General features: G+C 28.1%; 2 protein-coding genes across 3 annotated transcripts; one reads left to right on the top strand and one right to left on the bottom strand.

The window, feature by feature from the left end:
- Positions 1–59900: 59900 nt before the first annotated feature.
- On the bottom strand, positions 59901–116964 carry LOC129963593 (tetratricopeptide repeat protein 17-like). Of its 2 annotated transcripts, none has more exons than XM_056078064.1 (10): positions 116676–116964; positions 114728–114990; positions 113637–113751; positions 111101–111217; positions 109127–109236; positions 108895–109042; positions 107234–107373; positions 98885–99051; positions 69565–69794; positions 59901–60090 (listed from the first exon to the last, which is right to left on the bottom strand). In XM_056078064.1, the coding sequence occupies exons 1-9, from the start codon at positions 116781–116783 to the stop codon at positions 69568–69570; spliced, it is 1395 nt and encodes a 464-aa protein (XP_055934039.1). In that variant the 5' UTR covers positions 116784–116964; the 3' UTR covers positions 59901–60090; positions 69565–69567. The 2 variants fall into 2 exon arrangements, with proteins under 2 accessions (XP_055934039.1, XP_055934047.1); XM_056078072.1 differs by having other exon boundaries at positions 69565–69764; positions 116676–116963.
- A 416-nt stretch (positions 116965–117380) lies between these two features.
- On the top strand, positions 117381–119856 carry LOC129969044 (soma ferritin-like). Its single transcript, XM_056083452.1, has 4 exons — positions 117381–117616; positions 118500–118646; positions 118867–118992; positions 119542–119856. Exons 1-4 carry the CDS (start codon positions 117512–117514, stop codon positions 119686–119688), a joined length of 525 nt encoding a protein of 174 aa, XP_055939427.1. The 5' UTR covers positions 117381–117511; the 3' UTR covers positions 119689–119856.
- The last annotated feature ends 24323 nt before the right edge of the window (positions 119857–144179 follow it).

Below are 144179 nucleotides of genomic sequence, written 5' to 3'. Positions count from 1 at the left end.
ATCATGATATTTCCCAGATTAATTTTATCAATCAATTTATCAACGATTGTATTTTTCTGTCCCTAAAGTATTGAAATTATTGTTTATCTCACATTCGAATAATTAAGATTTTAGTTGTTATATTGTACTGCTTATTTTAAAAATTTAATTATTGCATTTATTTACATTATAATGAATATAAAATGAATAATTAGAAAGTGATTATATATATTATTTATTTATTAAAGTATATTTTTGAGATCAATTTTCAACCTTTACTAATAATGAAATTAGAACATAATAGAATTATTTCTGAAATGGAGAAATGATTGAGAAATCTTTACTGGAAATGTTTGATACAATTCAGATTTCTGTTTGAAGCAAAATGATAAGAAATCCGAAATAAACTGTAAGAATAATTTACTATTTTCCACGAGTAAATGATTTCTGAATGCTTTTAATATATTTTTAGAAATTTTATTTTTGCTGTAACAGAGCGCAATTTTAAACATTAAACAGCAGGACTATCATTAAGCTTCTGAAAGAGAACGAACTCTGTACCTGCAAACGACATTCTTTATTCTCTCGAAATTAATGAATCTTTTGCAAAGACTTCATTCTATTGTTATTTATTTTTAGTTAATCTCTTTCCCCTCCCTAATTCCGTAGTTAAATACAGCTTCGAAAAGGAAGAAAGGCATTAACCCAGTGACCCAACAATCGCAAACGATTCAGAACCTACTTCTTTTCGACCGGTGGCAACATTAGAAAAGGGCACAACCATCATTAAGTGACGTTCGACGACGGAACTATAGCAGCCTCAAATGACTTCCTGACGATCGTTCAATATATATCGATTTCTAAATTTCAATACTCTTCTTGGCTTTTAAATGAACTTAGAGACCTTTCAGCAGATGACCGTAAAATTTTTCTACATATCAATGGCATTATTATCGCGGAAAATGGAATATAGTCTCTAATATCAATTATAAATTAGATGCGTGTTGCGAACAAAATTAAAAGTATTTTTTGATAAATCTAGTTCTAAATTCCATCGTTTTTTTATAGATTTTTTTTTTTTTTTTACTTTATCATTTGCGCTGCATACATATAATGCAGCTGACACTGATATTTCTTTAAAAAGTTTCATCACTAGTATTTTATTCTATATTTGGCAACATTTTTAAAAAATATAAGATATTGGCTTGAAATGACACTACTTGTTAACCTTCATGGCACCACCACTCGATGCTATGAAAACCTTCTAATATTGGATGCTTGACTATTTGTAGCTTCATATAGCGGAGCTTCGACCTATGAATCCCCAAAATCCAAAAGCGAACATTCACTTTAGAAGATGTTCCAAGAGGTTGTCTTTTATACCTGAGTCAAAGGAAAGCTCGAACAAGCAAGTCGTCTATTTATGTGGTCGAACGCCACCACAGCGGGGATTATTTTGCCGCTATTGATCAGGTAAGTAATCATTTTGTAAAACTTTTTTTTTAATTAACAAACTCGAATAATACTACGATATCAACAACTGCTATTTTTCTGGAACAACTGATCCATTCATACCGTCAAATGATGGATCAAGTTGAATTGAATCAAACATTCACAACATCGCGCAGCTGCCCCGCAGCAGCTACATCATTTAACTCGAATGTTTGGAGTCAAGGTCCTTTGGTAGCTTTGTGAGCTACCGGGTTATATGTTATATTTAGTTGATCAATGTTCATTATATATAGGAGTACACAGGGCATAGGTTATGTGTTTATTCCAATCCATGATCATTTTGGAACTTTGGACGAGAAACCTCACACAACAGCAGTGAACTCCAAAATGTAAAAAGAAAATGCATCAAGTTAATAGCGGAATTAACAAAAACTGAGTACCTTTTAGCAATAAATAAGAAATAGCCTTTCCAGTTAAGGCGCTTGTAAAGCTAATTCAGACTTGCCGACAGACACTGAACGTTAGTCCTAGTAATTTTTTTGAAAGGATTAATTGAACATAATCGTATTAGACAAAATTTTCATTTCGTGTCTGAAGTAAATACTAGTGTTTGAGCCTAAGCTAGATTCGATATATCACATTTTTGTAATTATGTCATTCTATCTTTTATAATCTTCTGACTTAGAATATAATGACAGAAAGAGGATATGAAAAATAATGCTGGAACTTTTTACGACATTCCTGAGCCAATATTTGCAGATATTGGACAAAAACAAATTTTTGTCCAAGTTTTTTTACTGAAAACAAGTACTATACTTACAAAGTTACTCAGCCTTCTTTGCTTTGATGAAAATTATACAAGAAAGGATAGTATTTACAATATTTTTAGTGTAAGCTTAGAGACTGAAGATAAGTCAAACCAATTTTAATTATTTCATTCTCTTGCACTTTATTAACCTGTTCAGTGAAAATATAAATTTAAGACGAGAATGAAATTGTTTTTGACTCTTATAGTTCCGATATTAACTGACTATGTATTTCATCTCTGTTTTATAAACCACACTGCACCTTTTATTCTATCTGCAATGCTTGTTTTTATTTAATGTTATACTGTTATTAATAATGCTTTTAACAAGTATTATTTAACTGAATTAATTATTTTTAGATGCAGCATTGATCATTATAAAAACATGTACTGTTTTCTTAATATTCTTATGTGGGATTGCATCTGAAAATCAGGGGGATATTCATCCATTTTATATAACAGCAATCCTTCAAACAATATTTCAGTAATAAATTGTTAGCATAAGATTTTGTAATTGGTTTTTCGCTTATATCTTGTATTGCTGGAGTTGTAAAATTTTTGCAATTGTGTGTTTCTTATTACAACATAATATTTCAATAATCTAATTTTTAATCAATCATTAGAATTCATTTTGTTAGTCACAAATTTATTTCTGTTATCTACTTGTCCAAACTAAAGCAATACATTTAGAAAAGGAAAGCTATAGTTTCTCTTTTTCCACGTTACTATACGTAAAAGAGAAGATTTTGGAATCTAATTTTTTTTAATGATTTTAGAACTATGATATATTTTATTTGAAATTACATAAAATAAAGCTCTGTTTATGGTTACAGACAGTAAACAAGGAAAAATCGCAAAATATTTAGATTTTAACTATTTTCTTAAAATGACGCTTTCTTCACAACTTTTCTGGTGACAGTGGATTTTTCAGCTGATATTCAGTACTAAAACAGCTTCGAATATTTTAAGGAAAGAAACTAATTTTTGAAATAATTATCATCAATGTGCGAAATTTAAATAATTTTATAGGTGATTTTCGATAAAGTTGTGAAATATACAAAGTATTGTACCAGTCAAGAAATTTGAACACAAGATTTTATACTCTGGATGTTTCTGACCTCAAGATTCCGAAAAACATATTTTAGGAATGATGTCTGTTTGTCTGGGGACAAGATGACTCAAAACCAGTTTGAGCGAGACAAATAAAATTCGGATGTGGTCTTTACATCATTTTTGTAGATTTTTTTATACTATTCCGTTAGCCGGACGCAAGCAAAAAATGCGCCAAATGATGTAGAATTTCGCCAAATTTCTTACACCAAATTCGCGTTTGGTTCGCAATTGGCGACATTTGTGTCCGGCTAATGGAAAAGTATCATTTTTTTTAATCGAATTTCTCTTCACATAAAGTTTTTCATTTTGTCCGAACCCATTTTGAACGCGATAAAATAAAACGATAAATAGAATTTTCTTATCAAAGTCTGGGCAAATTCTATTCACATGAAGTCTGTCATTTTGACTGAACACATTTTAAACACGATAAAATATAAGGGTCTTGTTGCATAAAATTTGGAACATGGACTTAGCATCAAAAATGTAATCCTGTGTCAAAGTTTGAGCCCTTTTCCACTAAGATTTGACCATTTTTCAATTTGTACTTTCGAATGTATTCTACAGGGGTAATTTAAAATTCGTAGCTATTTAAAGAAACGCAACTGGTTATATGATTTTGGTAATGTCAATAAAAGTTTTGCAACAAAGTTGGTTCGGTCGATAAAAAGGTGACAAGAAAACAAATTCGATTTTTCCTTCCGATTTTTCTACAAAGTAGAAAACTCATGTGTGGGACTCTAAAAAAAAAGACTTACGAATCATGTTATCACGGAGGGGTGGGAGGGAGTCCCCTTAATATCTGCAATAATTAAACGGGATAATTGGAAGAGGATAAGATCTCGATTAAAGAATGTATAAGAAAGTTTCGGAATGACATCAAATTGCTTCCGCTGGATTATATTTTATTTTTCAATGTTTAAAGTACACAATTCAAAAGTTTCATAAAACAACATTGCCTCTGGTTTGCAAATAATAGCATGATATAAATGGAATAAAATGTATCGAATAAAATTCCACAGGAAAGGAAAATTCCTGATTTTTGAGAAATATTCTGTATTATTATCATAATTGTGAAAATTATACTAATAAAAAATTGTTAAATTTGTTTATTTCCATTATTTATTATATTTTAAATCAAAAAGAAAAATAAATTTTGAGAAATATGTTGCATCTTCAAATTGCATCGACCTTCTGCAGAATATCTTTATTGCGGGCAAAACTTTTATAATATTTATTTAAAGCTAGAAACTACTTGTTGATTTCTGCATTTTTATAATTTATGCTTTTTTGGGGGGGAGGGGCTTTATCACTGTTGTTGAAATGTTATTCCTCCGAACGATATGCTCGTGGCATTTCATAGAAGACAACGAATTTAAAATGCTACGTTATACGCAAAGAAACAATATTCTAGTCTATATTTCTCACTTGAGATCTTAAAATATATTAAATATTCAAATTTTGTTATAAGTTATGGAACATTTTAGCGAATGCATACAATTCGCAAAGTTCAAACAAAGATTACCGTTGCTAAGCAACAAAATTTGATTTATTGAATTACCTTTTACCTTTGCCTTTTAATCGTTCATTTCGAAAAATATATTATTATAAAAGAATTATAATGAAATGTGAAAATAGATTCTAATTATTAGCATAGACTTCAGCACCATTTTTTTTTCTTTGAAATGCTATGTTTATAACCAGGGCATACAACTGAATTCACAAAAAGCAAACGATTACGATTGTTTGGATTTTAATCGCAGTTTGAAGAAATATATTTTTGTAGAAATAAAATAGTTTAATTAAAGAGTGGGAATATTCTATTCTTTTTAACTTCTATCGTGAGCTAACTATAACCGTAACCGTTTGAATAGGATTATCAGTTCACTGTAAAGGTTTGTGAAATGCGAGGCTACATTGTTAAAACATTTTGCTCACTTTAATATCGTGTTCAATAAAATTAACTTTCTAAGAATAAAGAAGATATAATTGAAATTAAAAGTAGCATGTATTATTTAAACAAATCTCAATACTGTTGTATATTAAATATTGTTATATTTAAAATATTAAATATTGTAATGTTATAGATCTGCAATTTTATATTAAATAGGAAAAATTAAGCCAAATTTAATTAAAAATATGTGATTACCTTTTAATAAGTAGACACATGATTTAGTTATAATTCAAGGAGCTAGTAATTTTACTTCATATATGACACAATATTTTACTATGGAGCACGGAGTATTTCAATGCGTCACATAAAGTAGTGTTCTTTTCCATATCCCAAAACTACCACTTTCCAACGATTCTACCTCGATAAGGGGTGAGACATGAAAGGAAAAGTGCATTTCCGGAATTCTTCAGCATCCTTTGACCTTAATTAAATTACTTTTAATGTCAGATATTTTTATTGTTCAATTTTTTTTCCACGTGTATGAAATAATCATGTCGTTTCTAATAATACTATATTAAATCAGAAGTGCGAATATTATTACAATTATTGCTTATATGATCAGTTCAAGGGGCGAAAATGCTTGCTTTCAGTATTGGCACATATATATATGTATTCAATAACAAATAAAATAAAGATTTGAACATAAAAAATTATTTTGTAAAAAAGTGAATTACCAAATTTGAAGAGCAAAAATCTTAGTAGTTAGAAAATGTTTTTCTTCATTTTGTTTTGTTTTTTAATGTTTCCATAATATGGTACATATTTTATTTAGTTTCAATGTAAACTAAAAAATAAAATATTAAATTTGTGCTTCTTCCGTTCAACTATTTAGGTCCAAAATTTGAAACAAATCTGCAATTCGAAAAAATAGAAACTTTTTTTCACCAAATTTCCATTTCTTTGTTATAGTTCATTTATTTATTGATAAATAAAATACACAAATTCGACATGTCAGCCAATTTCTACTACAATATAAAAATCTCCCATTTCATTATTTTCACATATTTATTAACATTTTATTTATATATTCTTAAAAACAGATAAGTTTTTTGGGGTTTATAACTCCTGCTCTCCCAGGACTACACATTTTCGCTTCAATGAAGATAAATAACAGCTCTTAAAAGCAAACGATTTTTTTACAAATTAACAAATAACCTAAATGCAAACATCATCGATCACTTCAAAAAACACAAAACTTTCCATCTGCAATAAAGAAACAGTAGAATGCAATTTTGGGGATGAGACGATTAATGCATCGGTAGTTCAACATAAAACACATGGGAATCAATGAAAAAATACTAATTACTCTAAGAACTACATTAGAAAAAAGAAGAAAAAATGAGAAAAAACACTCATTTTTTTTTTCAATGTATTGGTAATTATTTCGTAAATAGGATAAAGTATTTCTCATTGCTCCAGAGATATTGCATAATTTAGACACTGTTTTTCATAATTCTATTCTTTCATAATCCATTGAAAAGTGATACTTATTTCCAAAATTGTTTGTTAACAAATGAGCAGTAAGTTTTATTAAATTAGTATTGATTATGATTATGTTTCTGAATTCTTATTTATCTGTATTTTTATATTTATTATTACATCAATATATACATTTATTCTGGGCAAATATATATGTTATGATAACTCTTAATTTAATTTAAATGCTAATAAATTTCCTGATTTTTATCTTGATTTAAAGCATAATAACATCATTCTAAAGTGTTCTCTTATTTACTGATCCAATTCCCACTTTCTTATTTAATTCATTACACACGCGCTCTAGAACATGTAGCGAATTGTGATGCGCGAGGATAAAACCTGGGACCTTATGGTTCGCAGCCCAGTAACATGACCACGATACAAAAGCAACTGTTCGGGTAGCGTAGCTGTTAACTGGCTTATAAGCTTTCACGACAGACTCTTCCTCCAGTGAGTCGGAGGCAAGACAAACGATATGGCTGTTCAGTGCTGATGTATTTAGCTGTTGATTCTAATGCGCCTGTACCCATTTCAGTAGCGCCAAACGTTATGGCGAGCGTGTGTGGGTGAGTGGTTGCTGATGCTGTTGCTGCGTCAAGTGAATCTGACGACTTTGGTTTGCTGTAGGTAGATGGCAACACAACAGCTGTACGAAGGTTGAAGGTTCATCGTCCGATGTCACCAATGTGGAAGAATTGTGATGCGTTGGGATAGAACCTGGGACCTTGTGGTTCGCAGCAGCTCAGTAACATGACCACGATACAAAAACAAATGCTCGGGTAGTGTAGCTGTTAACTGGCTTATAAGCTTTCACCACAAACACTGATGACTTCGGCATTTTCTCTCGCTTCTAGTGAATTGATAACAATCCCGAATGGTTTTAACGTTCTTTTAAAGATACCTAAGATTCCCTTTCCTAAATTTGCACACGTGTCAAAGAAATCCCTATCAAAATCTCTTAGTAAAATCCCTGAAGGTTTTTGCTCTTGTGCGGCGATGTGAACTGGCTCATCTTTTATTATCGTTTGTTTCTCACACAGATTATGCCTCCCGGAATGAAATAAATCGAATTTAAAATTCCAAAAGTTCAATCTTTTCGGCCATGCAAATACTTATTTATATATTAGCCTAATTTTTGAAGCAAAATTCAGTTTCGAAGAGAGTGAAGAGACTTTTGATTTTTTAACTTCGTTTTGTTTCCGTTCACCCGGAGACATGATTTTTCGCACAAGCAGAAGCTACGAGCACAACACAGAACGACACAACAAGAAATGAGGAAAAACTGATGAAAATTTTATCCCTGTGAATATATATTGTGATATTTTAATAGGGATTTCTAACACGTGTCAATCACAAGTAAGGGATCTTTTAAAAGAATGTGCTTAGCTGAACAGTATTTTATCCCTTTACTAGGAGTGTGGGAACCATTGACTAAAGCATTTTCACAGAGCTTTTGTTACATTAATTAAATAAAAAAAAAGTGGAATGGGACCAGGAAATAAGAGAATATTTTAGAATGAAGTTATGGACTAATTTAAGACAAAACTTTGGAAATTAATTAAGTTTAAATTATTTAAAATATCCTTACATATATATATACACAGATTATTTACATACATATTTATTTTACAAAATACTGACATCTTTTCATACAACTAAGCATGAAAACTCTCGAATAATTTTTTTTTTAGATTTTAATCATCAAGAACCTGATTTTCCTTATATAGTAATATCGTTACTATAGTAATTTCTGGATTATTATATTATTAATTTAGTTAGTTATTACTAAATTAGTTGTCAGTTTTAAAAATTGCAGGGAATTTTTTTATTAAATAACAGCGAGTACAGGAATCGCAAGGTCTTCAAAAATAGACTTCTTCGAAATTTGTTGTTGCTTTTTAAGTTATGTCTTCTATCGGATCGAGACATATATGATATATGCGTTGAGGTATTCTGACGTGTAATTTGGCACCAGAGGGACTTGTGAATCGATGCTTTATTACGATCAAGTATACACAGCATGGTCTTCTTGTCGAAGGAAAATTCTAAGAACCTTTAATCATGAGTTATGGTATGCGCTGCTAACGTTTGATAAGACCAGCTGATTAGATTGTCAGATGATTCTCTGATTCTCTCCGCTAATTCTGCTGGCAATTGCATAATTGTTCGCTTTATTATTAATGTTTTTATTGTATTTACTAATGGAAAATGCAGAAAAAGTTCAGAAATTTTTGAATATAATACATGAATATAATTCTTTCTATGAGGAGCTTATTTCTTTATACAAAATCCCCTTTGTTTTTTATCCTTAAGTTTGAAAAGTTTTGTTTGAAGCTTCGTAGCATGATCAGCTTGATTTCCATACTTCTAATTTCTTCATTCATCTAGTTAGTCTTCATCCAGTTCAGCTTCATCTATCTTCCAGTTCTTCATCAGCTATCGCACTTTGCGTGTAATGATTGATACGTCAACCAATTTATTGAAAAATTGCCAACCCAAAAACATTACTATGCAAATAAAAAAAAGAAACTTCTGCTTTTAAAGATTCAAAATACAGCTTTTTTTTTTTTTTTTTTTTTGTCGAGATTATCATTGGCATACGAGTGAAAAATTTCATGAAACAATAAAATTCCTTTGAATATCATACAGCAGTAAAAAGCAATTTTAAAAATTGATTTTAAAAATTTTATTACAACCAAAGGAAAGAATAAAGTTTTTATTCTCTGAGTAGTTAATTTCATGAATTTTAATATGATGTAAATTTATTTTTTGTGCAATAATATACTCCACCATTTTACTGAGCGAAAATGTTAAAAATTCAATTTATTTTTAAGTTTTAAGTGAATTAAAAATTAAATTAATTAAAATTTTAGAAATCTTTTCTTAGTGAGGACTTATTATCTTTAAAGTATCCATGTTATTATCAGTGTGTAGTTAAAATATACAAATCTATATTCGTTCAGTTCATTTACTTTTAAACTATTACTTAATTTGACTTTTTTGTTTATAAAAAAGCATTTCATAATCAATATTTTTTTCATTCAGTTCCAAATGCTCTAGAGTTTTGAAATTTCCTGATTTCTCAATAGCTATTCACTCTATATACTATTTTAATGCTCCCAGATCTACATTATCAGTTACTGAAAACTATTTCGATTTTTTTTCTGAAAAAAATGACGCTTCTTTTTTGTGCATTTGAGAAAATTTGATTTAAATATTACAAAATATAATAAAAAATTAAAAATGAGCTCTAGAAAATCAACGAAATGGAAAAAAAATTATTTATTTTAGTGCTCTTATAAAAATGTCTTTAAGCAGTTTCATAAATATGTTTATATAAAAAGTTATTTATGCAATTGTTTGTTTTGAAAAAAATACTTTTGTATAAAAATGAATGAAAAGTAATGAATGCATCTTGACAAAAAAAATCAGCAACTTAACTTTTACATTTTTTTTTCAAAAGCAAAAATCACAGAATCTTTACTCTTGTAAGATTGCAATAAGGAATTATTTAATTTGAGTTTTATACCTCTTTGCGTTTGAGACAGAAAAATAATCTTCAAAATGGAAAGCACCTATTCGTCCCAAGTTAATATGAACATTATCAAATGCCCGCCTATTCGTGCAAAATGAAAATTATTAATGGTGGTCTGGATTCAAATGTAAACATCTTTATTCTATCAGCACCAAAAATTATAAAGTCAATCAAAAATATTCTTCATGTAGCTTCAAAACTTTACATTAATCCAACTAAATCAAAGTAAATTAAATTAGAACTTTCTTGAATTGAAAGATCAAATATTTCAGACTTAATTAAGACCTTTCTGAATTATCAATATTGCTAAACTAAATAAAAACTTAAACAAATTTTATTTTATGTTTTATCTTTGCTTACGGAGTTATTGCCGATTCCAAATAGACAAGCAGATTAGTTCAATCTGGAGAATATGCATGTTTACAATAATATAAATGGATATTCTATACCGTCTGAAAATTTCTTTCAGGGATTTTAGAAAAGATTGTTTGAAAGACACTTGTGTATGCATTTTAGTAATTGTGCAATATACTTTGATTTTGAAATCATTTACTGAATGTTTGAGAATTTCTGCGGAATTCGTGGAAAAATTATAATTAGCTACTTCAAGATCCATCGAGAATTAAACACTTGACATTTTTTTCATGTCATTCTCTCCTTATAAATTAAAACATTCCTTTTAAATTATCCATTTGCTTCCAATTTATATATCAGTTTTTATCTTGTTTCGCAACTATCTGAAGTTACAGAAAGAGCGATTTTTTTTTTCTTTTACTTCCTATAAACTATTCGTTTATAATATAAAAGTCGCAGCAAGTAAATTGTGTAACTCTCATTAGTTTTGATAAAGAATTCTCCCATAATGCAACTCGATTTGTTCAGAGAAGATTTTCATATCCTTTTACTGAAATTGTTGCGAGATTCAACTTTGGAAAAAATGGATATTGCAAAACTTTCTTTCGCAAATTTGGTGTCTCGTATGATCTTTTTTTGAGGAGGGGGGGGAGAAAAATTTCTAAATATAAAAAGATCAAAGAGTTGGATTGAAAAATGTCATACTCTGTCTAAATAGATATGCCTTTTGAAATATCTCTAAATTTATCCATCTTTTATGAAGAAGATAGATTTCCTTTTTATCGAAAGCGTAAAATTTCTTAATATATTGATGGTGGTGATCGAGTACTTATGAGAATGAAAGACAAAAAAATCATAAAGAATTTAAATACAGCGAAGCCTCTGGGAATTAACTGTGACTGAAAGTTCGAATTCTTAAAAATTCAGATTCACTTGAAAATTCTGTAGAATACTTTTAATATACCGATTGCAATAGAATTTTGGCTTTGAATATCCAATAAAGCAGAACAGAAAGTTCCTGCAGCGATTCACGCTTGACTCTGAGACCTTTGGCAAACCATTTGAGATATGGACCTTGAATTGAAGTGGCTCTTGGTTACTATGACAACGTGTATTGAAAACATATTAGGTTAATAGTGCGTAGCTGGTTGTGTGTGTTTAATCCAAGGAAAGATGCTTTCTAGTCTTATTTATTTTCGCGCGCGCACACACATATAACAACACGCATGGACGACAATTACACATATATAAGGAAACACATACTATATACATTTAAAAGTAGAAATTGCCGCTAACAAAAGAGCGAGTGGTGCCTGCTTGCACCAGTTTCACACCAACTCTCAGGTTGAAGTGTTTACAACAAAAAGCTCTAGTGCGCTTCCCTCACATTCCAAATATACAAATGGTCCAGAGCATGTTGCGCCATCTATGTTCAGTATTAATTTTTATTGTATGAATGATTATACAAAGAATAAAAAATTACAAATAATGAATTCACATAAACATAGTGGCAGAGTTGATGTTACAAGAGTGCTTTAATGCAGCGGAATTGGAGCACCATAATAGGGTGATTAGACAGCAGATAAATACCTAGTGTATCTCAATACCTTAGATTTGAGGTACCACGGTATTGAGGCACTTTATGTATTGCCTGTTGTCCAGCCCTAGTCAGTATTCGCTTCACTCCACTGATTTACATGCATTATCTTATCGAAGCCGTATTGACATGTTGAAATGCGTGTATTTGAACGAATCACTTTTGTTATATTTATTATATCTTATACACTGTGTATAAAAGTAGTTTCTATTCATGATTTATATATTTATGTATGTTATTTTATTTCTTTGTCTTAATTTTGCTGCGTAAAAGATTTACTGTTCATAATGTAAGGCTGGGCATGATGATGACGTATGCGTATTCCCGTCTGGTTACGTGGATGGAATTTCTTTTATTCTTGGCAAAAGCTGAAAGATCTTCAATACTACTGACGTGAGTAGTTACTTCTAAAATCGAAACCCACAATTCTTGTTGATCTTTTTTCCCAATTGTTAATCTATGTGTTGTCTTTTGTTGAAAGGCAAGAAAGACATGTCTTACTGAATGTCACTGGTTTTCAATCCAGGAAAGTAGATACTTTTTTGTTGTTGTTTTTTTCATCTCTTTTTTTTTTTTCTTTAAGAAAGGTCCAAAGTCAGAGAGAAGGAAAAAATGGATTTCATTGAAATCGAATGGGAATTTCCCGTCCCTGTGAAAGATTCGAATGGCCTTTTCTATGGGTTACTTTAATAACATGACAATGGACCCAGCAGTCCTCGCCAAACAGAAACCTGCGTCCGTCAACTTACCCAAAGGATTTAAAATGTTTCTCAAAAGTGCTCTTTTAAAATACTCCAAAATACTTTAAAACCTTTGGTCAGTGGACTGTTTTTTTTAAATGACCCTGGAGAAAAATTGCAACTTGAAGAAGTTTTATTGTAGCTTTTTTATACTTAGGGTGACACTTTGAAAAGTTTTATTGCATTTTGTTTTCCTATCCAGCACTCTTTTGAATGAAATTGTTACTTTGGTATATGCAATTGAATTATTCCACGTGCTTTAACTTTTCCTTAGTAAAAGCTTTTATTATTATTGAATCTAAATTGAACTTATCAAATATCATCTATGTGTGAAACATTAAATTTCATGCCATACATATCTTTAGATAAATATAATTTTCCAACATATTTTGCATACATCTAATAACAATCAATTAGTTTTCAAATGAAACTGACATCCTTTCTGGATTCTTCTAACAAATTTGAAACAGAACCATTGCAACGTCATAATTTGAAGATATTATTGATAAATAGAAAGTCAAAATCTGCTTTATAAGTTCTTGAATCCCCAAAACGCTTTTTGTGTCAAAACTTATGATTCATTGTCCACGATATACGTCATTGAATTATGAATTCTTTCTCTATACTACATGTGATTGATTAATGAAAAAATTCATTTGTTCAGATAGGCAAATTTCAGAACTTTGAAACATTTGTACAAAGGGTTAATATAAAGTGTGTAATAAGAACTGCGAACTCCATTAGGATTTAGTTCAAAAATTAAAGTTGGCATCCCCTTTCTCTATTACAAAAAGAACAAAAGGTGTTTATTAAAATGTACTTCAGATTGCAAATTGATAATAATAATTTTCAGAGTGTTTGATGAAGATTCCAATGTTATTTTAAGAAAGATATACTTATGAGTATATCCAAGAAATGGAACACTTATTGGAAATTAATTTTTTCACTGAAAGTATTTGAGAAGGAAAAAATGCAATACCAATTAATTTCTGTTGTTATTTCACTCATTTATATCATTTAATAAAGGAGAAAGAGAAAACATATTCAGACTGGTAAGGCCATAGCTATTATAAGAAATTCTCAATAATAAGAGCATCAATTTCAGATCCTCGCCTACAATTTTCCCATCCCAATGGCGTAGGGGAAATTGAAGAAATTTTTCAGGCACACTAAGAATGTCAGACAGAAGTGGTTATATTTTTTGATAGAATATCTTCTTGAGATGAATTTTATTCCCAAGGAACTAATGATAAGCTCTCAAAAAGAGTATTAATTTGTATTTATTATTCTTTCCTTCATCTGTACTATTTTTGTGACTTTGCGTCCCCCTGTCTTCACTCTTAACGCAATGCGCCCTCTAGCGCTTGCAATTTTCATCTCTAGAACACCAAACCCTTGAGAAACTTGTTTAGTTTGATGTGTTACCACGTCTTAAAGCTTGATTCCTTTTTTAATCATTATTTATCGAAGTATTACCATGTGTCCTCTTTTTTTAAGTATACAAAGAGAAAGTATTATAATTGGCAAAATCTCGAGATTTTGACGAATCTCCACGTTTCAGATCTCCCTGAGTCGCGAAAACATATTTTTGGAATGATGTCTGTCTCTTCTGTGAACATATCTCAAAAGCTATTGAGCTAAAGAGATGAAATTTGGTAAGTACACCAAATTATTTTTTGTTTCAAATTTCAACGAAATTCATTCACAGAAAACTTGCCTTTCTGACCTTAGTGACTGCAAAATATTATCTTGAAGATACCAGAATGAGTATCCATTAACCATACATCGGAGGGTTTTATGAAGCTGATACGGATTAATTGAATATGATATATTTGGAGAGAACAAATTTTATTAAATCAATGTTTATTTTAATATTTAATGATAATTTACGATATTCAAAAATCAGATAAAAGCTATACTATGAGAACACATCACAGAAGTAGCTTTCTGCAATTAGAGTAAATATCAGAGAAGAATTATTTGAAATGGAGATTGAACATTCTACTTAAAGCGGGGCCTCTTCTTTCTACTATTAAATTGAAATACTAATCCTTACTCATTTTTAAAAACATTACTCCTATTTTCTTTTTAGGTCTCATAATATTTCTTCTTATGGAATTATGTTACCTTTTCCGGTAAAATTTTGAGTAGAATATTTATGAATTATTTCAATTTGAAAATATTAAATATTTGTGATAATTCATAAGACATATTTCATGAAATATTGCTATTTTTATTGAAAAATAGTACAAATAATGGTTGGTAAAACGGGCGATGAAATAAGACTTGAGGCAATGAGCAATAGTTTTGAACCATTTCAAATGTTTTCTATTCAAAGGAGTTAGTTACTGTGATCAGAAACCAAAATAAAAGTTCACAATTAACTCGTAGTGTTTGGAGTAATTGGAAACATATCGAAGTAATTTAATTTTGAACATTGTGTCATTTAGACCGATAAATTAATTAATTAATTTGAAAAAAAAGGCATTAATCATGTTCCAGAGGTCTCATTAAATATTTACTCACAGAAATTATAGGACTATTTTCCATCTTATAAAATTATCTTATATGTAAGGAAATGACAAAGTCGCAAAATTCACCTCCAATTACCCTAACTGACGCTACTAATGTGGAATAGTTCGGGAATTTTGATTTTATTTCCAAGTTAATTATAAAAATCCTGAAACAGTTTTTATAAATAAATTTTGAGAAAAAAAATTGCAATGCATGGAATCTAAAATATTTTCCAACTGGCTTTATAAGCCTAATATCAATTTTTCCAAGAAATAGAACGTAACATTTGTTTGAAAAATAAATATTGAAAGTCGCAATTATTGGAACGCAAAAGCAATTTAAAGAAAACAAAGTTACGGAGAATTCCAAAATGAAATTCTTTCACTAAGTTGAAAATAAATTATTAAAAATTTGAAGCACGAGTTCTGCGATATCAGCAATTCAATAGAATAAGCAAAATTTATTTGGAAAAAAAAGTAATAACACAATTTTAGAAATAAAGAACGTACAAAGGGCTGAAACAGTTTTCAAATTATTTTCTTCTGTGTTTTCAAATATTGATAGATTTCCCCAATTTAGCTGCTCAAATTGGAACTAAAGTTTCACTCAACAATTTCGTTTCGTTTTATTATGATTTATCAACAATAACTATATTTGATGAAATATTTTAAAGGCATTTGAGTTTATTATATAGTAAATATTGGAAGTAAAAATCAAGACATTAGTATGAAGTTTTATGGGGTTTCTGATTTCATTTCAAATATTTCTTCGTCTGGTATCGATTATTGATTTTAACCTTATTTCAAAACATTGTTTCCGTCTATTCATAATTTTTATTTATTTTTTATTCTAATAACGGCATTTTAAATTTATATTATTTTTTAAAAAATGGCATCGAATTGAAAATTAATAAAGCAGATTAAGAGATTCTGAAATTGACAAATTCTAGGTGTTTACGTTCTTAATAATTTATTTGTTTATTTTTTTAAATTATTTTGTATTATTTTTTAGTTCAAATAAGTCTAAGTTTGTAAGTTTATCAGTGCAATTAACTACTCATTATTTTCCTGGTTTTAAGCATGTTTATATTTAAAATTTCCGTAATCATTATAAATTTTAATTTTTAAATTTTTTACATATATAACATCTAAAATAATATTAAGATTTTTGTTTTTCAAGCTGAATATAAATATTACGAGCATACTAACTATAAACTAGTCACCATGTGCGGATACTTTAAGAAAATTAGCCACAGTAAATTAACAGAAACTAAATGAACATTTAAAATTATAATAAACCACGACATTCAGGTACGTATTCCACAGTTTGACAATTTATATACTTTTTTATTGTCAATTGTCTTAATTTATATCGTGTAAACAGTCAGGTGTTAACTGTTAAAAAGAAATACTATATTGCGCAGCAACAATATATAATTCACCATGTGGTAAAAAAATATATATATATCTATACAAATCCATATCAGTTGCACCACCTAAATGTGAATATGTGAAATAATTAATTTTCAAATTTCATGACATTTATAGAGTCAAATTAATAATTAAAAACTAAAAATCAGATGAAATAAAAATTTAAGGATTTATGTTTAAAACGTAAGGATTAAAAATTTAAGGATTTATGTTTAAAACGTAAGGATTTAAGTTTAAAAAGTAAGGATTAAAAATTTAAGGATTTAATTTTAAAAAGTAAGGATTAAAAATTTAAGGATTTAATTTTAAAAAGTAAGGATTAAAAATTTAAGGATTTAAGTTTAAAAAGTAAGGATTAAAAATTTAAGGATTTAATTTTAAAAAGTAAGGATTAGAAATTTAAGTATTTAAATTTGAAAAGTAAGGATTAAAAATTTAAGGATTTAATCTTAAAAATTAAGAATTTATATTTTAATCTACAGTGCGCTTAGCGGAATCTATTGTGCACTTACTCTATTCCAATCATTCTTCATAAAAGTAATTTTTTCTTTTGTTTTATTACTCATAATTCACGCCCATTTCTTTACATCGAATTTATTCCTGAAAAAATACCCACACATCTTGAATCGAATATAAAAGCTCCATTAAAAGAAAAAGAAGAAAAAATAAAGTGCCGGCTCTGAACTTATCGACATTCCGGCATCTGTTTTCTAGGACAGAAATCAACAAGACTTTAAAAACACTCCATCTCCCACCTCTAAAGTTAAGCCGATCTCAAATCAAGAGAGAACGAAAACAAACAAGAGCATCCTATTTAATGAATAAAATTTTTTCCTCCAGAAAAAAAAAAGCTTCCTCGACATCAAATGACAGCGACAAAAACTACTGCAACATGCAACGAGATTGGGAAAAACTTAAATGTTGAAAATAATACAAATAAAATTCTACTCTGGAGCTGGTCTATGCTCTGCGAACGATTTTTTTTTCTTTCAACTTGACTGTAGAGGACTCCGCTTGAGTAACAAACTACTAAGACCGTTGCCAAATATTGATCTATAAAATACGAAGAACTTTCTTAAGCAACTTCTGATATCGGAACCGTACAAATGTTGGGGAAAAGTCGTCTTAAGAAGTCCTGTTATTTATTTTCTGGGATGAAATTGTTTGCCTCGGATATTCAAACGGCTTGAAGATTGCAGACTTAAAGTCATGCGAGTGGAAACTGGAATCGACGGACGTATATTTCCCTCCTTTTTTTTTTATGGCTTCCATCAAGTTTTGGATGAAATTTCTCATTAAAGATGGCTGAGTTTTCCGTGGTGTAACTGGAAATGCTATATATTAGAAATGGTTTGTTACGAGAAGCAAAGCTAAAGCCATTTTGAAAAGTTGATACATTTAAAAAATCACCCTAATATTTTTTTTTATTTGTACTTCTCTGAAATTTGCTAGATTGTGAAAATATGGGCATGACAATTTTTATAAATTTAAAGTCATGAATTTATAGTTCGAATTTTAAGTTCCATAACAATTTATAATTAAGAATTACAGTTTTAGTATTTAACAAAATTATTTCTAGTACTTCTTAAATAGATTTATTTATATGAGTGTATATAAATTAACATGAATAATACATAACAGTAGTAAGATTAAAAATTATGTTATGCAAATTAAGATAAAAAATTAAATTGAAGATATTTGATTTAGTATAATCTTCTTACATGATTGATTCTGAATACAAATTTTATAATTATTATCGATTAGATAAATATTTATTTTTAAATATAAATATAGATGCTTTTCAAACGTTTATGATTTATTTTTATAAAAAAATAACTGTGTTGTCATTTATTTTCTTTGAAAAATCATTACATTTTTCTTCATTTGGTTATTGCTGAAAGAAACGAATTGTAATCCGATTTATTCAAATAATAGTCATTTGGATTTTAAAATTCGTAATCCAAGTACCTAATTTAGTCGAGCTGAAAGCTAAAGATGAATCATAATATCAATGAAATATCTATAGGACAAAAAATTATAATTCAATTTAGTTAATAGATAAAAATTAAGCTTCAAATAACTATTCTTAAATAAAATCTGAATGTAAAATAAACATTCATCATTGACATTTGGCAATGTGCCTTTGTGACGTAAGTCAATCAATGCGTAGTTTAGTTCGTTTAAACTAATAAATATCATTAGTGAGAATGACTTAACAAGCATTAAGCAGGAACAGTTATGGATTATGTAATTGGAAAACGTTTTCTTTCCCTTATTCATTATTAGTGGTCTCGAGAGATCAGTTACTTCGCCGAGTATATGATTTTAGATAAATCTTCCATTTCATGGAATCCATTTTCATGAATCCGCTAAATTGTCTGATATTAAAGAAAGTTATTTTAACTGTCATACATAAATTATGTTTATTGTATGCATGAACGTTTCTAATGGAGGACGCATCGCCAAACTGCTATTAAAAATGTAAATGCCGGGTTCATATAAATTTCACGGTATTATAATTTCACTTTTTATCCATCTTGTAAACCACGCTCCTTGCTTATACTAAACATATTATTATCTAAAGTGCTTCTCCTTAAACAATAGTGACATGACTACTAGAAATTTTAATTTTCATCCCTAACATCTGTCTTATATGTAAAAATATGGTAAATCAAACAGATGGTTAGACTAAATGGAAGGATTCTTATTATTATGGCGGCTTCTTAACTGAAAACAGGGAGAATATTCAAGCTGAATTTTTTTCACGTTCTTCCAAATAAGAATGCTATGCCCCAATATCATTGCATTAACATTACGAGCGATGCGCAAGACTGTGGATGCCACGAGTGCTCAGATTTTTTCAGGACCCTACATTTGAGCGCTTTGGTGTTCCATAGTAAAGTCATGAAAACCAGGAGTCAATCTGATGGCCTTCCTTTATGCGATTGAAATTAAAATGTAACACTGAACAATTTTTGTAACGAGATCATAGACCAAATTTTCTTTATCTAAGTCGATGTATTTTTCAGTTATCGTTATAAACCGACAGATTGTCAACGCATTGTTGGATTCATTTTCAGTATCATATACACTTGTACATTAGATCCTAAAACTATGTACCCTATTTTACTCTTTACAGTTATAGAGCTTATTAGCACTCAGTTAGACAGGCAGACTTTCTAGATATTGTAATGCCTTGATCTAGACAGATCAAATAACGAAGCGAAATTTCCAGACAATTCTTTATTTTACAGCCCTATATATACAAAAAAAACAACTTGTTCTAATCTTGGTTAAATAAATAGTTATTTACACATGTAGTAGGAGACACAACAGTCGAAGTCGAAGGGTTTTCTTGAAACTCAGTTGGTTCTCGGACTCCAAACTCGTGGGCGTAGTCCAACAGTCTGCCTGAAATTCGTTTCTTCTCTTCCCTCTAAAAAAAATCTCCGCGGTTTATTTCGGCGACAATCTCCACCTCTTAATTTACATTCGTCATTTGAGCTCTCTTTCGGCCAATCGGGGTTCAGAAATATGCTCCCTTAGTGGCGCCAGTGGGTCGTGGGAAGGTCCTTTCACAATGAGAAACATTTAGCATCCAGATGTTTGGACACCCCTTTCTCTTTGAAGGTACTCTCAATACCTCTTGGACGAGGAATTCCACATGTGGTCTTTCACTGAAGTCGCTAATGAACAGATGCCAGACCACCCAGGTGAAACGATCGACCATCTGGCAATCTCGAGGAGTTTAGTAAGTAACAGCGACGACACAGCTGACTGTAAATGTCTTATCAGTACTGGGAAACGGAGAATGTTACAATATGAATTTTGTTCAAAATTTGAGGGAAATCTACAATTTTGGTATAAAGACAACCCACTAAATTTCATCCTTCTAGTTCAAAGCACATTTGAATTTTCTTATTCGTAGACATACAGACATGTTTTCAAAACTTATTTTTCTATCTCCGCGAGATTTCAAATATGGAGACTCATCGAAATTTCGAGGTCGAGTTTTTTGACGATTACAATACTTCCTCTTTGTATATTTCATAAATATGAAAACAAGAATATTAAAACAACATACATTATCAGTCTTTCCAACTATTATGAATTCCCTGTCTCATCCATCAAGTAATTAATTTTCCTAGTTAACATCAGTTCATCTAAATGCAGTTCAATACTTCAGACAGCTGCTATGACATGGCTGGACTGGACGCGGTGCATTGTGGGACCGCTTTTCCATTAATATTTATGAGGCTTAATTAATTTAGGAGATAATCCGTTCGCAAAACTGCTCGTTCTTTCAGCGATATCATATTTACCGAAAAGGAGCACTAAGTCAACTCAAATTGAAAGGAGATATGTTTCACCATGATATTCAAATATGTACCGACATAATTATTAAATCGTCTACAGTGGAAGTATAAAATACAAAATAACAATTGTCTACTTAACTAAATGAGGAAAGCGAAGATAATGAAAAAAGCTGTGTTTGTTGATAGTAAATGAGAATTATTTTATCGCATTCTAGCCAGAAATAGAAAGAATAGATAAGAATAGAATGGTAAAATGTGAGCCTTGATTCTTTTGATTCGAGTGCAACAGTTATTATATTCAGAACGGAACGATTTGTACTCAGCTTGATTTTCAAAAAGAATACCAGCCTAAATATGCTGCTAATAGATAAGAAAATGAATTATTTTTTGGAGTTAATGTCTAAAGAAAGTTAATATAATAATTTATGAATTAAAATTTATTAGGTAAATTTACATTTTTGAAATTTTAGAACTTGAATCATCCACCAAAAATAAAAAATAAAAATTCCTCTCGGCAAGTTGGAAGTAAAAAGTAGATTCCTTTACATATAAATTACTACCTGGAAACATAAATTGTTGATCAAAATGAGGGCTTGAACATCACTTCTTAGCCCTGAACTTCAAAGCAATTTCTGCTTCCGAAAAATTTTAAATACAAAAGTTGGTCGTCTTAATAAGGTGCTAGTTTGCCTAATTGGATTTATTTTTTTTATCTTCAAATGAAGAAATTTATAGCGAAATGGAAATTTCAATCCCCCATCATTTCCTTCCCCTTAGAGTTAGATGGGCCCTATACGAACTCGTCTGAGATTTTTACATTTCTAACAATATATTCCAAGCTGATTAAAATCCAAACAAAATTACTCTAGTCATCCTGTTTACAAGATAACAGCGGAAAGTATTATGCGCCTATATATATATATATATATATATATATATATATATATATATATATATATATATATATATATATATACAAAAGTATTAGAATCAAGTTAATAGGAAAAACAAAAATCAAATAAAAATTAAATCAAAAAAATTATTAAAAAAATATTAAAAAAGAATCCGGCCTGAAGACTTTTTCAAGGGTCACCCTCAGGCAGGGATTCAAATAAAGGGATTTTTTCTGTGAGGACATACAGACATTAAGTCTAATAATGATTCCTCGTGACCCGAAAATCCCCCGAAATTATGCTCAAGAGATATACCATTTTAACAGAAAGGAAATACAAAATAACAAATTAGAAACAAACCACAAAGTAAAAATACAATAAAAACAATAACAATAAAAACAAAAACAGCATTAAAATTAAAATTAAAATTAAAAACGAAAAGGCCAGAACATACCATCCAATAGTGAAGGAAACTTTAAACAATCGATTGTGATTTCCTGTTTTTGAAAGTTAACGGTAAATTATGTAAACAGAGGTAGGCACCCAGCGCCATCTATTGAGTGATCCAATATGCAAGTAAATTTCTATTTTTATTTAAGCCAAAAGATTAATCCCAAACCATACCTTGTTTAATTAAAAAATTGACATTACAGTAATTTCTAGGAAAATCATTTTTAATTAAATTTTTAATTTTTTTAATTTTCGGGTCACGAGGAATCATTATTAGACTTAATGTCTGTATGTCCTCACAGAAAAAATCCCTTTATTTGAATCCCTGCCTGAGGGTGACCCTTGAAAAAGTCTTCAGGCCGGATTCTTTTTTAATATTTTTTTAATAATTTTTTTGATTTAATTTTTATTTGATTTTTGTTTTTCCTATTAACTTGATTCTAATACTTTTGTATCAATTCATCTGTGTTTTAGAAGTAGCTGCAATTGCGCTCTCTAAATACTATGAAGTTCCTTTTTGGTTTTAGTTTAAATAGGTAATAAATTTTAGTTGCGATTTCGAAACTGTTTTGTTTCGTTTTCATTTTAGTTTCGTTTTCAAACTTTTTCTTACTTTAGATTGGTTACTTATTATATATATATATATATATATATATATATATATATATATATATATATATATATATATATATATATATATATATATATATATATATATATATATATATATATATATATATAAATCTTTTGATCGAAGGATAGTTTTGGATTCTAAGGACCATGATCAGTGAGGAACTGTAGAAATTTTCCCGAAGTTTTGAGAACCATTGCAATAGGGAGTCTTTCTATAGCAGTCTACCTAAAAAACGTTGAATAATTTAATTTTATTTGCCTAACATCGCTACATTAGAAAAGATAAAAAAATCATCTTGCTGAAATTCATTGATGAATCTTTGATATGTGATGTTAATAGTTAATTATTTGAGAGAATTATTAGTTTTTTAAATACGAGTTTTATGAAATATTTTGTAATTACATGACTATTTCAAAAAAAAAACAAATTTTACCTTGTAATTGATCGAGTTTCGATCACGTTTCTCCAGTATGTATGTGTGTGTGGGGGGGGGGGGCTTTCAGGTTTTCTTTTTTTTTATTTTATCAGTCAAAATTTACTTTACTTACACACTTTTATTTTAAATGTTTTATAACATATCAGATCACTACTTTAATCCGTTAGCAAGTATAAGTATTTTACAGCACATTGACATTCCAATACAATTTTCTCAGAGAACACGAATTTCATTCTGACCATTGCAGAAACTTCTAAAAGACTTCACGTTCAAGATTTGACCTTAAACCTGCCTGTAAAAAAGAGAAACTCGCCCAAGTACATTGAACCGAGACCTCCTCTTCACAAACCGTCTCATTAAATTCCTAGTTCAAGGAGGTTCGAAGCTCAGGCAGCTCAATTTAAACATCGCGAGGGATTTAGAGCCTAAAAAGGAAAGTACTTTTCTCAAATTTTACGACTTTGGCGAAGAACGTGAGGCTAGCTGCATATCCCTTTTGCGAAATTTGACTTGGGAGTTGAAATAAAGTTGTCAGGGATTTTATAACGGTCATATCAGGTGATGTTATATGATTGTACGATTCTGTGAACAAAGAATCACTCTCCTGACCGAATAAAACACATAAATTGGAAATCTTAGTAAAAGTAAAAAATCTCGTTGTTGGGGTCAAAAAGAGATCTTTTCTATACTCGATATATTTTTGGTTGATGTTTGTTTGTTTTTGTTACTGATATGAAAGTTTAAAGCACTGAATATCTATTAATATTGAATTTTAGCTTTTGTTCCGTACCATTTAATAAGTATACGTTTCTCTACAATTTTTATTGTGAATTTCTAAATTATTCTTATAGTTATTGCAAACATAGCCAGCATTCAATTATTGTCTTACCTTGTGTATACATTATTTTTGTTATTTCTGCTTATATAAAAGATGAAGGAGTGTATTGACGATCTGCAGCCATATAATACGTTTTAACGTATTTACGTTTATTAAGTTTCTTTCTGAAATCGATCTGAACTTCAGAAATATATATGAATTACTTCCTGAAATAGATTTTAAATAAATTTTGCAATCTAAGTCCATATTTCTCTGGACAAATAAAATTCAGAAAAAAATCTTTTACAATTAAATATTTCAATATCCTCGAATACACAAAAGTGAAACAACGTTCATTGTCTTTTCATTTTTTAAATAAAGAATTAACTTTTAAGTTGCTCATTTGTCTTCATATGGTTTCCAAAATACAGAAAATAGTACTCGGTCTGTTTCGCAACAGTTTTAAGTCCCTCACGGTAAGATTGTCAAAAATAACTTCACTTTTTCTGCTGTTAAAACTGTTCTTTTCGAGTAAAAATGCTACGGAGTGCAGATCTAGGAAGTCAGAATAGTTTTGATAAAGAAATTTCCCATAAGGCAACTCGGTTTATTCAGGGAGGAAATTTTTCCGTTTTTGTTGAAAATGTTGTGACACCATACTATCAAAGATAACGGTTTACTTTCTTTTCCGAATCTGAGATCCCCCCCCCCCCGTTCTCTTTTTTTTTTTTTTTTTCAAAATTAAAGAAAAGCAAAAAGTGAACTGAAAAAAATACATCAATGTGTCTAAACAAATATGCATTTTAAAAAATGTCAGAATTTTTTTTCACTTTTTTTTATATAAGGACTATTTTTTTATTAGGTAAACAAAAATTCATAACAATACATGACTGACAGTGAAAGAGAATTTAGACAAAAAGTCTGAGTGGGCAATAGAATGTAATTTGGAAAATTACCGAATGTGCATTTCAAGTTTTGTGTTCAATGTGAACTCTCGTGAATATAATGCAATCACTCAATACGTGACCACTTTAAAGGGTCATTTTTTTCCAATCATATTATGTTAAAATATTTTTAGGCTTGAAATTAGAATAAGGAAAGGGATTCATTTAATTTATTAGATAAATTTAATTTGATTAATTAATTAATTTGGTTAATTAGTAATTAAGTAACAAATCAAGACGCATCATTTTGTGTGAGACAAAGAACTGAAGCATCTAAGTTTCTGTCTTTCTAAAAAAAATTTGTCAGAACTGATGCCAACCTACATAAATTCATACAAAGATTGATAAATTTGGTGGGAAGCATACTTCCCACGGCCCTAGAAAGGGTTAAAACAGAAGACAAAATAAAGACATTACGAGTATGGGAACTAAGGTTTAATACTATTAAATATCGCCAACCAAGTTGCGGTATGGTAATTTTTTTAACGAAGGCCAATTTAAAACAAATTAAACCTCATAAGATTTTATTCTTTAAAATTCTAGATTAAAAAAAGGTGTAAAAAGAAAAGGGATATATTATGCAGTTATAAAATGTCAAAGGTTAAAAAAATCTGTTATCATATTAATGTAGTCAAGTCAGAAGACAGCATAGTGCTTTCTATCTAAATGCAATTACCTAGCTCATTTATCTTCTAACAATTAAAATATAAAATTCTATAATTTCATTGCATTATTTCTTAAGAAAATCAAATAAATATTAAATATTCTTCTTCTTCCATAGCATTCAACAATGAAAGAAAATCAAGCGATTAAATACTTCAAAAAGCAATAACAAAATTCGAATTACTTTGCAATAGTGAAATTTATTGCCTGAAAGTTCAAAAAAATTAATGTGGTAAAATTCTGGGAAATTTTCTTAAGCGATTAAATTGCTATCATAAATGAAGGGAAAAAAATTTAATTTTAAAATGTTTTGTCTTTTGACTTTTCTTCTTTGTAAGTTAAATTTTAAAATTTGTCAATTTTATATAATATTATTTTCTGGAGTTATGGTAGAAAATGCCAAAATTTTGTTTAATTTTTAATTAATTAATTTTTAAAAACAATTGCCCTCAAATTTTATCAATGCCAAATTTGGAAGGACTGGATCGAATAGTCTGTCTGTAGAGCACTAACTACACCACAGACAGGTTCCTTTATTATTAATAAAGATTATATTAAGATTATAAAATTAATGCTATAATATGCAATTACATTATACAAAAATTTATTAATAAATTATTAATATCAACTTATTTAAGGCAAAGATATTGATAATTATATATTTGCCTGGATTTTAAAAAATTCATCAATTTAGCACTCATAGTTTAACATGAAATCAAATTTCATAGACTTATTACTTTCTTTCAATTATATTTATTTCAATTTAATAAACTATCTTGGCTCTGTTTTCATAGTAATTTTTGAAACAAATAAAACTCTTGAATATATATGCAATGTCTTATTAATAAGGCACTATTACATAATATTCTCAGAGGAAACAGCTTATAGTTCGAAAGCTTTGTTGCAAGCATTTTCATGCTAGTTATAATTTAAACCGATGTAACATTATTAACTAATATAATTAAATTTTAAAATGATATGCTATTTGATTCGAAGTATTAACTACTAATCTCAGTCTCAGAATCGTGGGGCTATATTTAAAAAAAGAATACAGCAGATATTTGTTTAACGGTGAATATAATATACCTTCAAGAAAACTATATATAGTGAGATAGTTACTTTAAATCATTTCAATGTAATAAAAGTTATATAGATCCAATTATATTTAAAATTTAGTAATAGTTAAGTTAAATCTGAAATCTTTTTTAAAGTATCGTTTTATGTCTTTATTTAGCAAATCGTTTTTAAATATCGTTTTTAAAGTTCGTTAATAAATATTTTTTAGTAAATAATCGTTTTCAAATTAATAAATCGTTTTTTTAATATTTTTTAAAGTATCTTTTTTTAATATATATCGTTTGTAATAAATCTTCTCGATATGAATTAGTCTGCATGATAATAAATATTATATTATTTAAACTGAATATATTCTCCAAGATTAAAATAGATTAAATCGATTATAATTATCCTTTTTTAGAAACAGTGTATGTATCAATCTTTATTCCCTAGATTTGAAATTCTCATTCTATTTATGCAAATTTAAAAAAAAACTTGAGCACATTTTGACATGATTATTCCAATTGTTTAAAAAAGATTTTCCTATTATCCATCCAAAAAGAGAATTTTATAAAGCATAATAAATTTTTCTCTAAGTTTAGAAACAGACATTTGCAATCAATATCAAAAAAATATATATATATTGCCGCATTGAAGAAAGACAGTCGAATCTCCATGTTCGAATGATCTTGGCACTGGTCTCATAATCAAGAGACCTTGGGTTCTAATCCCGCTAGAGACAATGCGATTCATAGTATATGTAAATATTTAGTTCCTTGATTTTATGTTTTCCTTTATTTCATGTTCCAGAAGATACTGGACATTTCCTTAGTTTACCAGATCAGGGTTCTGGACTTTTCTTACTGCCTCCAGAAAAGTATTCTGGAACTTTCCCTGCTTGTATAAAAGCAGAGGATTTGTCAGTCACTGGGTTCTCAGTTCTGAGTTCAGTTAATAAATTGGTTTAGCTCTATTTCTTGTGTGTGTCATTGAGTTCCACACTAAAGTATCTACGTGACAATATAATGGGATAGAACTTTTTTACATAAATGTGATTCACCAGTCAAAGAACTCACTATTTATCTTAACATCATTTTAATCCTTTTAAACTCCGATGACGACGAATATATGCATATAATTCATTTTTCAGTTCAAACATTTAATTTATTTATAGCACATAATTAAAATATTCTATGTATGTATTTGATGAAAATCTGACAAAAAAATCAATTTTCTTTTTAATTTTCTGAAGATACTATTACAAACCCGTAAAATAAAATATCGGAGATAAACCTTTTAGATTAGTTCACCCCATCTACAGGTTATGAAGGGACAATTTTATTTTATTAATAAATTAGAAGCGAATGAAGTAGAAAACTTTTTCATAGTTTGCCTAGACATTTCATAAATTATCTGAATTTCACATTTTTATTATATAACTGAAAGTATAACAGATATTTAGATAGATTAATTTTAATATTCATAAATGAAATTGCAGTGAAACTATAATCAAATTTATTGGTTCACTTTTGTGCTCTTAGCATTCATGTAACTTCTACAAATTTTTCTTTTCATCACATCATATTGACTAGATGAACAAGCTAGCCATATTATTTTTTAATTCTGGATTGAGAATTCTTAAAAGCCCATTTTAATCATAGCATGGATATTATTGTAAGAAAAATTTAAAAATTACTATTGATCAAAAAAATCAAACCAACCTCCGTTGACTTTGAATCCCCAAAAGACTTTCTATGTCAAACCGCATTATTTGAAATTCCTCGGCCAAGAATAAGAGCTTGCAGGATTTTGAAAACATTTGCTGAAAGGATTGAAGCAAAATAAGTGACAAGAACAAGAATTTCGTAAGAGCTTTGGGGTAGCTCTAAAATTGAAGTTGACATTCCATTTTCTCCCCGAAAGGGGGCAAAAGGTCTTTTAAAAATAAATATATTTAAGTTTCTATATAGATAAGCATTGATTTCGGAAGTGTTTAATAAGGATTCCGTTGTAATTCCAGGAGGAATAGATTCAGGATTTGTCGAAGGAGGAAATTATTTGTCAGAAATTAGATTCCAGAGTGAAAATATCTGGCTGTGAAATTGCGATGTCAATTAATTTCTATTTCCGTTCTATGCATTTCCCCTATTTAAAACTAAAAGGGAAGAATTATTTACCATCAAAGCGGATACGCTATGCTGCAGTAATATTAAACAAAAATGTGTATTCTCTTTCGCCTAAAATTAATCTTTAATTTTTTTATTCAATTTATTTATTTTTCATTTTATTACTATAAAATGAAATGAACAGAAATAGTTGGATATATTATATTAATTCTTTATAAAATATCTTGCATAATAGTATAAGAAAGCAAATGAAGATTTCATATACCTGATGATTTATTCAGTTTGACGATGAATGAATCTATATAAAATCTATGATTGTCTCAGATATACTTCAAAACCTAATCAATTGAAATTTGACGTACTTGATGATTCCTAAATTTGACGTACTTGATGATTCCTAAATTTGACGTACTTGATGATGCCTAAATTTGACGTACTTGATGATTCCTCTAGACTGGCTGTGAATGAAGTCAATGATCATCTCAAATATTGTTCAAAATGCAAATCAATCAATGGAAATTTCATATACATAATTATTTTCTTAAATGGTAATAAATGAATCTTATATGAAATCTATGAATGTCTCAGATACAGTTCAAAATCTTAAATTCTTGTAATAAACTCTGATCTCCAGGCACCATAGTCAAAGGCAAATGGAATTCAATATGTATTCCTATCAAGTTGCCTCTGCTGTTTTTTTATGTTTCTTTTTCCTCCTGTTACATGAACTTTAGATTTCAAAATTAATCTTTGAACTAAACTAGAACTAATTCAAAATCTACTAAATGGAAGTTTCACACACTTGATAATTTCTTTAGATTGGTTTTGAATGAATTTAATATAAAATCATTGAACATCTCAAATATTGTTCAAAATGAAATCAATAGAAAATTCATATATTGATAATTTTTAGATGCCAATGAATGAATTGTATATGAAATCTATGAATGTATCAAATATATTTCGAAATCTAAAATTCATATAATAAACTCTGATCTCATGGCATCATACCCACACGGCAAATAGAATGCAGCATTTTCTCTAAAATAACAAGTTGTTTTTTATGTTACTTTCTTTTTCCTGTATAAGATCAGCTGTAAATTTCAAAAAATTTTGTATTTCATCATGTAAGCCTAAATCGAAAACATTATTTACTTTCTTAAATAAAGTTAGATGTTCCTTCGGAATATTGCGCTGAAGAACAACATCATGTTAGTATTTAATTTCGTATGACTCAAAAGCAAATATCCCATAATATTTTATAAAGTCGAAAAAGTGCAGTCAGTATGAAATGAATAAATGTAAAGGATCACGTGATGTTTTATGCAATTATTAAATAAATTAAATTTTATAAAAATCATGAATAGATACTGTCAGCGTAATCCGCAATTTGAATTACAGTATAAACTACATGGAATTAAATTTAATAACGATTCATTTCAACGTGCTATATTTGAAATGTTATAGAAAAATAATAGTAAGAGGAAATATTGTAATTTGTATATAATATATTTTGGATTCCCAACTCTTTTCCCGATAAAGGCGTCATCTTGTAACAATTAATTCAAATATTGCAAGCAGCATTCACTTATATTTAGTGGATCTGTCGTTCAAGCAAGTGATGTGAAACTGAGTGTGATCCAATACAAACTATCTTATGTATCACTGTGAATGTAATTATAATTTTCTTTCTTAATAAATGTTTTCTTTTTTATTAATCTTTTAAAAATGCCAGTTATCAGATTTTAATTATAAAATAGAAAATTAATCCATGATACAGTAGTTGCTATAACATATGTGTTCAAAAAAATTAATAGTGAACGATATACCATTGTCGTTTAATTCTAATTAATTTATATCTATACTTAATATATAATAATTAATTTAATCTATACTTTATATCTATACTTAATCTATATCTATACTATGTATATTCTAGAGAAAGTTAGTCTTGAATTAATAAAAAAAATAAAAATTTTATTGTTTCTAAAATGTCTTTAAGAAATGTTTCAACATTTTTTGCTTTTACATTTGTAAAACTCACAAATTTTGAAGTTCGACAACGTATAACAGTTTCCAAAGCATCCACATTTTTTTTATTATATACTAAAAGTTCAGAAAATCTGAAATTTAAAGACACCTAATTTCAAAGTTTGGAGGGAATAATAAGCAAATACTTTTCAAGAAATTCAATTTATTTTCTCTAATAATAATAAGGATAAGTGTGTGTGTTTGTGTGGGTGGTGATGGTGGTGGTGATGGTGGTGTGTGTGTGTGTGTGTGTGTGTGTGTGTGTGTGTGTGTGTGTGTGTGTGTGTGTGTGTGTGTCTTGGCGCTCTACAGGCCAGACCGTTCGACCTACAGCTACCAAATTTGACATATGCATAACTTGGAGATCTGGAATATGCACCTGGTGTCACTTTTTATGAATTTTGAATTAGAATTTTAATTATTAATTTTTAAAAATTTCACTTCCCCGCCGCCAAATGAGTAAGGCTTCAGTTTTTTTTTCGCACTAAAGAGGTTAGACTTCAGGATAATTTTCAGAGGAAATTTTCAGCCGATGATTTCAAACGATTCTGTTTATTTTCTTAATGTTTGATGCATTTAAAATTAAACATTGTTAATTAATTAATCTTTCAGATTCATTCTGAAGTACTTTTGAATTAAAATAAAACAGAGTAAAGGAAATTAAAAATTTCTAATCTGCATAGCGTTATCCCAACTAGCGTAGAAAATTCACGCATGCGCATTGTGCTATGATTGTTGATAACTATTTTCAACGGATACAGATGTAAGTGGTTTTATGTTTAAAAAACTTTATCAACGTCTTTATACTATATCGAAATAATCATATGCCGAATTGTAATTGTAAAGTGCGTCTCAAAAGTATATGGACATGCGATTTTTTGAAGTAACCGTTGAAAGAATAAAGCAATGATGACCAAAAAAAAGAATTAGCATATGGAATCATAAAATACGTATATTACAATACAGAAATATTATATTTGTATCACAAATTGTGTGTAAAAAATAAAATTCAAAATATGATGTCCCAAAAATATATGGACAATGAAAACAAATCTCTTTTATTTCTTCTGTACCAAAAAATTTGCATATTCTGGGGTCTATACATCTGACGTAACAACTTCGGAGTATAAAATCGCAGCTCGTTCTTCAATTCTCGATTAGTTGAAAAATGCCTCGCAACATTCAATTTTCTGCTGCTGATATAGCTAAAATTTGGCATTTAAAAGCTCAAAATGTTAACGTTTCTGATATTGCTAAACAAATGAAGCGTAGCAGATCTGAAATTTATGAAATTTTGTCGAAAGATGCAAATTCTATTGTAAAAAAGTGTTCAGGAAGACCAGAAAAACATCCCAGCGACAAGACAGAGAGATTTTGTGCGCAGTTTCAACCCAGAAGAAGTCTATTCGTGAAATTACGAGGACTTTAGCGTTTCCAATTTCAAGATCTACTGTTCATCGTCGCATACAGTCAAGCAAACTTCATAGATATCGCAGAATGCGTCGGACACCTATGCTAAAATTGCACCACAGAAAAGCACCCGTCCTTTGGGCTAAAAAGTACATGCATTGGATGGATGAATGGTTAAATGTTTTTTTCAGCGTCGAAAAAAAATTCAATTTAGATGGCCCTGATGGCTGGGCATACTACTGGCATGATTTACGACGAGAACCTCGTGAGTTCTTTAGTCGACAACAAGGAGGGGGTTCTCTCATGGTGTGGGGCGCGTTCTGTTTCAACGGAACAACCGATATTGCTTTTCTTGATGGTCGACAGACCTCTGAAGATTATCAAAATGTAATCAAAAGCAATCTACTTCCAATTGGAAATATCCTTGGAGGGAAAAACTTGAAATTCCAAAAGGATAATGCGTGGATTCACACCTCGCAGTCAACAACAGCTTGGTTTACTCAGAATCAAGTGACTGTTATAGACTGGCCAGCTATCAGCCCAGACCTGAATCCCATGGAAAACCTTTGGGGAGTACTTGCACGGGATGTATGCTCATGGTCGTCAGTTCTAGACTATTCAAGAATAAAAGCAACAAATAGAGCAGAGTTGGTTCTCTTTAGAGCCGCACTTTCTTCAAAATTTAGTTCGAAGCATGCCTGATAGGATTTTCAATATAATTAAAAGCAATGGATCCAAAATTTGAATTTAAATACAAAATATTTGAAAAGTCCATATATTTTTGGGACAGCCAATCATTATTATTATTTTTTATACATATTCTATAAAAACTATACTGTATTTCTTTGTTGTAATAAACTTATATTATGATTATAGATGCTTATTATTTTTTTCATGATAATTGCTTCATTTTTTGAGCTGTTACTTCAAAAAATCGCCTGTCCATATACTTTTGAGACGCGCTTTATGTGTTTTTTAAAAAATTTTGGCAATCAGGAAAAAGAACCACTCTATAATATTTTTTTTTACAAACTTTTGAAGTCTGATCCAATTTAAAACACTGACTATAGTAACGAAATATAATAGCGATCAAAAATGAAAATGTTCTTTTTTTCAATTCCTAAAAAGATTTATAACTCAAACCATATTTAACTAAATTCCTTAGATTAAAAAAAGATTTAATATTTCAGAAACATTTGCTGAAGGAATTGAAACAAAGCTACAGGAAAGAAATAAGAACTCCGATTTAGCTCGAAAATTGAAGCTGACATTCAATTTTCTGTAAGAGTAGAACAAAAGGTCATTTGAAATAAACCTATTGAAGTTTCTGTTCAGATAAACATACCTTTCAAATTGCTTCACAATAATTCCGATGTTATTTCAAAAAAAGTAGAATAAGATGTTCCGGAATGAAAACAATTATAGAAAATTGCTGTCTGAGCGAAAATATTTGGCGATAAAATTGCGATGTCAATTAATTTCAGCATCCATTCAATTTATTTATTCCCTTTGAAGTCAAAGGAGAATAAATATTTGTCATCTAAGCGAATAATTTAAGCTTTTGGGAAAAGTGAATAAACAGAATTATAAAAGCAGGAATTTTTAAATGTAATGGGCTTTTATTAAAAATCAATTCAGCCCCTTCATAAAATTGTAAAGAAATTCCTAGTGATTGTCTAAATTTCATATCTGATTGGTAAGCACTTCACAACATGGCAAAAAATATGTAGTTTAAAATAAATTTAACAAAAAAAAAGAAACCGTTTGAAAAAATAACCTTTTATAACCTAACTATAAGAGCCGGTACTGGTAAAATGATGTCTGTTAGCGAAATCAAGACATCAATAATAATAAAATAAAACTATGAGAACAAAGCAAAAAATTTAGCAGATATTGTTAGTCTTTTTTTCCCCTTGAAAATCATAAAACTATATGGAATAAAAATCGGAAGATGAAATTAAAAATAAAATAGATTAATTATAATTCTATTAAAAATAAAAGAGAGATAGAAAAAAACTTATATATTTAAATAAAACTTATATATTTATAAATTGTTATAAGGGGCAATTATAATTTAAACTATAAGAAAACAATTTTAAAAATTCTTCATTTCCTTATTTGGCTCCTTGCCAATGTCAACTGAAGCAAAATTTCTACTCACAAATCAACGAAACTAAGCTTTTCACACGCCCGGAAAACGATTAATTAAAAATCGTTGAGAAAGGCATTTTGAATAAGAAATAAATGTTCCGACATTAGCTTCAAAAATTTGAAAACGAACACAAAAAATTCATAGACATTATATATCGGAATTAGCATTGTGGAATTTTAGTTTTAATTCTTATTATTCCTTTGGAAAAATAACTGTTATTTAAAAATTTCCATAAATTCAGCATGGCATTCGAGACACAAAAATTTCTTTAGAATAACACTTATTCGTTTTCTTCGAAAGTGCATTGGGATTTTTTTTTTTTTCTTTCCGCAGTTGAAATAAGTGAACTAAGGCAAATAAGTGCAAAAAAATCATTCAAAGCAACACAAAATATTAAATAAAAAAATTCTATCTTAAATTTTAAATTCAGTTTCAAACTGCATAGAGTCCCTATTATAACTTCGGTAAGTCATATCACTGACTCTCCGACCCGCCCGAAGGCACACGAATAAATAAAACCGAATGACCGGACCGCTGCAACAGCAACACTGGCGGGAACTGTGGTTAAGTCCTAAGGGCCATCACCGGCCACGGTACGACCCTTCCCGAAGGAAGTACATCCCGTCATTGATAGAGGGTGGCGCGATCCAACCACCATACCGGAAGCATCTCGTCCTCATTTCGAGGTGACCCTCGGGGGTTTTATGACTTCGGTAAACTGAATTTCTTGACTGTAAATGAGACATGTCTAGACACCGCAGACAAATGCGCTCCAAAAACAAGAAAATGTAGATATGCAATAATTAAAATGAAGGTTAATTACTTTTGACAACTGCTAATATCTTTGTCTCCTTCGTTATTTATATGATTCCTAATTTTAATTAAATGTGCATCGTAATTTAATTGAATTACTATATATTAAGATTGAGTTATGATTATCTTCTTCAATTATTTCCCTTTACCTCTAATATTTGGAATTACATGGGAGTGTTAATATCCCCATATTTTAAAATGCGTATAATTAGGAATTCGGTCCAAGATTTTTTTCTCAACAATAATCAGAATAAGTAAATATAAACACTTACATAATCTATCCATTTTAAATATTTTTGTTGATTTTTTTTATGAAATTGACTATGCTATGCTAGTAATTTTGCAATGAATTTTTTCAACTATTTCCTAATGGGTTCGATAATTAAAGTTTTCTTGACGTGTATTTTTAATAACAATGCACTATTTTATTCTTTTAAAACCTTAATTATCAGCTAATTAGATTAAGCTATGACTTCATACAAACCAGTTGCACCAACCAACGGTGAATTATAAAAATATCTCAAAAATAAAATAAAGTAATTAAATTAAAATATTTAGTTAGCTCAGAACACTATTAAACTTCAGTTTGTAAAAATATTTTAAATAAAATTTCAATAGTTTCATGTTTGTAAAAGTAAAGTTTGCAATTATTATTTTACTCTCTTCCTAATGTGCTTGCTATAAGTTTAAAATTTTAAATACTTGAATGCTGTTCCTCATAATATGCTATTAAAATTTAGTTAATCGGTTGCAAAATTAAATTTTGATGACTCGCAAGTGGCGCCATCTGCCTCTGCATTACTAAAAGAATTAAGTTCAAGGTTCCCTAATATTTATACAATAAAGGCTTAAAAGTCGGAAACAAATTTTTTAAAATCTGCTTTTTTTTGTTTATTAATGGGGGTGGGTTTTTTAAATAATTTTTATTAAGTTTAACAGTTTTATTTTTTATTTTATATTAAAAAATAAGCTTATTTCGAAATGCCAATTTTTAATTTTTTAAGAATTTTTTTAAAAATTAATCATTTAGCAAAAGAAAAATTAGTTTGCTTTCAATAAACTGGTTAGATACTGGCAAATATTTTTTACAGTTTTAAAAAAGGAGCTCTGTCCGACTGATTAAAAAGAGCAACTGGAATCATCGCTTATATCTTTTAATTATTATTTGATAAAAAATTATATTGGCTTTGCATCTTACTAGTTTTTTCATCCTTAATAGTTAAATTCTAAAATGTCAATTATAAACTACAATATTTCTAGTATTCTTAGAGAAAACAAAACTATAAACTAAACATGTACGACTAATAAGATTTAAAAGGATTCATTTATTCTATAATGCGAAAGTGGGCATATTAGAAATCTTAAGATCCAAGCTTCTATCTGCATTTAATAGCAATTAGAGTCATGGTAAAATATTTTTCAGATCGAAAAGAGATAATAACAGAATTAAAATGTGTGTGTGTGTGTGTGTGTGTGTGTGTGTGTGTGTGTGTGTGTGTGTGTGTGTGTGTGTGTGTGTGTGTGTGTGTGTGTGTGTGTGTTTTAAAAGTGATATTTGATGTCACATTCATCATTTATCAAAATTGTCTTCACTGTTATCAGAATTTAAATAATTGTTTTATTTCTCAAATTGATATTTAAGGGCGCTTTTTAATATAATTATTGCCAATGAATGATAAATAATTAAAAAATCAATTTGTTATTTAAATTTCCACATTTCTTCAAAAGAAGAATATAATGTATTATTAAAAAAGCAAAACACCGACAAGATTTTTAGAGATAAAAAAATTTTCACGGACAAAATGATTTTAAATTGAAATTCCAATTTTGCAATCAAATATAAATAAAAAGATATTTAAGTCCAATTTCAGTGCTAAAATTGCGTTTCTTCATTTTATTTATTTTATTAGGATTTATCAGCATTAATTTTATGTGATGAAATACTTGAAAACAGTTTTTGAGCTTATTATAAACGGTTTCCTGATAACATTCTTTTACTGTTTTTCGCTCAATTTCTTTTCTAATGCTTTCTTGCAACCATATTGGAAAACGATTTTCATCCAATTTTCTTTTCTTCGTTTTCTTTTTTCTTTCCTGTTTCATTTATTCTGCCAATTGAAATTTACAAATATGTAAAATAAATATATCAGTCTCAAAATAATGGGTCTGAATTTTAATATCGGTGAAGTAAATTATGTTTACTTTCATACTTATTAGTTTTTCAAATTGCTTTTATATTATCAATCATCTCTAATGAAAATGATACTATAATTTAGATTAATTTAAAATTTTAAACTTAGGAAAAAAATTTCAGAACTTTTTTAACCTTAAGAAAGCAAATCGGATTTTTTTTCTTTACTGTAAATGTATGAGAAGTTAAGCTAACAATAACAATAATAGAAGCTTGGTTTTAAAATAAAAGCGCATTTTTTTAGAAATCCGAGTATTAAGCACATTTTTAGAAACAGTTTCTTTTTTTGTAGAAGGGTAAAATCAAACTGAAAAATTTTTCTGAAGCAAATAATAATTCGATTCTCAATAAACTAAATAAATAATAAAAAAATAAATTTTAAGAATAATTTAATTCTAATAAGGAATTTTCATTTCCATGAAATTATATAGTTTGGACCAAATCCTAAATCTTGTAAAAATGCGTATAATCTCATAGATTAATTTTAAATTGTTTTGTGATAATGATTTGGCTCTTTCAACACAAAAGTATACTAATATACGCATGTCATATTTTTAAGATAGTACGTTTTGATGGACATAATATTTAAGAAAATGCTTGAAGTATTAAAATTATTTAGGCATCAATTGAGGTTTAATGAATTTTTTAATTTCATGATTTTTCTTTCGTTAATGTTTCTTCGTTTCGTTTCTTTCGTTCAATGGAAACGGAATCTGAATCAACATGATTCAGTGAAATTGCAACCTCTTTAAAAACATCGGTTACAGCGTGACTCATTTGTGATTTACATTTACTATCTAATTAGGTGACTCTTTCTCTAATATCTTTAAGAGATAGCAAAGAAGGAGTCATCTAATTAAGTAGATAATCGTAAACACGGGAGCAAACTATGATAGCGAAAGTATTAAAATATGTCCCCCATTATATCCTTTTTTGTTCAATAATCGCATTGAAAATTTGAAAAGAGATCATTTAATAAAACTTATTAAACGAAAGTAGCAAAAGCACAATCGACGCAACCGTTTGATATATATTCAGCAAGATATATGATTTATATTCAGTCCTTTCATTTTCGTGCAAATGAAAGGACTGAATTTGTTTAGTTTAGTTGTTTAATGACAGCTAAACTAAACAAATGTTATAAATTTATTTTTTAAAATTATTAGTTATATATAGAAGTCCAAAGCATTTCAAAATTTCCTTCACTTTGGATTCTACTCCAGTCTTAATGCCAAATAAGAAAATAGCTTCAAAATAGTTTGTTTGAACAGAGTGTATAATATTTGGAGACAAGTAAGTTTTCTAAAAGTAAACATTTACCAAACTTTAAGATTTCAGTTTCTCTCCATATATCTTCCATAGTTTTTTTATTCTGAACTCCAGCCAATAAAAGCAATCATGAGTATTGCAAACGTGTTACCAATGTGTTAAAAAATAAGAAAATGAATACAGTCTTTTATATATATTGCATTTTAACATTACTCATTTTTTTATTATTATAATATTTGAAGGAAATGTAAACAACTAATATACAGATAAAACCCAACATTTTTTAGGGATGTATTATTTTATTATCGTTATGTATGCGAATGCTGATAATTATTTTTTAATGAAAAGATATTCTTTCCTAGAAAAAAAAGACAAATTATTATGTCTAAAGAATACGGAAGTGAGAAAATGCATTTTTTAAACTTCTCATGGTATAGAGTCTGAGCAACATATTCCGCAATTTATCAAAAATATTTATTAATATTTATTATTTAAATATTTATTATTTTATTAATATTTATTAAGAATATTTATTATTTTATTAATATTTATTAAAAATATTTATTATTATTATTATTATTATTATATAAATAAATATTTATTATTATTATTATATAAATAAATATGTATTATTATTATTATATAAATAAATATTTATTAAATATTATTTTAATAAATATTAAATATTTATTAAAATACTTATTATATTTATTAATATTATTTTAATAAATATTAAATATTTATTAAAATATTTATTATATTTATTAATATTATTAAAAATATTATTAAATATTTATTAAAATATTTATTATATTTATTAATATTATTAAACATATTATTAAATATTTATTAAAATATTTATTATATTTATTAATATTATTAAACATATTATTAAATATTTATTAAAATATTTATTATATTTATTAATATTATTAAACATATTATTAAATATTTATTATTATTATCATTATATAAATAAATATTTATTAAATATTATTTTAATAAATATTAAATATTTATTAAAATATTTAAAAATATTTATTTATTATTAAAAAATTTTATTGTATATTATATTGTTTATTATTTATTTGTATTATTGTAAGAAAATAATTCATGTTTACAAACTGCTATTTTAACTTTTAACTAGTTTTACGTATCAAAAATGTTACATGATATATAGTGATTATGGAACATAGAAATTATCCTATAGATAAGCAATTGATTAACGATAGAATGTGATAAGGTTTTCTATATAAGCTTTCACATAGCAAGAAAAGAGTTAAAATTATGGGTTATTTTATTTTTACTGATAACAATAAATTATCAGTTCGTCTACTTTCTTTGTGAACAATATATGTGACCAAGAACTGGAGTGAAAAGACATAACAAGCCACTGGAAACGATTAATGCAAATAAATAATCTTCATCCTTGTGTTATCAGCACGACATAAAAATTGCTTCTTATCATTGGCTTAATGCAATATATAGCTTTCTGTTACTTTTTCGTATGTAACATAAATACTAATTTTCATTAATATAAATCCTAACTAAGAATAAGGAGAGCAGTGGACACTTGGTTAGATCTCGTGTTAAGATGAAAGTTCGAGACCCGAATTCAATAAAGATAAGCCATGTTTATCTGTTTGAAAAATGTGACAATTTATCTGCAATCAAATCTGCTAATGGTTGGCCTTCTGTTGGCGCAATTATATATGTGTCATATTTTCAATCATATGAAAAGAGCTTCTTTTCAGAAATACTTTATCGTTATTTAACCAAATATATACAAGCATTAAATTTCCCTCGATATTTTCTTTCACTATTTGAAAAATTACTAATTATTGCAAGTTATTTTAATTATATATGTTCTAGGTTACTTGAATAAATAATTCAATCAGAAATTAACTATTACGGAAATAATCATGATTTCTTTTATTTTTTTTAAATGCCTTTATTAAATATTTTATTAAATATTTAATTATTATTAATTATTAATTATTATTAAATATTTAACTAGCAGCTACAAAAGTAATGAATTCAATAAAAATCATATTTAATAAAATAATTAATGATGATTAAAAGTTAATTAATCAATTATATTAAGCATTAAATTTCCCTCGATATTTTCTTTCACTATTTGAAAAATTACTAATTATTGCAAGTTATTTTAATTATATATGTTCTAGGTTACTTGAATAAATAATTCAATCAGAAATTAACTATTACGGAAATAATCATAATTTCTTTTATTTTTTTAAAAAAAAATGCCTTTATTAAATATTTTTTAAAGAAACACTAAATTTAGTCAATTAAAAAAATAGACAAATAATAATTAACAATAATTGACAAAATTATAAGGCATAATTCTTTGAGCCCTAGTTTTTATCTTTTTTTTTTATCTTATAGCTTAAATCTTTATACCTAAATATTTAACTAGCAGCTACAAAAGTAATAAATCCAATAAATATCATATTTAATAAAAAAAATTAATGATGATTAAAAGTTAATTAATCAATTATTTTAATTCAAAGTTTTCAAAGCAATGTTTCCATCTCATATTTCATTCATACTACCCTATTGCAATAATTTACTTTGGAAAAATGAAGTAGTAGAATTCAGCCACATAATGAGCTAAGCAAATTTATACATATTTGCAGATAATATAAAATCTCATTTATTTTCATAGAAAAATCTCAATGCTTCGTTTGTACTTTTTTTCAGCAAATGTATTTCTGTTCTGTAAAATATAATACATTTTAATAGATGATTAGTTTCGTTTAATTTATTTTTCTTTCTTTTATTATTAGTTTCCACATATTCCGAAATGAATAACACAAAATATTTTTGTATTTTGGAAAATATATAAGGCTTTGAACAAAGATAATCTCATTTTGTAAACTATTTACACATCAAATTGGATTTATTTATTCTTGAATAAACAGTCAAACTTTTACACCAAACCTATAAGTTCATTTGAAGTTGAAAAAAAAAGGCAAAGGAAAGAATGCTGTACCATTCCTAAAATTATCGACATTCCTACATTAAAATCTATGACTGAAAACATAAGACTTGAAAATAACTCCTTCATCTAACTCTAAAGTTAAGCTAATCTCAAATCAAGAAAGAAAGATAAATAAATGAATTCCATTTTAAAAGTATTTTTTTCCACCGGCTGAAAACTTCCCGATTTGGGAAGACAGCAAAAAAAAGAAACTATTGCAACACGCGACGAAATATAGAAAAAATTAAATTGTGAAAACAGTCTAAATAAAATTCTACTCTGTAGCTAATATATTTCGAGAGAGTTTCTTCTTACTTTACTGTCGAGACATCCACTTAAGTAACAAACTATAACCGCTGTCGAATATTGATATATAAAACACAAAAAAAAGCCTTCTTAAAATAACTTCTGATATCTATAGAAGCGGTACAATGTGCAGTAAAAATCATTTTAAGGAATCCTGTTATTTATTTTCGAAGATGAATTTGTTTTTGTTTTTTTACCCGCATATTCAAACGATTTTGTGATTGCAGACTTTGGAAGAAATAGACAATTTATTTTGATACGTTTTCAGAATAAAGATACAGTATCTATTAGGCTTAGAAATTTTATTCTAAGTCTAATATATACAGTATCTATTAGGCTTAGAATAAAATTTCTCATTTAAAAATATTTAGTTTTTCTATTATAGCTCTACCAGAACTTGATGGTTATAACCAAAGAGAAACATTCTAGAGAAAGCTAGTCTTGAATTAATAAAAAAATAAAATTTTATTGCTTCTAAAATGTTTTTAAGAGCTGTTTCGCCATTTTTTGCTTTTACATTCGTAAAACTCACAAATTTTGAAATTCGACAACGTATATCAGTTTCCAAAGCATCCACATTTTTTTTATTATATACGAAAAGTTCAGAAAATCTGAAATTTAAAGACGCCTAGTTTGAAAGGAATAATAAGCAAATACTTTTCAAAAAATTCAATTTATTTTCTCTAATAATAATAAGAATAAGAATAAGGATATAGATGTGTGTGTGTGTGTGTGTGTGTGTGTGTGTGTGTGTGTGTGTGTGTGTGTGTGTGTGTGTGTGTGTGTGTGTGTGTGTGTGTGTGTGTGTGTGTGTGTGTGTGTGTGTGTGTGTGTGTGTGTGTGTGTGTGTGTGTTGGTACTCTGCAGGATAAACATTTTGACCTAGAGCTACCAAATTTGACACATATATATTTTGGACGATGAGAATTTGCAATTTGAAGAGATTTTGTGTGTTTTGGTGCTCTGCAAGATAAACATTTTGATCTAGAGCTACCAAATTTGACACATATGTATTTTGGACGATGAGAATTTGAAATTGGAAGAGATTTTGTGCGTTTTGTTGTTCTGTAAGATAAACATTTTGACCTAGAGCTACCAAATTTGACACATATATATATTTTGGACGATGAGAATTTACAATTCGAAGAGATTTGGTGTGTTTTGGTGCTCTGCAAGATAAACAATTTGATTTGAAGCTGCCAAATTTGTGTATATTTTGCACGATAAGCATAACAATTCAAAGCGAGTTTTCCGAAATTTTATTTTAATTAAAAGACTGATCACTATAGATCCCTTTGTCTGAGATCCAGATGTAAATTCAATTTATTATCGTAAACTAAACGCCTTTCCTACAGAAGTTTTGAGAAGGGGATACCAACTCTGTTCCGAAATACCCCTCATGTTTCTACTAAATAGAGCATTAATAAAACAAAACTGAACTTTGTATATTTCGTAAAGAAAAATGCAAATATTCATCCTAAGTAACGCTGTCGATCTTGCTTCAGAATTTTTTTTTAATTTTAATTTATTATTAAACATTTACTTTCTTTATTTTAAATTCTCCAACAAAATTATTTATATGATTCCAAAAACGTCACACTAACATTTTAATAAGTTGGTTTACTTTACCATTTCACTGCGCATTGATATCCCAACAATCGAATTATAATTACTCATTGGCTAAAATATCTCAATTTTCTCTGACAACTTAAATCACATCTAAACAATCGTAAAAACTACTAAAAGACCTCATTTTCAATCTCTGACCCTAAAACCCGCTAGTGAGGAATAAACTCTCTCATGTACATTGAACCAAAACCTCTTCTTTACAGACCGTCAAATTAAATTCCCGAATTCCTCCAAGCTCAGGATACTTCGAGGCTCGGGCAGCTAAATATAAACATCGGAAAGGTCCTCAAACCTGAAAAGAAAAGTACTTTTCTCAAATTTTACGATCTTGACGGTGATCGTGAGACTAGTTTGGTGCCTTTTTTGCAAACAATTGATTGGGAATAGGAATAAAAGTGCCACGGAATTTTATGGCAGCTATACAAGGTGGCATAATTGGATGGTATGCTTCAGTGAATGGATGAACACTTAAGGATCCCTTAGACATACTTAGCCTTGAGATTAATAAAATAGAAAGCTAATGCTTCTGTTAGAAGTTAGAAAGAATTGTCTACTAATATTTTTATATGATTTTTTTTATTAATATAAAATGAAAATGCTTGATTAATTTTCTGTTGCTTCCATATTAAAATGTCAGTATGTTTGTTTCTTTTTTACACAAAATAGGTAATATATTATAATCTTGAAAAATTCGGAATTTTTATGAATCTACTCGGAATTTTTATGAATCTGCTCGTATCACGCTTCCTTGCATCAGAAAAACAGATTTTTGAAATTATGTTTGCTTATTAATTTGGTATAAAGAATTAACTCCAAATTTGTAAATTTTCATTAAATTTTGAACGAAATCCTTATAGAGGAAGGGAGTCTGTCCGGCTTTTTGAGTAACTATAAAAGCAGTTACTCGTTTTGTATTTATCGGGATGAATACAATAACTACAAAACGTAAAGGGCTAGATAGAAAAATTTATTTCGCAGGTTTAGAATCTAAAATATATATTCTTATCAACTCTTTAATCAAACCTGTCAAAGAGTTGACCGGTTGGCTTCATGTTAACGCAATAACTCAAAAATATAATGACGAATGAATGATATTTGGTATGTGATTTTCTAATCACAATCTAGTTCTATGCCAAATTTTAGCTTTAATCAATGAGACAAAAGGCCTACGAAATACATATTTGATTTTCGGATACTTGTGTATTAATAAAAATTCCAGTGATTTTTCGCCAAATATTGCATGTTAGATTCAGAAAAAAAATGTCATATTCTCGCCAAATATTTATATTTCGTGGCTATTTCTCGCCAATAGTATGCAAAACATTAACTGCCTTGTCCAGTGTCTACATCATACTAGATGTATTTTGAGAATTACACAAATTTCTTCTGATTAAAATTCGTCATAAAATACTTGGGTCTCATACTTATAAAGTGTAAATCATATAGCCCTGAATAAGGCAGTGTCTCCAGGGGGAAGGGAGGAGGAGCAACTATAACCCTTTCGAAGACCTTTTATATGGGCCGTTTACTTTTATTTCGTTTCCGACATGAAAAAAAAAATTATTGTGTTTCAAAACATTCTCAACTTGATCATGGAAATGGTTATAATTTTGTTTGTCTATTTCCATTTTAACTATTCGCTTTGAAAATAAAAACTGCAGCTCGCGTATTGGGGAAGTTCAGAATAGTTTTGTTAAAAAATTTTCCCATATTGCAACTCGATTTATTCAGGAAAGGATTTTATATTATTCTGCTGAAAATGTTGCAAAACCTAACTTCGAGGAAAAACAGAATAATGCAAAACTTTCTTTCGCGAAACTGGATTGCATCTCGTTTCCTTTTTTGAGGGAAAAGAAAGATTTTTTTTAATGAGAAAAAAAATAAAAATGGTGGATTGAAAAAGCATAATAACTTGTCTCAACAAATATGCATTTTGAAAAATCCTTGAATTTTTACATTTTTTTTTGCTGAAAATGTTTTTTTTTTATTTTAACGTTTTTACTGAATGCTGAAAACTCTTAATACTGTATTGTTGAAAGTGACAGAGAATCTTCGTTAAGAGCAAGAAAGGCAGAAAAATGTAATTTAAGTAAGAAAAAATTGCTGAATGTTTGCCTCAATTTTTTATACTGAAGTGAATTTTGACGAAAATTCCTGTTGTTTCTAACTTTCTAGTTGATATACTAATGTTATGTTGTAGGAATTATCTCCACTTCAATGACGAAACGTACTCTTATGGGGGGGAGGAGTTTTACTGTGGCCAATGATGACCATTAGGACTCAATTTTATTTCCCTCTTCGAGCTGTCGCTATAATAGTTATTCAACAACCCTTAATATGGTAGGCCTATATAAATAAGCTAGTTCTCGTTTCTCTTATGAGCCTATTATTATCTCGTTTCTCTTTCGCCACATCGGTTGACGGGACATGCCTCCTGAAGAGGGGGTTGAGTCGGGACCGATAATGGCTCTTAAGACTCCGTACTACTTTGATGCCATGATGAATATCGTTCAGATCACTCCAAATGAAAAGAAAGGCGGAGTAGTTTACTTAAAATTAATAATAAATAAATCTTTAATATAAAAAATTTTTTATAGATAATCAAATCGCAATCTCTCTGTAAAGAAAAAAAGAAAAAAATACGAGTGTGATTTTCAATACTGCTTTGAAGGGAAATTATTACTGATAGGAATTAGTAAAGACATTATATAACAAATAATGCTTTTAAATGTCATATATTCTAAGATAGTAATAAAGTCTGTTAAAGTGTCTTGTTCAAGAAAAGAGTATAACTTATTTTCGCACAATAAATGAATATTGTGTATAATTAGAAAAAAATTATATTTATTTTATAAACACAAACTTAGTTTAAATAGAAATCCTTTCTTATAGGCACATTAAATTTATTTCAATTATATTTTTAAACACTATATGCATGCACTGATTAAAATTTATCCACTTTCTTAAAATGATAATTTTTCTTATTATGTAAATTCAAATATCACATTAACTTCTGAGTTACGCATATTTTCTTTTCCCACTGTATTCTGTCTATACGCACGTAAAACAAGTGTATCTCAGCTAATCTCAAGTAAAATCCCATCTTGAAGTTGTATAAGCTCTGAATACGTTTCCACGCGTTTTTTTCTTATTCGCTGCCTTTCTGTTTAGAATGTATCGGTTTTAGATTGGTCAAACAATTTTTTAACAACGATCTAAAAACTAAAAATTTTTGTTTTAAATCATGAAGAGAGTAACTAATTCATTGCCTGCTCTTTACTTGAAATTTATTACGGGTCGTGTATTTGAACACTTAATGCACGACTACTTTTTTTTAAGTATCGGAAGCACTAAATATATAACATTCTTGAAGGATATACTCTTATATAAATGTATATAATAGTATACAAAATTTAGATTATTTTGAAAAATGTTTTTCCATTAGCTACGATAATATATCCTTTTAATTCTTGTCACTTTTCCGTGCCTTTCCCAATCTGGATTCTTTTGCAGTTTCCATTAATTTACATGTTATTTAACTCTTCTAAAAATTTGTATCAATAGTTTGTAAAAATCTTTCCATAAAGATATTTTAAATTCTATTTTTCCTAGACAATTCATATATATTAATAGCTAATATACACTTTTACCTAAGATATATGTATAAAAAATACTTAGACAAATAATATTTTTAATATAATACATTCTTATTAAAATATCTGTAAAAATCCCAGAAGAAACCCCATTTTGAAACTTTATTTTAAGCAGTTTCATTTCGAAGCTAATTGAAATATGTGTAACTTTATTTCTTGTGGAAACAGTATTGAAAAAGGCTATCCATTTTAATTCCAAAAATTACCATAACTCCTTAAGTTAGTTGTAGAAGCATTTAACTCGTCTAAAAAATGAATGTCTGACTAATAACTATTTTTTTAGAACTCGATGAGTATTTACATTATTGAATTGGGATTTAACGGTAGAAAATATATTATATTCCGATACTGATATTTAAATAATTTTGATTTAATAATAGTTATAAAACTCTATTTGATTTTTAACTAATTTAGTAATAGTTAGGTTCAATTTGAATTCTTTATTTAATCAGTATTTTTAACCGTTGTTATTTGCTCAGGTGGTATTAGTTAGCATAATAGATAATGATGCTTATTCTCACAGCTATGTAGTTTGTGTATGTTAAACTGTTTGTTTAGTAAATACAAACATAATAATCGCTTCTTACATTCTTTAGCATCATTTGTATTAATTTGAAAAAGAAGTTTACATTTTAGCTAAAATACTATTTTTTTTTAAAGTTAGTTAATCAGATAAAAAAAAATTGGCGAATAAAGATTTTTAAGTAAAATGACTTTAAATATTTATCTTTTTTTCAAAAGTACAATTAGCAATCAGATTAATAAATAGCAAATAGATATTGGTTTCATGAAAAAGATTATATGATAGAAAAACACCTTAAATTTTAATCTAAGCATTTTCCCCTTCTTTTGATTCCGAATTATATTTTATTTTATATTATCTCTTTTCTATGTTTAAATACATAAAAAAAATTAATAAATCATATATCATTTTACTATATATGATTCATTTTCCCACATTTTTATTTAAACATGTTTTTTTTTTAATGTTTCTTAAGATGGAATTTTGTCAACAGTATTTTACTGAAATAAAGTTTTAAAAATGTGCATACTATTTTTATATTTCCACAGCTTAATTATCAATTAGGAAATTGATTTAATTAAACTTTGTATCCTTATTAGTGGTATCATCTGCTAGTAATTTTGAATAAAACGGACTTCGATATTTCATGATATAATAATAAATTAGGAGAAATTAAGAAACGTACACGAGTTAGTATTAAGAAGGTATTAAAAAATAAATTTTCTACATTTTAGTGCACTTGTAAAAGTGTGTTTTTAAAACACTTTTATTTCTCATTTTTTTTCCCTTAAAAAGTGGCAACACCACTTTTATTATCCAAATATTTAGCTTAAATTTGATATATGAATGTTAATTATTATATATATGTTTCATGGAAGATTACACAATTTTGCTGGCAACATTTAATCCAGGGGGAAAAAATGCTTATCTTTTCATTTACGAACATTTTAAATACCTAATGAAACTGATTGTCATACAAGCCGCATTTGTTGCTCCTGAAAGAATATTTAAACAAACAATTTTCTCCCAAAAAAATTTGCTGGGTAATTAATTTAAAATTAAAAAGTCTTATCTCTTTTCTTAATTTTATTAAATAACATTAATTCATTATTTGTTATTCGTAGTGCTATTTTGTACGAACTATTTATTTCAATTTCAATTTACAACAATTTTTTCTAAATATTCTAAAAATATTAAGCAATTTTTATACATTTAAGTACATGGAATGCATTTAGAAAGAGGAATATACAAACAAAAGTTGCTACTGAAGATAATCGGATACAACAAGAAATTCATAGAGTACTTTTTAATTCTAATATACTTCAATAATTAAAAAAATATCTGAATGCTATGTAACGCAATGTCTTCATAAAACAAAGGGAGATACGATGTCCATAGAATGATCATAGAAATAAATAAATGTCCAAACCATAAAAAAAAAAATTATAAATCGATATCTATTAAACACTTTTCGAACCCATTACTAATCAGCTCTCATTAAAGTTAGAATCGAATTTAATATAAAAGGCAGTATTGTTTTATGTATTCTACTTTGAAATTAGGTATTTGCCTGAATTCTATGCATTTTAAATAATATATTAAAATAGCATTTTTTTATTCAGTATTCTAAATGTATTTACCATTTCCAGGAATTAAATTTTATTCAATTTACAAAAGTTTCTTACAGATGAAAGCACTCTATAAACAAAAAGCTTTTGTGCTAAACATTACTGGATTTAAATATGTTAAATTTCTTGTTTGTTTTCTTAAAATACGCAAATTCTCTACACCATTTAAATGCATAAAGCTACATTAATTTTGAATTAAAAATAATATCGCCTGTGAATTTTTATAATCGGTTCCAAACGGAGCTCCACCAGCGTCGTAAACGAAAACTGTCGATCGTATACTCAAAACCTCTTCTGCTAGCTTTGAGTCCCCCAAAAGGCTTTCTGTGTCAAACGGAATTATATAAAATTCCTAGGCCAAGAAAAAGAGAGTACAGGATTTCGAAAACATTTGTAGAAAGGATTGGAGCAAAGCAAGTGAGAGGAATTTCGTAAGAGCTTTGGTTTGGCTCAAAAATTGAAGTTGACATTCCATTTTCTCCATGAACAGAGCAAACGGTCTTAAAACAAATATATTCTGGATTCTATAAAGATAAACACTTACTTCGAAGTGTTTGGTAAAGATTCCGAAGTTATTCCAAGGAGGATATAGCCAAGAAAAAAAATAATTGTTGAAGATTGACTTTCTAACCGAAAATATTTGGGATGAGATTGCGATTGCAATTAATTTTAGTTTCCTTTCATTTATCCAACTTCAAATTAAAACTCAAGAAATATTTACAACCTGAATTTAAAAGTTAAGGAATTAAAATTCGTTTTCTATTGGGCAAATATTTGTTTTATATTAGTTATTAAATTAATTTCGCTCTTACAAAAATCTTTTTATTATAAAATGGATGCAACAGCAACAGCAGATTGCACGGAAACAAAACTTTCCTAAGGTTGGCAATGTTAATTAATTAATTTAATTCGAAAATAACTTATCCTTCAGTTTTTATTAAATTCTAGAAAATTTGATCAGTTTGAACTAATTATGTTCAAAAGATATTGAAACAGCTGCTAAATTTGGGACATTATTACATTGGAAAATGGCAATGTAGATTTAAGGCCGTTTTTTTTTTTTTTTTGAAATTTAAAGAAAAATTTTAACTAATAAAAAATTAATGTAAACTTTGATGTTTTTCCGTGATAATTTCTGAAAATATCATTGCATAAAAGAAATGTTACCCTATTTCAAAATTTTAAAAACTTTCTTTCTAATAGTACCAATTTACTTAAATAGCAATTTCTTCCAAAATGTCTATAATTTTTTTATATATAGTTTTTTCTGATGGATAATGAATAACATTGTTACTCTCAATATCAAACAGTTTTTCATTGTTTCATAAAATTTTTAAACGCATGACTTGGTGAAAGCTAAAGAAGAAGGATTCTTTTTAACAACCATATAATTTTTAAAAAAATGAATTTACAATACCATGAAAGTATACGATCGCTAACATTTTTTCATAATCCTGCAATATAACAACAAGGGATTGGTGCCTATTAAAAAGTTTATACTTAACTTATACAGAACTTATGTAAGACAGTTAAAATAACACAACTTTAATATCAGGCATTTTTACTGAATTATGAACATGAATTTATATCTAAACAAATTAAATTAAATATAAACAGTATCTCTAGCAAACTAGTTGGTCGCTAAAGAAGTATAGTATTTTATATATAATGAATAGATCAAAATATTTTAATGTATGACTATGGCCAGAAATTCTTTTAATTTTTCTGTTTTGCAAAAACAGAAAACCTGGTAACTATTAAAACTAGATAACTGATAACTATTAAAACCTTATTACTATTAAAACCTGATTAAGAGAAAAATATCTAAAATTCTATTTTATATTTCGTCGATTTTCTGTTTGCAAACGACAGATATTCTTAATATTTTTAAACAAATTTAGTTCACTGCATAAATATCCTTAAATTTCTAGTCGGCATGGTATAATGAGATAGATTTTGATGGTAAATATTTTAATGAATTTCAGATCAGAAATCAAAAATCCTTCGTTCTTTTTTTCTCAATTTGTGCAACGTAAAATAAAACATCAAATTTAAAATCTACATTTAATTTGTTGAAATTTTAACTTTTTAATGTATTAATATCTCATAAAGTCGTCTGCTGATATTTATTCGCATCACAATGTAATTTGCTTTATTAAGTCAAAAAGTGTTTGAATTTCTAAATATATATTAGAAAATTCCTCCAATACTATATACACTTTGATTTCTACCATTTCATTAGGAAAAAAAACTGTTTTATTAGGTTCGTTAAAAAAAATTTACATATTGACTTCATTTCCTATCTAAATATTTGAAAAGTTTTTAAAAAAAATATTTATTTACATTGCAAATATAAAAAATTTAAATTACTGGAAAGCAAACACAATCTAAAGAGAGCAAAAGATTTACAGAATTCGAAAATGAAATTCTTTCGGAAAATTGAAAAGAAATTATTTGGAAATTCAAGACATCAATTCAACAATCTAAGCAGACAAACAAGATTTGTTTGATAAAAAGTAATAACTTGTTTTATAGAAATAAAATCACTTGATGCTTAAAATAAACTATTTGCTTTTCGATCAAATGCAAATAAAAAAAATTCTTTCTTGCAATTTAGCTGTTGAAGATGAAAAAAAGAGCTGTTGTGCCTTTTCTTCATTTTATTTTAGAAGAATTTATGATTCCTAATAACATTTACTAAAGAACTTCGAAAAATGAATAGTGTTTCTTATACTGGAATTTCAGTAGCATACAAAGATGAATTTCTTGCGCAACTATTTTTGTCTAATTCCAATCAAAATACTTTCTCTTCCAGTATGGAAAAACAATTTCAGCCCATTTCACCTCCTGATTTTTATTTTTCCCATTTATGACATTGTTAATGTTAGTAGATATGTGTGTTATTTTCAAAATAAAGGTGGCAAGTTTCTAATTAATATTGTGGACCAAAAATTGTGACAGTTGGCAGCTTATTCATCCAATGTCGCCGTTACTATAATATTTGCATTAAAAGTTGATGTGCCAATGATATATTGATAGAATGTGAACATATAATGGCTGTATTAAATAGCACATAATTATTTATTACTTCCTATAATTGAACATGCTCTTCATTGAATTCATTTTTTAAATAATGTGATAGTATATAAACATTTAATGACTATATTAAAAGCAAATAGGAAATATTTTAACATCCTGTGTTCATTGAATCCAACTTTTAAAATAAGTTTAAGAGTAACATTTAACTTGTAATCGAAGAACAAAACATTTGCAACTCTGTTTTCTTTATCAATTATAAATTTTTTCGGATCTTCTACCACTGGTGATTTTTTTTCAGAACTAAATGATTTATTTCCAATTGCTATCGAATTTCAGTTACTTGTAATGTATGTGAAACAATACTGGATTTATGTCTTGAATCAGTGATTTTGTCACTGATTTGTCACCAGTGATCAGTCAATCAGTGATTTTGTCACACAGCAAATTCATCCTCTAAAAATTTATCCATCCAGAATTCGTATATTTAATCCTTTAAAAGGCCATTTTTTATTGATGGCATATTAAAATATTTTTAAAATTGAGATTGGCTTAAGAAAAGCGATTTGTTTAGCTGGTTATATAAATTTAATTTGATTAATTAATTAATTTGGCTTATTAAAAATGAAGTAACAAATCGAGACACGCCGTTTTGTGTAAGATAAAATTTAGATGTTTCAGTTCCTTGTCTTATTGAAAAATTTGTCAGTACTTATGCCAACCTAGGTAACTTCATACAAAGATTGATGATTTTGGTGGAAATATATTTCTCATGGCCCTAGAAAGGGTTAAAAATAAATTTCCTTAATAGGTCTACGTTGACATGGTGTCTTAATAGCAAAGTTGTTGATTCAAAATACATTTTCAGGAAGAAGCCATCTTGAATTCAGTCTTGATATTGTGTGCATCTGTCAGGATTGAATTATTTCCTGCTAAAGTCATATACAAATATGAAGAAGAAATGAAGTTTGAAAATCGTTCCAGTCAATAATCATTCTTATTTTTGAAATCCGTCCAGATGCATGCCTCGCTAGTTTTAATAGGGCTTTAATTTGAACTCTAATGATAAACCAAGCATGTGCTCTCCAATCTTAAAATTGCGGTGAACATATATGTTTTGTCTTAAATGAGCTGGCAACCTGCTGGCGAATGATAGGATGAAAGTAAATTTTTCTAAGGGAAATGTTCTTCTGTTTTTCCGTTAGACCTTAATGTGAAAAAAGTTGACTGATGATTTTCTGTTGGCTCTTGTGGCGACTTAACAATACTTAAAATATCAACTAAACAATAGAGACTTAACTATGCCAACATTCTATGCACACTATATCGTTCTGCACCTGTTACCCCAATTGGATAGCTGGAATTTTATATTTTCCTCAGCTCGAGAGAAGTACTTCTACATGTTCTTTTCTAATTTTTCTTCTAAATCTATCTAATTTTTTATGAAAAATAAATCGTTGTTTTGTTCTTGTTAGGGGAATTTTTGAAACTTTGAAGTTAAAAATCTGTCTGTCCCTTCCCTCCCAATCTCGCTTGCTTGTGAAGCACCCTGGGGTGGGTTTGTTTTGAAACAAAGTATAATGGCATCGACTAGAGGGAAATAAGGTTTTATATATGTACAATCCTTGATATTTCCATTAAAAAATGTGGACTTCCGAAGTAAATTAATTAACCTCTTAATTGTGGTTCAAATGTTTCACTTGCCAAATTTTTTCGATAAAAATGTCGCTCGAACAATTATGTCTTTCAAATAATGAGTTAAATTGAAATCAGTTACAAACTTTACAATTTCATTTTAAAACGATGTGTCATCAATAAGTGCATCTCAGTTGTCAATTCTCCTCAACTTTTTATTAAATCATTAGAATTTCTTCAATCAATACAAGATCTTCGGAAAGTTTTTTAATTAAAATAGATGCGAAGTTGAAGAGTTGAAAATAAAATTCAATATCCAAAAAAATTTTCGTTTTTAAATAACTTTACTATCCACTTTTCAGGTTTCTATAGAAATTTCACGACTAACTGATAAAAATTAGCAATTAGATATTTGAATGACTTCCGATAATGGAGAATTCGATAATATCTAACATATTTCTATCTTTATAGAAAAGAAATTGATTTTTATACATCCATTTGATTTCACAATGTTCTCAATATGTAAAAAAAAGTATTTATATTTGATATATCTCTCAATTTATTCAAAGAAACATCGGTTTTAAAAAACCATCGCCTTTTTCTGTATTATTTTGTCGATTTTTTGAAACCATTCGCGCGAAATATAAACTTACAATATTGAAATTTTGAAACTCAGAATAGTTTTGATAAAAAACTTTTCCCAATGAGAGCTCGGTTCCTTCAAGGAGTTTCTTTCCTTCTTCTGCTGAGAATATTATGAAAGCGAGCTTTCACAGAAAACGGATATTGCAAAACTTTTTGTTCGCAGATCTTGAGACTCACGTTTTCCCTTTGGAATTTAAAAATATAGAGAGAATCAAAGAATCGAAGTGAAGAAATGCAGTAACAAATATGCATTTTGAAAAAAAAAAATCGCCGATTTTTCCAGTTTTCTGTCTCAAGAAGGCTGTTTCCTATCGAATGCTGAAATATTATTATTAAAGTATTGTTGACAGAGAGTAAGAATTTATGTCATTTATAAAGTTTTATTCGGAAAGTAAAGTATTTTCTTTCTTTTAACATCAACAACTTTTCTTTTTACATCAGTTTAACTAGTTCAGTCAGTTGCGATTGGACGTCAAATACAAAAACCGTCGAGAGTGTTTTCTCTGATACTTTTTCGCATTCATGTGGACCTTTAGCAATGTTGTGAATACCATAAATGCTCAAACTTTTATTTTTAAAGTCCCGCACAAAATATATTCTGTGCTTCATAATACAGGGTGAGTACAGATAAATGATGGACCCGATTTTTTAAAAAATCATATTTTCGAAACTACTGCATAAAATAAGTAATACAAGAATTTAAAGAGAAATATACCAAGATTTTTCAGTGACAAATGTTTGATGTGGGGAACTTGTTACACGGCATATGTCAAATCTGTAATCCAGTTTGTTCCAAACATTTTGTAACATCACTCTGTCAATGGTTCTGAATGCTGCACAAATGCGTTCTTTAAGTTCTGATAGTGTTTTCAGCATTGGTAGTACATAAGCAATGTCTTGTCTCAATGATTTCTTTTTGTGGGTTTATATCAAAGATAACAGGCAAAACAAAATGCTACAAAATGTTTGGAATGAACTGGTTTACAGATTGGACGTATGCCATGTAACAAGAGGGTCACACATCGGACATTTGTAACTGAAAAAAACTTGGTATATTTCTCTTTAAATTCATGTATCACTTATAGTAATATGTGCAGTAGTTCCAAAAATATGATTTTTTTAAAATCGGGCCCATCATTTGAACTCATCCTGTATAATGAAGAAAAGTAAATATGTATATATAATATTTTAGAAACTTTTTCTCTCTTTGAAACTGAAATTTGATACTGAACAGCATTTGTACTATAGCCTTTACATGCACACAAATGTGTAGACTGAATTACGGTTGACCCATAGACGAATTATTTTTTAAATTCAATACAAATCTATAGATGTTAAAACTGTGGATCAAATTTTATTCATTTATCCTTTTAAGATTTGTAGTTGCCGCGTTCACTTGCTCTCAGAAAGATACACTTCCTGCGGATGGATTTTGTTCAAAATTTTTCAGAAAACTAGAAATATAATGCAAAGTTTTCATACCTGATTACATTAGTCTAACTCAAAATGTTTTTCAGTTATCGTATTTAAAGAGAGACATAATTCCAAAAATGAGTTTTTCAGATTCAGGAGATCTTAAACGTGAAGATTCGTCAAAATCTCGAGTTCGAATTTTTTTTAATAATTACAATACTTTCTCTTTGTCAATTTCATATATGAGAAAATAAAAAATTCAAACTCATTTAGAATAACACTACGAAATTTGATAAAAAGAAACCATTTAATATCCATACTCCGAAGACTTAATTTACAGGGTGATCCAAAAGTATTCCGACAGATTGCAAAACATTTTTGTATTGCAGATTTATAGGAACGATTTGCTTTACATGTAGTCATAGAATATCATTGATGATATTTAGTGATAGAAGAATTAAAAGTAAATAAGTACTTATTTGGTTCGTGCAACAAACTTATTAATTAATGGTGACAATCTTTTGGCGAGAGCTCAAAATTACTTTTATCTGCAGTAATAAAAGCCTCGAAGAAATGCAATATGGAATGACTGATTCCAGACTTTTAACTTTCATATGTCGTTGCTTCAATAACTCCTTAAAGACCCTGGTCTTTTTTTTAGAGTTTCCAAACGTTATATAGGATTCCAAAGGATTATAAGAAAAGAAAAAAATTATAAAATAGAATTTTTTTAACTTGCATTTAAAAGTATAAAAGTTAAAAAGATGTTTTTAATTTATCTGCAGAAATAAAAAAAAATAACTCTAAATTTTTTATTAAAAATAATATAATGATTCATTTTAAATTTCCTTATAAACCGACAACCCTTGGTCTTAAAAAAAGAACTAAAGAATTTTTGTCAATTCTCAGGAAAATCTCAATATATTAAAAGATTTTTATTCTTGGTCTTTTAGTTTCATAAAATATCTATTATTGATGTATTTCAAATAATATATTGTTATAAAGTATATTGAACTTCATTAACTGTTCCAAAATTTTTTGATTCTATCAGTTATTTTCGTGCATTAATTTATTATTTCATTTTTCGTACATCGTAATTTTAAATATACGTAAACATATCATATAATAATTTCTTATAAATAAATTATTCTACAATCAGAATCTAATTAGTAAAATAAATTTGTATCTGATATTAAATTTATAACTCTAAAGTGATTTTTAAGCACGTATAGCGAATTTATCATATTATTTTGAGCAGATGTACCATTAAAGTGTATAAACTAAAGTAATATCGTTTGTAGGTTTTTCAAACCAGTTTCAACCGGAATCTGGCCACAAACTTCACCGAAAATACCGTCTATCAAAAATCAAAATCTTTTATGTTATCGTTCAATCTTCCCAGATGTTTTTGTGTATGTGTCAAAGGAAATTATATAACATTCCTTGTCCAAGAAAAATCTCAAGGATTTCGAAAACATTTGTGGAAATGATTGAAGCAAAACATGTGACAGAATTCCGTAAATGCCTTGGTTCAGTCTAAAATTGTAGGTGGCATTCCGTTTTTTCCCCAAAAAAGACCACGAGACTCTTTTAAAATAAATATATTGTAGTTTCTATATAGATAAATGCGTCAAAGTGTTTAATAAAAAAAATATGGCATTAGTGTAAGAAGAATATTACATGAAGGCAAAGTTTTCCGGATTAGCTTTCTCGCTGGAACTATTTCACAATGTAATTGTTATGTGGATTAATTTTCTATTTCAATTCAATTTATTTGTTCCATTCCAAATTAAATGCTATTTAAATGCATTGAAATAATAATTCATAAAACAGGTATAAAATGGGGCGTAAATAAAAAAACGATTAATCAAAATTTTATGAAAAGCTTTGATTATTTCAGATTTATTGCTAATAATAATAAAACAGGTGGACTATTTTTGTGTAGGAGTCCTAATACTTACTTGATTATTTAAGAAAACTTGTCCAGTTCAGTTTTCTACAAGTTTTTCACATTGTTTTGTAAATTTATGGCTTCATTTAATGTTAGGAGGTTAAATATGTATTAGAATAATACATAGTTAATAGTTTTAAATTTCAGAATTCATTAAATAAATTTTTAAGTTTAAAATAAGTAAATAAAATATTTCTTCACTCATTCTCAGTAATATTAAAATTAATTTAATGGTAACCAAAGCATAGAAAAAAATACTCTCATACTTATCAAGTTGGAAATTTGATGATTTTTTTTAACATTTTTGGAGCATATGAACGAGAATCAAAACGTTCTATGCATTCATTAAATAATTTCACTTTTACTTTTTTTATTGTATAAGATAGTATTATGTCATCATTGGTATAATTTTTTGATACCTTGTATTTCTGTTCAAAAAGTTCAAATAATATTTTATCCGCAAACTAAATGTTCGATCTTCAGGCAAAATTGATAATTATATTATTTTAGTAGGCACTGTCTTCATGATTAATGTATTTACTTAAAACACAAGTGAATCCTAATGATCGAAAATGTTTCACATTTAAAATTTTTTGGCCTGGGCTCAGATAAGTGTACTTTTTTTCCACAAGGAAATAAAGCTTCACTTTATCATTAAAATGATTGAAAAGCTGAGATGATATTTGAGAATCAAAATGCTGCATTGCAGTCGTGTTCGGAAAAAAAAATCTACACTGTTTTTCATATACTAGAGTTGAGAATATTCGTTTAAACAATTGTCTTACAAAATAAATCAAACCAAAATACATAAATTATTGATACACTAAAATTTCACTTTATAGCCGAAAAGTTTCTTTAAATTTATTTTTGATTCGAAACATACTGTCTTCATGATTAATGTGACATTTATAAACAAAAGCTATACGCTTCGTCTAGACAGATTGGTATATTTTTTCTGTATTGAATTCCGCCTCATACATTTATTCACTTTAACCATAACTGCACTTTTTTAAAAGAAATAAATTCTAAGACATTTTTGCACATTTTTAAAAGAAATGACTTCTAAGAAATTTTTGCACTTTTTTAAAAGAAATGACTTTTAAGAAATTTTTGCACTTTTTAAAAAGAAATGACTTCTAAGAAATTTTTGAATAGTTCGGACAATATTTTAAAACAAGAAAACTTTTCAAAATAAAAATATTTATCAAACTTTTAAGAGCCAAATTTGTCGCCAGATTTTTATTTTTGAAATCAACTTAATAATATGGAATCTTATTTTTTTAAAAAAAAGTAGGACAATACTAAGTTGACAAAGTAAAAACATAACAAAAAGTCTGTAGTATCTTTTATATATGGCAACTTATCAACATTCTTTTTCTGTTTTTTTTTTATTTTTTATTTTCTGCTGACAATGCAAGCAAGGGAAAAACACACAAAATATAAATAGATTTCTACGTGGTGCAGTATTTTATGGTCTTTGTTTGTGCGAATACTGACAATTTGGAAAAATATCTTCTTTCCTGAAAAAAGATAAAAATAAAAACTGTAAATCATAGATATGAAAATACACTAATATAAATTTAAATAAAATATGTGTTACATTATAATAAATGAAATTTTAGTGGATTATTTCTCTAAATACCAAAACATTTTCTATAGCCAATGTTTAATTTTTTTTATTTCTTGAATATGCTCTGATTTCATTTTTAAAAGATTTTGCATATATAAAATTCATAAAATTATGAGCCGACGTCCTTGCATAGGGGTAGCGCATTTTCCCCGTGATCTGGGCGTCCCGGGTTCGAATCTCGGTTTGGGCATGGTTGTTCTTCATCTGTGTTTTATCTGTGAGGTGTGTGAATGTGCTCCCCGTGTAAAAAGGGGTTGTGCAAGCGAATGTGTGAGTTTCATCTTCATATGAGCTAGAATTCAGACTTCTGCCCTCGGGTGCTCAGGGGTCTTTACCCTCAGAAGCTACTGCACCCCTTTTCCGTGGTAACGCGGACACGATATCATCATCATAAAATTATTAGTATTATTCATATTATTATTCCGTATTCAATTCATCATATTTTTTCCTTAACATACTGGCATATATTTTACATACTTTCTAACATATTACAAACATTTATAGATAAATAATGCATTAAAAAGGTCTCAATAGAGCTCTTTCTTTATACAGTATGATTACTAGAAAGTTCACAGATAGGTATGAACATTTTCTTCCTTTTTTTCCGTGAACACACTTCACATGTTTTGCTTTGCTTTTAACCCTTTAAAGGGCCATTTTTTTCTATTCATATTATGTTAAAATATTTTCAGGCTTGAAATTAGAATAAGAAAAGGGATTCGTTTAGCTTGTTAGATAAATTTAATTTGATTAATTAATTAATTTGGTTAATTAATAATTAAGTAACAAATCAAGACGCATCATTTTGTGTGAGATAAAGAACTGAAGCATCTAAGTTTCTGTCTTTCTAAAAAAATGCGTCAGAACTTATGCCAACCTACATAATTTCATACAAAGATTGATAAATTTAGTGGGAAGCATACTTCTCACGGCCCGAAAAAGAGTTAAGTCAGCAACAGAAATCATATAAAAAGCAAAAGTAAATGAATTCTAAAAATTTTAATATTTAATATTCAGTAGATTTGCTGAGTTCCCTAGAAGCTTTCTGAAAAAAATATGAATTGATATTTGAATTTAAATAAAATGATTCTCGCAATTTTTTGTTTGATTAAAAATAAAATTCATGAAAGTATACTTATAAATTTTGATGAATACAGCTTCTCATAGATAAAATAAATGTTAAAGATAATAAGAAAATGTATCAATATATGAAAGAAAATAATCAAATATATAAGAAAACGCATCAAAATGTATCAATGATAAAAAAAATTTCATTTATTTCTAAAGAAAACTTTCTATGCTTCTGAATATTTTTTAAAATACTTTGTATCATTTTCTTAATGAACAGTTTATTTAATTGAAAATGCAGTTACATTTTTTAAATACAAAAATATAAAATTAAAATATTTAATATTTATACTGATATAATTGATTTCCTCTTCATATGTTTATTTTAAACATTATTTCCCCAATACTCCAAAACAAATACCAATTGATATATGACATTCTTTTAATCATAAGTCCGCTCTCTATAGTACTCAGAATAGGGTACTTTACTAAGCGTTACATCGAATTTACTCCATAAAATACAGTCGAATCTCTTATGCCATATTTAAAAGCTGAACTGGAAATAAATCAGGAAAAGCAAAAGAATAAAGCACCGCTTCTGAACTGATCGACAAGCCCGCATCTGCCTCTACTGCAGGGAACTTAACAAAATTCAAAAAACGTTCCATCCTCTTCACTTTAAAGTAGAGCTGAACTCAAATAAAAAAAAGAACGAAAACAAACATGAACATCCGATTTAATGAATAATTTTTTTCGCTGGCAGAAAGCTTTTCTGCCTTGGTATGTCAGCGAGAAAAAAAATACTACAGAATGCTACGAAATGGTGAAAAACTTAAATGTTGAAAATAATACAAATAAAATTCAACTTTGGAGCTGATATATCTTCAGTGAACTTTTTTTTTTACTGTCAAAGCATTCGTTTGAGAACAAACTACTAAGACCGTTGCCAAATATTGATCTATAAAATACGAAGAACCTTCTTAAAGCAATTCTGATATCAGAACCGTAAAAATGTTGGAGAAAGACCGTCTTAAGAAGTCCTGTTATTTATTTTTGACGATGAAATCGTTTGCTTCGGATATTCAAAAGTCTTCGAAATTGCAAACTTTAAAGAAAGTTCCTGAAAACTAGAAACGATCGGCGTTTACTTTCACACATTTTTATGGTATTCGTTAGACTTAGCGTAAAATTTCTCATTAAAAATGTTATATTTGTTTAATGTAACTTGAGAATCGAAAGTGATTATCACTGTGAAAACAGAAATAGTCATCATGATGTTATATTTCAAAACATTTTGCATTTTTAAGGGATTCATGTTCGCCGCATTCAAAAAGTTTTGTAGTTACATAAAATATATAAGGATTGAAGTTTTTTTTTCTTTTTAAAACATTCTTAAACTAAGCTACTTGTAGTCTTAAAAAATTTAATTATTATCTTTTAAATTGCGAAATTTTGGTGGCACATTTTGACGATTGGTTATTTGCGACGCATTTTGGCCAAGTGATCCATTTGGGAGGAATCGAAAATTACACACTATATAAACAAAATGACTTGAAAAGTAGGATTTTCTTTGTTCTTTTATGAATCTAAAGAAAATTTCGATCTAATTATTCCATTTTAAATACATATTAAAAATTTATGCACTTCTAATGAGCATTTTTGAAATATTTGTATATGCAAATCATTAGAAAAGGGAGTGGAATCTAACAGAAGATACTGTTTAAATTCTAATAGCTGATAGAAAACATCTGTGAAAATTGCCCATGACTGCTGATCAGAGCATGTAATAACTGTAGATTCTATGAAAGTAGTAGATAGATTGCATTATGCCAGCAGATAGAACTGTATAGATAGAGATCTGATGATAACCAATACAGTGAGTTGCGGTAAATGATAAAAACTATACATGAAAATTTATCATGCTATTTTGATAAGCTTCATAGACAAATTTGCAGAGACAGTTGTGGGTTATGAGACTGGAAATCACATGTCTTTACCTAGTTGATTAATATTTTAATCAAAAATATAAGATAGACAGACACTCACTCAGAAGAGACAAATCGAGAAATCATACACTCTCAGATAGCACTGACATCTCTAATTTGAGAAACATGTAAGTGTTACTAAGTTTAATATTACCATTTAACAAAGGAAGTATTAGGTTTAATTCTTACTTTGTACTTATGTAACATTGTCAAGTTTCAGTGAAACATTATTTAATCAAATCGAACAGGGCTTATTACTGTAATTGCCATTGTTTATAGTCAAAATCTGAATTATATTCAAATTTGTTATCTCAGTATTATTGAAGATTTTAAAATATTTTCCAAATTATACTGTTACGAAATTTCCGGGTTCGTTTGGATAGTGGAAGTTATATGGTGTGGAGAACGCTCAAAGCAAGTGGCAGTAGAAAAAAAACAACGACATTTATTTACACGAAGACACACAGGACAGCACAAAGACGATAACTATATACAGCATAGAGAAGACAATTATCTTCAGCCAAAACGTGCACACAACAAGACTCTAATGCAGACAGTAGCGCACAGCTTAGTTCAGCACTAACTTGACTCCGTCGCTAATCTCTGGAAGACTCGTTCTTTACCGTCGATTCCGACTACTCTCGGCAGCTGCAGACTGCCTCCTTTTATAGGTCTTAGGAGGCGGGGCTAGGAGCCTCTCAACCAAGCAGGAACTTTCGAGGCGTATCTCTGTTCCCAATGGACGGATCGGGAAAATTCTCGATGTTTCGGGTATAATCTATTTTGGCGCCAAAGTTGCCAAATTCGTCGCCAAATGGTCACCAAGTTTGTCGCTAAGCTCTGGGACCTCCGGCGCGACACCCGGTCTCCGTCCAATACAGATGACTGTAAAACAGTCTTTCTGATGATGGAACCAACTATGCTGGGAAGCAGCATCACAGATTAATAAAAATACTATATAGTATTGTAGCCTATTAACTATCTCATTGTAAGGGAAAACAGCAGAAGCAGGTATCTTCTGGGTGATATTTGAGTGGAAATATAGAGAAAAGATACTCAGCATAAATGTCATCTGAAAATTATTCACATATTTCTTAATCTTCATGTAGATATTAATTTGACAGAATCAGAAAAATAAACAAAAATCAAGAGTGCTGTTTACAAATACAATTTCCTACATCAGAAAATACGTTGAAGAACCCATAATCATTACTTACAATGATTATGAATTCTTCAACATATGCATTATATTAGAAGTAAAGTACCTTGTCCATGACATGATTAATTTTCCCAATATTCATGCCCATCATAACAATTTTTTAATTCTTTAATCATCTGCTGTGATATATTTTGTCGAGACACAATGCGCTGTAAAATTCGTTTTTCCATTAATATTTATAAGCCTTCATTTAGGAGATAATATATATGCTAAACTTCTCGTTCTTCCCGCGTTACTATATTTACTTAAAAAGCACACTAGATCCGCTCAAATTAAAAATGGTTTGTGATTCAAAAGATTGGCCGATTAATTAACCTGCGGCTGCTTGTCGTCTCGGAAATTTGCAGTGCTTCAAAAAACATTTTTAAAAACATTATGTTTCTTTACTTATATATAACCCAAATTTTTTAAATTTCAAAACTAGATATGAACTTTGGTGTTACCAAATATTGCTATATCTAATACGTTTCTTAAACGTTTTATTTTTTGGGGGGAAGATGATGTAAATCATTTATACAGTCAACAGTCCATACATCATCTCAAATACGTTGCAAACAAAAGGCTTTTTTTTTACATTACAGTCATGTGACCAACCATGTTTAGAAAAAAATGGCTGTGAAATTTTCCCTGGAATTTTCTACTTAATGGCCTTTGAATAATATTCAAATCTTACTACTGTATATTTAATATTCAACAATTTTTGAAGATGTGCAAAACATTTAATAATTAATTATATTTGATCACTCTTTGTAAAATCTTTCATCTGTGTAACATCTTAGAAAATTATATACTAAAAATATGTACATCTTATAGAAGTATTACGCTACTAAAAGAAAATGAATATCCAATAATCCTGATATCTTCTTGCTAAGGTAACAAGAAGGGAAACAAAAAGTCATAAACAGCCAATGAGAGAAAGTGGGAAGAAAACCAAGGGGAAGTGGTCGCCTCAAATTTCACTCATGCTCTTTAATAAAGAATAAATAATAGAACTATATGAATTTTATTCATATAGCTCTCTACCAAATTTGATATAGTTAAATCATTATGGTTTTTTTAGTTATAGAATTTACGTGTTTCTAAAAGTACGACAGACGGTCAATCAATTGTTGGATGCTAAATCTATGTCCTGAATTTTATCTATACAGATCTCTTTGTTTTGTAGTTATCGTGTTAAATTATATTCTAACAGTTGGACAGACAGACTTCCTCTGATTGAATTTTGATCATAATTTGATAGAAATCTACGAATTTGGTGTAAAGATCATATACCAAATTTCATCACTGTACCTTAAAGTCTTTTAGAATCTTTGAACCTTTAAACCCTTCACAGAGACAGGCGTAGTGCCAGAAATGCGTTTTTCGAACTCAGAATGGTCTAAAACATGTAGATATGTCAAAATTTTGAGTTCGAATTTTTTAACGATAACCATACTTTCTCTATATCGCGTATACGAGGAACTAAAAACTTGCATTTTTCACGCTCAAACAGCTCGACATAATTTTCCTTCAAATATATCTCAACATTCTAAACTACCACCTCCATCAGCTGTAGCATTTTACTACATATTCAAATCCCAATATAATTTTCTTGACAGCTCGAATCTCATCGTCACAAACGTGAAAACTTCTAAAAGACTCTACCTTCGAGCCCTGACCCTAAAACCCGTCAGTAAAGAAGAAATTTACCCAAGTACGCAGGAAAGAGACCTCCTCTTCACAAATCGACTCATTAAATTCCAGGATTCAAGAGACTTCGGCGCTCAAGCAGCTAAATATAAACATCGCAGGGACCCTAAGATCTAAAAGGAAAAGTACTTCTCTCAAATTTTACGACTCTGGCGATGTACGTGAATCTGGATAAACCCTCTTTTGCGAACATTCGACTCGGAAGTTGGAATAAAGTTGTCTGGAATTTTATAACAGTCATACCAGGTGACGTAACGGGATGCTTTGCTTCGGTGAGTGGGTGAAATATTTTCGAATATGAATGAAACAAGTTGATAAAAATCTGAATAATTGTAAATATGAGTAATGTTGTTTGAAGAAAGAAATCATATTCTTTTAATATTTTTGCGAGATTTTTTTTTATTTAAAAATTTGAAAGATAAAAGGCATAATCAACCTTTTCTTTACCGATTTGAAATATAAAAGGCTTAATCGACCTCTTCTTTATCAATTTGAAAGATAAAAGGCTAAATCGGCCTTTTTTTGTCAATTTGACAGATAAAAGGCTTAAACGACCTTTTCTTTATCAATTTGAAAGATAAAAGGCTTAATTGACCTTTTCTTTACCAATTTGAAAGATAAAAGGCTTATTCGACCTTTTCTTTACCAATTTGAAAGATAAAAGGCTTATTCGACCTTTTCTTTATCAATTTGAAAGATAAAAGGCTTAATCAACATTTTCTTCAAGGCGGATAAAGAAGCGATAACAAAAGTTCTCTTACCCTTTATTCGGACTGATGATACACTAGGTAAACCGTGTGTGTGTGTGAGAGAGAGAGAGAGAAAACATGTTTTAAAAGTTACAGGGCCGAATAGAAGAAATTTTTGAAACTTTAAACTTTGATTTATTTCACCAAGAGCGGCATACTTTGCGTACAAAGAATAAGTCGTAAGAAATACGTCAGTCTACATCATGACACGAGAGCAGACGAGACAGAAATTTTTCCCTTTGACCATTTTACTATGAGATTTTGATAGAGATTTCTTTGACACGTGTAGTTTTAGAAAAGGGAAAATTAGGTATCTTTAAAAGAATATTGTAAGCATTAGGGTGTTTTATCCCTTTACTAGGAGTGTGAGAAATACTGAGACCAGCAGTTTTACAGAGCACGTGTAGAATTAATTATATAAAAAGCGGGAATTGGATCAATAAAAAAGAGAGCATTTTAAAATGAAGTTAATATGGGCTAAATTAAGATAAAAATTAGAAAACTAATTAGGATTTAAATTAGATTAAGAGATGTCATTACACACACACACACATATATATATATATATATATATATATATATATATATATATATATATATATATATATAAAGTTCATACAAGAAGTAAGTTTAGTAGAATAACTTTGCTACTAAAAATGATATTCTAAAATCAAGATCGTAATTATAACCTCAGATCGCTGATCATTTTATATATTTTCAAAACAATTATTTTATAATCATATGAATTAAAATTTTCATTTTAACTTCTAAGGTGTTTCCCACGCTGCTAAATTTACAAAGTCCTAAAATAAATGCTATTTCAGCTATATTCAGAGAAAATTACCTTTCGATGCTATGTAAATTCGAAGACATTTCTAAGCTCCCTTTCTCCTGCTTTCACCTTTTCTCTGCTTTCCTATTCGGAGAGAGAGAGAATATGCCAGTCCCTATTCGTGGTAGTGTGAAAATTTGAAGAGGGGGGGGGTGCCAGCTCAGGTATCGTCGTCATCTGACCTTGGTTCAGAATTACGAGGTTCTTAACCAAAATAGTCCTTGTATTGCTTTAAAACGGGGTGTTAATATAACTAAACTAAATCCTAGTCGTGATTTTAACAAAGAATTTTTTAAAAGCATATTTTAATAAAAATTTCAGCTGAAACATCTTAAGAATAAAATTTATTTAAAGAACTCTTCGCCAGATTTCTTTTGCCAGAAAAAATGCAATGCGTGTTTGATTTGAAGAAGTCGTGAAAATTCATTTATTCTTCATAACTTCAAAGAAATAATACAGTATTTAAGTTTGGTCGAAACTTTTGTATGCAAGCTATGGCGAAATGCAAATATCGTACCGAATAAGAAGGCGGAAAGCAGGAAAGAGACAGCGTGAGAACGGATTTGGAACTTATATAGTCTCTAAAAGGAATTTGTCGACTCAATATTTTAATTCCGTGGGAAAATCAACTGCTCGCTCAACTCAGAAGTTAAAACAATAGGCAGAGTTCGAGAGATTATAAAATTACTTTTAGATCAAATATATATACATATATATATATAGATAGAGAGAGAGAGAGAGAATTCAACGATCCAAAACATTGTTTCTATTACATCAGTTTCCGACACAGATCGAAGGACAGAAAAAAAATCTATGGATATGGTTAGAATGGAAATAAATTATAATAAGAAATGAAGCTCTATACATTTGTTAATTTTTACATGGCTATATTTTTTAATTTTGAAGGAGAATAACAGCATAAATGCATTCATCTGAAGATTTAATTCCTGTAAAGTAATTTCAAAAAAGTTTTCTCATGGGAAACAATCCAAAAAGTTAACGTGATTGAGCTAATGAATCAGACTTGAATCATTTTCTAACAATTATTTTAAATTAAATGCTTCAAAAGGGATCGTGAAAAGAAACAAGATTCAAGAGCACAGCTTTTTCAAATACATATTTTTGGAGAGAGAACTGCCTATTTCATTAATAATCGTTTTCACTGATTCAGTTATAGCATACATTAACACGAAAATCTCTTTTCTCTATTACTTTAAAGCAGAATTTTTTAATCGATAGATGTAGTTTATTTCAATTATATCAACATTTAATTTAGAAATAACATTACGACCCTTTGGGGACGGAGTTTGCAATTTTGAACCAATGATAAATGAAGCGGACGACACCTGAGCTGGCAGCCTTCTCCTTCCACACCATACCAGTGGAAGGACATTTAATCTGGACATATTTAGCATTCACAGAACTCACTTATACAACAGTTTTCTGTGAAATCGAGTTTCAAGCCTGGAACCCTCAGGTGTCAGAACCGAATCTTTCAATCAGATCAATGCAGCCCTTCAACGAATAAAAGTACACATGGACGACAGCTGAGTTGGCAGTCTTCCCCTCCCACGCCCCAACAGTGGAAGGACATTTAATCCTGACAGATGTAGCATGCACATAACTCATTTATACTTCAGATTTATGTTGAATGGACTTTCCAGCTTGGAATCTTAGGTGTCAGAGTCGAATCTTTACCATTATGCCAATGCAACCCTTCAATGAATAAAAGTACACAAGAGGAAAAAAATTTAAGAATATTTAGCATGAAGGAAAAGATCATGCCTTCGATTATTAGTATGACAAACATAGAAATACGTACTTCTCATGTTCTATGGCAATGTTCACTTTGTTTCGCCGCCATTTTTTGTCCTATTTTTCCTGCTTTTGATTCCATCGCCTGCAGAAGTTGCAAGTTCAAACTGAGGTCCACCTGCGACTGCGCAGAAGTGTAGGTTTCCCGTCTCATATTGCAACTAAGTACCATATGGCCGTTCTGTTCGAACTGGAAACAGTCTTGTCCTGCAGAAGAAAAGTCGATTAGATTGCTTCCTATCAATGATATTAAAACATATTAATAAAATACATTAAAAATACAGAAGACTTGCAATGGTTTAAAGATATCATTTAAAAACATATAAATCGGCCTAAATAAAAATGGATTGTTCTTCAAGGAAGATTGTATTCACTAAGAATTTTATTCTAAAAGTTTCCAAACTAATTATTATAATTCGTGAGTAACAACTTTTGCAATAAAATTATATATATAGATATGTATAATAAATATAAGTAAACATATTTTAGTAGTTACCTGGCCGAACAGAAAAGACACTTTTGAATTTTTAAACTCAATTTATTCCATCCCGGGAGGCATAATATGTTCAAGAAAGTGTGTTTAGAAATACGTCAGTCTACAGCGCGACACAAGAGCAAAAGAAACCGAAATTTTTTCCTCAGTGATTTTATACTATGAAATTCTGATAGGGATTTTCTTTGGCACGTGTCGATTTAGGAAAGGGAAATCTAGGTATCTTTAAAAGAATTTGCTAAGCATTAAGGATTTTTATCCCGTCACTCAGAGCATGGAAACTTGCTGATTACAACAAATTTACAGAGCTCATGTACGATTAATTAAATAAAAATGTTGGAATTGAATCAGGAAATAAGAGACCATTTTATAGTGAAGTTAATATGGACAATATTAAGATAAAATCATGATAATATAAAAAGTCATGAATTCAACTTGAAAAGGCGATAATGTTTTCTAATTAAAAGCCTTCAAACATCATTTTGATGACAAGAAATCCTTGTACATGTAGTGTTTCCCGAATAACCGAATTTTTACGTTAACCCTTCTTTGCATGGTGATGGAAATCTCCATCATAACATTTAGTGAGCAAAAATTATACTCAAAACAGGTGTGCTATAAATTGGTTGTTGCCGGCAACTTTTTTCACGACTATTGCGTAATATGAAACATAGCTGTCAAAAAAATCAAATGCCGCAATCATTATAGCGGGTTTGAATTTGTCATTCCGCTGTTTATTGTGGTTGGAAGAAACGTGCGATTTCTTGAATATTTTTTATAACTAATCTGTGATTTTTTGCTAATAAAAGCAATAATGACTGGCGAAATTTAAAAGAGAGGGTATTGAAGATTTTGTACTCAGCTTAACATGCAAATTTGCATAACGATGGATATTTCCATCATACTTTTTTTTAATTATTTTATATTTTATATTTATACTAAGATTTTTTGAAACATTTTTCCTTTAAGCTAGAGCATGAATTATATCAACCTGGTTTATTTCACTAAAAAAAGAAAAAATCATGCAACGAAGGGTTAAATTTAATAACTGGATTATATTTATGGTAATATTTCTACGAAGATAAATCAGAAATAACGTATTCTATTCCACCTATTATTTATAAAATGCATTGAAAATCCTATTTCAATAAATGCTTTGTTTCAAAATAGCAGAATGACGCAAACTTCCTAACTTGTTCGGAATGCTCTTTTAACCTACGCATAATTCCGTAAAGAGATAACTATTCAATAATCAGTTGATAATCCGATTAACTTTAATAATCCGTAGCCAATAATAACTTACCAAGTTTTAATGGAGCTGTTTAATGTATTCTATGAATAGAATATACATAAAGATATATTTTAGAATTGACAAATAAATGCTAATGCATTCTGTCACATCATTTACTTAGAGTATCTCTTAAAAGATATTTAATTTTCCTAATTTATGAATGTTTTACCTGTATGAATGTTTTATTGCGAACGTTGTAAGTGAAAATGAATTCAATTTTTTTTTCTCGTAAACTTCTATAATATGATGCGTTTTAGGTTTAACGTTGAATGAGAACACATTTTGGACCTATTTCTTGCTCCCAGTAAGATACAAAATTTGGTACTTATCTAGTATCTTGATGTCATATTTATGCTATTAATATCGTTTATTTTGGAGGTTGGGTTTTTGAATTCTGGAGTTTATTGAGATTCAGAAAGAAACACATTTTTTGAGATTATGTTTGTTTCTGTAAATATGAGATAACTCCGAACTGCTTTCAGCTAGTCTGATGAAATTTGATATGCAGTCTTTTCACTAAGTTCCAGACTGAACAAAATCCGTTTATAGGAAATCCGAGTGAAATTGAACTCGCAACTATAAAGCGCAAATAGCTAAATAGATAAAACAAAATTAATCTATAAAGTGGAAATCTGTATCAAATTTCGAACCAAATTTGTTTGTGGGATCCCCATTTATTGGGCTGTACATTCACGTGTTTGAAAATGTTATAGTTCAAAAATATAACGGCTAATTTAGTATGAGATCTTGTAAATAAAAATTGTAATTATATGTCAAAATTTTATTTCAATTAGCAGAGAAAAAGTCATCAAAAATGCATACTTGTGGCTTTTACTATCTTGATCCACAATGAGAGAAAAGGGGGGGGGGGACTCTTCTATTAGAGGATATGCAAAAACGTTCAGTAGAGACCAGTACGCTAGTTAGTAATCACTTTCGCCCATACACAAACAGTAAAAAGATGGACAGTCAACGTATAGACGAATTTGTTAGAAAATTTATTACATTGCCATCATTTTATAACAATAACATACTATCTCAAACTTCACCCCTTAAACTCAATTGTTTTTGAATTATCGCTTTCATATTGTTACGAACCTGTGATGCTGCTTCCCAGCATAGTGGGTTCCATAGAAGGTCCCAGAGCTTGGCGACAAACTTGGCGACCATTTGCCGACTTGGTGACGAATTTGGCGACTTTGGCGCCAAAATAGATTATACCCGAAACATCGAGAATTTTCCCGAGCCTTCCAGTAGGAACGGAGCTACGCCTCGAACGTCCCTGATTGGTTGAGAGGCTTCTAGCCCCGCCTCCTGAGACCTATAAAAGGAGCTGCAGCTGCCGAGAAGTGGACGGTGAATTGAGTCGCGAATCAGTGGAGTCGAAGAATAGTCGGAATCGACGCTAAAGAACTGGCCTTCCAGAGATTAGCGGAGTAGCGACGGAGTCAAGCTAGTGCTGAACTAAGCTGTGCGCTACTGTCTGCAGTTGTTGTATGCTGCCCGTCTCGGCTGAAGATAATCGTCTGTTGTGCTGTATATAGTTGTCGTCTTTGTGCTGTCCTGTGTGTCTTCGTGATAATAAACGTCGTTGTTTCATTTTCTACTGCCGCCTGCTGATTGAGCGTTCTCCACACCATATAACCCCCACTATCCAAACGAACCCGGAAATTTCGTAACAATATCTATGCGTGCGTAAAGACTTTAGTCTGACAGATTTCTTCCAAAAAGCAATACAAATCTGCAATTTTAGTCTAGAACATCATAATACTTACCAAGTTTCATTCGTCTTCAGCACCTTGTTAAAGACTTTACCACTTAATTTATCACCAGGTTCGTAGAGTTCACTGTGTATGAAACATTTCAATAAAATATTTTACGTTTAGCTTGGTGTTCGTGCGAATGTAGCTTAACGCCAAACTTGGCAATCTTAAAATTACGGCAACCCCTTTTCCCGCCCTACCGGTCGAGTCTTTCAGGTGTTCTTTAGACCGTTGACCCGCATCGGCTCCCCAGCCACCGCAGAAGCTGTGAACAACTTCATTTGTAAGGCTTAACAAGCCAACCGCAATCAGCCATGTATTATATGAACTACTCACCGCAAAAGGAGTGTATATAGTTGTAAATAAAGAAATTAAGTAAAAGTACAGTCCACTGCTCACTTCGAATCACCACTTGGTTTTAATAGCCCCATCAGGAGTTTTTAAATTTCAAATTTTGGCATCCATCTTGTATCATTTTAGGGCTTTTACGCTTGTTTATTCACTCTGCTATGCACCTGCCAATTCTCTGTTATCTTAGCTAAAAGTTGAGCTTTAATCTGGAACGGAAAATCAGTGAGCTCTAAATAATTTTAAAACTTGTTTCTTGAATCGAACAAATGCTCAAAAATTGTACAAGGATAATCAACATAAATCAGTTAGCATGGTTTGGTGTATACGCGCGTGCGCATGTGTGTGATATCAAAAATTTCATAGTTTTTGTAGAATCTTAGAGAAATTCTATTTAATAAAAAAATTAGTGCTTTAAAAATATGTTTTGTTACATGCATTATTATATACATTAAATTATGTTGCAGAAAAGAAATGCAATAGCTGTAAATAATACAGTTATTTTTTAAAAAAATTTATCATTGCTTGATTTTAAAACTAAATCTTATCTATAATTTCCACAAAACTAACAAAATTCTTTTTTTAAATTACATTTAAAAGATGCTCTAAAATGAAATCTGCTCAATATATGTTCAATACTTTAAACATTGACAATCAGCAATGGAAGAAAAATCTAGTATAAAATATATGCAGTAACAATGAAAACAATTCGAATTTTATTAAAGCAATGAAAAGTACTGTTGTAAAATATACCGAAATTTATTTTTCAAACTTATTAAAATTAGAGAAAAATTGAAGAAAATATTAACTTTTACCTCAATTTTTAATTTAAAATCTAATGGAATTTGTTAATTGCCTTTTTTCTGAATTAGTGCCATAATTTTTTTTTTAATTTTCAGATAACTAACATTAATTTTGTTTCATATTAGTTTCCGAAGCTAATGGAAATAAATAGCAAAATTTCAGTTAATTTTTAATTAGTTAAAAAAAATTAAAAAGATTCTATATATACAATTTTTAACTTCCAAGTAGATTTGCATCAGTTTCATAGTTTCGTATATAACGATTGGCCCTGAACCACCAACACACAAACACAGTATCATTTATTATTAGTGGGGAATTTGAAATAAAAATATTAATTAATTACTTTGAATATATCTTACTTTTAATTTATTCTTTCACATTCTTGGCTGAAACAAATCTAAACTCACCTTTGTATTTATAAATGGTTTTTAAAAAATCAACTTAAAAAAATGATAACATTAAATTTAAAAGAAAAGTTACAAAGCTTTTGATGCCAACAACATGAATATCATTTCAATCCCCTGGTTATAAAGATAAAGCCCAAAATTTTTTTCACTTTTTATAATATTCTTAAAAAGCAGCTTACGCAAATATGTTATAAAAAGAATGCGATTTGTATCAATTTTTAAAGGTCTTATGTGTATTTAAATATAATTTTATTTATCCTAAGTATTTTTTCATTAAATAAATTCATTTCGTTTGGAATGTAAAGAATTTCAAAAGAATAAATCGTCTCTTGACTGAGCAAATATTTTTTTCACGTTATTTTATTCATAACATTTTTTCTCTCAAAGAAAAAAAAAATGTTACAAAATAAAAACAACAACAAAAATCGTAAATTAACTTTACGTCCATTAGTGATTTATTCAACCGAAAATTCTAACGGACAGTTTGACTAATGCATAACATACCTAATGGGGAATTATTGTTCTCATGGTTTATTAACTTTCATATCAGGGTATTCATAAAGATATTGATACATTAGGGTGAAAATATTTACTTTGTTTCCTTCCTTTTTGGAGGGAAAAATGGAGAAAACAAAACAACACGCTCTGCGTCAAAAAATAAAATATTCAAACAATTTCGCTTACATTATTTAGTAAAAAACTTCTTGCAAAGAATAGTTTCAAAAGCACGCACGTTCTCTAGTGTTGTCGGTGGAATATTTATTTTTCACAATTCTTAAAGTGGCCTTACATGTTTTTTGAATTCCTTATAATACTTTAAGATAGGTCAGTAAAGGGAAAGTTTTATGTATTCAAAAGAAAAACAGAGTATAGTAATTTGCAGACGATTTTTGAATAAAATATTTGGTATTAAAGTTTTGTTAAATTATATGTACTTACATGCCATTATTCTAGAAAATATCTGTGAATATGAATGATTAAATCGTTTTCGGAATATTTTTGTAATTTAGAATGGTTTAAATGACTTTTAAATAATATTAAAACCTCCAAATAAACTCTCATTTTTCATACGATTTTAAATAAATTGTTCTATATAACTTCATTTATAATTTCCAAATCTATGCCTAATATTAAACAGGAATATTAGTGAATATAAATCATTAAAATTTTTCTCCGATTCTCTTCTTTGTTCTTCCTGTTCTCTTCTTCCCTGTTTGTTTAATTTTAAAGAAGGGATGAATTATTTTTATATAAAGTTTTTTTTGTCTTACTTAAAATTTTATTTAAATTTTAATGAGGGCTCTCCAGTTATGAATACAGTAAATGCATATATTTTTTTTTCTGCAAAACAAATTCTTCTTGATAAGATAAATGCAATTACTAAATTAATTCAATAGTTGTATTATTATAAATGTTCATTTTATTAATATTCAAGGCGAACCATGTCACAAATTTCAAAAGTTGGCATTCAGGTGAATTAATATATAATCAAGGAAATTGTTAATGACCTCAGAAACAGACTTGAATATTAATTTATGCAATAATTTTATATCTATGCATTAATTATTTAATTAATATTTCATACATTAATGTTTACACCTGGAAAATTATTTTCAAAACAGTTTTATCAAGACGTTTTTAAATTATAATTCCTACATATTCAAAACCTTGAAATTAAGTCCATAAATTTGTTTCGAATATATATTTAATAAGGGAATAGATAATTTCATCATCCCAGATACTAAAGTAGACCATTATGGACGGATGGAAAATGTGATACAAAACTGATATATAATATAAACAGTGTAAAAGAAAAGTATATAATAGGCCAAGGTAAATAAAATATGAAACATACTAGACATTAAAAAAATGAAGAAATTAAAAGGAAATGTATATCTGAAAGGAAAAAGAATGTAGTTTTTTCCATTCTAGAGAGATTGAATTAAATCTTTTTGCACATTAGTTTCGAACGTATTTTAAATCGTTTTTCCTCTTTTTTTCCCTTTATTCTGATTTACTTATATTTTTCACTATATGTTTCGTTTTTGTTATTATATTTTTTCAATTCCTACTATTAGTTCACAGTCTCCTTATATATATATATATATTTATATACCTTGTTCAAATTTTCAATCGTTAATAAAATACTTTTTATTCATCCACTCAAGTTCAAATACATTTTTTGAACTTGTAATGGATCACACTTGATGTTAACATAGTTTTTTTTTCAAATATTAATTAATTAATTAAATTTTTCCAATAATTTCTATTTGGTCGCCAAAGTCACCAAATCCGTCAGTATGTCGCCAAATGGTCGCCAAGTTTATCGTCACACTCTGAGATTACTGACGCGACATCCAATCATAAATAATACAAGATATATATAAATAATATATATATAGGCCGCGGTGGCCTGGTGGTAAGGTCTCGGTTTGTGAGCCGTAGGGTTTCAGGTTCGAGACCCAATTCCACCGAAGAACCATCGTGTAAGGGGGTCTGTTGCACGTTAAATCCGTCATGCCAAACGTCCTCCCGCTGGTGTGGAGAGGGGGATGCCAGCTCAGGTGTCGTCCTCGTCATCTGACAGCGGTTCAAAATGACGAGGTCCGTCCCAAAATAGCCCTAGTGTTGCTTTACAATGGGATGTTATATATAACTAAACTAAACTATAAATAATATAAGAAAATAAGTAGGAATTGACTTTAAAAAATTCTATATGTTACTTGTATTTTCTCTTCCGCTTGTATATTATATATATATTCTCGAAGCAATAAAATCAGTCTTTATACTAGCTAAGTAATTATGCATCTTATTATTTGCACTAAAGAACCCAAAGAGATGCACAATAATAATTTGCAAACGATCTTCAGGGTTAGCTACCAAATCATCCAAAAGTCCACTGACTTTCTCGCTTAGTTAAGTGCAGAAATACAAAGATTAATCCATATCATTGGATCATTGTTTAAAATTACGATTTTCGTCCCCAAATAGCCCTCATGAAAGTTAAATTAACAAACAAACTAAGAAATTATTATAATAAACTAGCTTTAATTACAGCTTTTTTATAAAGTTTATTAAAACCAAAAAAGATTATTTTTTCTACATAAATCTTTAACATACGTTAAAGATTTAATATTGGATTTTCGTTCTCTTTTGTCTTGTGAGATAGTGAAGTTTCTATTTTGTAAATTCGTTTGTGGACTGCGTGATTCAAGTGTCCATATCTTCTCTTCAAATATTTTAATTGTAGTCTGTCATTTTTTGTGGCTTAATCTATTACTATGAATGCATGGATAGCTTAAATTTTATTTTTCATCCCATTTCTATTTCTATTATACACACAGTAGAATGACTGGTAAAAACATTCAAGAACAATTTCAACATAATCGCTTTCTTTCAATTAGCCTTAGTTAAATTATAATAATATACCATTTTGAAGCAAAACTAGGGCTATTTTGAGATGCACCTCGTAACTGCCTTTGAGTCGTGGTGGGAAGAAGAGGATAGCATCTGAACCGCAAACCTCCCACTCCTCACCAGCTGGCAGACGTTTAACTCTAGATTTCAGATTTAAAGCACGCCATTTCTCCATGGAGGAAACAATTTTAGTAAAAAAAGGGGTCCGAATCTAGAACCTTTAGGGCTTGAAACAGCGATCTAATCACCAGGCCATAGAAGGCTCCAATATTTAATAACAGTATGAGTAAAGAAAACAAAAAATTCCAACTGTTATGAATTAACGAATGGCAGATAATAGCATGAATCCGATGAATCTACTTGAACGGTAAGTGGAAAAATTAAATAAGTTAATACAATTTTTTTTTCTTTCTTATAAATATTTTGCTATTCAAACTCATCATTGAAATATTTACATTTTTTGATGCATGTATTATGTACATTTGTTTGTAAAATCGAAGAAATCACAGTGAATTCATCGCATGAACTTAATGTTTTTGAGTGAATTGGCCCCGCAAATGCATAAATATTAAACACTTAACGATATGTTTATTTTTTCAAATAAAAATTCCGAAATCCATCGGAGAAATTTTGTAATTGTGCTGTCTAAATTTTATTTAAATTTTCATCACCAAAAATGTCAGTCGCGAAATCAAATTTCTGTTTTAATATTTCTATAAACTTCGTTGAATTTTATGTGTGTGTAAAACTGTGATTATTGCAATAACGTCTTTAAATTGTTGAAGATCCAACATTTTCCTGTTTCGGTGTATTTCTATGCATGTTTTGTTTTTTTAAGATTCTCACCACATATAGTACATCTCATAATATAGTATTTTTATTGATGATTGTTATATTTTAAATAGTAGTTTTATATTTCAAAGCTTGATTTTATCAATTTAATAACGAAATGTGTTTCTCGGTCACTAAATGATAAGCATCATACGCAACGGACTCATAGTTACGGAGTATTACTGAACCTTGAATCATCACATCAGAATCAGATTATAGTCGATAAATAATTTCAGTTCCATTAGAGAAAAGAGCAAAATGAATATAATTTCTGTTTATAAAAGAAAATGTTTTAAACTTGATAAAAGAAAAGAATTCGAGCCATGATCCCAAAAAGAAAGCTTTTTTAAAAAAAAAAAAAATAGTTAACGCACAATTGATAGAAATTTATGTAAACAATCGTCATTCACATAATGCAGTCCATCACTTCAAGAATGTTCCAAAATGTTCCATGAATGTTCCAAAATAGCACGATGCCATTTTGGGGAGCTTGAGATAGTAAAATAATAAGCAAGAAGATCATGAAATTCGTAACAAATTTAAAATAGTTTTTGAAAAATTTGACCAAAAACTTTTTGATCTTTGATAAGGGCAAAATAAGTTTAATTGTAAGATCGCTTGGCATGATTTTAGGTCTGGCACACTATAAGGCATTTACGATTCGCATTAATTGCTTACTTTGAAACTCTTGTGACTTCTTTGATTTCATATTGGCGTTTGATCCTCAAAAAGGGTTTCATAGCTCAATAGAGTAAGATAGAGTGATAGATTTGTATAATAAAAGCTTATGCTTGATTTCTAGGCTGCTCTTTTGACTATGAGTTGATTCAGATAAATACTGATCGTTTGGGCTTTATTGATTGTTGATTTGAAGTAGGAATCAAAGGCTGCATTAGAATCTAGCAACAACAAATATTTTTATTCACTGATCCAGTGGAGTGGATCAGTGAATAGAATATTTGAATTTGATCTAATAGAGGTTTAAAAAATTTCTAGCTTAGATCATTGAAAAGTTCTTTTTAGTAAAAAAAGATACAAGCACATTTATTTGTATTAAGATCTCTAACCTAGTATTAACTAAGACATATTATTTTGGACCTTCCTGAGTTCCATGAATCAAAGTTGTAACAGTGATGTATAGTTTATCTAATGTTTTAGAAAATGATCGTGGGTTTGTGCTTAATCATAACTTTTTTGGCATCAGTAAAGCTTACTAAGAGACAGAGTGTAATCTTAGAAATATCTTTGATGTATAAGTTGAAGCGAGCAGGCAAAAATATCCACCCCCATAGTGCGCCAAACCTGATAGATTTGGAAGAATACATAAAATATTCTACATATACTCTAAAATAAGCACCAGATAACCTAAACTGTCATAGTAGAATTAAAGGAAAGAAGATTTTTTAATTAATTTTATAAAGCTTGTTATAGTTATATTTACAAGTTTTCTTTTTTACTTCCTAGTATACGAAGTAAAAAAAAAAGTATTGTAATCGTCAAAAAATTCGAATCGAGATTTTGTTGAATTTCTACAATTTAGAACTCCCTAGGTTCGAAAAATACTCTCATTTATTAAGAAAAGTTCGTCTGTCTGTCTGTGACAAAGATAACTCAAGAACGCTTTAAGCTAGAAGGATGAAATTTGGTATGCGGTCTTTACTCTAAATTTGTAGATTTATATCAAATCTTATGAAAAATTCGTCCAGGGGAAGTCTGTTCATTCGATTCTATGAATATAAGTTAAAATGATAACTACAGAATGAAGAGAGATGGAGAGATAAAATTCAGTCCACAGATTTAGCATCTATAGTGCAGACATCCTTTGAATTTTGAGCCAAATCTAACAAGGAATTGTCCCTCTGTCAGTCTGTACTTTCAGAAACATGTAAATGCGATAACTCCAAAACGCAGTGATTAAATATATTAAATTTCATATGATTTTATGGTTACAAGCGTATTCTTTATCAACTTTTTGTTTCAATCACTTGAGAAAAACACATTTAAAGCACAAATTCGATTTTCGGATACTATTAACATGCCAAGGATTAATCGCCAAAAGTTTCATCAAGGATCACACAATAGATTCAATAAAGATGCTAAATTCATGCCAAAGGTTAATATAACTATTGTATTATAATAACTATTGTGCGCTAATACCATGCAAGGTGTTCTGTTCGATAACACTTTTATTAGAGTATTCGAGAAAGTTTTGGCAGACCCTTTCAGCGCTTTTATTTTTTCATTCCATTTTCTTCAAAAATGTATATTTTGAAATAAATTAACTAGTAAATTGAATTGTACATATGGAGAGAACATTGCTGTATTTTTTACTGTAAACGGATCACGAATATGAGGTAATTTTCCCCCTGTTGGTCTACGACACAGAGACAACTTATTCGTATATAATGTAGTCAATTAAGACTTCTACTTCAGGTTATATTCGTCTATTCTTTGCTCGTTTTGATTTTCAGAAGCTGCCATGAATCGTGTAAACTAGATCTGCAAGAATAAGTGAGATTAGAATAACTAAGTCGAAACAAATTTTCTTGGTTACATTAAAAACATTAAATTGGTTGCCAAATATCACCTGTGATTCGCACCTATTTTCTAATAAGATGACTCTTTATCTGATTAGAAATTAGATGAAACTTAACCCCTTTCGGTAAAATGACGAGTATAGTTCGTCATTGGCATGAAAAACCAATGACGAGCTATACTAATCATGCGACTACTGTTGAATATGATAATAAATTCGGTTTAAAATTTCTAGTGTACTGAATCCGACAGCACTTTTATTACATATGTTGATATCATAGGTCACTATCGCATATTGTTTATCTTTAGATTGTCTTGTTATAAGTCACAGCCAAATTGTTGTTAGTCAGTGGAATTTCTTCTTATAAACATTTAGCGTAAACATCTGACTTATTAAAGGAAAAACATACTCCGAAATAACGAACCATAACGAATAAGAATAGTTACACTATGAAGATCAAAGTGATTGGAGGGATTCAGAAAAATCAGAAGAAATAAGCATATATTTACCTGATACCGATAATGAAATTAATGATAGTGAAATATTACCAAGAATACGAAAAACGTGCTTAGTGATTTTAGTGAATGCCCGCTCTAGAGTCATAGACACATCATCAGAAGAATGGATTTGAAAAGAAATAAAATAATGTGCTTGAAATAAATAAATAAATAAAAATATACGGGAGCACCTAGCGTAAACGCGCAAACGCGCAAACAAGGCAATAATTCGAAGTCATTAGAGATTTTTGAAAAAATGTTGAATCTGAATTTACGAATTTCAACAATATAAATTTAATTAATAATATGTAAGAATTATAAAATAAACTAAGTTTTCTTAAATAAAAATTAAATGGTTATCCATGCGCAATTTTTCATTATTAAATCTTACTGGAAGGGGTTAAGAAAGCGTAAAATTGTACAAAGTAGTTCTACCGCATTTAAGAAATAGCAAAGAAAGGTCAGCTAATTAGATAGACGGTCCGAATGATAGGTGCGAGTCCTGACAATCAGCGTGTTAACCATAAAATTTTTTCTATTGACAATGGCTATATAAAACATGAATGTCATTTTCAATAACACTTTAAGTAATGTGAATAAATATGAGTTACTTGAGTATAAAATATCTAAATTATTTTTTTTTTTAATTATTTCCCAATATATCGGAAAATCCCATCTTTAAACACGCACTGACCTTATATATTACATTGACTAGTGGGCAAAGAGTCCGAAAATTTAAAAGAAAGTGCTTTTTCTAAAAGTATTCTGGTTTAGAAAAGAAGGGTATTTTTTTAGTGAGGACAGTTCCACACGCCTCTTATTGCTTCAACGGTTTTACCATTCCACTCCAGAACCCATCTTCGGACGAATAAATGTAGAAAAAGGGGGGGAAACACAATTCTCTGAGTCCAAAAGAAAGTTCTTACTAGTAAAACGTTTTATGTGAAATAGTATTTCCGCTTCCCCAGAATCCGTTTAACCTTTCCACGTGAAAAAGAGGGATAAACCGCTCTGGACAAAGACGAAAGTTAAAAGCTTCGCACCAACTCATGGCAAATATACAATGTAAATATTTAAAACTCGATTGCTGGGTGGAAAAAAAAGAGAGGAAAAAAAATAGCATTGCGCATTTAGTTTAACTGAACACACATTCTGCTTTTTCTTTAATATTTTAGAGGAAATTTTAATCGTAAAGAAAGATTTAAAAACTAGTTTTTGTCAGCTGAAATACTGCAGAACCTGAAATCTATCTTTTACATATACGTTTTGGGTATACAACAATAGCAAACATAACTGTATATTTATGTATTCTCAGGATTTTAATGAAGGTTTCGAAGATAATCGAATCTATTATCTACACAAAAGAATTTCTGTGAGAATTTGTTCTTAGAGAGAAAAGTAGAGCTCTTAAAAATAAGTATCTATCTTTGCAATAAATTTTCGAGATTTCTCAATCTTGTATCTTTAAATGAGCAATTCTTGTGTGTGTACACACACACACACACACACACACACACACACATATATATATATATATATATATATAAGCATAATTTTTGAAGCAGAAGGCAGTTTCGAAGACAGTGAAGAGAATTTGGATTTTTTAACATTGTTTTGTTTCCGCCCCGAGAGCCATGATTTTTTTGCACAAGCAGAAGCCACGGGCATAACACAGAACGACAAAATGCGAAATAAGGAAAAGCTGATGAAAATTTTATCCCTGTGAATATATACTATGAGATTTCAATAGGGATTTCTAACACGTGTCAATCACAAATAAGGGGATCATAGGGATCTTTTAAAAGAATTTGTGAAAGTCAGCAATATTTTATTCCTTCACTCGGAGTGTGGGAACGTGTTGGCTTTTAGCCGATTCAGCAATTATATATATAAAGTTTATTTCGTGTCTCGGAAACAGCTCTTAACGATTTGGTTCAAATTTTTAATTTAGATAAGGCTTTTTTTAAAAAAAATTTATAATTAACTGTTAGACTCTTTTTCTATCTGCATCTACTCTCAAGCTGACAATGTCATACAACGCCATCTCGTAAATATTTGTGGTACTTGCATTGTTGCCATAGGATGATAACCCACTAGTACCTCAAAATTTTGTGAGATGGCGCTGATGAATGTGAGATGAGGTAAAATTGAAAAATATTCATTTGTAATCAGTATGTGATTCGTATCCAAATATTTCTTCCAAAAAAACATGATTTTACAAACGAACAAAAAAAAAACACAATGGAACGAAGCTTGGTCTCCCCACAGTTATCATTTAATACATCAATGCCTCACTTTACCATGATGTACTAGCAGATTTTTCTCGAATTGCTTTAGGTATTTTGAAAAGTTACGCACTGATAAATGTGCACGATTTTAGTCTATTTTAATTCTACGATTACGATCCTATAAATTCTTGCTTTTTCTCAGTTTCAACTTTATTTCACTTGCTTAAGTATTAACAATCGCGGCTTGAGAACCAGATCGTCCTCCCACTAGTATGGTACAGAAGTTTAGAGAGAGAATGCGGGTTCAGACGCCATTCTGGTCATCAGATCAAAATTCAGAATTACCAAATCCTCTCTAAATATCCTTCAAGTAACTACTAAATAGGCCATTAAAATCTACATTATTCTAAACTATATTCCATATTTTCTGTTATTTACATAATTGTAAACTGAATGATTTTTTTAATGTAATTAGTTAGCCACAAATTATGTTAAATTCTAAAATTTGACACAACAAATTCGATCCATCGACATTGATCTGGAATCGAACTCGCGGATTTGAGTATATGAGGCTAGCAGCATTAATAGTCCTGTTGTCCGACATTAAGAGCAAAGAATGAACAGAGCAAGGGGCCAATTTCATTTTTTTAATTGCAAAGTTTGAAGTGTCCATTTATCTATTTCTTAATCGTATAACTGAAATAACAGATAATTCTGTTGCGCAAATAATAATGTTTTATTCTAATATATGTGAATTTTATGAAAGCACGTAAATTTTGTTTTCATTGTTATTATTAGTTAAAAAATATTAGTATAAATAATCTCGTTTGTCCAAAACAACATTTTTTTTACAATAATTTGTGATGTCAAAATATTTAAGTACAAAAATGCGCTCGACAACTAGATCTAACTTAGGCCTAATAGGATAGGATTAAACCTCATGGAACAACCTAATAGGATTAAATATGAATATTATTATTTATTTTATTATGGAATATTTTAAAAGAATTGCATCTGAATAATTATCCTATAATATTAAATTTCCGTAAAGTTGGAAAATAGCAGTTTTGTCCTTGCTTTTAAATTCTGTGGAAAGATGTCTGAAATTAAACAATATTATTTAAAAGAAAATCTCCAAAAGCTTTATATTGCAAATTTTCAATTTGTGTTTACAGTGATAAAATGCATACGTTATTTCCTAGTTTGAACTATCCTACTACAAGTTCCTTTATTTCTAAACTATCATTAAGTTACGACAAGGAAAAAATCAATAATTATAGATTAAATCGAAAAGGTAATAAGATAGTCTAGAGAACATGGGATCGCTTATTTTTCGACAAGGAGAAAATCAATAATTATTGATTAAATCGTAAAGGTAATAAGATTAGACTATCTTATTACCTTTACGATTTAATCAATAATTATTGATTTTCTCCTTGTCGAAAAATAAGCGATCCCATGTTCTCTAGACTGAGAACATGGGATCGCTTATTTTTCGACAAGGAAAAATCAATAATTATTGATTAAATCGAAAAGGTAATAAGATAGTCTAGAGAACATGGGATCGCTTATTTTTCGACAAGGAGAAAATCAATAATTATTGATTAAATCGAAAGGGTAATAAGATAGTCTAGAGAACATGGGATCGCTTATTTTTCGACAAGGAAAAATCAATAATTATTGATTAAATCGAAAAGGTAATAAGGTAGTCTAGAGAACATGGGATCGCTTATTTTTCGACAAGGAGAAAATCAATAATTATTGATTAAATCGAAAAGGTAATAAGATAGTCTAGAGAACATGGGATCGCTTATTTTCCGACAAGGAAAAATCAATAATTATTGATTAAATCGAAAAGGTAATAAGATAGTCTAGAGAACATGGGATCGATTATTTTTTTGTACTCTAAGAATAATATGAGAAATTCTCCTCTATTAGTGAATTCAATTTATTTAAACGCAGCTATTAGCAATTCCATGCAATCTTTAACTAATATGAATATAATCATTCATTTCCTCTTTCTTTGAAATTTTTGTTTAAGAGGTCTGCTTATAATCATTTTTAGCAAATTATTTTCAATATTTTAGAAATAAAATATTTTTCCTGGCAATGACAGAAGATTTTTTTAAGTCCCTGTTTGATTTATCATCAATTAAATTTAAGATGTTTTACTTTTCGATGTTTTGTTTTATTCACTTAAATTTTCATGGCGTTTTTATAAACGTGTCAGTAAGTGAAATATTTTTTACTATAAAAGAATTTCTATTTAAATCGGAGAACTGATTGACTTTCTGGCATTCTGCTTAATACTTTCGACTAGGACAACTGCCGTAAAACTTTAAATAAATCAAATTTTTGATTCTTCAAAATATTTGTAAGTTGATAATGAATGAGCTGTAATTCAGTCTTTGCAAATCCACAGCATGTAATTTTCAATAGTTCTTAAATTATCTGAGGAACTATTCTTAAATTATCTATTCAAATAAATAAATAATGGAAAATGAATATACTTTTATATTTGTCATGAATACATTTTTCGTTGATACGACTATGTTTCAGAGGAGAGCTTTCACGTTCACTTGCTCCTTCATTTTCCACCCATGAATGCTTGTAAATTCCTTTATTTGTTGCTTTTGCCTTCTCGTATAAAAAGTTTACAAAGAGAAAATACTTAAATTGGTGAAGAGGGATTTGATCTCGATCTTCCGATAAATCTCCAAGTTTTAGACAACCATAATGCATAACAAACCATTTTTAAAAAAATTTGTCTTCCTATTAAAATAGTTCATGAAATCAGCTAGACAAATGAAATTTAGTGTGCAACACCAAAATTTTAGATAGGTCCAAAATTTTGAGCGCGATATCTCAAAAACAGAACAAGCTAGATAACTGAATTTTACTATGTGATCTCTAAACCAAAATTGTAGCTGTATGTCTAATTTTTGAATAACATCATCAAAACTAGACAGTCTGTTTATCTGTCCATGTGTACGTAAACATGATAATTCAAAAGCATAAGAAGCAAGATAAAATTTCATGACACCGAAGCTGGTGATAAAAATTTGGCATCAGTGATTGGGAAGAGATCCCAAATTCATTCACAATTCTGTTTACTATACTGAGAAATACAAAACTGGTAATATCGTGTAGATATAGGAGATAATCCATCGGAGAATACACCAAATTGTGTAAGGTGATAATCAGTAAATAAATTTATTGTTTTTGAGATACAGACAACCGTAACTATATATTGGACAGAAACAAAATGTTAATTGGATGCTATATTTTATTACGTCATCTTGATCCGAAACATCGAAAAACGAAGCATGAATCACCATCATGTTAGGCCAACCCTGAGATTTAATCAAGAAAAATATTGTAAGACCAAATCTTTGATTCATATCCGCAGAACAACAGAAGGGAGGAAACTTCAAACCAGTTACTTGTCTCGTGTCTTTTCTCGTTTTGTGTTGAATATCTGTTAGCTCTTGAGGCCTAAAGATAGTATCAATCACCTTTATTAAACCGCTGTGAGCCTATTAAATGTGCAATTATATTTCTCTTCTGTAACCTTAGGGTCATATTTTGTAAATATATTAAATATTTGAGAAATAATTTAATATTGAACGTCCAATTCACTTAAACAGGCAAAACATATTTTCTATTTCTAAAGCCAGCAAAAAACACCTTCTAATATTGAATGCTTGATAGTTTGTAACATTATCCTAAGCACATCCTTTGATGTATAATTATTTTACCATCTATTGAGCACAAAAACCTAAAACCAGAAATTTTACAGTTCTCGTTGGTCAACAATGAGGTCATTAAATTGATAGTAGGTCAAATTTTATTTTGAAAATGTTATCCTTGATTTCAATTATTTATCTTGTAAGATATTATATTGAAATTCAACCCACTTAATATGGTCACCACTTAATATGGTCAAATTTTATTTTGAAAATGTTATCCTTGATTTCAATTATTTATCTTGTAAGATAAATTGTAAAAAATTGTTTCATGTTTTTCTGATTATTGTTATTATTTACGTCCATTTTTTAGAAATAACATGGATATTTTGGGGATAAATATTATAATTTTGAACCATAATCGGAAAACGAGGCAGACAACTATATCTTCCTCTTCAAATTGCGCGCCCCATTAACTTAAACGCTTTTTAAGATCGATACCTTGCGTGCATTATACCTATATATATGATACAGTGATGTCCTCCCGCTGGTGTGGTGTGGAGAGGGGGGTGCCAGCTCAGGTGTCGTCCTCGTCATCTGACAGCGGTTCAAAATGACGAGGTCCGTCCCAAAAATAGCCCTAGTGTTGCTTCAAACAGGACGTTAATATAACTAAACCAAACGATACAGTGATTCGGAGATAGATTCCGGGTTCCACCTCTGAAATCATCCGATTCCGAAACTGCGATATCTTTTTTACCAGACTGTCACCACTTAAATTTGTTTCGAAATTATTTTCATGTATTAGGTTTTTATATTAAATACTGTTACATTTTGATGTCGTATTAGTGCAAAAGGTAACTAAGCAATGAAATATTTTAGCTGACATTCATAGAACTGATCCCATAAGTAGTGCAGAATATAAGAGAGTCTAAAGCAGGAAGTTGTCGATATGCTCCTTTTAAAAGTTTTAGGGAAGGAAATGGAGAATCCACAATTACATTAGTCTCTTTACCTTTTTCTGAAGGCACTTCGTCCAATTCAAATAGCTAGTCGATGAAATTATGAAAATCGTCAACAGTGGAGAATTTTGTAAAGAAAAAACAGCAGAATCGATTTATTATACTGCTTTTCACTCCAAACATGACTGTAAGCAATTAAAATTCTATTCTAATTAGTTTGTGCGGGTTGAGGTTCGAACTCGCAACGTTAGGGTTCGTAGCCGAGTAACAAAGCCACTAGACAAAAGTGTACACTCTTCTCCGGAAGTTGTTATCTGGCTTATAATGTTACCACCACAACAGTCCCCCACCAGTGAGTCGGTAGAGTTTATCGCGCCAGTTATGGCGAGAGACGAACGTTGTTATCGCGCCAAGTGTTATGGCGGGCGACGGCGAGCGTGTGTGAGTGGTTGCTGCCGGTAGATGGAGCCACGACAGCTGAATGAAGGATGCGGTTGTTCAGAACCAGGGTCACCAATGTGCGGGTTGAGGTTCGAACTCGCAACGTTAGGGTTCGTAGCCGAGTAACAAAGCCACTAGACAAAAGTGTACACTCTTCTCCGGAAGTTGTTATCTGGCTTATAATGTTACCACCACAAGTTCAATGCAGAATGGCTTTTAATTCTGCAGTTAAAAGTCGTTCTGCATTGTTTTTATTTTATCTTAATGCGGTCATATACCATCTGTAGTGAAGCATTCAGTAAATATAATCATCGCTGTAACTTGTAAACTAAATAAGAACCTAACATTGGTAATTACTGTAAATCAACCAATTTGCACTAAGGCGTAACATATTTATACACATTTTCTAAATCCACATGGCAAAATAAAATTATAATTACAGTGGAGACACTATACATTGAGATGATGCTTTTAAATCTACTAGGTAAATGATTCGTAATAGTAAGTGAACAGAGACACTTGTACAGTCATGTATTATAGTGCAATTGTAGTTAAAGCATGCTTAACATTTTCCCACGTTAAAAGAGCTAGCTATGTTCGTGTACTATTATTGTGATATTGAATTCCCCTCAAATTAGGCATACATGAAATACTAACAAGAAATATCGGATATTAAGAAAAACAGAATGGAAAAGAATAGAATGCCAAAATCCCCTCAGCGTAGTTACTAGAATGCTATAGAACTTATATATGGATTATTAGAATATTTGGAATTTAGATATGGATTTATTGTTACTTCAATTAATGTTCAGAGTTCGTCTTGGAAACTTTAAGTCTCCCCAAAGATAAGCCTTTATTACTACGCACTATTCATAGAGACCCCAGTTATTGAAAGAAATACTTGTCTCAAGTGACATAGTGACAAGGAGACAAGGGAGGGCGTAGATGCTCCGGCATTAGTCTCGGGGAGAATCGTGGGGGGGGGGACATTAGTGCCCTAAGAATACTTTTTATGAGAAACATATAATAAGGCGAAAACATGTCAGGCGCTGGATGTCACTTATCCTCGCTGCACCATTCCTATCTGAGGTATGCACCATATCTGCCTTTTCTTCTATATCTGACGATTATAATAATAAGTTCAAGGTCACGTGGGAGTTGTGCGAATTATAAATAATAAAACTGTCCTTCTACTATGGATAGTATTGTCTTGATATTTCCAGAATTATAGCAGTCTGAGACAGCTTTCTTCATTGGACTGGCTGATGGCCGATGGTATCCACGCCAATTTAAGTACAGGCTTAAAATCTATGTAAATAAAATGTTAATTTCCATAACTGAGTAAGAAAAATAAATCTGAGGGGAATCGGCTAGTTTTCATTGATAGCACAAAACTTGCATTTTCAGTACTTCGATATTTTCAGTACTTTCGAGAACTTTTCAAGCTTTCAATAAAAAGCTTGTGAAAAACAGATACATTGAGATAAGATTCTAATATTTTTTTGTTGTTTGAAAATAATTCTCAAAATCGAGCCTCGGCATTTTGTAATGTAGATTTTTAAAAAAGAAGTAGAGCAGAGCTTGAAAAGTTCTGGTAAATTTCCTGACATAAACAAAGCTTTTGCTGAGTTCCTAACTGCCAACTCTTCAAAAAATTAGCAAATAGCTGTCCAGGGATTTGTTATTGTTCTAATATGAGCAATAGCAGAATTAAAGACTGAGGTTTTTTTATTTGCCAAGACAAATTGAGGTATTAAACACATATCAATTGAAAATGAGCTATTTGGTATGTGAAATGAATTACACTGCAAGCATTCCTTTGAAAGCATTGTTTAGAAGAAAGATTTCTTAAACTTCCCTTACCAGAAATTTTGGATTAAAAAAAAATTAGATAATGATTACATTCTTGCATAAACAACACTCCCAGAAGTATCTGGAAATTGGTGTCATGTGGCTGTGAAACAAAATGTTCAAAATAAAAAACATTAAAATGGAATTATAGTGTACCAGCTATGCTCTTATGAAGGTCAATGCTCTCACGTTTTGACTTGGCTGAATTTTAACATATTATAGGAAGCTTTATTAAGCTAGTTACTAAGCCTAATAGGAAAATAATAATTTAAATTTATAAATAAGATGCATAAAATTCATAAATTAATTAGATTGAAATAAAAAAAAACATAATAGAAATGAATAAAATAATTAAAAATAATAAACAATATATTTAATTTATTTATTTCTTATAAATTTTATTTATTATAATATAAGACTTCTATAAAGATAATTTCAATAAAAATGTCACACCACTGTGCCAATTTATAATTGAAGTTTGCGAGAGCCAACGAGTATTTGTGGCAAGCAGAACAGAATGTGCAATCAGCTGACACATAGATGTGATCGATGGCTGTTTCTGTACAATTTTACCAATAAGGGAAAAAATATTTAAATGTCTCCTTTCACTTGCTATTCCTTGTGGAATGCATTCTGAATTTTGTACTTTAAATTTATAGAAAATTAAATTCAAATATTTCAAAGAAAAAATTTTATTGAATTATTGAAAGGGATGGTATTTTTGTAGATATTTACACAGTTTTACTTGCATACCCTTAAATAGAAATACATAGATGCAAGAAATGTACTCATATTTAATATTCATACCTGTCACCTCATTTAAAAAGGCTGATAAATTGAGCTTTTGACATTTAAAATAAAGCAGATATTCAAAACTAATTCGAAACAAATTAAATAAGAAATAAATATAAAACATTTCATAATTATGTTATATATAAAATATTAAACATTTGCAAGTGATGGGATATTAGCTTCACTAATATTGCATCTGCAAACACATTAATTTTCTTTGAAATTGTAGTTTGCTGAGCTCCAAATGGATAAAAAAATTTCACTACAAAAATTTTTCTCATACTTTCTTTTAAAACTGATTTAAGTCCCTCTTCTTTAACAATTATGTTCAGGCTAAGTGAAAGATTTCAGTTTTCTTCAAGTTTAGAATCTATCATTACAGATTTTACACTATGCATAAACAAAATCACTACCTTAAATAAGAATACAAATAAGATATATAAATATTTTGGGTCAAACTAAATGAAAATTTTAAATCATAAAATTATTTAAACAAAAAAAAATATTTGTTAGTTGACATTAAAAATAAATTTTTAACAAATAAATATAACTAACTGTTATAATGAATATTAATTTCAATGTAACAGTAGAATTTTCATGCTTAGTAGAAGAATCAATTATCGATAATCTTATCTTAATAATAACAAAAAGAATTTTTATTTTATACTACTAATAGAAGTATAATATTTCTTTTGTTTTCTCGTCCCATTCAAATATATTAATATTAAAGTATTCTCAATTTTTGACAAATAAGAAATCTTTACATAGTTGAGCAATTAAATAAAATTTTCAAAATCCTGGTATTGTGTAAAATATTTTTCACTAAAAAAATTAAGTTTTTTTTTTTTTTTTTTTTTTTTTTAAAGTGAGAAAGACATACAGTTTATTTTCTATTATATGAATGGCATTAAATATAACTTTTATGATTACATAATATTTTCCTGGAATTTAGTTAACTTTTTATTTCTTTTTCTCATCTCCCCCCCCCCCCAATGTTCTGATAAAATTCCATATGCTTCTATGCTTGAAATTGTAGTGTTCATCACATTATCAATTGATGATAGATATTTTAAATATTTATATTTTTTATTTGCATCTTTGAATCTGAAGTTATTTTCAGAATCTAAGTTCTTGTTCATAAAATAAAGTCTCTTTTTGGGATACTTGTAAATTAAAATAATTATTTATCTACCTTAAGTCAAACAATTGTTTTTTAAGTGGATATATATAATAGTATTATCTTTGTGGAATTTTTGTAACAAATATAAATCATTCAATTTTAATAAGATTTTGAACAAAGGATTCTGTATCAAATGCTTTCATTTAAATTTTAAGACAATCAAAAAAAACTAAGTAACTTAATATATGCAATTATAGTAAGTAACTAACTATAATATGAATTCTACACAGAAATATTTTATTTCTAAAATATGAAATTAACTAATTGCTTTTTTGAAATGCAGTTGAAATTAATAGTCATTTTAATTTTTATAAATAACTTAAAAACAACCTAATTACAAAAATCATATCAGCAGTATAGTTGAAATTTTGTAGAAAATTAGAATATAAATAAATAACTTTAATATATAATATATAATTTGGAGATTTAAAAAATAAGATAGATAAAATGAATATACTATTTACAAAATGCTTCTTGCTAATATTGATAGATGAAATAATAAAATACGAATGTCAGTTAAATTTATGCTACAAGTATTTTATTTTCAACTATAATCTTAAAATATAGCCATTATATAAATTTCAAAATATTATCTTCAGGTGTTTCTTTGTTTGTTTGTTCTGCATTACTAAATGATAATTGTTAAAACTATATTTTATAGATTAAAAGCATACACTTTTTTGTAATTTTAAAATATAATTTTCAATCTTTCTATTGATTCATGTTAAAATTTCACCCCAATGAATTGCTCAGCAATAAGTAATATCACAACCATAAATGTCAACTAAATAAATATTTTATGCTATCATTTATAAATCTTTTTTTAAGGCATTTAAGTAATTCATGATTTTTTGGGGGGGAAGAGAATAAAAAAGAGCACTGAGGGTCAATTTTCAAAAAAAAAAAAAAAAGATATAGTATTTTTACATTGAAAATATCAATCTATTTAAATTGAAAATTTCAGAATTATAATTATTTATTAGACAGTTATATTGATTAAAATATTTAAGAAAATATTCAAAATTCATTGTTTAATTATGTAAAATGTGGTGAATTTATCAGCATTACTTATAATAAGAAATTATGTATTTCTTTTTATAATTTAAAAACTCAAGAAACTAATGTCCAAACTGTATTGTATTTCTTGTGTTTCAATGGTATTATAGATTATTATCAAATGTTTACTAAAAAAATGCTTTCTAATAAAATTTTTAGAAAATCATAATAAATTAAACAAAATGCCTTAAATGAAACAAATATCAAATAATAACACAAAACACGATAGTCTACAAAAAACTCTTTAATGTCTTTGAAACAATAAGTAAAACATAATACACGATAGAAAGGCATGCAACTTACAACAAATAATAAATAAAAATTAATCAAGGAAAGAATGCAAAATAACTCAGATCCAAATTTAAGTAAGAGATATCACCGTGAAACAAAAGCAACTACAAATGACTACTGGAACTAAAATTAACCAGCATTAGGTTACAAGGAAACTTGCAACATATGTGAACACAAGTGTCATAAAAAATGTACAGCATTATTGAGATAATTTCTTTTCGAGATAAAATATATCATATTTTTTTGTAGTTACATAACAGAGAAGTGTTTTATAAAATGGTTACAGATATTAAAAATTTAAATTTGATTTAAATGACTTTTTAATAAATATGTGCAATTAATAAAATATATATAATAACTATGAAAGGAATAAAATAAGCATATTTATAGATCGTTCTTGTGAAGTGAATTTATAAAATTTTCTATATCATTAGATCATTTTGAATATTAGAAATTCATATATATAAATTTATATATTCATATTCTTTCTTAAAAGTTTGATAGATGTACTTTAATTCAAATGATACCAAGTTCTAAGGCATAAAAAAAAAGTGTGATTAAATAATTAAAAATATACATTCAATTATATTCAATAAAACCACTAATAACTTTCAAAATTGTATATGACCTATTTATATATTACAAATATTTTAACTGTTAATTGTATATGATTTTGTGCATTAATAAACTAAAAATTTATAAATTAAATTTTTATGCATAAAAAAAATTATTTATAGGAACCATGACATAGATTTTCAGATACAAAATGGTTAATGGAATTCTCATTTGGAACTCAAAACTTCTACAATATTCAAGCATTTAAAAAAAGAACAGGTAAGAGATAAATTAAAATTTTATACCTGAATATATAAATTTATATATAAAAGATTATTCTGGAAGAATAAATATTTTTGCATATTAAAATAACCATTTAACAACGATTTTATCACAAGAACATTTTTAAATTTTTTCAGAAACTGATTATTCTATTACTGATTATACTGCTTTAAAAATCAGTACTTTTATATGATAATTTTATGTTGTTACAATAGCATATTCAAACAAAACACTCTTTCTGAAAGAATCATCTTGTTTATTAAAGAAAATTACAGCAAAAATAAACACATTAATATTTTTTATCAAACAATTGGCACCTAATTGAATTTGATCTTAAAGCCAATTTCATTAAAGAAAATCAGTTGTAAAATTCAATACTAAATATATGCATACATAATAAATTATTCTTATTAGCATTAAAAATATTTAAAAATTCATGATTTTCCTCAAAAATTTTCAAATAAGTAAATATAAAAAATGATTTTTAACTTATAAAATGGTTATTGAATATGCAAAATATTTGTCACGTTTGGCAAGATTTCAATAATTTTAATGACAAAAGCCCTGGTACAAATTAAAATAAATCAAGAGTAAATAAATAGATATCAATCAACTGATTCTCTTGTGAAATGCTTTTTTCACAATTAATGCATCAACCTCCGTCACAGATACTCAGAGGATGGTAATTGTACATGCATTCTAAAAGCAAGATCTAAATTGGCAAATCTGTCCAAGTGTCTCTGTTGACTGTAATTGAACTTCTGATGTCAAAATTTGTAAAAATTTATCAACATAAAAATAAAAACTTCTTTAATTTAGTACAAATTAAATATTACTTGGTTTGAAATAATATTAAAAATACTAGGTGACACAATAAAAACATCTAACTATAATCTGATAGAAAGAACAATAACTGAGTCAGCAATCCATAATAAATTTAAACTCGAGGGCTCCCCAGCACATGATTGAAAATTTTCAATCTCTTTCGAGAAACCTCATTGCAATATCTTTGCACTGTATTTCGGGCACATTGTGTCTTTGTTTATCAAAATAAAAGGTAAGGCAGTTTGTTATTTATTAATATGCATAGCTTTCTTTATCCAATATAACAATTGTTTTCAGCATAAACTTATTGAAAGTTATATTTATGTTTTCATTATAACTCATTTGCTGCCATGATTAATGACTGAGATTAAAACCACCTATCTAATTAGATGACCCCTCTTTACTATCTCTTATCTATGTGAATCGTACGACAATTATGATATTAAAAATGTTAGCTTCTGCCAACTTTTGGTTCTTATCATGTGTTAACTTAAATTCCTTAAATGAATTAAAAACCTAATGTGTAAATGAATTATTTACACTAGTCACTCGGGCACAATTTTGCATATCCACAAGTATGAATTCAACTACATATTTCAATGCAATATAATATCAAACCTCCAAACACTTTATAACAAAAAAATAGTTATTAATAATTTTTTGGTTGTAATTAGTTAATCATTTTAATAAATTAATAATATAATGTTTTTCGTTTGGTTGCCTTAACAGCAGGGGAGGGGGGAGAACATTGAATGTGATGACTTTCATCATACATCAGGAAATACCACTTACTTCATTGGATTTATTTTTTGGCTATATTTTTATTGAATCATTGGTTTAGTTTCCACAGTACAACACAAACAATTTTACAAGCCCTCTTACACCTTGTATAAATTACTAATTAATATTACTAATGTTGCTTGTAATTAAAAAAAATATTCCAGTTCAAGTACTTTAAATTAAATAATTTATCCCTGTACTGCCATTTATAAATTTTTGTTCATTATATTTTGTATCATCTAATTCTTCAGCCAGCAGTTGATCTTTTACTACTTTTTTTTCACCATATTTTAGATTATCTGTTGAAATCCAACAACTTTTCAATTCACCCCTCTTAATCATTGCTAACATGTTAATCAATTCCTTTCTTAAAGTCATGATTTTTATTTCATGACTGAAACTATCATTTTTTTTTTTTTTTTCTCTCTCTCTTTTTGATGCCCATGAACCTGATAAATAATGCATAGCTTCTTCATTTTATCCTTTAGGTAAGAATGGAAATTAATAAACTTGAATGACCTTGTACATAAATTAATTTATTAAAATTTATATATGGCAACTAAATAAGTATCGTCAAAATGTAATTGATGCAAAATGATGAAGTTTGGCTCGATTTTCATTACTGTTTTTTAGATATCTACAGAAATAATTTTGAAACTTGAAATTTGTATAGGTTTTTCCAAGTGAACTGTACTATTTTCAAGTCACTGCTGTTTATCATTTAAGAAGAGCTCTCATAACAAACAGGATAGTATATTTCTTGCTTTATATTTTATAAATTTACTTATATTTTTCTATCCCCAAAGTACAGCAAGGCTTTCTTTAAATTTAGTAAGAATCTTAATTTGCACAAATTCTTTGAGTAGTAAGATTAATTTAAATGCATGACTCAAAATTGATTTGTTATGGTGAATTTATAATAATGTTTTGTATTCTTTATAAGATGGTAAGAATATATGCTTTTGGATAGCAAATTCAAGCCATAATGTCGATCTTAATATCACAAACAAACAATATATATTTCTAGCAATGGAAGGCGTGAATGTATTTATTCTGTGCAGATAAACTACCCTGCTGAATATGGTTTAAAGAATGGCCTTACTTCAAATATATCTGATAAAAGATTGAATTGTTTCAATTTTGGATAAATTTTCTGAACAATAGGAATCTAAATTACAAAATAACGAAAAATAGTGTTTCCAACACTAAATTTTCTTGAATAATAGATAATAACAATTTATATTTTCTGTTGAACAGACAATCCTTTTGAAATGAAATTAATAAAAATATACGTTTTGTCGTATCCTAAAAATTTTGAATTTACATAATAAAATTTTATTCCTGAAAGCGGAAATTAAATAACTAAAATACTTTGCAAATTATTCTCTGCAATAATCTGACTAGAATAAACTTGGAATATTTTCATAAAAAGTATTATCACAAATAAAATAACTGGTGGCAAAAATTAATTATAAATTTTACACTACTGTTATAGATAAAATACTTAGGTCTAATTATGAGAAAAATTCCATTTGGAAAATACATGGAGTATTTCATTGGGAAAACATTCATTTTGTTCACACATTAACTGATTAAAATCTAATCTACTAGAATAGTAAGAATTTACAAAAGTTATATAAAGTAAATATAGACAAAAAATACTTTTAGTTGTGTCAAGAAACAACTCTTAAAAGTTGGCAATTTTTTCCTCATTTAAAACATTCAAAAACCACAGGTAATTTTCCATGAGATGGCAAGATTTCATTTAAATAAATACAATTGATCATTTTTCCTCATAATCCAAAAGGAAAATTTTTATAGAAACTTAAATCCTCCAAATTGTCATAGGAAGATTCATTGTTAACCCTATGACTAAGGGAATGTATTTTAACAACGATTTCAGCCGATTCTAGCATTTCTGTGTAGTACCACAAACGTCAAGAAGGTGGAACTACAGTAAATAAAATGGGCAAACCACAGCATTCCCCTGAGCGAGAACAGGATGCCATACCTCTGCCATCGAGGCTTTCACGTATCTTCTGCTCTTCATATTCCAAGCGCTGTTCCAGCTTTACTTCTGGTGGTGCCTGTTCATTCAAAAGCTTTTCATGTTGTCGCAACCAATATTCATGCTGCTTTTGATACTCTCGAAGTTCTGTAAGTGTTCGCTGCAGAGATCTAAAAAAATTTATATAAATTTTAAAGACCTTTTTACATTTTTAAAAATCAATTAGTACAGAACAAAATTCTCCAATACAGTTCTATGAGATATTTTGCTTTTTAGAACATTCTAAAACTTATAATTATCTTCAAGAGTAATGTTTTACAAGATGTTTTTCTACACATTTGAATTAAATCAAAGATACCTTTTTTTCCTAGAAAGATAGTTATATGTTTTACTAAAAACAATTATCAGACTGGATATGACAAGAAGATGAACTAAAAGAATCATTAATTGTGGTGAGATGTAACTTCTTAATATTTCTATGAATTTATTATAAGTAGCAAAAGTATCTCAATATCAGCAAACCAAAAGTTCAAACAAGTTTATAAAATGTCATCACTTCAAAATTGAATGCAACAAATGATTTATTAAAAGATAATAATGTTATTTAACTATTATCATCATAGCTTACTTTTTAAATTCAATAATGTATCCCATTATATTATCAATACATTGCATTCTATTTATATTACTGTCCTCTCTTTATGTTAGTTACTTCATAATTAATAAAACTAGATTAAAACAAAAGGAATTTAAACAATTTAAGGCTTTTCATCCTGTGAGCAAATTAAGTCATTGGTTCTAACAAAAAACTTATCAATAAATAGAATCGAACTAAATTTGAAACATATACAGAAAATTCTAGTAATTTTTAAAAAAATTAAATAGCAAGAGTTTCATAACTTACAAATAACCTACTTATTCAGAAGAAAAAAAAGCCATGCTAAACTTTTATCAATCCTAAAAGAGAGAAAAGTGTTGTTTCTGCCCATCTTGGGAAAAAAAAATACTGTGTTGAAGGCAGCTTCAAACACACAAAGCTTTTGAAATTTTGTATATGTTTCTGTTAATGTACATATATATATAAAAACACATAATTGTCAAATAAATTTTACATTTTTGTAAACCAGGTGATTGTTTATTTCAGTTCATGGAGCCATCAATCCTAAATTTCCCTGAATTCAAAGGTAGTTCTACAAAGAAAGCAATTAAGTTTCTATATAGCTGTATATAATATAGCTTCTATAACATTACTGACATTCTCGGCAATAACATGTCAAAAAAAAATTTTATATATATTGAAGTAGCAGAAATCAAAACGAAATTATTTTTTTTTAGGTATGCACTTTTATAAATGAAGATACTTTGTAATTGATCTGAAGATACATTAGCCCAAAATAACAAACACGAGTTTGATTTCTTCAAGAAAGAATGTTTTTGAATTTTTCTCTCTTTTATGAATAATAATTTTTAAATATAAAGGGTATCTCAAATGCCTTGATTTCAAAACCAACTGAGACAACAATTACTGCATTTATCAGAATGATAAGTACATTAAATTTTAATTTAACATCATATAAGCTGTTCCTTAATTTAACTTTATATTTATCTTACTAACCAAATCCAGCCTGTAATGATTACTTTCGTGCCTGATGGCAAATATTTAAATCTCTCCCATGGTTTAATTATATGAAATGACGTTCACTCGTCCAGTACTTTCTGTGAAATTGAGCTCTAAATACCTATACTTAAATCATGATCAATCTGTATTTCAAGAAGTGCTATAACAACATTGTGAATGCAAGTATACATCAAATCTGTAATTCAAATCTTACCAAACTTCTGTAGCATGCCTCTATCAAAAACCCTGATATGAACTTTCCAATTAGTATTAGACATTGAACATGGATGCATATACATAAAATTTACCAATTGGTAATTACCAACTTTATATACATTGAGTGATTAATCTACTGATGTGGTCACTTATTATTGAGATAATGCCTAATATTATAAAATTATCATTGATTTGAAAGTCTGCAGCACAATACAAAAAGTTTAGCATTATATTATAAATCTGTTGCATATTAAACATTAGTCATATTTGCATTCAAAACTTGATTAGAATGCCCCATAAAATATTTACTTTTTGATAATTAGTTGCTGTATTTATTTGAAACAAAGATTTGATGTCAACTCGCATATTACATTCCCCATATATAATTAGCAACATGGTTATGCATATAATAAAGGAGCTATCAATAAAATTCAGTAGTAGAAAGAACAGAGAATTACATGAAAATAAAAATATTAATTAATTGACTATTCTACAATAAAATAAAAGCATCTTACAGAAAGAGCATTCAAAACAGGAGTAAATTTTCTAAAAAATTATTTAGCATTAAAAGCAGCTAATCAAAATGATACCATGAATTATGACACCAGATTATGAGTTATGGCAGTTTAAAGTATAGAAATGTAACAAATACTTGTCAGCAACTTTAAAAAAAAAATTACTGAAATAATAAATGTGATTATACAAAGATTTTAAGTTTTAACATAAAATAAATTACTAAATAAAATTTTTTACCTATTTTGATCACTGATTTTTTTTTTAAATTCAAGTGGAACAGTTACAGGTAAGCAGTTAATTTATACAAAATAAGTGTTCTAACTAATTTAAAATATCCTGAACACAGAAAAGATATTTCATCAGAATTACATTCAAATAAATAATAAAACAATGTATTATTAATTATATTTGCATCTACAGAGAACTAAACACAAGCAACATCTAAAATATTTCATAAAAAAACTACCACAATATAATTATACAATCAAAAGACTATTTTAAATCATAGCTACTATGCATCATGTAATAGTCATTTCTAAAATTTCCATAAATAAAATAATTACAGTGACAATGCAACACAAGATATTCTTCTAAAAGTATATGCATTATAATTTTTTTCAATGAAATGGCATTGGCAAAAATGTATTATCTTATTAAAATAAATATTAGCACATATTTTGAAATTATAATTCATGCAAAAAAAATCCTGTTACGAATTCCTATTTGGTAGATGAATTATTATGTAACATTATTAATTTTTTCATTGACCTTTCTTAGTTTTCTAATTTTTAAAAATGGATAAAAGTATAATAAAAGCTTGAAAAATTCCTAATTTTTTTATTAATTAAATGCAATTAGAATGAAAGCTAAAAGCAGTTTAAGAGTTCTCAACAAAATTCATAAATACTTTTTTGTGTGTATGAAAAATGTATATTTAACATAGAGATAAGAAACAATCTTTTGACTCTCGAAAAAAAAACGATTCCTACACCATGATATCTAATCAATAAGACACTGAAAATACTTCAAAATATTATCAACTAAAAAAATAATGTTTTAAAAATATTAAGATCAGAAATGATTTTGATGCATTCCTTTCTTAAGTAGAAAAATAAATTAACTTGTATGTAAGAGCCTCTAATATTATATATATATATATATAAGATTTATCTGTAGGAAAAAAGAAACTTGTTAGGTTCCAATATATTTTATAATGTAGATATGGGTTAAAATTTTTATTTTATTTCTTGAATTATTGGACCATCCAAATGCCAATCCTAAACAAGATAAAACTTCTGCATATATTTCTATCTCAATTAAATGATGTTATAAAAGAAAAATTCCTAGATATTCTTAAATTATAATTAAAAATATGAAAATCAGATTTATTATCTAGAATGTTTTTGAATTCTTACAAAATGAACTTAATAAACTTCCACTGAAAAATGCAGTTATAAAATAATCAATATGCAGAATACACCAAAAAGAAGAACATGAAGCAAAAACAACAAGTCTAACATATTCTGCCTGGACTTTTTCCATTCTTTCATACTAAAGTATGGTATTTTTTTAATTGAAAAAAAAAACATTTTTGTATTTGGATTAATAGTTATTTAAAATGAGCTCAGATGAATCAAAAAATTATTAACAGATGTCTTCTTTAATATTATATATATATATATATTAAATAGAGTCAATTAATGTTAAATGACCAGCAATGATAACAAATCATTATTAAAACAAATTTAAAAAATTTTCACTTTCAAAGTAATAAAAAGAATTTATTGAATAAAATGATTAATAATTTTTTCAATAATCCTTCCTTAGGTAATTTCATACCATTTGCACATAAGAATTTTAATTAATTTCTGTACGCACTTATTAATTTACAATATAGTTTTTCTGCTTATTGGAACAATTTATTTAGTTTCCCTTATTAGAATAAGTTTAATTTGAATTAGACCTACTGTGGAATTGTTTTTAAAAATTGTCTTACGAAATTTCATTGCTTATTTTACTTTAGTATTGTAAAACAAAGAATATCAAAAGTTTTCTTACAGCAATTTTTTTCACCTTTACATTAATTACTGAAATCAAAATACAAAAAGACAATTCACTTTGCCCACTCAAGCTAATTATCTAAAATGTAAGAAAATATGGAAAATATTAAAGACAGATAAGTCCACATTAAATTATGTAGATGAACTTGTTAAAGACAGGTAAAATTATGTCTGCATATATGATGTCACATGAATTAATTCCATTAGCTTAATAACTATTTTTTTAAAAATAAAAGGTATAACAAATTGCAAATGATTCATTTTTTGAACTGCTTATCCATATCTGCAACAATCCAACTAAACACACCTTTAGTTAAAAAATAAATAATAAACATTTAAAGTCATAAGACTTGTCATTATGCACATTTAAGATTTTATGGATCTACAAACAAACTGCCAGTGTCTCCTTCTCTTTGGAATACTTCTTTATATATATATATATATATATATATATATATATATATATGCAAGGTGGTCATAAAATAACTCGGCCAATATCCAACTTCTAGCAATCATAATACTTGCTCATAATGTTTAAAACAATTATTTCAAATGTATGCTCTGAACAGTAAGAAAAACTAAAAATTTCAATTCCCAATTATGGACATGGTGAGAAAATTTCAAAAAAGTCAGATGGAAACATTCATTTGGTATAAATGCAATTCTAATTAACAGATTTAAAATTATATACTTTGTGATAAAAATATCTATATTGCAAATATTATTAGCATAAGACAAAGAAAATAAATGCATAAGCAATCAAAAAGAGAGAAAGATGTGTAATTTACTCTTAATTAGTTTTATAAATGTTTCATAGAAATACCTTCACAATTGCTTAAGGAAGATGATGGATAGCAATGAAGAATATATTAAGAGATGAATATTGCTCAATATGAATTTTTATATCTGATGTTATATATACGAAAAGATAGATATAAAGTTCAACAATTTTCTCTTTCTGCTGTTGACATTTAACTCTCACATTTTAAATATGAGAGATCATTTATCTCTCACATTTTAAATGTGAGAGATAATGTATTAATTGTTGTTCGGAATCATTTAATAGAACTTAAATTATCAGAAACCAAATATCATAAAGTCTCTAGTGGTTCCAACAATTATATCGAAATGCAATAAGATGTGATTTTTTTAACACATATAATTTCAATTAAACAACTATAATTTATGAAGTTCATTAAACTGTTTTGATATAACATCATTACTTTGGCCTTTTTGGTAACTTCAATGGTACTTTTTTTATCCCAATCTTGCATCTAGATTTTCCATTTTACAAGTATTCACTTAATACTAATTTTTTTTTCACTGTGCAGATCCATCATTACTGCTTAAAAATTAATACTGCCATTGGGATGCCTTAAATTTCTTTTTACTTTAACTATATACACAAGAATTCATTTGGTTTTTATTCTGACCCTCAAAAGCACACTCTGAAATAACTTGTATATTGGTATTTTGTACCCACTTTCTATATACACCATTTGCCAATTATTAATCAAAAAATTTATAAAATGTTTAATTAAAGAGTTAATATTCAACACAACATTAAGAGAGATCTTGTGCACTGTTTTAAAACGTGAAAAATGGTACAAAAAAAGAAAGAGTAAAAGTTGCTTACTTGAGAAATGTGTAAAACTAAATGGAAAGAAGACATTAAATTATGCTACTTTTTATTTAAATAAGAATAAGTATGAATTCCTCAGACAAGAGTGCAAGGTATTTGCAAACAGATGTACAACTGGCATAAATTATGCATAATCTCTAATAAACTATCAAAAATGGCTGAAAAAATTTTAATGCCCAAATTATTATTCACAGAAATTTTAATTTCCTGTGCAATTTCAAAAATATAACTTTGACTACTTTAAACGAAAGCATTCAAGACATAGATTAAAATCAGGGAATAAGGAATCTCTGCAATGTGGCTCAGCATCTTCTTTGAAAATACTTAGGACATTTTTCATTTTGAAATCCTTCAACAAAAAGTCGGAGTTATAACTAACCAAAGTCTGGCATAATCCAAGAGAATTTTTGAACTACATTACTGTGATATCATTTCACCAATGTAAAAGATGCGAAGCAGTTCCCTGCCGTTCTTGCAATAAAGTTTCGGTCATTAAAATCAGTATTTAATTGATGATAACAAGTTCACTTCTTTCTACATTACTAATATCATTCCTCATAATAAATCAAGATTTCTTGGAGAACATTTTGATCCATCAAGGAACATAATCATCATGCTAATAGAATACTTTCCAATGATGATATACTTACAGAAGAAATCATGTAGTAGGTTTCAATGCAATAAATAAGGAAATATGACTTAACCATTAAAAAAAGGTTTTGAACAAATACACAAAGGCTGATAATATTTGCAACCTCTGTAATTATTTGGCATAGTATAAGTTTTCCAATCCATTCCCTTGCAAAGAATATGTATATATTCTTCAGAAGTAAGATGCCTCAGAGAAATTCCAACTTCAAAAAACCTTTATTAATGGCAAGATACCACTCAGCATCTTTGCTGATCAAATGCTTCATCATTTACTATATATAAACCCAATACTTAAAACATTTACAAAATCACCTATCTTCAGAAGCTGATAACATAATTTTCATATCAAAATTTTGAAATAAAAGAACAACTTGTATACATTTTTTTCAGTAATAAAAGACTTTTCATGAGCTATATATTTTTTTCAAATTTGCAGGGTTATTAGAAAACATTCTCCATTAAATTGGTTATTCAAGTATTTCTCATCAAATTATATAAAATGTTACTGTCTTGCAACTATATAAGAATTCATTTGCTTTTATAACTGCATAATCTATGGAAATATTCTCTCATATATCTAAATCTTCATAATGACTTAAACTTTAGAACAGTATTTAATTCAGAAATTTACATGAGAGTTACAACATATATTCAGAAATTAAAGCACAAATAAATGATGACAGCACCTGAAATCAGTTTTTTTAATATAATTTTATATGAATATGCCAAATTAATAGCAGAACTTTTTTTAATTTATATATATATATATATATATATATATATATATATATATATATATATATATATATATATATATATATATCTTAATGAATGTTACAAGCGTAAAGCTTGTTTACATGGAGGAAATTAAATGGAATCTAATACAGAGCCAATAATATATCAAAATAAAGATTTTGCCACCAGATTATCACCCTCATTGAAGGAACAAAGCTCATTTCAAATAATACTTTAAGTTTTTTTCTTTTAGAAATAAAATTTAATCAATCTGCAAGAAATATTTTCACTTAATTATATCATAATATCATTTTAACAATACAGATTTCATAATTTTTATTATATAGATAAAAAAGATTTTTTTGGGAATAACACAATATTACATAGATATTTTCTGTAGTATATAATAATAAAATACTTCACAAATTCCACACAATTCTCACAGAGAAGAGAAAAGCAGTACAAAGGAAAAAGAATCTTATGCATTTAAAATTAATTCTACTCAGAGAGAGAAAAAAAAGTTATAGTTAGAAATAAATTATTAGTTTATACTTAATAAAAAAAATTTAAGAAAATCTAAGCAAAATGATTTTTTAGATTTCAAAAAATATGCCTTACATAACAACAGAAAATGTCAATAAGTGTGGATAAATTATTAAAAAAAAAAAAATATGCTAAAAAAAACAGCAAAAATTATTTTTTAAACAATATTTTTATGTCTATGATATAAAAATTTGAAAAACATGCATTATTTTTCATTCACATAAAATATATTGAAAAATCGAAATAGGAACAGTTTTTGAAAGATCAACCTTTTTGCTAATGCTGTTGAAAAGCAAATGAATGTATAGTTGTTTTTTTTTTAAATGAGTAAGAATCACATTTTTTTAAATAATAAATAATGCATATCTTACATGTGTTGAGCTTCCAAAGCCTTTTCAAGTTTGCTATGACACATAACAGCATGATATCTTTGTGCAGCATTTGTGAAATCCGGTTGTATTTTAACAGCATTTTCAAAACAAATAGCAGATTTGTTATAATCAGCCAAAACCTAAAGAGATGGCAAAATTTAAAACATTTTGATGCAAAAACACATAAGTAAAAAATAAAATTTGAAAATTTTTTTAGTCATTAATATTATTTTCAACACAACACATTTAATAAATAATAAATAACACATCAAACAAAATATCTTGCAATTTAAAAAAAAAAAACATTTAAATGAAATAATATAGATTGCTTACTCTTTTAAATGCTTTTTCTTTCTTATAAGGAATAAGACTTATTAGACAAATTAAAATAGAAAACTGGAAACAGATACTTTACTAAATTCAAACATTTAATTAATACATATATGATAGAAGACATTTACATTTTAAACTGAAAAAATTTAAGATTTAAAGCTGAAACAGAACTTAATTATTCATCTAATACATTATTTTTTCCTTCAAGAAATAAAACAAAATATAAAAAATTATCAAGAAGCTACTTCATGGATGAGATTCTAACAGTACAAAATTTGTCAAATTCAGATTATAACAAAAAATTTTATATATTAGACTAAAACGCATTGGTAAAATCAGCTATTTGTTATTGAATTCAATTTAATTCACTTTAACAAGAAATTAAAGGAAAGTAGAAGAATCAAGACCCTATATACATCAGACGAAATTCAAAGTTATAAAACCTTCCATATATCATTTAATACAACAAATTCAAGTATATACTTTTCTTATAAAATGTATTTTTCATTAAAATTCCATAGCACCAAAATTTTCTCGGGAAATTTTCAAACATACTTCCTGCAAATTTTGAGATAAGGAAAATTTTAACTTCAGAAAGTAGAAAAGGCATTAAAAAAGCATATTATATTTTTTCTGTTGCAACATCTTTTTTATAATATTTAGTTTCCTACAATGGAGTAAGGATAAGCAACAAATAAGAACTCATTGACACAAAAAGTTTTGATAAGTATAAGTGGTCTTGAGATAAAACAGAAAATAAACCATCTTAATTTTTTATTTACCCAATTTCAAAAGTATAATATTTACATAATGTTGATATCAATTGTTTGAAGAACCCTAAAAGCTTCAAAACTTTAAAATTAGTTGTCTACATTGCAATTTAGCAGAAATCAACAAAATTTATCAATTTACAAATGAAATGTACTGCTTATATATTATTCAAATGTTTAAGATAAAAATTAACAGAAATGCTGAAAGGAGATAAAAAGATAAATGAAAATACAATTACAAGTTATAAAAAAGTAAGGTTATCAAAATAAATTTTAAAAATCCTTTAAAACAAGATAAATCTTAAATTATATTAATAGCCGATGTTATAAAAAAAAAACGAAAAGCAAAATTATATAAGCAAATAAAAATAGAATTCCCTTACAGACACATTAATGCCCTGAAGTCATTTCATATAAGATGAGAGCATTTGCTTGAATTACACAACGTAATCCTTGTTCCTTCCAAAATCTATTCTTTATCAGATTAATAAAATATTTAGACAAGTGAGAATTCCAAAACCACACATTAAAATATTTTATGAAACAATATGAACTTACAGCATAAATGTTTCCAAGAGTAAAATGACATATAGCATTATTTGGAGCAATATCTACAGCAGCATGGACAACAATAGCAGCCTCCTCAGACATATGCGAAAGGTGTAAAATGTTACCCATGTTGATTAATGTTACATCTTTATACTCTCTAAAAGGAGAAAAAAATCATTGAGATCTGGATGAATAACAGTAATTGTTTCATATATTACATACAGCAAACAAAAGTAATTACCTTGGAGAAAAATGCAAGGCTCGACGAACACATTCAATAGCATTAGTAGCATTTCCATGTATACGCCAATAATATGCAGCCATGTCAAATAAGATCCATGAGGTTCTGTTCTGGAATTTATATGAGAATAATATAAAATTAGAAAGTGAATCAACAGTGGTTATATATTCTTAAAAGCTTTGAAATAATTAATAGATTTAAAAGCAAACACATGTACATTTTGATAACTTTTTACATACAAAACAGACAGGTTGTTGACATAATATTAATAACTGACAGCCTACATAAGAATTTATATTATGCTTGCTAAAAATAAAGGAGAATGTGAGAATATGTAATAATATTTCAGAATACAGAACATTCTATCTAAAGTTTCAAATTTGGCACGAATATACTTTGGGAGAAAAAAAAATGTGGTGCAGCTCAAAATAATTTTTTTAATTCAATTACAATTTTATTCAATTTAAATTTAAACAACATTTTAATATTTTTTATCATAAATTCTAAATACATTATCATACAAAAATGACTTTAACATCTTTTTATAATCCAAAAATGCAATTTAAATGTAAATATATATTTGTAATAATACTAATTTAGATATTTGTACAGTTTTCGATTTATATTTAATTAGCTTTCAAAAATGTTTTTATAATAATATAATTTATTGTTGAAATGGAACTCAAATATTTTGTCATTGTTGATACAATTATTTCATCAGATTTTTCTTTCTTTATTGCTTGTCAGCACTTGTATCACAAATATTTGTATTATATTATAACTTTAATCCTTGGTGTTTGTTTGTTGTAAGAATGTTTGATCTGCCATATTTGCAGCAACCAACAATTAGGATGATCAGATGTCTCCAATTAGAAGCATCATTTTCAATAAAGAGTAAAAATTAACTTTGAATTCAATTAAATGATTTTAATCAATATATACACCCCACTAAATTAAAATAATACAAACATTATTGAAGATATTCAAGAAAAAGAAAGTTGACCAAACAATACATGATATGCAGGAGCAATCAATCAAATGAAAGCCTGTACAGATAAGTGAAGTACATACAACAGAAACTTTTAGACTTACCATCTCTTCCAACAATATCAATAAATTGTAAAACAGATTTCAGAAAGTACAAAATCTAAAATCATAACAGAATTTAGGAAATAAAAAGTGTATAAGACCTTTATGTAAAATAAGGTTTAAAGGGTACAAAAATGAAAATAATAATATAAAATACAAAATAATAAGAAATAAAATAATAATAAAGTATAAGATAAATAAACAATAAAAACATAAGTAAACATAAAATAGATCATACAATTAAACTAACTAATAAAACTATCTAAATAATAGATAATTTTTTTATAAAATTTAATAAAAAGTAACATATTTATCAATGTATAACAAGGTTCAAAATTTCAAATTAATATACATTTAGTGTCGTAATGCAAAAAAGGTTTCCAGCATAATTTGCACAATGTTTTTGATTTCTATTTTTCCAGTCTTATGCCTAACCAAAATTCCCATAAATGCTGGAAGAAGAAAAATTCTTGAAAGATTGATGAAGATACTAATATAATGCACATTTTTTTATATTAAAAGATTTCAATATAGGCAGACTTTTTTGCTCTTTTCTGTGATATAATTTCAAATATAAAGATATAGACAGAAAACAGGGAAAATGGACAAAAATGACATAAGACTTTTAAAACAGTATGAATTATATATCTATCAAAATTTAAAACTTAAAAATATTTTACTAAGGATATTTGTTATAATAGAATATTTAATTAAAATTTCTTGCTATCATTAATGAAAGTGAACCAACTGATTACCACAAATGACTAGTTTTGTATAAAATAATTAAAGTAGAATACAGATTAGTAAGAAAAAAGTAAGGATCAAATTAAACAGAATAAATATTCTCATGTAAAAAAAGTGGGTGAAATATAAAATACAATATACTTTTTGGAGGAATTCATAAACCAAATGCCCATATAATTCAATATTTTCAACTGTAGTAACTGCATGGTGAAGACCAACTTCAGCAGACATAGTTAAGTTATGACGATCTCGAACACCCTGCATAATGGGGAAAGAAAAGTTCAATGGATATATGTGTGTTTTTAATCGATTAGCAACAATCAAAAATTCAAAAATAAAATAAACAAATTAAAATACATCTCTTCAAATAATCATAAATTAACTAGGCAACACAATAAATGTTTCAGTTCCATACAAAAATTGTCACAAATCTAAAGTTGTCATAAATATGCTACAGACATTCATACTTTTAAAATTATTATTATATAAAAGCAATTCTTGATCTTAACTTTCTAACGTACAATTTTCATATTCACAGATGCATATCTACATAACCTGGTATATTTTTAAATATTTTTCTGATATATCATTATGATGTCTCTTAGAAAAGAAGTCATCATCCATATTGAATACCTATTATGTAGTTTATCTTTTTATTTTAATGATGAACTGACAATTCAACTAGGTTAAACAGTAAATGGAACCACTGAGGATACTGCTTTAAATATATATATATATATATATATATATATATACTTCAAGAATATAAATTAACTGAAGTCTATGAGATTTGAATTCTGTATTTTTAAGAATAAACAAAGAATTCGGCACTAAACTTCAATACATGAACATATTTAATGAAATTTGCATCCACCTAATAGTTCAAAGAGGTTATGTAACTGTACAGAAGTTTGTTCAATTATTCATTTGACGTTAATTACTCTATAGAAATTAAATGATGATTGGTTTAAGAATTAAAACTGAACTAATTTAATAGAAATGTAACCACAGCTGAAAATAAAGTCTTTATTAGAGTTACAGACACAACACCAATATTAAAAACCAAAAAAAATGTTAAAGTTTCTTCTATGACTGTTTTGATTTGCAATCTGCAAAAACATCCAATTAATTGTATCTATTGTAAAGTAAAATCCTTCAGTTATAAATGTATGACTAAAAAAATATTTTCAAAAGCTTAAATTAGTTTTTATAATCTATTTATCTACATCTGTATGTACACACATACACACTGTGTCCCTGTATCTTATGGGCTAAACTTTGAAAGTAGGTAAAATACATATAAAGAAGCATTTTTTGTATAGCAGTACAAGATCAGAAATGAAAAGTGTAGGTGGAAAAAACATGAAATGTTGTGGATCTAGCATTCCACATCCAGTTTCTTGATATGAAATGAACTACTTTGACAAAGTTGAAAGACAGTGTAAATGTGAAATAAATTTTGTGATTCAATTTTATCCTATTGAGGAAAAGTTCATGGCATAACCTTAATGCCCTGTCTTCCGTTACAATTCGCACCCAGCACTCAAAATGCATATCCTCTTTATCAGAGAGCATAAATCGATCTGTAACAAAAAATTATTTTCTAGGATCAATGAATCATTTGAAGCTCATGTAATGCCATTTGAACCTAATAAAATTGTATTGCAGATGATTTGATAATGCAAATAAAATACACCTCCATAACTATTCAATATTTTTCTTCCCTAAAAATTCATCTTTATTTAAGCTATGTCACTAAACTTGCAAACCTCTGCTCTAAATATATATATAAATAAAGAATATTTTTTATTTTCCTTACCATTTCTTGCGTTTTCCACCTGAAAGAAGTGGAATTGGGGGTTAAGAGGTTTTAATTTTTCCACAATAACTGCTAAACGAATCAATGCATAAATATTATTTGTAACCATCTTAAAATTTAAAACATTAGCTTTATAATGACATCAGTTTTATTACCATACGATTTTCCTCTGGGCTTTAAATGATAATTAAAAATTAATTTAAACATAAACTTATCAATTCATTTTTATGACTATAAACTGTATGTCATATAAATAAACTCGGTTTTTTTTTTTTTTCTTATATACATGTAGAACAAACAGATACGAGCTATCTGTACAGTGGCTAGTTTAGTATGTAAATAGAAATTGTATTTTTTCACATAATTATAATAATTATCATATTAAAATAATTTTCTGCATTCTGTCAGATAATTGTCCTTTTGAATTATATTAATTTAACAGGCAATTTAATTTAATAATTTCAATAAAATTTTGTAAACATATACCATTTTTATTTAATCATAAAGATACAATGCAATATCAATCACACTCTTAATACATAGTACAATAGATATATCACAGCTTTTGCTAATCAGATTCTAATTGGTTCAAATGTTTTATTAATAAGGCTTATCGCAGAATATTCTAAGTTCTAGCAGAACAATGAAGTGTTAATTGGGAAATAATTTAAATTTCAGTTCAATAATTTGGAATTTCCATATTATAAACATTTAAAGAAAATATAAAATACATAACATCTATGAACAGAAACCCTCTGCAGGTTATCATTCAATTTCCTGACTAAGCTATTTTCAAATGTTAAAAAATGTAAGAAATATAATATAAACCCATAGATAAAATAATAAACTTATACTTACAGTTAAGTGTTCAAATGCATGCATACTAAAGTCAAGATCTACAATTTCAGTGCAGTTGGGTTTTTTGTATTCAATCTCCCCATCCATTTTATCAGCAAATTCAGTAAACTCATCTCTAGAAATGTAAATAACAAAAAATATGAAAGTAACAGATCAGAATTATTCACAAGATTTATTTCACAAGATTTCAAAATTTATTTATAGAAAAAAATTTTAAAAATGCCACATTATTCAAGAACAAATTAGAAGCCTTAAAATATAATTCATACAAAACAGCAAATAGCAAATGAGTCAAATTTAACATTTGTCAAAGCAGCTATTCAGCAAATAGCAGAGTTGAACTTAAAAAGAAAAATGTATTGAATTAAACAAAAATCTTTAATAATAAAAACAGAGATCTTATACAAGAGAATTCAATATAAAATATATTTGTTTTATTTCTATACTTTATTTTATAATTTAAAGGAGTTATTTCTATTTTTAACAATTTAGACATAAAATACCAAGAAATTTAGTCATAAAATCAAAGAAATTTTGTATTTTCTTCCAATTTTTTTCAATTAATTTGAAAATAAAGACAGGGAAATTTTTTTAGTTATACACTCTACTGGAATTTGCTATTATACACTACCAACAATCTGACCATGCCAAAATCATCCATTCTCATCCGCTCAAATAGCCACCCACCAAGCTTGGATCAAATGAATAGGTCAATTAGGTTAAATAATTCTAAGTGATTAAATAGAAGCTGGATAAGTTCAATAGAAGAAGGGAAATCTTATTCTATTAATAGTACAACAATTTAACTAATCTGTAAGAACAGGAAAAAAGTTTGCTGATCCAGCATCTTTTCTATTCATAAGGGAAGAAATTTATTACTTACCAAAAATTCTCAAGATTGAATAAAAATGTCACAAAATACTTTACTATAAAAAATGCTATTTTATCATACAGTTCAAATAAACAAACCGTTTAATTACATAAAAAAATAATATGTTATGATGTTATTTAATAATTTTATTATACACATGGATCAATTGGTTATTTACCATGAATCAAAATATTTTTCCATACAATGAAAATTAACATACCCAAACTCTTTGTATGGTGGAAATGGAACAACAGTGCTGGCATAAAGATCAAAATCTGTAAGAGGTTTCTCAGCAGCTATACAATCTTCATCAGTAGCATATATTTTGCCTTCCAAATTTGTCTCTTTGTCCTCTCGCCGATCAATCTCCTCTTTCTGTGCCATTAGTTGCTGCTTCAATTCTTCAATTAAAACAGCACGTTTTTCCTGTTGCATTAAAGCAACAAGATCATATGGTCGTTTCAAAGAGAACACAGAATCCAACTAAAAAATAAAATAATGATGTGGAATTATCATTTAAGAAGGGAAAACATAAAAAAACATAACAGATTTCATTCAGCATTTTTATCTTCATATAAGAACTATTTAAGAAAAGCATCATAATAATAATATGGCATAAAAAAAAAGAAAAAATGAAAGAGAAAGACACAGCTGTATTTGAGAAAAGTATAGGAAAATGCTGGATTCACAAAGTTTACTATACCATGTTTACTATACTAAGTTTACTATATGTTGTATCCAACAAAATGTTTTACCATATTTATTTCCTCTTAATACTAAAATAATCTTTTAATGCAACTATTTTTGCACAACTGAATTTAATATGTGCCTGTGAATTACAAAATTCTGATTAATCCTCTGGGCAATCAAATATTTTGATTTCAGCAACAATGAATCATTAAACTAATGAAATTATTCTTTTAAACAAGTCTTGAACCTTTGGAATCTTTAGAAAGTTTGTATACATGGTTTTTACAAGAATTAATAAAAAAATATATCGATGAATATATTATTACCAATGGAACAAACCAAGAAAAAACAAAGGAAGACTTTCATTCACATGAAAAGCTCCAAGAGTAAATACTTATCAAAATATTTTTTATCGATACAATACCTTGTATTTTATATACATATTTCCAATAAATTGCTATAATTTATCAGGTAAATCATTTTTTTTTCTTTATTTTTCAATACTTATTTTTGTTTTTCTGTATTCCAATATATTTTATCTATTTTTAATGTTAAAAAATAATATTTAATTACTTAAAGAAACTTTTAAAATTATCAAATGATAGACATGATAATCCACTTTAACCCAAACATATCATATGAGAACAAATAAATTCAAAGAAAACATAAAAAGCAAACAAATAATCACATGTTAAAATAATATTATCAATTACATTAAACAACAACAATTATTTAATAGATGGGACTTTAGTTATAAAGTTATTATTGAGTAAAACAGGAGAATTAAGTTTTAGATTCTCATTAAGATGAAAATTATTCTATTCCAAAGCAAAGTTTGCCAAACTAAATTATAAATATGGCATTAATCCAGAATTTAATTAATAATTATCCCAAAGAAACGAATTTTTTCCCCTCTTTCACTTATTAACTAAATACAAAAAAAAATGCAACAATAATTAACCAGTTTTTATTCTCTCCCAATATTTGTCAGGTAACAAAATTTGATAAATAATTTAAAGCATATCTTTAGATTAAATAATGCTCATCTTTACAATTGTATTATTTTTAATACATACAAAAAATTCTGGAATCGGATATTTTCATAATTTTTTGAAATTACCCGAAAATTATTATTGCAGAATTTAAAATACTTCATTATTTTATTCCACAGAATTAAAAATATTGTAGTAAAGTAAAAAAACAAATTTAAATAAATTCAAAATTAATATTCATGCCTTAAAAGAATTTAATGATTTTCACAACAAAAAACTTTTAATTTTCTCAAATCAATGTTTTAATAATTTGTCAGTTATCAATAATGCTTGAAATTAACTGTAAAAGTAAACATATTGAAACAACAGTTGGAAATTCAACAGGATGCAATAGTTCTTGCTCATTTTCTGTTGATGTAATTTTCTTTGCAAATTATATTTTTCAGCAATTAAAAAATATGTCGATTTAATAAATTATTTGAATACCTGGGGTTGAATTCGACCGTCTTCTGTGACGATCCAATGTGTAGAGGCCCGACATTCTTCGAAAATTATTAATAAGTATATAAACCAATGGCTAAAAATTAAAGCCATGTTCACAATTACAATGATTTCGTGTTTTTCTCACGAAGCCGCGATATCGTTAGAAATATTCATGGAGTTAGTAAAGAAATGCAGAGAAATTAAACTGAAAATTCGTACATTCTCTAATTCCAAACAAAAACATTGAAGTGTTAAACAGGGAACAGACGAAACACACGATGAAACACTGTAGCCAAATCTATAATAAAAAATTTTATTGATATTTTATCTGGTAACATTTTATTCATTCGTTTATTCTTCTAATTAATAAATTTTGAAGCCGTTTTTAACCATTCAAAATTTTCTTTATCTGTTTAGGTCGACTAATTTTTTGCTTTATTAAATCAGCTTTTAAAAAAATAAATCAAATACTTTTTCTGCATGTATGTGTGAAGAGGTATTCTCAGTTTTAAAGCAAATTAAATATATAAATTTTTTAATAATTAATTTTTAAAAATATATAAAGAAATGAATACATGTAAAGAAAATCTGATAATTTTTATAATAATGTTAAATATTTTTAAAAAATGTTCGATATTACATTTTTGGTGGGGGTGACAACTCCATACGGAAGAGCGCATGCTTATAAATACCCCAGTTTTGCCGCCTGACGTCATAATTCAATGGTGCTTTGCTTCAACAGTGTTTGAACGGGCATCCTAGTGTTTTCTAATTAAATTTCCATAATTTCAGATCACTTTGTTTTCATATTATATCTAAATTGAAAACCAGAAGGTAAGATGGCTACCAGTCGAGTCAGACAAAATTTCCATGAAGAATGCGAAGCCGGAATCAACAAACAAATTAATATGGAATTGTACGCCAGCTACGTATATCTCTCCATGGTTAGTATGTGTAATTTTTTTAATATGAATAATATCGGGGGAAAAAACCCAATTGTTCAATCTATGGGAACGATTTCGGACCATTTTTATTCTTTTTTAATATAGTAGATTTTTGTAAAGACATGTCTGTACATGTTTTTGAATTGTCAGTATAACAAAAGCCGATTTCTCCGCACTTGTGTAGCGCCATAATTAGGCATGCGCATGTACGCAGTTAAGTTTCGTTATTGTTATAATAGAGCTGAAATAATTAAAATTCCAATTTTGTAGTTTCAAAGTTTATAAATTTCTTGACGTTTTCCACTTTCTTCATTTTTTTTAATTATTATTTTGTTGCAGTTTTACAGATATTTCTTGTTTTTTAATACTAAACAAAATTATTGTAAAGCATTATTATTCATAACTATATTTATTTAGATTGATTAATAAACAGTTTGTTGGTAAATAGTGTCAAAATTACCAGTCATTTTGCATACATACAAATTCGTTATTCTTGCATCATCTTCAGATTGCCTGATGGAAATCAAAATTTTGATGTCTTAAAAGATTTTAATTTTCGAGATTCGTAAAGGAATTGTTAATAGTATAAATATGCAAAAAGTTTGAAATAGATTTGCAATTTTTTTAATGATTTTTTTTTTTATTGTTGCATAAATTTTAGCCAAGATCATCTGTTAAACATTTCAAATAAATGCATTATGATCTTTTGTGGGTTGTTATTATCTCATTTATAATGAAATTCTTTATATTAAAAACAATTCATTTAAATCATCATGTTAGATAGTAAAAACAGGGAGAATAATTTTTGAACTATTATTGTAATTTCAAATGTTTAATCATATCAGTTAAAAATCCATATAACTGAAAACTTCTTTATTTACAGAGTTACTACTTTGATCGAGATGATGTTGCATTGCCAGGTTTTGCCAAATATTTCAAGAAAAGCAGCGATGAAGAACGTGAACATGCTGAAAAGTTCATGAAATATCAGAACATGAGGGGTGGACGAATTGTGTTAAAAGCAATTGAGGTAAATTAATTTGAAATGGCATGTTTAATATAATATTGTTATGAATTTTTAATTGCTTATATCTTGAGATTTAATATCTTGTGTTTCACTAAATTGCCAATCAAAATTATTTTTTGTAATAAATTTTTTACATATGTTAAAGCTTATTTTGTATGATTTTTAACTTTGTTTTTAAAGAACTTAGTGTGGAATTTGTAAATGATACGAGTATATTTTTCAGAAACCTGCTGTCGATGATTGGGTAAGTGGTATTGATGCCATGAAGGCTGCTTTAGAACTTGAAAAAACTGTCAACCAGGCTCTGCTGGACCTGCATGCAATTGCTACTAGTCACAATGATGCCCAGGTATGTAATTCTGATACCATTATATATAGATTGTATATTAAAGTTCTAAATAGCTGAAATGAGATACTTGAACACAGATAAATTTTACCTTCTAAAACTAAACAGGGGGAAAATCAGTTTTTATGGAAGTGTACTAAAGGTGTGATAAATTGTCAGATATGGTAACCTAATTGTATTTTGTATTTATTCTTTAGGTTAATTCTTAGCTAATTTTCTTCTGTTACCATATTTACTAAGGTTGGCAGAAAATCAGTATAATATAGTTTTGTGAAAATTATATTTATTGTTAAATAATATACAAAATATTCTGAATTTTGCAGTCTTAATAACATGTGATCTGTATTTAAATAAGAATAAAACTTTAGAACTAAATTTTACTCACTGACTCGGAGATTATTTAATTTTTGATCAGTTAAGATATTTACAAAATTGATGTAGAGCTTTTTGTTTTAGTCTATAATTATTTGATTCAGCTTGATCTTTACTTAAGACATAAGATTAGAAAGGATAGTGTGAGATTATGCGTAAATTTTTTTCGTTTCTTTTTAGATGTGCGACTTCTTGGAAAGTGAATACTTGAAGGAACAAGTGGAAGCCATCAAGGAATTATCTGGATATGTTACCAACTTGCAGCGTGTGGGAACTGGGCTTGGCGAGTACATGTTCGACAAAGAAACCCTCCATGGAGAAGAATAAATCTTTTGTTTGTACGCACAACTGTCAACTTAAGTATAAAGATTCCAGAATCAATGCATGTAACATTTGTTCAAAAAAGTTTAGCAAGTTCCATATGTAAAAGTCAATATCCATTTGTAATCTATGTAGAATCTTGAAACCTAAGTAAAGTAACTTAAATGTAAGAAATGTTGTCTTGTCTTTCTTCTGGTCATTTTAATGTATAAATCATAAAAATGAAATTTCTTGCAGTGTTATGATAGGAATATTCAACATTTAAAATTGGGTAATAAGCATAGTATTTAATTTTTTTTTTAGCTTTATATTGGGAATAAAACTGTTGAATGTCTTCCTCTTCATTTACTAATTATGATGGTACATGGAGGTTTAATTTACTAGCTGATTTAATTTTCTGAATTGTGTAAACCAAGTTCTTCGTCTAGTGGGGGTATTTTAAGAATACTAATTGGCTATTTATAAAACCATTGAAACAGTTTACCGGGTTGTAAAAGAAATAAAAGTTCAATTTTGTGACTTGACTAAATATGAAATGCAACTTCAAAACTAGTATTTATTCTATGAGGCTTTTAATCTTGTGAGGAAAAAGCCTTTGGTTAGAGTTCAATTGGTAATTAAATAAAAAAAAAATTCAAAAAAACATCCTTCAATGTTGGTAACTTGTCAATTATTAATTTTCATGAAGAATCAAATGATAGGTATTAATTTAAAAGATTAGAATATGCTGAAATTTATAAATTACCTAGATAAGATGTATTTCATTATAGCTTGAAACAAATTTTTTTAACAAATAGCTTGTTTCATCTTGGCTTTAAAAATTCTTGTCTTTATTTACTGAATTTTTATTTTGTGAAATCTGTTAACTGTAGTAATTTGATTGGTTTAAATAGTATATTTTTATAAATTCTTCCTTAAATAATTTGCTTGTGTCAACAGGTCATTTTTCTTTATAATTCTGTAATAAAGATAAAGAAAAATGTTAGCATCTGTTTAGCTTCAGCTCATTCTTCAAATTGGAAACAAAATATAGCTTAAAAACTTTTTTAGAGCGTAAATTCTTAAATGTGTAACTTGAATTTTTTCTTTTTTTTTTTGTAATTTTAAAGATTGTTGTTTAATATATTATTAAAAGGATCTGATATTCATACACAATTTATTACAAGAAGTGTTTGTTAGAAAATTCATATTAGAATAGTCGAAACATTCAATTTCCATTCTATTTTAATATTTTGTAAAATGTCATTTGCATTCTTTAGGATGTACAAAATATTTATGGCTTTTTACTTTTAGGGAGAAGTTTTCTCACAAATGTGCAGGAAATAATTGCTATATATTAGACTAGATTACATTAGAAATATATAACTTTTAATTAACTGTCATCCATTTATAAACAAATGTAAAACTGAATGCAGCATAAGCAAAATTAATTGTTAATGATTTTAAAATCTCTGAATTAGAGATGAAATTTCAGTTGATCCTTTTTAAATGTGTAATTTATTTGTGAAGTGCATGTGATCTAACAAATTATTCATTTTATGTCAAAACGGCAATTGTCTGTAGAAATAGCCCTTGTTCTCCTAGAATATTAGCTTATCTGACCATTAAATTTAGAATGCACTAATATTTAAGATTTTGTTTTTTGATGAAGTTTAAAGTACGGATTTAATGAAAAGTGGAATTAATATGAAAGGAATTGCTTTTTATTCTTTATCTGCTCTCAAAATAAAGTATCTGAATATAAAATGTGAATTAAATGTCATTGCATGGACATATACACTATTAAAAAAAGCGAGAACAATCGAAATGTATTTACTTTATTAATTACAATGAATGGAAAGGTATTGTGATGCTTTAAAAATCAAAATGAAATAAATCAAACATGTGTCAAGAAATATATTAAAAGATCATTCTACAAAAAGTAATTATAAACTTTGTGACAAGTTTCATTTTCTCTTAGTCAACACTTCTTAAAAGAAATCTGAATTATGAAAATTACAAAATTAAAATGAATCCCAAAATTTTTTAATATAAAGCATAGCAAATCTTTCATTCTGGTCTTATAAAAAGTGTGAATTAAAACTATGTTATATTTTTGCCAAAAATCCTATTCTCGCCACATTTCAATCAAAGCTAATGCTAAAAAATATTTCACTAAGAAAACTTATCAAATGAAATGGAAAAAAGATTTCAATATTACGGAGTTGGGGAATATATTTTAAAATATACGACATTAAACTGCAAGTGAATGAATTTTACTTTTAAGATATCAGAGAAGCTAACTTTTCTAAACAAGTTTTAAGAATGAAAAAGCATAATTTTATTAAAATATGAATGTAATGAAGTTATTTAATTATAGAAATGTAAAGTATTATCGCAAATCATAAAACATGTTACATTTTTCTTAATTTAAATTTAGAAAAAATAGTTCGACGGTTAAATTAATGTAATTAAAAACAGAGTATTAAAGGGGTGCAAAAATCATTCTTTTTATAATATATATAACAAATATAATTGAAAAACGCCTGAAATTTACATTTTAAGTAATCGATTTATTCATTTATTTTAATTGGAGTTCGGAATTATTAGAAAGATTGACAGTAATTTTTCTCTAGTTTTGAAAAGCGCATGTGCAAAATCTGTCTCTGGATTCATAAAATGAACTTGCACAAATACTGCTTTATATATTACTAGCCAGCTTTGCGACTAGCTGATTCGCCATGAATATTCGTTGCATTTAATTACAGTTGAATCTCTCGTGCATAATTTCATATCCATGCTTAAGATAAGATGCAATCTTTCAACATCATATTGCCATACATATGTTCAGATCAGTATGTACATAAACCTATCTAATGGAAACTAATCACATAATATTATAGTGCTATTAATAACGTAATCTATCTTTTAACTTTTGCAATCCTGCACTTCTTTATTCGGCATATAAACTACAGTGATATTAAACAGAATCTTTCTTTCCTAGTGTTCAATAATCGAAATTCGTGAGATCATATATTTGACGAAACAGTGAAAGCAAGGCAACAATGTAAATCTATTGTTGAAATTTTTGTCTACTGTCTTCAAAATTAAAAATAATTAAATTAAATAAATGTCTATTGTTGAAAAAAAATTTTAACTTGCCAAGAATATGAAAAAATTTTCAAGGCAATGATACTTGTATCATTAAAAAGATAATTTTTAAAAAAATAGTGTCATTTTGTATTGTAATATTTACAGTGTAAAAGCATCCAAAATTTAGATTAATTGATAATTAATTAAAATTTCACCAAAAAAAATCGCTTCAAAGACATGTTTCAAGTTCGATAGCCCTAGGAAAGGTCTAGCTTATAGCACACACAAATATTTGTCATTAATATAAGCGGAGGTATGGATTATTCAAATTGTTCTGTTGTTAGCTGTGCTAGAAATTCTTATTTGTCTTGGTCTTTGAAAGGGATTCTGTGAAAAAGCATTAAATGCATGTCAGTAAATTAAAACTAGCTGAATATAATAATGTTATCAGGGCCCTACTTAGATTAATTGAGGCCCGGGGCGAAATATCGTTCTATCCATTTTATTCATTAAAGAAGGAAACGTAAAATAAACTTTCTATTGGATTTGGGGCCCGGAGCAACTGCCTTAGTCAGGCTCTGAATGTTATGCTTATTCCAAAAGCGGGAGCAAATAATCGAAGGGGAGGGAGAGAGAATTTATACAGTTTATGTGTATGCTCAAAAAAGTTGATCAAACCATATTGAGGGAAGAACTGAGGCAAATTCATGTCATTTTTACTTCCTCGCATACGAAATATAAATAAAGGACTGTAATCGTCAAAAAATTCGAACAAGAGATTTTGATTAATTGTCGTTATAAACCTCCCGAGTTCATTCAAATACATTTGCGGGAAAGATGATGAAATTGGATGTATGTTCTTTACACAAAATTAGTAGATTTCTATCAAATTTTGAGCGAAATCCTATGATAAGAAGTCTGTCTGTCCGATAGACAGAACATAAGTTAACACGATAAATACAAAACAAAGTGAACTAGATGGATAAAATTTGGTACACAGATTTAGCATCTAAAATGTAGATACTTCTCAAAATTGGAAGCAAATCCGTTCAGGAATCGACCTCTTGTCGGTCTGTGCTTTCATAAGCATCCAAACACGATAACTGAAAAATGTAATGACACAAATATATAAAATTTGGGAAGTGATTTTGTGACTACAATTGTACTTTTGTATCTAATTTTCTTTTAATAAATTGGAAAAAACGCGTCTAAAACACAAATTCAATTTTGTTCCTTTTCTCCTCCTCTTTTTTTTTTTTTTTTTTTTTCTTTATTGCCGAGTGCTAGAAATTAGTCACACGATATAGTTAGTAAATGCTACATTCACACCAAAGATCATTATTTTATAATTATTTTTCGCCAATGCCATGTAAGGGATTTGTGATCTTTCTCAAGGACCACAATTTTATGTGACAGTATACGAGAAAGTTTTAGGGAGACCACCCTCTCTGGTTTTAAGAAATTATTTACAAGTAATTATTTACATTACGTAAAAATTAATTATTATATCAATTAAAACTCAACCATAAGAATATTCCATTTTTCAAAGAAAAATTAAACAGAATTTTCTTTATTTCCTAACTATAATAATATTAAATATCTAGTTTAGAAAACTTTCTGCGGTCCCAAACCGATTATAATCCCTACTTGTAAAGAAATATTGTCTCTTTAAGTAGTTGATCGGTTAATTTATTTTTGATATGTCCAGGAAGTTTCTTAACTGATATCTTCCTCCATTCCAGTATTAACCAAAACACATGACAGATCGTTTTTCTGTGTGTGAATGTCGTGGCAAATAGAATGCAATAACGTGCCACTAGAGTTTTGCGTTTCAGTTATTTTCGAAAGACTCAAATGCGTGTTAAAAATGTTTACAAAAGATAACAAATATTAAAAAAATAAAGAATTGAATCTAGAGATGGATATTATCGCTATTTTTGGAAAAGGCGAATCAGCTGTTCGTTGAAAAAAAAAATCAACACTTGAAAATAAATGATTTATTTTATTATTTGCTGTTCTATTATAATACAAGAAGATGTGTCCTTCTAAAAGGGTTGTTACTCTGTAACAATATCATAGATATGATAGTTGTAAATTAATTAATGAAATTTGTAACAGAAAATCTTATGTACACTGGCACAGTGCTTAAGAAATACAAAAAATTATAATTTCTAGAACACTTGAGATGTAGATACATAATAACATTAAAAGTAAGTAATTAAGATCCGGAATTCTATGAACTAAAAAAACTTCACAAACACGCAAATCAAAACTGATCACTAAAAACGGATCGAAATAATAGTGATCAACCAACAGAAAAAAATAATAGAAAAATTTCCAACTGCCCTGTGAAAAAAGAATATAATGAACCAACATTTAAAAAAAAATTGCAGATCTTATCTCATTTATCTTTACTACAATTCAATATAAAAAATGTAAATAAAACGTGAAATTTACGATTCCATAAGTAGTTTTTATTCATGCTTAACTTTATTCCCATACTGTCTTTTTTAGACGTCAAAAAAGAATTTCGGATTTTGCATAGGTGGGGATACTTTTAAATTCCGCCTATCGTTACAGACAGCGCTGGGAAATTACATAAACTGATTCCTCACTTCTTTTAGTTATATGCTTAGGAGCAGACTGAGTTGGTTGAGTGCACATAAGGCTTCACACTTCTGAGGACACAAACCACTGAGCAATTTAGCAAAAGGAAAATACTTTCGTTTTTAATTTTCTTGTACACAAATTATACAAAGAGGAAGTACCGTATTAGTTGAAAAATTCAAACATAGGATAATGACAAGTCACCGTGCTTTTTTTCAGAACTGAGTCAGTCCGAAAGCACATCCCCACCCCTTTCCTTTTTTTTTTTTTTTTTTTTCTTTCTTTTTTTTTCAAATGTCAACAATACAAAGAGAAAATATTGCAAACTTAAAAAAAAAAAAAAAAAAAAACTTTTGAATTTGAGATTTAAGTTCCCGATCTTTATCAATCCGAAAAATTCGTCTGTGGAATTCTGTCTTATGTTTATCTATGAACATGATAAATGAAAAACGCTTTCAGCTGGAAAATAAAATCTGGTATGAGGTGTTAACATCAAATTCGTAGATTTCTAATAAATTGGGAAAAATTTCATTAGCAGAAAATCTGGTTTCCAAATACAAGTATACAACTCGATAACTACAGAACATAGAAAGCAAGATAGATAACATTTGATTCATAGATTTAGAATGTGTTTTAATATGTGTCAACTTTGAAACCAAATCAGTCAAAGGCTTGATCGTCTGTCGATCTTTACTTTGGGGTACATATCAGCGCGATTATTCAAAAATGAAACAACTTAATTAACCCTTTCTAGGGCCGTGGGAAGTATGCTTCCCACTAATTTTATCAATCTTTGTATGAAATTATGTAGGTTGGCATAAGTTCTGACACATTTTTTTAGTAAGTCAGAAACTTAGATGCTTCAGTTCTTTATCTCAGACAAAATGATGTGTCTTGATTTTTTACTTAATTATTAATTAAGCAAATTAATTAATGAATCAAATCAAATTTATCTAATAAGCTAAATGAATCCCTTTTCTTATTCTAATTTCAAGCCTAAAAATATTTTAACATAATATGACTAGAAAAAATTGGCACTTTAAAGGGTTAAATGACATTTTTTTCATGGTTTAAACGTTTACAGTGTAGATCCTTATAATCTTTGGAACCAAATCCTTTAATAGGTTTCTATACTTTCACAAGCATAGAAACGTCATAACTCAGAAACACAATGATTTAAATGTATAAAAAATTATCAAGTGATTTAGTGACTTCAACTGCAGTTCTGTGTTAAATTATGGTTTCAATCAGTAAGAAAAAAAGTCCTAAGAAAATATATATTTTGTTTTTCTGGTACTTGTGTATTAACCACATTTCAGCAATTAATCGCTAAATATCGCATGCTGCTAAGCTTTTTCGTAACTTTCATTCGCCAAAGGTATGCGACTAATCTATACTTATAATAAAGCTCAATGTGTGTGTGTGTGTGTGTGTGTGTGTTGGCGCTCTACAGGCCAGGTCATTTGACATACAGCTATCAAATTTGGTACATGTATACCTTAGAGGTCGGGAATGTGCACCTGGGGTCCCTTTTTTTGAAATTTTAATTAGAATTTTAATTATTAATTAAAAACTAACTTTCCCGTCAAAAAAATCTTTCATTTTCCCCACCGCCAACTTTTCCGCCAAAAAAATCTTCCATTTTAGCCATCGCCAAATGAGTAAGGCTTCCGGGTTTTTTTTCTCCCAACAGTAATGAGCCTAGGGTTAGTATTTTTCGGCGGATTATTTCAAACGATTCTGTTTATTTTCTTAATGTTTGATGCATTTAAAATTAACATTGTTAATTAATCGATCCTTCAGATTCATTCTGAAGAACTTTTGAATAAAAATAAAACAGAATAAAGGAAATTAAAAATTTCTAATCCGCATAGCGTTACCCCAACTGGCGTAGAAAAAAAATCACGTATTTGCGTTACGTAACTGGCGTTGAAAATTCACGCATGCGCTTTGTTTTCTGAATTTTGCATTGTGTTGACGAATTATTATCAACCGATGCGGACTGGATTTAAATTTTTTTTAGGTTCGTTGCATGTTTTTGTAATTAAAATGTATTTATGTTAGTTATATATTTTTTGTATATGCTTATAGTTTTAAGTGCATCGTTTTTTAAGTAGTTTTTTTAAAACCTCTTTTAAACCGTCTATTTTAAACGATTCGTTTCATTTTCTTAGTGTTTTATGCATTTAAAAGTAAACATTGTTAATGAATCGATCTGCTCATGATGAATCTAAGAAAATTTTGTTGACAAATTCTTGAGATAATACGTAAATTGAAAAGGATATTCTTTAGTGCCCATAAAGTTTAAACGCTGAGTGACTCTATTTTCATTAATCAGATTATAAAAAAATTCTTTGTTTCACAAAAAAATATTATTATATTAATTGCAGATTAATTCTTTCCACTTTAATTTAAAACATAAATTCTACGGGTGTTAACAGAAAATTAGAGAGATACATATTACGTTATGACTGAAGGCCTTTATAATATTATGAGTGAATTATATGACTATCAAAATTTGAAGTTTTAAAATATTTTGATGAAGAAGCTATTAAAGTAGGAATTGCATAAAATATTTAAATATAAAAATTTTAACGAGCATTAAGATTGGCGAACCGGTTGGTCGACAAATTCTTGAGATATTACATAAATTAAGAAAGATATTTTTTAGTTCCCATAAGGTTTAAATGCTCAGTGACTCTGTTTTCGTTAATCATGTTATTAAAAAAATTAACATTTATTGACGAACACGAACACACTGATATTCACCGTTACTCTGATTAGATATTATAAAATCTGAATAGATAAACATAAACGTGTAAACAGCTGTGCGCCGGTTTCTATGGCAACACAGCTGGAAAGGGAAAAGAAGTTTCCGAAGAAAATTCACGCATGCGCATTGTTCTGATTGTTGTCATGACAACCACTTTCAACAGACGATTTAAATTATTTTTAGGTGAGTTACATGCTTTTGTAAGTAAATTGTATTTATGTTAGTTATATATTTTTTGTATATGCTTATAGTTTTAAGTACATCGTTTTTAAGTAGTTTTTTTTAAACCTGTTTTCAATGATTTAAATTATTTTTAGGTTAGTTGCATGCTTTTGTAATTAAATTGTACTTATGTTAGTTATATATTTTTTTTGTATATGCTTATAGTTTTAATTACATCGTTTTTTAAGTAGTTTTTTTAAACCTGTTTTAGACCGATTATTTTAAACGATTCATTTTATTTTCTTAGTGTTTGATGCATTTAAAAGTAAACATTGTTCATTAATCGATCTGTTCATGATGAATCTGCGAAAATTTTGTTGACAAATTCTTGAGATATTACATAAATTAAGAAAGATATTCTTTAGTGCCCATAAAGTTTAAACGCTCAGTGACTCTATTATCAGTAATCATATTATTAAAAAAAATGCTTTGTTTCAGTAAAAAATATTATTATATTAATTGTAGATGAATCATTTACACTTTAATTTAAAGCATAAATTCTACGAGGGGTAACAGAAAATGAGAGAGATACATATCACGTTATGACTGAAGGCCTTTATAATATTATGAGTGAATTATATGACTATCAAAATTTGAAGTTTTAAAATATTTTGCTGAAGAATCTATTAAAGTTGGAATTGCATAAAATATTTAATTATTAAAATTTTAACGAACATTAAGATTGGCGAACCGGCTGGTCGCCAAAGGCGGCTAGTAATATATAAGTACATTTATTAAACAGTGCACGAAAAACTGGGAGAACCACTCACGCTTGTTGGATTTCGTCTGTCAATCTATGTCTAACTTTGTTTGTGAGTTGAATAATTTAAAAACACTTTGAGCTAGACGGGTGAAATTTCGTATGTGACCTTCATACCAAATTTGCACTTTTCTATTAAATTTTAAATAAAATTCATTTACAAGGAGACTGTCGGTCTGAGTACAAAAGAAAATAACAACTATAAAATCTTAAGAGCAAGATAAATGAAATTTGGTACACCGATTTAAGATTTAAAGTGTAGATTTGTATCAAATTTTGAATCATTCTGTCAAAAAGTTAATATACAATTTTTATGGATTTTTTTATAATTTAAAATTTTATTGACTTAGATAAATGAAATTCGATATTTGATCTGTAAAACTGTAGTCCTGTGTCAAATTTTGGATTCAATTGACTGGGGAAAGACGCCCAAAATATTATTATTATTTTATGAAGTACGGAACTCTTACGTGCGGGAAAATAAATATCTTAATATACGTGAGGTTCATGCCCTTACCCAAGGTTCATTATCTTATACGAGGAAAAGAGGGGGGTGGAGAAACACCTTTATTAGAGAGTAAACAAGGAAACTTAGGGGAAATTACTTTCGCTAGTTTATTTCACTTTGTTTCAAACCTAATATACATATATTTGAATATTTTTCTCGTGATTTTTGGACGGTTTGCGTCTCTAATCTAAGATAAATTGAGTCTTTGAATCTTACTTCAATTCTGACAACAATAATAAGAAGAAAAATATTTGAGACGCATTGTTAATCACATCAGTTTATCTTTTTTTAGACGTTTTATTTATCGAAAACAAACTTATAATATCACTAAAAATTAAGTTGTTTTTTTCTTTTGATTCAGATTTGGTTATAAACAGGTAAGAAAATGAAGGGCGGAGGAAATCACACATTAATAATTCACGTTGAAATTGTATTTTATAAGTTTATGAATCAAACATCTTTTTTTATTTATTAAAAATCATTTTTATAACTGAAATGTGAACTTTATTAATATAATTTTCTTTTGCCATTTTCGAATTTTCCATTTGTCTTTATAAATTTATGCAATGCAATAAATAATGAAATGTAATAATCTTTTTGTTGTATAAGATGTATTTGACAGCTCCACAAATCATCTTAACACCAAGTCCTGATATTGTTCAGAGTGGCCCGGTTTTTCCTACTGATTGGTTAGAAAGAAATTTAGAAGAATTAAGGAGGAGATTTCTGACCGATAGGATTCCTTGTGTAAACAATGTAAAAAAGTAAAATCATGTATAACTACTATAGTGTTTGTTTGTATATTTAAATCTGGTGCTATTTGAGATAGACCATTTCAGTAGAAGCAGTGGCGGATTTAGATACTTTCTATTTTAGGCACTGCGCATTATGAGATCCCTCTTTTAATAAAATGATCAATTTAGTTCCACAAATCACCACATTTTTACATGTTAATAATCTATTCAGTATTTCTTATTTTATTAAATTTGTAAATATATATTTGTTTTTATGTATCTCTTAGTGTAGAGCTGGTTGTGTGTATTTAAGCCAAGGAAAGATGCCTTCTTGTCTCTTTTCTTATTTATTTTGCACACACACACATATAACAACACATGGACGATGACTTCACATATATAAGGTAACACATAATACTATATACAATTAAAGTAGAAATTGCCGCTAACAAAGAGCGAACGAATACTTCTTTTTGCCGCTAACAAAAGAGCGAGCGGTGCCTACTTGCACCAGTTTCACACCAACTCTCAGGGAGAAGTGTTTACAAAAACAGCTTAAGTGCGCTTCCCCCACATTCCAAACATACATATGGGTTAGCGCATACTGCGCCATCTATGTTCAGTATTAATCTTTACTGTATAAATAAATATACAAAGAATAAAAAATACAAATAAAGTAATTAAATAAAAACAAAATATTATAAATAATAAAATCACATAAACACTTAGACTCTAAAATGTCTGTCATCCACGTTTGCACTCAATATTACTGAAGTAAATGTTCAGTTTTATAAATATTTTAATAACTAAGTGAACATAAGGGAATATAGAGGAACCTGATAAATTATACTTCATAAATTATTAATATTATCTTTTAGAAATTTTGTATTGTTTACAAGTTTATTTATCTTGCAATTAAAAAGAAACAAATTTAATCAATCTGCTTGCTACCCCATTCAGTGTTACAGCCCTAAGCAGCTGCGTAGTTGGAAATGCACCGATGAATACAGGGAGGTGAATTTCGTTAAAAGAAACCACTTACCCTTTCCCGCTTATTAAGGTCCTTTTCAGGTTTCCTTTCTTATATTCTTTTGTTACATTATTCTTTAAAAATGTTGCAAGACCAATAGAGCTGATACAATCAATTGTTACTCTACCGCTGAGGCGCCTCCATGTCCAGCGGTCATTCTTCAAAGATAAAAAGCACCGACAGACGAGACCCCACACCTTTGTGTGTTTGAGAGGGGAAGAGGATATTTACGATCTAGGGTTTTTCTATGAAGCACGCATTTTTGATATTCATGAATAAATCTGCAATTTTTTGACAATATTATTTTACTACAGTAGACTCCCGATTATCCGCGGTGCGGATTATCCGCTCCTGCCACACAAAGTTTTTTTTTTTTTTTTTGACTGATTTTTTCAAAAAGGTGCAGTTTTACAGTTATGCTTTTGTAATTATATAATACATTACAGTATTAAAACAGTACATATGTATTAATTTTTCTTGTATCCTTGATGCCTCTCGTAAATACAAAGCACTTTTCTGTTTTCATTAACAAAATGCTTTTTAGGTTAGTTTTGAGTGATATACTAAAATATTAATCGTTATTTAAACATTTCCTGCTGTTTATTTTACGTTTTATTGTACATAAAACGATGTTTCAAAGTTGGAATGACTGTTTTCTTTTTTGCTGTACCCGTTTTTAGCTTTTTTTGGATTATCCGCGATTTTTGTTATCCGCGGCGGCAGCGTCACCCAATTCCGCGGATAATCGGGAGTGTACTGTATTTTCAAAGATAGATTTTTAAAAAGAATGGGAGTTTTAGATTTTGTTGGTTTTGTATGACTTAATTTAAGCCATTTCATTAATCAATAGCCAATAAATGTGTTATTGCCGAAACTCATGAATCCCAAACTACCTCGACTAAAAATTGACATAATTTGTCAACACATAATTCAATTTTATATGATTAAATATAAAGCAAATTTAAGATGGTAACTCTTTTTCATTAAATTACACTGAAATCGTTTCATAGTCTTAAGAAATAGTCAAACAAATGGTTTATTTGTGTTAATAGGTAGCACTTTTGACCTTATTTGACGATATTGCCATTATTCGTGTTTTTCGTGTACCTTCAGTACTGTGCAAATTAATATTATATCACGATAAAGTAAGATAGTCCCATGAAATCACAAACTGCGATGTGGAGAGAGTTAAATTCGGCCATAGTTTATAGTACATAAATTATATTAATAATGAATTGAGTATAAATTTTTAATATATTAATTGAATTCAATTGTTAATTCATCAAAAACCTTCTTGGCAAGATTTAAACGTTAAAGTACTTAAAGAACTCTCACTTACCATATCTAACCCTAATCGATTCTATTTTGAAAAAACATTTGAAACATAACGTTTATACCTGAAAACCAGGAATTATCAATAAATCATTTATGTATTAAAAAAAAAATGTTTTACGTGGCTGTCATAATATGTTTCAATGGATATCCTAAGCGAAATTTACAATGGCCTTATTAGCAATACGTGAACAATGAATGCAAGAATTTCGATAACTCTAGACAAGTGCCTACATTCTTCTTTTAATTTAGTTAATTTGAGAAATAAAACTTTTATTTATGTAATTAAATTTTCATACAAAATTTTTCAAAGTATGTATTAATTGTTTTGAGAGGACACCAGTACAAACGGCACGCTATTCTTTTAAATACTCAGTATAATAATTCTCGAAAACAATTAATTTTGAAAGATCGTACAGAAAATAATTTGAATTTATATTTTTCATAACCTTTTTAAATGTTGGTAAAGCTGTAAACATTTAAAAAATATATTTGCATAAGTAATCGATTTATCTTGCTTACCTTTTTCTTAATTTTAATTTATATAAGTTGAAAGAACACTTTCAGCTTTCGTTTAAATTCTGAATATCATAATATTCTAAAATATTCTTGAATTTAGTCAGAAATCGTTTGCTTCTTTTAATTCAGATTTTCTAAAAGTTTTCTGATTTTTTTTACGGATTTTATTCGGATGTAGCTAGCAGATATATTAAAAGAATATAGAAATATCTAAATTAGGTAGTAAGAAAATGTTGAGTAAGAAATATTTCATAGAAAGATAAAATTCTTTCTACCTTCTTTCCGAAGAAAGCTATTGCAGTAAATTGAAGTTATCGATTTCAACACATAAAGAAGAACTGGTTTGACTAATTTCAACTTAACTCTCTTCGCTTTCATGCAACCGGAAATATAAGTACCATTTTAACGCTTCGACGACGCTGTAGAAATCGAAAAATTATCATTAACGGTCAAGGACATAATCTGTAGATTTCTATTCAAAATGCACTTAGCAAAAAAAAAAAAAAAAAAAAAAAAATTAATCGGTCGTTTGTTCTACAAAAATACCGAATGAAAATGATATTATTAATGTCTTGCAATCAGTAGTGATTTAAAAAAAAAAAGATTGTTGTAATATATTACCATAGGTCTGCAGTGAACCGTCTAAAAAATTTGCATTAAGTGATAGAATTAATATTTTATAATCTTTCATATTCGTTTTAGTTTCTGTTTTTAATAAAATTGAAAAAAGCTTCTGTTTAATAAAAGTAAAATAAAGCAATGTTCGGTAGGATTAATTGTAAAAAGAATGTTTTATGAAAAACACGATAAAAAATTCTATTCACATTTAATTACATTAAAAGCTTGGATTTAAAAAAAAATGAAAAGAGATTCGAACCTGTATCCGTAAACGTAGAAGAAATTTTAGGCTTTATTCGTTCCATTGGTTTTTTTTAAAATTAAGACTTAATTATATATTAAAGAAAACGTACGCACAAAATTGCTTTTAATATTTAAGAGTAAATCCAATAAATAAAATAATGTAAAGTACTGTTGTGAAATATACGTAAAATATTTTTTTATAAATTATTAAAAATTGTATTAAAAATTATAATTAAGGAAAAGCGGTTTATTTTATTTTATTTATTTATTTGCTGTGTTATATACATAATAGCAATAGAGGAAATATTCAAAGAATTCACACTCAAGAATTTTGACGAATCTTTACATTTCACACTCCCGGAATTGGAAAAATACAATTTTGAAACCATTATTTGACTGTCTGTCTGTAACAAAATAACTCAAAACCTAATTTTTAATTCAGTTAGATACATGAAATTTGTTATGAGGTCTTTGCAACAAATTTGTGAATTTCTATCAAATTTTTTTAAAGAAATCCAAAACTGCAGGAGGTCTGTCAATTTTAGTACAAACATAAATATAAAATTAGTGCAAATATAAAGAACTAGGTGGATGATTTTAGTACACTTAATTAGTATTTAAATTATAGATTCATATAAAATTTTGAATTACATCTATCTAAGGGTTGACTGTCTGTCAGTCTATGATTTCCTATGCATGTAAACGCAATAACTCAAAAAAAAAAAAAAAAAAGCAACAATTTAAATAAATGAAATTTGACATGTTATCTTACTTCTATGCCAAACGTTGGTTTGAATCATTTCAAAGAAATGCTATTCACAAATTATATTTGATATTCTTTTCTATACTACGAAGCACCAAACGCTTATACAAGGAATTCTGAAAATAAAAATTTTAGAATTCGTGACACTCATGGCCTAGACGAAAGTCCACAATTTTTATGCAAGAAGAAGAGAATAATATTTTATCAAACAGTGAATGAGAAAATATCGGAAAGACTAATCCTATTGGTTGCATTTTAAAGTAGTATCAAGATGTTCTTTTTATCCAGATGTTATTGAGGAAAAACAATAAAATTTGTAAATTGTAATTCAAATTGTGGGAAGTTCTTTTTTATTGAGCATTATTTGCCAAGAAATAATTACATGCGAGATTTGATACCTGTAGGTCCAATGATCTCACTTTCGGAATGTTTTGAACGATTTTTTTTTCATGTTATGATTATTACATAAAGCAATTTACATATAGTATGCGAGCATAGAAAATGCTGATAAAACTATTAAAACAAATATTGTTACTTTTGAAATCTTGGTTAATTTAATAGTTAATTTCAAACTACTTCGAAATCTATACTAAAGATGAATGTGTGTTTGTATTGGCGCTCTACAGACCAGATCTGTTGACCTACAGCTACCAAATTTGGGCACTTACTATATACTTGAAGCGTAAAAATATGCAACTCGGATCAATTTTTTAAAATTTTAATTAAAAATTAATCTTAATTTTGGCGTTTTCCCGAGATAACTTCCGAAAACATTGCAACACAAAAAATAAGTTTTACATTGTTTCAAAAATTTAAAAAAAAATTATATTCTAATGATACCAATTTAATAATAGTGAAAAATTTTGCTGAATTTTACCATTTTTTAAATATATATATAGTCTAATTTCCAGCAATAGATAGCCAATAACATTGTTGCCCTAAAGTTCAAACTAGTTTCATTGTTTCATCAGCTATCTGATTGCACGTTTTTCTTCCATTGTTGACAGTCAGAGAAGAAGGATTTTATTTGATATCTGTGCAGTTTACGAGACGTATAAAAAATTGGTATCAATACCATGAAATTCATGAGAAAAATATGAACTACACATTTAGATCTCAATAGTACCATGATGCCATGAAACTGGTCTCCATTAGAAAGTTTCATATACATAATGAACGAATCATATGCAAGACAATTAAAGTAACACATTTTAAATGTTTCTCAGTTTCACTGTATCCTGGATATGAAATATCTAAATAATCCAGCCGAATTTAAAGATAATCAATATCCTCAGTGAATCAGCTGGTCGCGAAATGAGGCTAGGAGAGAAATAAGAATAAGGAATTTCAACATCTAGAAAGTATTCAAAGAAACTGCATTCAAACCAAGGCAGATATGTAATTTCATTTGATTTTTCTTAACCTTTCGCATTTAATAAAGCAAAATATTATAAATTTTAAGACTTTTTTCCCCAGTCAAGGCGGAAATATTCTTAGAACCTGATTTGCGATTTCACACCTCTGTTGCAAGATTTCAGTGACTCATTTTGAATCACGTCCTTGACAATTAGCACGCGGTTCTACTTTATTTCTTCATGGTTCATGGTCTTCCTATTTTATTAAAAAATAATAATTCTAGTTTATGGCACAATACACGAATGAATCTTTATTAGTAATTGGCTTAGGGTAGGCATTGAGCAGAACGATTCGTGTCACAAAATATTCTTATAATTCTCTCTAATATTCTTATAATTCGTCTCACAAAATATTCTTATAATTTGTTTCACAAAATATTCTTATAAACTTTTTCTAGAATAATTCATACAATTCTAGATAAATTACTTCAAAAAACAATAATTTTTTGAAATTTTTACAATTTATTAAAATGTGATATAAAAAGTGAAGTTCTTGGAATTCTTTAATAATTTTCTGAAAAACTTGCATTGCATTATAATGTATTTTTTTTTTAAAATACAGTGGAAAGAATGTGTGTGAATTTCCCAAACTTCATTGAATTGCTTTAATATCAAACTATTAAATGAAACTTCGGCAGATTCAAGAATTAGAAGATCAAGCAGCATCATCAAGATATAAACGAGGAAATTTAGAGAGTAAGAAGACGGACTCTCCTTATCTGCATTTACTTTAAAAGTCTGGCATGCAGGCTACAAATGACAAAATTATCTGCATGTAAGCTTCAAATTCCAAGCAGATTTAGTCATTTTGGGCATATCATAATAAGTGGTTATTTTAGTTGTATATTTCAACATAACTTGAACTTAATAAAATTGTTAATGATTATTTTTATTTTATTTTATTTATTTGTGGAAGTATCTGATGCTTATTGTTCCAAAATATAGAACTCGACAAAATTTTAAATTTATCTATAGCAAAAAGCAGCTGCAATCAGATGAAATGAAATAACTATCGAGCAGATGCGGATGATTTCACCTGCTTCTGAGTAAATGGCATTCTTCATTTTAATAGCTATCGCTTACGGTCATTCAACCATTAAGAATCGTATTACAACTTTAAACATTTTGTTTTGATACACTAAAATTCATAGCACAGTCAAATAACCATTATTAAAAGACCTTTTTTGTTTTGTTTTCACTTACTTCACTTTCGCTTATAAATGGTAGATATTTTCTGAAAATATTGCTGGAAAATATCAAGAGAAAAAATAGTAAAAAAATACGGGTACGCTTAAAAGGTTTTAATATTATACAATCAAGAATATTCCTTTGTATAAAACGAAGGCAAAATTATAAACTGACTGCGCGTTGTGTAAGTCGGAAGAAGAAAACACTCCTGTTTATTTCCCAATTTTTTAAGCTTACGTTTACTTGTTACGTAAAGTATGATGCATGCTTTTTAAAAATATTAAAAATACATTCTAAGTTTGGTATGGAGCTATAACAGATGATTAGTTAAATTTAAAAAAAATAAAAGAGGAAAGTTATTTTTTACTTCTTTAGAAAAGTTATAGAAGGAAAGATGTTTATGCGAATTGTTAATTTTTAACATACTTTCTTTATACTTTATCATATTTTAGTATTTACCATTAATATTTATTTTTCATCATTATGTTTCATTGAATATTGAGTAGAAAATAATATTTTTTCGTCAGTAATAATTTAATTAATTTTGGTAAAAAAAATCAATTTTTATTTATACAATTAATTAATCCTTAAGTTTTTCTATAATATTTAAGTAAATATGTCAAATATAAATTAGCTTATATACGAATTTAATCAGATATGAATTGGAAATTGCTGAATTCAGACCATTTTAATAATTAAAAAAGCTTAATTAAGCTAATTATAAAAGATAAAATAAGAAAAGAATAATATAATATAAAAATATGTGATGTAATTATCATCCATACGATACGTTTAAAATGATTGAAATTATTAAAGTTTTTTTATTTATTTATTTAAAAGCGTAGTAAATTGACAAATTGAAATAAACAATTACACATCTAAGTTTTTAGTGGCATTCCAAAAATTTGAGCATTTCAGACTCCAATAAGCATAATTCGCATCGACTTTCTAATAGCGAAAGATTAAAATTAACGCATGTGAAAACCATTTACTATTTTAGCTGATGTGAAAATATGACTGGCATTTTCAATATTTCCATCCTACTTTCTTTACAAAAGTAATAAGCTGTATGAAAATAAAATAAAGAAATTATAAATATTTCTTGGGTATATTTATACATCATATTTATTTTAAATTACATTATAAAAAAATTTAGAATAAATATGAGGTCAAGAATTTAGTGCTATTCTACGAATTGTTTAGTATTTCTTTCTTCTTCTTCTTTTTGTTTTCAGTATCCATTGAACATTGAATATTCAAATACGCTTCACCACTGATTGTTAGATCGACTTAAGGTGAATTCTGAAGGTTGTTGACTATTTTTCAACACGTGATCATCAAGTTCGACCTCTGTAGGTCACTACTCTTGCAGTTGATAAGTATTCACGACAGGCAAAACCTTTGTAGATTGCAAAGGCATAGCTGACAAAATAGAATTGCTTTGTCAAGGTTTGAACTGAATTAGACAATTCTCCAAACCCATTATTGAAGCAGTTTATTAACAAATAAATACATACAATTGTACATTAACTAATTATTTATATAGAAACTAGCTGACATGCTCGGTGCTGCTCGAACTTTAAATATTCTTGGGTTAAGTACTTTTAAAATAAAAATTAATTTGGCATAAATTGATACGATACACATAATACGACTTGATCTTACCACATTATTTGAATGACTGTTCTTGGACCTGGGTCACCAGTAAATGAAAGAGTATATCAGTTCTTTTAGACACACCGTTAAATAACTATATCCATCCAATTTTTTAAAAAAATCCACAAAATATGAAACAGAAATAAAATAAAAAAAATAATAGTATTAAAGTTGATCAGAATCTTACTGTTAATCGTCTTCATTAAATTTTAGAAGAAATGATAAAAACTGAAGAAAAAATTGAACAGAAAAGAATATAAGTTATACTAGTATAATAAATTTCTCCGAAGCTTACTGCAGAAAAGAGGGAAAATTTCGATTTATTTATCATTTATTGAACATCGAATTGACTTCTACAATTTCCATAGCTGACGGTATTCTTTCTGTTGTCTTATGAAATAAATGTTCAAATTTTGATTGAAATCGGATTACTTCTTTAGAAGAAGATGGAGAACACACATATACCGGGTGCGGCATAAATTTGTGCAAACTTCAAAAAATCATAATAAAAAAAGTAACGCTCGAAAAAAATTGTGGTTTGTGGGAATATATTCAGAGAGCCTTTGGATTTTGTTATTTCCATTAAAAAAAGTGTATATAGAAAATGACCGATAGATGGCGCTCACACATCATACCGAGACAGTTTATGCAAATCAGGAAAACAGAGCACAGTAACTTTATAGTACATTTTATTTTAAAGCAAAAGATGCTCAACATGACAGCCACCACAAGGTATTAAGCTAGTGAGGCGTGTAACATGTCGGCATCGCTGCCACCAACGACCAATTGAATGGCATCTTTCAGTTCCATCAAAGTGGCAGGAAAGCTCCGGTAGACACGAGACTTCAGGTATCCCCACAACCAAAAGTCCGCTGGAGCAAGATCTGGCTCTCATGAGGGCCACTCATTCTTACATTCTTGGCTTATCACTCCGTCCTCAGTGAATGTGTCTAGGAGGAACGTCGTAACGGAACTAGCAACGTGGGGCGGAACACCATCCTGCATGAAGGTGACGGAAGATAACGCACGTCTTTGCTGCAAAGCAGGCATAACATGGTCTCGCAAAAGCCTAAGATAGCGTTCTGCAGTGACGGAACAGGTTTTTCCAACCGGATACAGGACAACGCTCTTCAAAAAGAAAAAGAAAAAAAAAAAAAAAAAAAAAAAAAAAAGGCCTAGAATAAAGGACGCAATCAAATCGCACGAAACAGTCACATGCGGAGAATGTAGTGGTTTGGTCGTGATCATTTTGACGTAAAGATCATATACTAAAACTCCTCTAGCTTGCTGCATTTGTTACCGGGTTCAGATACTAATAGAAAAATATTCTGTTAGTGTCTGATCCAAAATAAAAACCTGATTCAATAATACTAAAATGTAACATATAAAAGACGATAAACTCGCAAAACAATAATGCATACATGCGATTTTTAAACTCAATATGATGGCATGAGAAAAAAAAGGATAATATACCAGAAACCATTTACTTTTACTAAACCACTAATGGCCATTAGGGCGATACAATCATATTATGCCCGAGTGTTACTTGCCACTGTGATAGTATACGACATATTATGAATAGTAAAAATCAAGAAGGAGAATTTTTCAGAAGCAAGTTTTCTAAAATTCAATTAATCGTTTTTTTTTAAAATTGTTAACAGCTGTTTATGTACTATAAAGAAAAAAAAAAAAAAACAAAAAAAGGGAATTTTCATTTAAAATTCATACTATTTTAAGAATAATCCGAGGCAATAAATCTAAAAAAAAAAGTTAATCAGAAATGAAGGATTTAAGATCAATCCTGTTCAGGCTAATTCTAAAATTGTAATTATTTAACTTCTATATGCATAGTTAATTTTTAGCTAATATTTTAAAAATGAAATTGAATGTATAATTTTGAAAACTAGTAAAAGGGACGTTAATATTTTATTATGAAAATAACTGTAGAAAATCTTACGAACACCAGTTGAGTTTCTTATGCCTAATTAATTTTCTTATGTAGGTAATATATATATTTTTATACAAAGTGTTTTTTAACAGCACAAGATGTTCTCCAATATCGCTACACATTTACACAACATTTTGTATAGAATTCGAAATACTGAACATTCGTATATTTCGTACGGATTCTTGTACTAATAGGGTTATTTCTTTTCTCGTACGTCATGAATTTGATGAATTTCATTTTTTTATTTTTTATGTTGAAATATCCTGATGATGATGAAGAACATTTTTTTCCATTTCCATCATCAAAATAAGACGTTAATTTAAGTTAGGAAAATTAATTAGGCATCATTAAAAAAAGCCTTGATAAAAGATTTTATTTAGCAGACTTGAGTTATTAATAGCAAAGTCATAAAGAAAAATAATATTATTTCCATGTAAATGATAATATTTTAACTATTAATATTCTGTATTGCAGATGAAGGTCACTGAAAACATTTCCATTACGGAAGACGAATGAATTTCGTTCTCGCAAGCGAATTAGAACCTGTTTTCTCGCCTGTTCGTCATTCTAACTGAAAGAAATTTTCCCGCTCTTTAATGTTCGCGAAATCAACCCTCATTGCTATCGTCTGTTAGAAAAAGAAAACTCATACCATATATATCTATCTATAAGCTGCTTAAAAAATGCTTATTTTTCAATTGATTTTTTTATATTCTTATCATTTATGTTTGTCTAAAGTATACTTAAGTAACTTCTATGGCTTTTTTTGTTTATTTGTTTTGTTTTCAAGTTTTCTATTTCTCTTATAAAAAACAAATAACAAATGGCTTATATTAGAAAATTCTTGTAAAACATATTTTTTTCATTTTCACGGTTCATTTCAGTATAACCGTAATATTTGTTTTTTTCATTCAACAGAAAGTACACGATTTAGATGCAAAACAAAGTAATTTTATGAAGGGAAAAAAAATGCTTAAATGCAACTTACACTAATTGATAAGGATGTTTTCAGCAGTTTTGGTTTCAAAATAAGTTTAACAAGCTGTTACAAGGTTTTTAAAATCTTGAAGCGTGAAATGAAAAATTTGTAGAAATAGGTTAGATCGAAACGATTCTGAATATTCAAAAATAGAATTTTTAAAAGAATTTGTTTATTTTACATTTAGTGTGTGGAGTTTTTTTTTTCCGGCATCAGTGATTTAAAAACAATTTAGAAATATGTTTATCGATATAAAAAAAAAGAGAGAGAGAAAAATGTTAATATTTTTTATTTTTATTTTTGGTGGGAGTATAAATTTAACATAAAAATTTTTTCAGTGTGTTTTCCTTTGAAATATTGAATGAAAAGCTTATAAAATATGGCTTACTTAAAAATAATTTATGGTCATTGCATTTATTAAATTCGGCATAACAACAAATTATTATTTTTTTTTCACAGTTGGGAAGCATTCAACTACAGACCGATTTTTCAAATAAAAAATTAATCATTCGCAGCTGTGCTGTAAAAAGTAGTTAATTTCTTGGTAGGTCACAAAACACGATATGTCTAAAATCATTATAAAAGTACTTTTAAATCGTTGCTACTAATTTGCAGTTAAAATGTTTATTACTTACAAAATATTAATTACTTAAATTTCAAAAATATTTGATTGGAAATGGAAACTGTATGAATATACTATTTAAAGGGATTTGGTGTACAATACCGAACTTTTTTAAAAAAAGAAAAAATTCCACGGCTCCATTTCCGTCAGAAAAACTTAAATCGCCTACATGTTGAAAAATGTTATAAAGGAGTATCTTCATCATGTTTAATAGTTTAAATCATGCTCCACATAGTGAAGCAACTATTGTTTTAACGAAACTGGTTGATAATTTGTTTAATATAATTTCATTTGTTGAAGAATTGTTATACCAAGAAATCAAAAATTATCAAATAATTGCTCAATTTTCTTAAACATGAATTGAAAATGCTGATGTTGTTAACATTTGGGTTGAAATATTCAAAATGAAGATGTGAAAATGATTTACCTAGTCTTGATAAAACTATTTAAATCTGTTTTACTTTCTTCCATTGAACCATTTTTTAAAGTATTTTATTATTTGGCTAATATGATGATAAATGAAGAGCATTGCTGAGAATGAATAGTATGTATGCTGACCAGACCACAAACTTATATTTATTTTCTTTAAATAAAATTGCAAATAAAGTTTCGAGGTCAGAAATTTCTACAAAACTCTATTGTTTATGTAAAATTTATTAAATTAGTGACGTCTTACCAAAATTCCCTACTTCCCATGAATCTTTATCTTCCTGATTTCAAATTAAAATAATTAATCAAGATAGTTAATTAAATCAGTCCCCATAATAAGGCTCGTGCAAGTAAATTCATTAAGATTCTCTATTCTCCCATAAATAATCAAAATTTTATTTCTTTATTAATAATTCAATCATAACAATTAAATAAATATACCAAATTTCAGGATGTTATAACTTTAGGCTCTCGTTGATTCTTACTATTCCATTAGTAAACAAATAAATAAAATAAACCCAAAATATTTATTCATAACAACTAAATAAAAATCTAATTAAATATAATTCTTCATAATCAAGCAAATATTAACAAAATTAATTTTTAAATGATTTTTGTAACTATTTTGGCTACAAATGAGAAGAATTTGGAATAAATTCAACCTGTAAAATTATTACAATATCAGAATTTTTCTTAGCCCGATTTATAATTTGAGATGTCCTGATTTAACAGATCTTCTGATTTTTCAAAAGACAGTAAATTTCAAAGAAATACAGCTATCGGAAGTTTTGGGAGGATGTAACAAAATCTATTTTAAATCAGGTTGGGTAGGCTTAGCGCTTCAGAAATAGATTATTCCTTTATTATGTAGTATGGAACGAAACCGCGACGATAATACTTGTTTCTACACAGTCTATGAATATAGTTAATTAATAAGTATTAGTTCACAACTAGCCTATTAGTTAGTCTATTAATTCTATAACTATTCATAGACTATAACTAGTCAATGAATGAATGATTAAGATTAATTAATGAATGATTCAGATTTGAATTACTGAGATTTTTGTTAGAAATAAAAA

Source organism: Argiope bruennichi, chromosome 1 (assembly GCF_947563725.1).
Source record: "Argiope bruennichi chromosome 1, qqArgBrue1.1, whole genome shotgun sequence".
Lineage (NCBI taxonomy): Eukaryota > Metazoa > Arthropoda > Arachnida > Araneae > Araneidae > Argiope > Argiope bruennichi.
This window is presented reverse-complemented; position numbering and strand designations above follow the sequence as displayed.

Coding starts and splice junctions, on each gene's coding strand:
- LOC129969044 (XM_056083452.1), top strand. CDS start 117,512: ATGGCTACCAGTCGAGTCAGACAAAATTTCCATGAAGAATGCGAAGCC. Junction 117,617..118,499: donor GCTACGTATATCTCTCCATG/GTTAGTATGTGT, acceptor CTTTATTTACAG/AGTTACTACTTTGATCGAGA. Junction 118,993..119,541: donor CTAGTCACAATGATGCCCAG/GTATGTAATTCT, acceptor GTTTCTTTTTAG/ATGTGCGACTTCTTGGAAAG.
- LOC129963593 (XM_056078064.1), bottom strand. CDS start 116,783: ATGGCTTTAATTTTTAGCCATTGGTTTATATACTTATTAATAATTTTC. Junction 113,752..114,727: donor CCACCATACAAAGAGTTTGG/GTATGTTAATTT, acceptor TTACATTTCTAG/AGATGAGTTTACTGAATTTG. Junction 109,043..109,126: donor GCCTTGCATTTTTCTCCAAG/GTAATTACTTTT, acceptor TTCTCCTTTTAG/AGAGTATAAAGATGTAACAT.